The sequence below is a fragment of the Somniosus microcephalus genome, chromosome 23 (genome assembly GCF_052327205.1).
Source record: "Somniosus microcephalus isolate GS21.2 chromosome 23, FLI_Smic_1.0, whole genome shotgun sequence".
In the NCBI taxonomy this organism is placed as follows: Eukaryota; Metazoa; Chordata; class Chondrichthyes; order Squaliformes; family Somniosidae; genus Somniosus; species Somniosus microcephalus.
In genome coordinates this window covers 14,302,394-14,446,572 of record NC_141009.1, presented here as the reverse complement: position 1 = coordinate 14,446,572, position 144,179 = coordinate 14,302,394, and the positions used below count along the sequence as shown (strand labels likewise).

The 144,179-nt window shown below is 46.6% G+C and overlaps 3 protein-coding genes across 8 annotated transcripts in view; 1 reads left to right on the top strand and 2 right to left on the bottom strand.

Annotated features, from left to right (window-relative positions):
• LOC147101672 (adenylate kinase isoenzyme 1-like) overlaps window positions 1–38,119 on the bottom strand; it is a 191,884-nt gene extending 153,765 nt beyond the window's left edge. Inside the window, exons 1-4 of the mRNA XM_085965447.1 lie at window positions 38,036–38,119; window positions 37,588–37,771; window positions 15,494–15,680; window positions 8,430–8,591 (exon numbers count right to left, since the gene is read on the bottom strand). Of these exons, the coding sequence (XP_085821573.1) occupies window positions 8,430–8,591; window positions 15,494–15,680; window positions 37,588–37,771; window positions 38,036–38,073 (571 nt within the window). The 5' untranslated portion in view covers window positions 38,074–38,119. The remainder of the gene's footprint in view (window positions 1–8,429; window positions 8,592–15,493; window positions 15,681–37,587; window positions 37,772–38,035) is intronic.
• Window positions 38,120–67,974: 29,855 nt separating this feature from the next.
• On the top strand, window positions 67,975–83,488 carry LOC147101671 (uncharacterized). Of its 2 annotated transcripts, none has more exons than XM_085965446.1 (8): window positions 67,975–68,377; window positions 70,858–71,004; window positions 74,300–74,444; window positions 74,784–74,902; window positions 75,880–76,001; window positions 76,535–76,706; window positions 76,799–76,872; window positions 81,652–83,488. In XM_085965446.1, the coding sequence occupies exons 1-8, from the start codon at window positions 68,214–68,216 to the stop codon at window positions 81,924–81,926; spliced, it is 1,218 nt and encodes a 405-aa protein (XP_085821572.1). In that variant the 5' UTR covers window positions 67,975–68,213; the 3' UTR covers window positions 81,927–83,488. The 2 variants fall into 2 exon arrangements, with proteins under 2 accessions (XP_085821572.1, XP_085821571.1); XM_085965445.1 differs by having other exon boundaries at window positions 70,855–71,004.
• On the bottom strand, window positions 68,990–139,562 carry LOC147101670 (kelch-like protein 20). 5 transcript variants are annotated; one of them, XM_085965440.1, is made up of 14 exons: window positions 139,270–139,562; window positions 137,603–137,775; window positions 131,840–132,411; window positions 123,788–123,946; window positions 121,836–121,930; window positions 112,417–112,532; window positions 111,669–111,852; window positions 94,126–94,299; window positions 91,135–91,268; window positions 89,757–89,965; window positions 86,565–86,671; window positions 84,949–85,013; window positions 80,701–80,755; window positions 68,990–70,862 (listed from the first exon to the last, which is right to left on the bottom strand). In XM_085965440.1, exons 3-13 carry the CDS (start codon window positions 132,401–132,403, stop codon window positions 80,730–80,732), a joined length of 1,833 nt encoding a protein of 610 aa, XP_085821566.1. In that variant the 5' UTR covers window positions 132,404–132,411; window positions 137,603–137,775; window positions 139,270–139,562; the 3' UTR covers window positions 68,990–70,862; window positions 80,701–80,729. The 5 variants fall into 5 exon arrangements, with proteins under 5 accessions (XP_085821566.1, XP_085821569.1, XP_085821568.1 ...); XM_085965443.1 differs by having other exon boundaries at window positions 94,126–94,269; window positions 139,270–139,561; XM_085965442.1 differs by lacking the exon at window positions 80,701–80,755.
• Between the last annotated feature and the right edge of the window lie 4,617 nt (window positions 139,563–144,179).

Below are 144,179 nucleotides of genomic sequence, written 5' to 3'. Positions count from 1 at the left end.
AGGCGCCTGCTGCCCTTGGGCTTGCATCCCGCTCCCTGCAGTGTCCACACATCAAAAGCACTTCATTGGCCGTAAAGCGCTTTGGAGACGATCCTGAGGCTGTGATGGGCGCTATAGAAATGCAGGTTCTTTCTTTCACTTGTCATTCAACGCCAGCTAAAAATCAATCCTTCACTGCCTCCTTCTCCGCTGTGCCACGTCATCCCTTGGTGGCCTGTTGCAGTCGCCCCATCCTAACTCTGTGTCAGTGCGAAAGGAGGCCTCTCTCTAAACATTCACTTCTTAAATGGAGGTGGGAGGACTCCACCAAGGCTGGAGAGCAGAAGACGAGGTAAATCAGGAAGCAGTGGTTAGCTCGCATCAAGCTTGGGGTTTAAAGGCCTGTAGACTGTAAGAGGAAGGGGAGGCTGAGCTTCATTTAAATTACATTTCAATTCTTTATTTTTAAACACAAGTTGTATGTTTGGATCCACCGTGTCTCCATATCTTTCACTGCCAATCCTTCCTCCTCTCCGCTCCTGATGTACTTGACTCCTTCTACCACAAGTGGCAGTCACCCTACTTGAGCAAGGTGCTGGCCGGAGGGTGGGGGGAAGGGGTGGGGTGAAGGGGTGGGGAGAGGGGGGAAGGGGTGGGAAGAGGGGGGAAGGGGTGGGGAGAGGGGGGAAGGGGTGAGGAGAGGGGGGAAGGGGTGGGAAGAGGGGGGAAGGGGTGAGGAGAGGGGGGAAGGGGTGGGGAGAGGGGGGAAGGGGTGGGGTGGGGGGAAGGGGTGGGGAGAGGGGGGAAGGGGTGGGGGGAAGGGGTGGGGAGAGGGGGGAAGGGGTGGGGAGAGGGGTGGAGGGGTGGGGTGGGGGGAAGGGGTGGGGTGGGGGGAAGGGGTGGGGAGAGGGGGGAAGGGGTGGGGAGAGGGGGGAAGGGGTGGGGAGAGGGGTGGGGTGGGGGGAAGGGGTGGGGTGGGGGAAGGGGTGGGGAGAGGGGGGAAGGGGTGGAGGGGTGGGGTGGGGGGAAGGGGTGGGGTGGGGGGAAGGGTTGGGGAGAGGGGGGGAAGGGGTGGGGAGAGGGGGAAGGGGTGGGGAGAGGGGTGGGGTGGGGGGAAGGGGTGGGGAAGAGGGGGGAAGGGGTGGGGAGAGGGGTGGAGGGGTGGGGAGAGGGGTGGAGGGGTGGGGAGAGGGGTGGAGGGGTGGGGTGGGGGGAAGGGGTGGGGAAGAGGTGAGGTGGGGAAGGGGAGGGGAGAGGGGGAAGGGGTGGGGAGAAGGGGTGAGGGGGAAGTGGTGGGGTGGGGTGGAAGGGGTGGGGGGCGGGGGTGACTGGCACCTGTTCAACAAGGTGTCAAGTACATCAGGAGAGGAGAGGAGCAAAGATTGGCAATGAAAAATATGTGGACATGGTGGATCTGAACAAGTGGCCATTCAGTATTTGTGTACCTTGACGGCAAAGGCCCAATTTTAACCTAACCCGTCCAGCTGGAACGAGGGTTCAAGGCCTGTTTAACACCCCGCCATCAGGGGAGTGTCCAGATCGCTGCCTGTTCCCGCGTGCAGTGGGCGGGGAGTTTAGGTTAAGTTACAATCGGGGCTCAAGTGTCTCAGAAAAGGAGTTTCACCATTTCAGCAGCTGCCTGAACAATGAGCTGGAGGACTATAAAGGGCACGTCAGTATAACTGGATCTCACTAGTGATACATGACTGAATCACAGGAGTCCGCGCTCAAACACCAAACTGCTTACGTTTACTGGGGCAGAATTACACTCGGTTTTGACTGAGGCTCGGTTTTACTAAATACCACATCTGTCGCCAAGGCGATCGGGCCAGGCTCCGGTTGGCCAAGCGATGAAACCTCTCATTTGCTTAGTTCTATGTAATCACATGACCTTCCCTCGCTCTTCCTTCTACAGCCCACAGGCTTTTAGAACCCAAGCATGAGTCAGCAAACCACTCCACTCCTTCTTGATCTGTCTCGCCTCCCCCGCAACCCCCCCTCATTCTTTTCCATTGTTGCAGGTGTCTTGGACCTTGACCTTTCACCTGGACATCTCAATTAAAAAGAAATAAAATGAAGAAAGCTGCAAACCGGACAAGTGGCTATTGAATTAGCGATTCGATTATCCATCCCGGGTGAGAACTCATCAGCATAGTTACAATGGAGAGAGGCCGTTTGTTTGAGAGCCAGCCCATACAAAAGGCATCAAGGGGCATGGGGAGAGAGCGGGAATATGGTATTGAGATAGAGGATCAGCCATGATCGTGTTGAATGGCGGAGCAGGCTCGGAGAGCCGAATGGCCGACTCCTGCTCCTATTTTTCTATGTTTCATACCAGAAATGCGAAGGTATACCCATCAGGAAAGGATGAACAGGCTGGGTCTCTTCTCTTGAAAAGAGAAGGCTGAGGGGTGACCCAATGAAGGTCTTTAAAATTATGAAAAGTTTTGGAAGAGTAGACACAGAGAGAATGTTTCCACTTGTGGGGAAGAGCAAAACTAGAGGTCATCAATGCAAGATAGTCACCAAGAAATCCAATAGAGAATTCTATAGAGAAATCAAATACAGGAAACTCTTTTTTATCCGGCACCGACGGGACCGGCGTGGTGCCGGTTGATCAAAAAGTCCGGATTACAGAGAGGTATACTTACCAAGGTACGAGAGCCCCGTACATGGCCACAGGTGCAGGAGCCCCGGTTACACGGCCACAGGTGCAGGAGCCCCGGTTACACGGCCACAGGTGCAGGAACCCCGGTTGCACGGCCACAGGTGCAGGAGTCCCGGTTACACGGCCACAGATCCAGGAACCCCGGTTACACGGCCACAGGCGCAGGAACCCCGGTTACACGGCCACAAGTGCAGGAACCCCGGTTACACGGCCACAGATGCAGGAACCCCGGTTACACAGCCACAGGTGCAGGAACCCCGGTTGCACGGCCACAGGTGCAGGAGTCCCGGTTACACGGCCACAGATCCAGGAACCCCGGTTACACGGCCACAGGCGCAGGAACCCCGGTTACACGGCCACAGGTGCAGGAACCCCGGTTACACGGCCACAGGTGCAGGAACCCCGGTTACACGGCCACAGGTGCAGGAACCCCGGTTACACGGCCACAGATGCAGGAGCCCCGGTTACACGGCCACAGGTGCAGGAGCCCCGGTTACACGGCCACAGGTGCAGGAACCCCGGTTGCACGGCCACAGGTGCAGGAGCCCCGGTTACACGGCCACAGATCCAGGAACCCCAGTTACACGGCCACAGGTGCAGGAACCCCGGTTACACGGCCACTAATATATAGTAAAACTTACCTGAACCTACTCCTGAATTTTGCCGGTTAAGAGAGATTTCCGGATATTTAGGTGCCGGTTAAAAGAGAGTTTCCTGTAAGAAACTTCTTTACCCAGAGAGTGGTGAGAATGTGGAACTCGCTACCACAGGGAGTGGTTGAAGCGAATAGCAGAGATGCATTTAAGGGGAGGCTAGATAAGCATCTGAAGGAGAAGGGAACAGAGGGTTACGTTGATAGGGTACTCGGTAAAATAATGGGACTCAAGGCGGATAAATCACCTGGACCTGATGGCTTACATCCTAGGGTCTTGAGGGAAGTGGCGGTAGGGATTGTGGATGCATTGGTAATAATTTTCCAAAACTCCCTGGACTCGGCAAAGGTCCCGGCAGACTGGAAAACTGCTAATGTAACACCCTTATTTAAAAAGGGCAGTAGACAGAAGGCTGGAAACTATAGACCGGTTAGCCTAACATCTGTGGTAGGTAAAATTTTGGAGTCCATCATTAAGGAGACAGTAACAGGACATTTGGATAATCATAATTTAATAGGGCAAAGTCAGCATGGTTTTATGAAGGGGAAGTCATGTTTGACAAATTTGCTGGAGTTCTTTGAGGAAGTAACGTATAGGGTGGATAAAGGGGAACCAGTGGACGTAGTGTATTTAGACTTCCAAAAGGCATTTGACAAGGTGCCACACAAAAGATTATTGCTTAAGATAAAAAATCACGGGATTGGGGGTAATATTCTGGCATGGATAGAGGATTGGCTATCTAACAGAAGGCAGAGAGTTGGGATAAATGGTTCATTCTCAGACTGGCAATCAGTAACTAGTGGTGTTCCGCAGGGGTCAGTGCTGGGTGCCCAACTCTTTACAATCTATATTAACGATTTGGAGGAGGGGACCGAGTGTAACATATCAAAGTTTGCAGATGATACTAAGATGGGCGGGAAAGTAGTGAGTGAGGAGGACATAAAAAACCTGCAAGGGGACATCAACAGGCTAAGTAAGTGGGCAGAGATTTGGCAGATGGAATACAATACTGGAAAGTGTGAGGTTATGCACTTTGGCAGGAAAAATCGTAGAGCAAGTTATTATCTTAATGGCAAGAAACTGGAAAGTACTGAAGTACAAAGGGATCTGGGGGTCCTGGTGCACGAAACTCAAAAGGTTAGTATGCAGGTGCAGCAAGTGATTAAGAAGGCCAATGGAATGTTGGCTTTCATTGCTAGGGGGATAGAATATAAAAATAGGGAGGTATTGCTTCAGTTGTACAAGGTATTGGTGAGACCGCACCTGGAATACTGCGTACAGTTTTGGTGTCCATACTTAAGAAAGGACATACTTGCTCTCGAGTCAGTACAAAGAAGGTTCACTCGGTTAATCCCGGGGATGAGGGGATGGACATATGAGGAGAGGTTGAGTAGATTGGGACTCTACTCATTGGAGTTCAGAAGAATGAGAGGCGAACTTATTGAAACATATAAGATTGTGAAGGGGTTGGATCGGGTGGATGCGGGGAAGATGTTCCCGATGATGGGTGAAACTAGAACTAGGGGGCATAGTCTTAGAATAAGGGGCTGCTCTTTCAAAACTGAGATGAGGAGGAACTACTTCACTCAGAGGGTGGTAGGTCCATGGAATATGCTGCCCCAAAAAGCTGTAGAAGCTACATCATTACATAAATTTAAAACAGAAATAGACAGTTTCCTAGAAGTAAAGGGAATTAAGGGTTACGGGGAGCGGGCAGGAATTTGGACATGAGTCTAGGTTCGGATCGGTCATGGCCCTGTAGGTGTCTAATTCTGTTAGATTCAGGAGATGGTTCTGTGATATTGGATTGGCGGTTAGGATCAGATCAGCCATGATCTTATTGAATGGCGGAGCAGGCTCGAGGGGCCGATTGGCCTACTCCTGCTCCTATTTCTTATGTTCTTGTGTTCTTATGTTCTTATTTAGATGAGGAAAGACGGGAGGAGGCTCGAGTGCAGCATAAACGCCGGCATGGACTGGTTGGGCCGAATGGCCTGTTTCTGTGCCGTATATCATACGTAATCCGATGTACTGATGTACCAACGTGCCCACGTGCTGGGGAGCAGTCATCACCTCCTCAGTGTCAGGATTGCCCGTTGACAACAACAGCATCTTGCCTTCATATAGCGCCTTTAAGGTAGCCATCTACCGCAAGGCGCTTCACAGGAGCGTATTTGAACGGACGAGAGCGCTCTTGCTGCGGAGTGGTTTGGGCAGTCAGGCAACTTGCTGACAGAGCAGCCTAGTCACGTCGGAGAGAGGCCATTTAAAAGCTCGGCATTTGGCTGGCAATCCGCTTATTAGTCCCACCCTGCTCACATTAACCACAGCCAGGACTGAACCGTGTAATTATTGCATCTGAGCTTTGTTTACGCTGATATGAATAACCCCCTCTAATTGACTGCATTTTAATATTAATAAACAAATATCAGCTTCCTTTTCAATAAATAATTTCATGAGCACTTTATTTTAAAGGTGCATGTACTGAGACCAGTGTTGAAACACTTTTTAAGTAAAAAAAAAAGATAAACAGAGAGATTGTATCATATCTGAACTCAGATTTCATTCAAACAGCTAATGAAACCTGTGAAACGCCTTGGGGACTTTGAGTATGTTAAAGGCGCTATATAAATGCAGGTTGTTGTTGTTGTTGACCTTGGGAAAAATACGCAGCCGCAAATTCCTCTTTATACTCACCTTCTCCATCCAGAATCCTTTCTGGTGCATTCACAGTTGGCATAAGCCAACAAAGAAATGGAGGACCACCAATATCACAACCCAGAGCTTCGAACATTGCACCATCTGTCGCCCTGTCTCACTGATCAACCTTGCAACATCTCACAGGGACTTGACCCATCTGCCTTATCCTTCCACAGAAACCTACCTTTCCCTCCCTCGCAGCACCTAGCGGCCTCTTTATTGCTGCTCGCAGTGTTAGCCGGCTCCACTGGTCAGCCCGCTCGCTTTGCAGTGATCCCGCGTGTGTGTGTGTGTGTTTGGGCTTCGATCTGACCACGTGTGGCCATTTTGCTTCGCCGCGCTAAACGCGCAGCCTTCCTCTGGGCCTCGGAAGGAGGGCAGCGCAGATTCGCCAGCGTGTTGCCAGGGCTCCGAGGGTTAGATTATGAGGAGAGATTACATCAACTAGGCTTGTATTCCCTGGGATACAGAAGGTTAAGTGGTGATTTGATTGAGATTTTTAGGATTTTGAAAGGGCATTGATAGGGTAGATTAGAGAGATATCTTTTCCGCTGGTGGCGGGGGGGGGCGGGGGGAGGGGGGGGGGGTCAGTCTAGGACAAGGGGGAAATAACCTTAAAATCAGAGCCAGGCCATTCAGGAGAGAAGTTAGGAAACACTTGGTGGTGGGTCCTGCACTATGAGCTTTGACCTTTCAACTTGGTTTCTCAAAAAAAATCACCTTTTTTTCTCACAGCATGGCACCCGTGTTTAAAAAAGGTACCAAATCTCACCCAGGCAGCTCGAGGGTCTGTGTCAAATGGGTGATTCAGTCGCCCAGAATAAGATCTTAATTTCCCTACCGCCCAGGTTTTCATGAGCTGGAGGGAATTAAAATCCCCCCCCTGCTTTAAGGAACCGACCTCAGGAAAAAAAAGTAGACACGTCACCCTCAGTAAAAAGATAAAAGAAAGTCTTGCATTTCTATAGTGCTTTTCACGACCTCGGGAAATCCTAAAGTGCTTTACAGCCAACAAAGTACTTTTGGAGCGTAGTCACTGTTGTTTTTTTTTTATTCGTGCACGGGATGTGGGCGTCGCTGGCTAGGCCAGCCTTTACTGACCATCCTCAAACTGCTCTTGACTGGCTCGCTGGGCCATTTCAAAGGGCAGTCTAAGAGTCAACCACATTGCTGTGGGTCTGGAGTCACATATAGGCCGGACCGGGTAAGGACGGCAGATTTCCTTCCTTGAACGACATTAGTGAACCAGATGGGTTTTTATGACAATCCGGTACTTTCATGGTCACCATTACTGACACGGGCTTTTTATTCCAGATTTATTTAATTAACTGAATTTAAATTCCACAGCTGCCGTGGTGGGATTTGAACTCACGTCTCTGGATCATTAGTCTAGGCCTCTAAGATTACTAGTACTAGTTGTAATGTAGGAAACACAGCAGCCAATTTGCACACAACAATCTCCCAGAAACAGCAATTAAATAATGACTGGATAATCTGTTTCAGGTGTAGGGATAAATATTGGGCAGGACACTAGGGATAACTCCCCTGCTCTTTTTCAAATAGTGCCACAGGATCTTTTACACCCACCTGATAGGTTTAATGTCTCATCTGAAAGACGACACCTCGGCAGTACTCCCTCAGCACTGCATTGGAGTGTCAGCCTAGATTTTGTGATCAAGTCTCTGGAGCGGGACTTGAACCCACAACCTTCTGACTCAGAGGTGCGAGGGCTACCCACTGAGCCACGACTGATGCTATATTCAGTGAGCACGTAATATGGTGAAACAATTAACAGTACCCTGGGATATATAACCAGCACAATGTACTGGCCACACCACAGTTAGTACACCTCGAGTCTCTTCGCAAGCAAGCGGAAGCCAAGCGCAGGCAGCACAAGGAGCGCACGTCAACCCAAGCACCCCACCCACCCGCCCCTTCAACCACCGTCTGCCCCACCTGTGACAGAGCTTGTCGGTCCCGCATTGGACTCATCAGTCACCTGCGAACTCATTTTTAATGTGGAAGCAAGTTATCCTCGGTTCCGAGGGACTGCCCTAAGAAGAAGAGTGACATGAATCAGTCATTCATGAAAGAAAGACTTATGAAATAATACTGAGCGGCCTGCGGGTGGCGCTGTCCAGGGAGAATATAAATATTCGGGCATGGGCCCAGCTTGCGCAGGACATTCTTAACAGGAACTAGTGAAGGACACAACTAGACCTCCATGTTGTAAAACAGTTGATTAAAGCTTTGTTTAACGCTTAGACCAAGTGCCTAGTAGTTTTCTTACATCAAAGGGTATTGTGTTGGTCAACCTCCCAGGCAGGATAGTAGAGGCAAAAACAGTGAGGTTATTTAACATAGAATCAGATGCCATAAATAAGACAGCTAATGAACTAGAGCAACACAGAAACAAAGGCGAGACTTACCAATGACAAAAATAATGCACGGCCTTGTTTTGGTTGGGTCGAACACATCATATTCTTGAATCAGTCCAGAAGATTCCGTCATATCAGAATCACTTTCAATTGAAAACTGGGCCTGGATTGGGGGCAAGCGGTCATAGCGGCGATAAGGAGCAACTCCTGGCTCTAACAGAGGAAAACATTGATGAGTAAGGTGCAGTAAAGGTCAAAAGGTGCATCAAGTATCAAGTCTGGTTTAGTCCCATCCATTTGCCCGGGATCCTTGGTACAACTCCAGGTTGATCAGATAGAAATGATGAAGGAAGCCTGGGGCAACTCAAGCAAGTGTTTCCGTCCCCCTCCATTTCCTCCCCCAGCCCCCCTGAAGGAGCTGATTCTTGCTGCACCTATGGTCCCGTAGTCACCAGCAACCCCTCCAGTATCTCAGTCACATGAAACATCTTATTGAAACATATAAGATACTGAGGGGGCTCGACAAGGTAGATGCAGAGAGGATGTTTTCCCTTCATGGGGAAATCTAGAACTCGGGGGCACAGTTTCAGAATAAAGGGTCGCCCTTTTAGAACTGAGATGAGGAGGAATTTCTTCTCTCAGAGGGTCGTAAATCTGTGGAATTCTTTGCCCCAGAGAGCCGTGGAGGCTGGGTCATTAAATACATTTAAGGTGGAGATAGACAGATTTTTGCAAGATAAGGGAGTGAAGGGTTATGGGGAGCGGGCAGGGAAGTGGCTTTGAGCTCAAGATCAGCCATGATCTTATTGAATGGTGGAGCAGGCTCGAGGGGCCAAGTGGCCTATTCCTGCTCCTATATCTTATGTTCTTATGACTGAGCTAATCCATGTATCAGCCTAGACAGTATCACAGGCCGAAGGCTTCACAGGCCTAAAGCACTGAGGCTAACCGTAGCAACCACAACTGCTGTCCAAGATCAACTTATTCAACACAGACTTAGGATTGATCCTTGAATCAAATGAATCACAAATTCAGTTCTGGCTTGTGTAGCCGAGTATCATGTTAAAGAGTACGCCCACCCGCTGCCTGAGCACTTGGGAAAGCTCTCAATTAAAGTCCACGGTGGATCTTAATCTGCAGCACAAAGCTATTGTTCAAGGAACATTCTTTGTGGCTCAGAGGAGTGTGGCACCAAGCCATATGAACCAAGAATCACACCAGTTGAAACAAAGAGGTAATGGGAACTGAACAAGACCGGCTTGGCTCTAACCCTGGCATGGGCCTGGGTTTAATCTCTATCTCAAGCTGTAAGTTTCTGATTATTAATACAAAATGTAGGCTGTTCCGGAAAGAGCACAATATTATCAGCTGACGAACAGCAATCAGCTTGAGACAGACACTTAATTCCTCTCTGTAAACAACAGATAGGAACATGAGGGATTTAAAAGGAAGTTAATTGTTTAACTGTGAGGCGAACTCTGTCCAATACTTTTGTAATTGCCACTCTTATACAGAACAATTATCCAACGCACTGTTTGTATAAAGAGCTGAGTCATCAGCGAATGCTTAGTATCTTAAACTCCAAATCTAGGCATTTAATAGATTTTCTTTCAGTGTATTACTTCCAAAAGTTTCTAAACGGGCTAGACACCCAAAAATATAATCTGCCTCTATCCAAAAGGTGTCTAACATTACAAATATTCAACCCTGATCAGCGGCACTCACAGATGAGCTGTGTCACCTGTGGCTCAGTGTGTAGCAGCCACGCACGGGAGTCAGAATGGTTGTGAGTTCAAGTCCCACTCCAGAAACCCAATTCTAAGCTTACAGTGTAGTGCAGTGCTGAGGGAGTGCTGCATTGTTGGAGGTGCTGTCTTTCAGAAGAGACATTAAACCGAGGCCCTGTCTGCTCTCTCCAGTGGATGTAAAAGATCCCACAGCCACTATTTTGAAGAAGAGCAGGGGAATTCTCCCCGGTGTCCTGGCCAATATTTATCCCTCAATCAACATCACCAAAAAAACAGATTATCTGCTCGTTATCACATTGCTGTTTGTGGGAGCTTGCTGTGCACAAATTGGCTGCTGCGTTTCCTACATTACAACAGTGACTGCACTGCAAAAAGGTACTTCATTGGCTGTAAAGCACTTTGGGGATGTCCTGAGGTCGTGAAAGGCGCTATAGAAATGCAAGTCTTTCTTTCTTTCACAACCTGCGACCCCGTCCTCAACCAGATATCTTTTGAAAGAAGTTCGGTGATGGGATTTACCACCCTCCCTCAGCACCGCACTGAAGTGTCAGCCTGGATTATGCGCTCAAAGTCTAACGACCTCGCACCCACGAGCTTCTGACTCAGAGGAGCGGCCACCACGCCCGAGCCGAGGCTGACACTCTGGGCTCTTTGTGGTGAGGGTCATCGAGTGCCGTGGAATGGAACAATTCTTATTTTTATTTCACCCAGTCTCAGCATCGAACATTCTGAGGTCAGGTGCAGGTAAAAAAAAAGCCCTGTGGCTCCCGGAGATCGGCCATAAAAATAGAACGCTTCAGTGGTAAAACCCCAGCCATGTCGCTGCCCTGCCTTTTCCTCTTTCAGATTCCGACTGACCTGCTGTGCGTTTTCAGCACGTTGGCCCGGATTTTACAGGGGGCCTATGATGGCGTGTACGCACGGGGGACGCCGCCAAAAGCGCCCCGCAGGTTCCGGGTTTCCGTGTGGGCGAAAACCCGGAACTTGCGATCTGTCAGGTTTCTGCCTGGACAGATCGCACGAATCCGCAGAAAGTGGAATTTCGCTGGCGGAGAGTTGGGCTATTTGCCCAACTACTGCCCAGCGAGTGCCCACCAAACACTTAGGCCTTCTTTTACCAGCGTAAGGGTTTAAAGAAATGTTAAAATAACATTTTTTTAAATGATTTAAACATTCCCTTACATTTAAAATTAGTTTAAGTTATTTCTGTCCCGTTTAAATTTTATTTTTCAAAAAATTTACATTTTTATTTTAAGTGTTGAATTCAATGGTATTTTAATTAATTTTGAACCTGTGATGATTTATTTTTATTTAGGTTGTGTGAAATTGTAATTTTTTTTAGGTGATTCCTATTATGCTTATTGGGATTCCGTATGTAAATGAAATCCCCACAAGAACAATAGGAATCCCCCTTTTTCATTGGTCGGGCCGGCCGACGTGATTCCAGGGATGCTTGCGAACCGCGTACACCCCCCGGGATACGTGGGCCTTTACGCAAGCGTACGCCTGCAGGTCCAGGAGCGCAAGTGTTCGAAGGTCCGGAGGCAGCAGGTAGTTGCGGAGTTTTCTTGCGGTTCGGAGGGGTTCGCCCGCGACAAGCCTCCGACCGCAATTTCCAGGCCGTTATTGTTTTTATTTCAGGCCAGTTACAATGTGGCTTAGGTGCAGAGTAAAACTCCCTCTACACTGCCCCGAGGACATTCCTGAAGAAAACTGGCATTTCTATAGCCCTCCTCACATAAAAAGAATATCTCAATGTTTGACAAGGGGAAAGAGGTGAACACAGAAGGAAGGGGAGGAATTTGCAGGAAGGGGTGGAGTGAGGGGGGTGGCAGGGGAGAACACCATGGGAACAGCTGAAGAGGTAAATTTGTAGGAGCCCTTTGAAGGTGGAGAGAGTGATAAAGTGAGGCAGAAATTCCAATCCCTACGGATGTGTATGCGCTGTGTACTCACCCGTAGGACCAACAGAAATGCCAGTTTTAGGCATGCACTGCACATGCGCTTGAAACCGGCATTTCCGATCTGTCAAGAACGCTCTTAACAGATCCTCCGCCTGTCCGGGAGCAGGGCCTCTGCGGGTGGAGAGTTCCATTTTTTGGAGACCCTCCACCCGCAGAAAACACTTACAATTCTTGCGCCTAGTAAAAGCAGGCATAAGGCCTGCTTTACCAGACACCATGGGAACAGCTGAAGAGGTAAGTTTGTAGGAGCCCTTTGAAGGTGGGGAGTGTGACAAAGTGGCTTTTTGGAAGAGAGTTCCACAGGGCAGTGAGCTGGAAGATTAGGCCGTTTCAATTCTCAGCTATTTCTAGCTATTATCGAGAACCACTGGCCAGCTGTACCCACCTGGGGTCGGACGTCGACCACATCAAAATCCGGCAGCTCACCACTGCCAAGATTAAGCACAAAATATTACCAAAGGCACTCTGCTACTGGTCACTGATCCTGTGTTTAGATCGAAACAGACGGCATCACAGACACGGTTAAGCTCCACTTCTCCTTCCACAGCTGGCTTCCTGTTTTCCACAACCAGTCATGTTTCGCATGCAATTCATCGATGCCATGTTTGCAATTCAAGAATTAACCAGAGGAAAGCAATATCTGGGGGGAGCAACATCTGGGGATAGTAACATCTGGGGGCTTCACCAACGGCTCAGAAAGCTTTGCTTTGTGCCCCAGTTTTCTCTCCTGAAGGGGCTCCACCCTTGCTGGGCTGCTGTTCTAAAGGATGCCGGCTGTCCCCTTGTCGCCCATTCAAGTAGCAATTCTTAAAGGGCAAGTCTAAACAGGGGCGTGTCAGCGTGGGGGAGGGGGAGGGCGGGGGCATCGCAAGCAAACCAAGACCAGGCCTCGCCCAACATCTGTTAAAGTGGACTTTCCAGCTGGGGGCGGGGGGGGGGGGCGGGGGAGGGGTCACTGGATCAGGAGTTGGTGCCATGGCCGAGACCAGCTGTAGCACCCCCGCCCCCGCCCCAAATCCCACCCAGGCGGAGATCAGCTAACTCAGCAAACCTGGGACCTTCCTTGTCTGTGTGGCTCAGTCCCACCCTGGGCTCTGCTTGTACCCACTAGACCAACAAAGGAGGTTCAGGGAGTAAAGGGGAAAAATTCAGTTGTTTGCGCCTCCCGTTAGCGCCTTAAGAGGGCGCTAATGGAGCGCAAAGCAACTAGCGCCCGGGCGTGGCGATGTTTGCGCCGCTCGCTAAATTAACTAGACTTTTGCGGCGGCGCTAAGCACTACCGCCACGATCTCCTGCGCCGGCAGATCGTGACATCAGTCGAGTGCGCAACGCCCCGGTAGCGCCCCGGATCGGATATTGAGTGGCACCCCCTGCCTTACCGCCTGCTGCTAGCAACGACAGGTTGAGGGGAGCGTTCTGCTGTCAGAAAGGGACTAGGGGAGCGCTACTTAAAGGCGATCGCTTCCTGCCTTTTTTTGTTGGTGACATTTTTGCACCACGCATTCTGAGAGAGAGACTGCAGGAGAGATTCAACGCTGTGTTCAGGAGTTTTGGGCACTGAGCAGCACTTTGCAGGTTCATTTTGATTTACCCTTCCTTGCTTCGCCAGCGCTCTGAGGTAGCGCCTCGCTCCTCGGCCATTGCGCCTTAAGACAGGTGTGCAGCGCCTGATTTAGCACTCCAATCACCTCCAGGAGCGATAAAAGCCAAGTTTGCTGTCGGAGGCGATAATTAGCGCCAGGCGCTAAATTTTGCACACGGCCGATAATGGAGCCCCAAAAGGGGCGATACTGAATTTTTCCCCCTAAATGTAAATGGCGCGTTTCACAGCTGCACAGGTAAACCGGAGGGTCGGGGAGCGGGGAGGAGGAATTATGAACTAAAGAAAGAAAGAAAAAAGAGAGAACTTACATTCATATCGCACCATTTTCACGGCCTCAGGACGTCCCAAAGCGCTTTACAGCCAATGAAGCACTTTTGAAGCCTAGCCACTGGTGTAATGTTGTAACCGAAGGCCAAGGTTCCTCAGTGATAACATATTTATAATGTGACTGAGTATTTCTGTGGATTTTTATCCTACCTAATCTTGTTGGGCTTCACTCGGCTTGAGGGAGAGTTGACACTGCGCTGGCTTCTAGGGCCAAGGTGCTTGGACGCAGCTCACTAATAGACTTTTAGGAACAAACTGTGAAGCCCCTGCGTGCTTGGGCCTACGTGAAACGCCACCGGCTCTGTTTTGGTAAACTCCTTTGTGTCTTTGCAAAGAGTTTAGCGCAATGATGTAAAGCGCGTCGGTTGTGGAGTCACTTTTACGTCGTTGCCGTGGCGATGTACACAGCTCCTCTCCACTTTTCCGGACACACACTAAAAAAAAAGGTACTTGGGCAAGGACTGGCCTTTTAATCAGATCTAAATGCTTTTTAAACCCAACTGGAATTGGGCCCAGGTCTTTCATTAGCGTGCTGCCGCCGCACCCCCCCCCACCTCCTCCACACTGCAGTCAGGCCTATCAAAACAGGCTCAGCAGCATTCCATTTGTTATATTCTCTAGAGTTTAGAAGAATGAGAGATGATCTCATTGAAACATACAAAATATTTACAGAGCTTGACAGGGTAGATGCAGAGAGGCTGTTTCCCCTTGTCTGGGGTCACAGTCTCAGGATAAGGGGTCGGCCATTTAGGACTGAGATGAGGAGAAATTTCTTCACTCAGAGTGTGGTGAATCTCTGGAATTCTCTACCCCAGAGGGCTGTGGAGGCTCAGTCATCGAGTATATTCAAGACAGAGATCGATAGATTTTTGAATATTAAGGGAATCAAGGGATATGGGGATCGGGCAGGAAAGTGGAGATGAGGTAGATCAGCCATGATCTTATTGAAGGGCCGAATGGCCTAAAGAAAAAGAAAGACTTGCATTTATATAGCACCTTTCACAGACGTCCCAAAGAGCTTTACAGCCAATGTAGTACTTTTTTTTGAAGTGGAGTCACTGTTGTAATGCAGGAAACGCGGCAGCCAACCCGCGCACAGCAAGCTCCCACAAACAGCCCCGTGACAATGACCAGGTAATCTGTTTCTGGTTATGTTGATTGAGGGATACCGGGGAGAACTCCCCTGCTCTTCTTTAAAATAGTGGCCGTGGGATCTTTTACGTCCACCTGCGAGAGCAGACTGGGCCTCGGTTTAATGTCTCATCTGAAAGATGGCACTTCCGGCAGTGCAGCACTCCCTCAGCACTGTACTGGGAGTGTCAACCTAGATTTATATACCCTGGAGTGAGATTTGAACCCACAACCTTCTAATTCAGAGAGTGAGGGTGCTACCCACTGAGCTACAGCTGACACAGCCCCCTGCTCCTAGTTCTTATGTTATAACTGAAGTTTAACTTGAATTTGTTCATTCACCTGCTCGAAATATTGGCTTCTTCCCTTGCCCGCCATTGATTGGAGGTAATGGCCGACGTTCCTGGGTGATAAATGTGTCCCACTTCACTTTCTCCGGCCCTCCTAACTCTCGAACCCTCTGCAAACATCCCTCGAGGTATTCTATAGGATCCTCAGGCCGATAGTACATCAGCCCCGACAACAGGCTCTGTTGGGCAGAAAGGAAAGTTACATTTCTCACAGTCTTCAACTAAAAATGGAGATGCATTTTTCACGGCTTAGATCTCGCTCAATTTAACATCTCATCCATTTTAAATCTCTCTGCCGCTGCCTCTCCTTAGCAGCTCCACACATAGCAACGCCAAAAGACCAGAACCTCAGGGCTCCGGCAGCAAAAAGGTCACTGTTTCTAAATGTCCTTTGTAGAATAATAGAATCTTAGAGTTATACAGCACAGAAAGAGGCCCTTCGGCCCATTGTGTCCGCGCCGGCCATCAAGCCCTCTATTCTACTCTACTCTATTCTAATCCCATTTTCCAGCACTTGGTCCGTAGCCTTGTATGCTATGGCGTTTCAAGTGCTCATCTAAATGCTTCTTGAATGTTGTGAGGGTTCTTGCCTCTACCACCCTTTCAGGCAGTGAGTTCCAGATTCCAACCACCCTCTGGGTGAAAAAGTTTTTCCTCAAATCCCCTCTAAACCTCCTGCCCCTTACCTTGAAACTATGCCCCCTGGCTATTGACCCCTCTACTAAGGGGAAAAGTTCCTTTCTATCTACCCTATCTATGCCCCTCATAATTTTGTACACCCCAATCAGGTCCCCCCTCAGCCTTCTCTGCTCTAAGGAAAACAACCCCAGCCTGTCCAGTCTCTCTTCATAGCTGAAACGCTCCAGCCCAGGTAACATCCTGGTGAATCTCCTCTGCACCCTCTCCAATGCAATCACATCCTTCCTATAGTGTGGCGACCAGAACTGTACACAGTACTCCAGCTGTGGCCTAACTAGCGTTTTGTACAGCTCCATCATAACCTCCCTGCTCTTATATTCTATGCCTCGGCTAATGAAGGCAAGTATCCCATATGCCTTTCTAACCACCTCATCTACCTGTCCTGCTGCCTTCAGGGATCTATGTACATGCACACCAAGGTCCCGCTGATCCTCTGTCCTTCCTAGGGTCCTACAGCACAGAAGGAGGCCATTTGGCCCATCGTGCCTGTGCCGGCTCTTTGAAAGAGCGATCCAATTAGTCCCGCTCCCTCCTGCTCTTTCCCCACAGCCCAGCAAATGTTTCCCTTCAAGTATTTATCAAATCCCCTTTTGTAAGTTATTATTGCACCTGCTTCCACCGCCCTTTGAGGCAATGCATTCCAGATCATAATAAATCGTCGCGTAAATGTTGTTTTCTCTCATGTCGCCTCTGGTTCTTTTGCTAATTTGTGAAGGACGTCCCTTTAAGAGCTATTCAGAGCTTCCCTCCAAAGGCCAAGTTGGCAAATGTAGCTAAATGCAGAGCAGAATAGTCCAAGGTTTAATCCCCTGTCTGTGCTGAGAAAGAAAGACTTTTCTAGAGCGCCTTTCATGTCCCAAAGCACTTTTACAGCCAATGAGGTACTTTTTGAAGTGTAGTCACTGTTGTAATGTAGGGAACGCGGCAGCCAATTTCTGCACAGCAAGCTCCCACAAACAGCAATGCCATAGTGACCAGATAATCTGTTTTCTGTGATAAGAAATAGGAGCAGGAGTAGGCCATTCGGCCCCTCGAGCCTGCTCCGCCATTTAATAAGATCATGGCTGATCTGATCTTGGTCTCAACTTCACTTTCCTGCCTTTTCCCCATTACCCTCGACTCCCCTGTAGCTCAAATATCTGACTATCTCCGCCTTAAATATATTCAATGATGACTCCGCCTCCACAGCTCTCTGGGGTAGAGAATGCCAAAGATTCACGACCCTCTGAGAGAAGAAATTCCTCCTCATCTCCGATTTAAATGGGCGACCCCTTATTCTGAACTTATGCCCCCTAGTTCTAGATTCCCCCACGAGGGGAAACATCCTCCCTGCATCTACCCTGTCAAGCCCCCTCAGAATCTTATATGTTTCAATAAGATCCCCTCTCATTCTTCTAAACTCCAATGAGTATAGGCCCAACCTGCTCAACCTTTCTTCATAAGACAACCCTTTCATCCCAGGAATCAACCTCGTGAACCTTCTCTGAACTGCCTCCAAGGCAAGTATATCCCTCCTTAAATAAGGAGACCACAACTGTACGCAGTACTCCAGGTGTGGTCTCACCAACGCCCTGTACAGTTGCAGTAAGACTTCCCTACTTTTATACTCCACCCCCCTTGCAATAAGGGCCAACATTCCATTTGCCTTCCTAATTACTTGCTGTACCTGCAGGCTAACTTTTTGTGTTTCATGTACGAGGACCCCCAGATCCCTCTGTACCGCAGCATTCTGTAATCTCTCTCCATTTAAATAATATTTTGGTTTTTTATTCTTCCTACCAAAGTGGATAACCTCGCATTTCCCCACATTATACTCCATCTGCCACCTTATTGCCCACTCGCTGAACCTCTCTATATCCCTTTGCAGACTCTTTGGCCTAGAAATTCATTGACGCCACTTTTGGGGCGCTAAAGTGGGGCGTCCGCTAAAGTTTGCGGCCGCCGCCAAATCTAGGCCACTTCTCCGATATTCATTAGCTTCGCCCTACTAGTTCGGGCGAGCGCTAAAACTGCTGCTGGACGCCTCTCTTTGGGCGCTAAGCCGGAGGTGGTGATCGATAGCGCCGAGGCCGGGCGCAGCGCAGGTGCGGCCATCTCGTGACTGACAGCAGACACCCTGGCGCCGGCCAGCTCTTAAGGGGGAAGGGTCGACTGTGTCTGCTGCCACGCCCTGGATAGTGGAGCCCTCCAGCTAGGCCTGAACACTGCTGCTGAACCCAAATAGCGCCTGAAGACATGGAGAAGGCCCGTGAACGTGCGCAGCGCTTCTCAGAGCGTGATCTGAGTGTGCTGATTGCTGCTGTGGAGAAGAGGCGCCATGTTTTGTACCCGGACAATGGCAAGAAGGCAACGGTCCGCGTCTACAGGAGAGCCTGGAGGCATGTCGCCAGCAAGCTGTCAGCCAACAGCGACGTCCCCAGGAGCGGTGCCCAATGCCGCAAAAAGTTAAATGACCTCACACGCATTGTCAGGGTGAGTACCCTTTCCAATGACCTCCTCATCCTTGCATGTGCACCTCACATTATGGGCAAAGGGACCTGAAAGCTCTAATGGCCAGCCTTCATCCAGCAGCTATGGCACAGGCATGAGCATCAATTGCACATTCTGCACTGAACACACTGGCCAGGCTATTCCACCATGGGAGGCAGTGCACACCAGATCATGGCGACACACTGGCCAGGCTATTCCACCATGGGAGGCAGTGCACACCAGATCATGGCGACACACTGGCCAGGCTATTCCACCATGGGAGGCAGTGCACACCAGATCATGGCGACACACTGGCCAGGCTATTCCACCATGGGAGGCAGTGCACACAAGATCACGGCGACACACTGTACTTAGAGGCCGTCCTTTCTCTTGCAGGCCAAGCTGGCGAATAATCGCAAGAGCCGGACTGCGACCGGGGGAGGCCGACCCCATATCCAGCCACTCACCGACCTGCAACATCGCGTGGAGCGCCTCATGGGTGACCGGGTGATTGGGCCCGTTGCATGTGGAGATGCCGACCCTGTTCTGGGAAGCAATGGTAAGGACATCACCTTTTGCACCTCTCTCGTCCCACTTGCGCATCAGATCTACATCCTTTGCCACTGTCCGACCAATGCGCTGAATGCCACCACTCATGCATCCCGCACTGATGCCCTCTCCTCACTCTAAAGCTACTCTTGTGCCTTCCTGCTTTCAGATGGTCAAGAGGAGGTCCCTCAACTTGCCAGTGACAGACCCTCCGAGGAGGAGCAGGAGGAGGAGCAAGAGGAAGGCGGCCCATCAGGGGAACCCTCAGCCGCGGCCACCCAGGCCAATGTAGGGGACACGTCTTCCCTGGAGGGCAGCGTGGCGGAAGTGTCGAAGGGGAGGGGAGCTCCTGGGACCTGCGTGCTGCAGAAAGGCGGGAGGGGGGTGGAAGCTCGGCGGCCTTCTCCCCAGAGGGGTGATGCGTCGGAGGGGAGTCCAATTGCTGGGCCCAGCGGCCTCCAGCAACGCAGGAAGGGTCGGCCAGCTCGGCGGCCTTCTCCCCAGAGGGAGAGTCCGGCCTCCAGTCAGGAGATGCTCTTCGCCGAGGAGATGGAACGCCTCGAAGACTTGTCCGCGGACTCGGAGCGCCGACACACGGAGCTCATGGCGGCAGTGGCACGGTTGCCTGAGTCCATCGATTCCCTCTCTCGGAGTGTGGCCAAGTTCGGGCCCTTAGAGGCCACCAGTCGGGCGGAATACCGGGCAGATCTTTCAGCGACTGGCCAGGTGATTAGTGGTGCCGTCCAGTCACTGGCTGCTCTGCTGCGGTCAGTGAACAGGTCAACACGGGCACTCACTGCTGCCACACTCGCTGTGTCAGCCAGGCATCGCCAGGGCACCCGGCGCGCTGCAGCAGCACATCGGTCTGTCCCTCGGCAGATTGGTGCGCATGCTGCAGTGCTGGCCCGGGTGAGTGCCAGTGTCTCAGGCGACCAGCGAGCGCCTGCCATCCGCCAGCTTGCCGCCATTCCTCCAGCCACCACTGCCACTCCCCCAGTGGAGCTGCCAGGAGCTGCTGCAGCGACTGATGCTGGCCAGCCACAGCTGCAGCAATCAACAGCCGCCCGCTCGACGGCCAGACCTCGACTAGGCCGACCCCCAAGGGCATCTGCCGTCACGACATGTGCCCCTCGGGAGCCTGCCCCCAGCCTTGCAGCAGCCAATGGCCTTACTTTGAGGCGGAGCAGCAGGGCGGGCAGGGGCCACCCAAAGATGGCCAAGGCATCGCCCTAGCGGGCCAAATAGTCGAATGTGTGGCCATTTATGTTTGTTTCTTGAGGCCGAGAATTGGATGTTTGTTTTTTGAAGGCCGATGATGTGATGTTTGTTTTGGACGAAGGCCGAGAATGACGGCCATTTTAGTTGCCCTATTTTGTTAATCCTCCCCAGGTTGTGGGAGCGAGTAATGTGTTTGAGTGTTTTTTGGGGGTTTCCTCTGTTTTTGGTTTTCATGTGGGAAGGGCCCAGAGTTTGTACAATAAAGCATTTTATTTATTCACATTGTCCATGTTTGATCTTTGAAGTGTTTGTTGCCTTAACCGGCTGAGGGCTTGCGGAGCGGCTGCAATCATGTTCTATCATTGGCACAAGCCATTCCCTGACAGGGGGCTTAGAAGTGACGTTCAATAAGCCGACGACGGGCGGCCCTTGGACCTTGTGCGTCCCTCCTGGGCTGGTACTCCTCGTCCTCGTCGTCCTCATGCTCCTCCTGCTCCTCCTCCTGAGGTGGTGGTCCAACGTGAGGTGGCAGTGCCTGAGTCCTGCGGATAGCCAGGTTGTGCAGCATGCAGCAAACGATGACGAATTGGGAGACCCGATCCTGCGAATACTGGAGGGCTCCCCCGGAGCAGTCGAGACAGCGGAACCGTTGCTTGAGCACGCCGATTGTTTGTTCTATGAGGCTCCTCGTCGCTTGATGGCTCTCGTTGTATGCCTCTTCAGCAGGGGTCGTGGGCGCGCGGAGCGGGGTCATGAGCCAGGTACACAAAGGATAGCCTTTGTCCCCGATAAGCCATCCTCTTGGGGGAGGCTGTGCCTGGAACATGTCAGCCACAGTTGTCTGTCGCAGGATAAAGGCATCGTGGCTGCTGCCTGGAAAGCGGGCATTGACAGCTAGGATGCGCTGCCTGTGGTCACACACCAGCTGTACATTGAGGGAATGGTAGCCCTTCCGGTTGCGGTAATCCTCGGCATGCTCAAGAGGTGCCCGCAAAGCCACATGCGTGCAGTCAATGGCGCCCTGCACCATGGGGAAGCCCGCTATTCTTGCAAACCCCACTGCACGCTGCTGCTGCTTGTCCAGGGTCATGGGGAAGGAGATGAATTGATGTCTCCTTCTGAAAAGGGCTTCGGTCACCTGGCGGATGCAGCAATGCACGGCGAACTGGGAGATGTTAGCGATGTCCCCAGTAGCGGATTGGAAGGAGCCGGAGGCATAGAAGTTGAGAGCCACCGTCACCTTCACTGCCACCGACAGAGACGTCCTGCGCATCAGCTGTGGCTGCAAATCTCTCTGAAGCAGCCGGCAGATGTCTGTAACCACCTCCCTTCGGAATCGCAGCCTCCTAACACACATCGCGGCAGACATGGTCAGATAGGAGGTCTGCTGGCGGTATACCCTGCGTGGGTAAGGCCTCAGTTGGCGACGCCTGTTGCCCCCTCTGCGTCTAGCCAGGGCTGCCACTCTCTCACGGCGTCTGTAAGCCCTTCTGGCATAAGGCTGAAATTCAGCGTTGCCACCCAATGCAGCCCCCATTATATGCTGGCAAACACTGAGCTCTGAATGAAGGCTACGATCATTGGTAAGCTCTGGCCTGAGCCAAAAATACCTGTCCAAGTGTTGGTCCAAACCAGTAAACTCTCCTCCTTGGTCTCTGTCCAAAAAACCGTTGCACAAGAGTGAATGCTGCAAAATGGCTGGCCTTTATACTGCTGGGTAAGTGCCCTTTAATTAGCGCTCCCCCCGGCCCGGCTGGCCTGTGTACCGTTCCACTTCACAGTCGCTCGGGACGCCCGGCGCACAATGGGCCGGCGCGAGTGAAGTTCCGGTTTGGGGCGCACAAAGGGCGTTGCACTATTAAATGACATCATGATCTGCGCGCGCAGCAGGGCGCGCGCTAAGACTTTGCGCCGGCGCTAAATGTGTCCTGAAGTTGGGGAGAGGCGCAGATCGCGCTGCGCCCGGGCGATAAGCGCCTAGCGCTCGAGATCTACTCCCCCTAAGGCGCTAACGGCTGGCGCGCCCAACTGAATTTCTAGGCCTTTGTGTCCTCCTCACAACTTGCTTTCCCACCTATCTTTGTATCATCAGCAAATTTGGCTACAGTGCACTAGGTCCCTTCATCCAAATCATTAATATAGATTGTAAATAGTTGAGACCCCAGCACTGATCCCTGTGGCACCCCACTAGTTACAGTTTTCCAACCTGAAAATGATCCATTTATCCCGACTCTCTGTTAGTTAACCAATCCTCTATCCATGCTAATATATTACCCCCAACACCGTGAGCCCTTATCTTGTGCAGTAACCTTTTATGCGGCACCTTATCGAATGCCTTCTGGAAATCCAAATACACGACATCTACTGGTTCCCCTTTATCCACCCTGCTCGTTACATCCTCAAAGAACTCCAGCAAATTTGTCAAACATGATTTCCCTTTCATAAAACCATGTTGACTCTGCTTGATTGTATTATGATTTTCTAAACGTCCTGCTATTACTTCCTTAATGATGGGTTCCAGCATTTTCCCAATGACAGATGTTACGCTAACTGGTCTATAGTTTCCTGCTTTCTGTCTCCCTCCTTTCTTAAATAGGGGAGTTACATTTGCGGTTTTCCAATCTGCTGGGACCTCTCCAGAATCCAAGGAATTTTGGTGGATTACAACCAACGCATCCACTTCTTTTGTTGAGTGAGGGATAAGTGTTGACCAGGACACCGGGGTGAACTCCCCTGCTCTTCTTCAAAATAGTGCCATGGGATCTTTTACGTCCACCTGAGAGAGCAGACGGGGCCTCGGTTTAATGTCTCATCTGAAAGACGGCACCTCCGACAGTGCAGCGCTCCCTCAGCACTGGCACTGGGAGTGTCAGCCTAGATTTTTGTGCTCAGGTCTCTGGAGTGGGACTATGAATCCACAACCTTCTGACTCGGAGGCGAGGGTGCTGCCCACTGAGCCACGGCTGTTCATCTCAAGTGGAGCAGAGAAGGTCTCACTCAATATCTCGGGCTGGGGGAGTAAGGCAAATAGCCAGGATTCCAGCCAGTGATACCCTTGCTGATGTGTGAGGCAAGGGCAGGATTAGGCTCTGCAGTGACACAGTCCAGCCACACACATGAAGAATGACTACTTGGGACTTGTACTGGAGGACCATACCCTTGTACGGATCAGCACCCTTCACCAGGTGAAGGAAGTAAAGGAGAAAAAATGCGATTGGGGAAAAAGAAAATCCTCTTCCGTTCACAGCTGTGTGCTCCGGTCCAATAGTGACCTAAACCGTGTTCTAGTAATGACAGGGACCTCTTGCAGATGTACCACTGACAAGGGAAATTCAACACCACAGTGACACCAGATTGTGGTATGACCCTGATATGTGACCAAGACTTCCTGCTGACAGTTTTACCCTACATGGGTTCGTGTTGCAGAAGAGTGCTGATTAGCAAGGGTGTTAAGTGACAGCCTTCTCCATGCAGCCTGCACAATTGACAAAAAAAAACCCACGGAGTCAACTTATAGCTTCTGCAAGGATTCCAGTGTCTTGTGGGGAAGAGAATATCTACACACGTGCCTTGCTAGTACATGTTACCCCGTTTTCTCCCCATGGCGCACATCATGGGATGAGGACTACTGCTCGGGTGGAAGATAAACACTAGCATGGACTGGTTGGGCCGAATGGCCTGTGTCCATGTTTTAATTTCTATGTATTTATGGGGGGAGACCATTCACATTTCTGCTTTTGCTAACTCTTTCCACACCTGAAATATGCCAATCTTCCCAAGGGTTCAGGCTGGAGCCCAGCTCCCTGTTCTTTGCCAGTGTCTTTCTATACTTGAATATCAGAAAGGATGGCCCAGGGAACTTCCTGTGATGGTGCCCAGCCTCTGCTCAACACCACCCCTCCCACCCCATCCCTACTAGTCCTTTAGTGACACACCATGGTAGGACAGAGAAAGGATTTCTCTGTGCACAAGGTCTGGTAGAATCGTATATAAAGGATGGGTTTATGGTTTTGCTATACTTCGTACCTAGAAGAAACCTTCACCCAATGTGTGGGAAGTCACGGTTGCAGACAACAAATTTACGTGGCATTGAACACAGTGCTGTCTATGGAGCATTATTTCCATTATTTTCTATATTTCACCTTATGATTCCCAACCATAGAGCCAGTTGCAGGAGTCAGTGGCTGGAATTACATCAACTGTAATGATTTACAAAGTTTACTCATTGTCAGGTGACCACGTAGGTGTGTGTGTGTGTAGGTGTGTGTGTGTGTGTGTGTAGGGGTGTGTGTGTAGGGGTGTGTGTGTAGGGGTGTGTGTGTAGGGGTGTGTGTAGGGATGTGTGTGTAGGGGTGTGTGTAGGGATGTGTGTGTAGGGGTGTGTGTAGGGGTGTGTGTGTAGGGGTGTGTGTGTAGGGGTGTGTGTGTAGGTGTGTATGTGTAGGGGTGTGTGTGTAGGGGTGTGTGTGTAGGGGTGTGTGTGTAGGGGTGTGTGTAGGGGTGTGTGTGTAGGTGTGTGTGTGTAGGGGTGTGTGTGTAGGGGTGTGTGTGTAGGGGTGTGTGTGTAGGGATGTGTGTGTAGGGGTGTGTGTAGGGGTGTGTGTAGGGGTGTGTGTCTGTGTGTGTGTAGGGGTGTGTGTCTGTGTGTGTGTATGAGTGTGTGTCTGTTTGTAGGCGTGTGTAAATGTGTGTCTGTGTGTGTGTCTGTGTGTGTGTGTCTGTGTCTGTGTGTGTGTCTGTGTGTGTGGGGTGTGTAAATCTGATAGATTAGCTTTGATCTCCTATGGATACTCTCTATAATCTCCAGCAGTCCTGGTGATCTAAAGAGTGTAATGATATGCCAGTTTGAGTATGAGAATTGAGAGCCATCCTTTTAACGCCAGTAAGTGCTGTACCAATATTGCAGTTAGGAAACTGGTTAGATCCAAATTGAAGTCAGTCAATCGGTAAGGAGTAATTTGTAAATTGGCAGAGAGCAGTTGTATGCTGCAGAGTTGTACAGGAAGTAAATAAATCAATCAATGTTGAATTGTTAGGAATCCTCACGTAACAAAAGGAAATGCCAGCAGGGAGTAGAAGAGGGTAAGTGTCCAATCACTGGCTGTTTAATGGAGGGGGAGAGCGGAAGTGAAGATTGTATTTGTGTTTCTCCATGGGCCAGAGAAGTACCGATACCCATTGGAATTATTGGGATCAACTCAAGTTTAACAAATACACTGGGAGACCAAAATGAGAGGATGTTCGAAACCTCAAAATGACTTCATTCGAAGCAAGGTGCTAACACTTCACCATTACATGGTCAAACATTAATTATCTGCACATTTAGCCCACGTTATCTGCCCTGGATGCTAATCCTCAGTTGCATGGCAGCAAACCACATGAGCAGCCTATTGAATGGTCTGCCACATGACTCCACTCACTGCGCTGATATTTAGGTAATCCTTACAGACACCATTTTATTTCCTGCAGAGAAAAAGTTAGAAATACTGGTTGACGTGAAGCTGCGCTGAATGATTGGCCTTTCTCATTCGAATATTTCAAATCATTCTATCACGGGCCTTCACTGAACCGTGTCTGTTGAGAGAGCGACTCTTTCCTGAGGTGGCATAAAGCTGGGAAATGTTGTTAGTCAGCTGAAAACAGCTGTACAACTTACATATAAATGAGAGTCTCCCCTGGAGGGATTCTGTTTAAATCCGTACACAGAGCACCCTGTTAAAGGTGGCAGTGGTACCCACACTGGAGAGGGTTTTTTTATTGTTCCTGTTGGGTGGCAGGCCAATTTGAGAGCATCCACAGGCAGCTCTATGAGATTGGATGTCTCACTGATTTGATCCTAGTGTCAGCTGTGGCTCATGTTGGCAGCACTCTCGTCTCTGAGTCAGAAGACTGCGGGTTCATAGTCCCACTCTAGATACTTCAGTACAAAATCTAGGCTGACAATCCCAGTGCAGTGCTGAGGGAGCGCTGCACTGTCGGAGGCGGTGTCTTTCGGATGAGACGTTAAAACGCAGGCCCCGTCTGCCTCGCAGGTGGACGTAAAAGATCCCGTGGCCACTATTATGAAGAAAAGCAGGGGAATTCTCCCCGGTGTCCTGGGGCCAATATTTATTCCTCAATCAACATCACTAAAACAGATTATCTGGTCATTATCACATTGCTGTTTGTGGGAGCTTGCTGTGCACAAATTGGCTTCTGCGTTTCCCGCATTACAACAGTGACTACACTTCAAAAGTACTTCATTGGCTGTAAAGTGCTTTGAAACATCCTGAGGTCATGAAAGGTGCTATAGAAATGCCAGTCTTTCTTCCTAGTGGTGTTGGGACACAATAATACATCTTGAAATGGTGCTGTGTTGGATAGACAGTAAAATAAACAGCCAGGGTAATAATTCCTTTGAACTTGTGTGTCCAAGTGATAACTTTCCAGGTGTGGACCCTCCTGGTGGCTCAGTAGGTAAAGGCAGTCAGACTGAGTCACACAGACCAGGAGGGTGATTCCCTGTCTGAGTTGAGTCAGCTGATCCCAACTTGGGTGGCAATACGGTGCTACAATTGGGCTCAGTGGTCCTAGGTCAGGGAGGGAAATATCAGCCAGAGCCCACCACCACAACCACCCCCCACCCCCCACCACCACCAGCACCACCACTGCTTCCCCTCCAGATGGTTGTTGGTTGAGGACAGGATTGAGCTTGGCTCAAACATGGTCAAACAGCCTCTTCTTGACACCATCTGGGCTCGGTAGTCACTTGGGTGAGGTACAAAAGGGCGACTGGTGCCCCTGAGGTGTACCGGAGTTAACATCTTCCGCACAGAAAAGAAAGAAAGACTTGCATTTCCATAGCGCCTTTCACGACCACTGGACGTCTCAAAGTGCTTTACAGCCAATGAAGTACTTTTGAAGTGTAGTCACTGTTGTAATGTGGGAAACGCGGCAGCCAACTTGTGCACAGCAAGCTCCCACTAACACTTTTTTGGATTTTTTGCATTTTCTTTGCCTATTTTCCCTCCTTCTTCTACGTTCAATGTGATAATGACCAGATAAGCTGTTTTTGCGATGTTGGTTGAGGGATAAATATTGGCCAGGACACCGGGGAAAACTCCGCTGCTCTTCTTCGAAATAGTGCCCGTGGGATCTTTTACATCCACCTGAGCGAGCAGACAGGGCCTCGGTTTAACGTCTCATCTGAAAGACGGCACCTCCGACAGTGCAGCACTCCCTCAGCACTGCACTGGGAGCGTCAGCCTAGATTTTTGTGCTCAAGTCTCTGGAGTGGGGACTTGAACATAGAAGAAGGAGGGAAAAGAGGCAAAGAAAATGCAAAAAAACCAAAAACGTGTTAGTTTGAGAGAGTACTGGCAGGGAATATTATAGTTAACATTCTCAAATGATTTATTGGTTTTATCTCCCCAGCACTGACGAGTACACACCATCTGTCTGACCACTCTCCAAAAATAGGCGATTACATCCTGAAATGATTCAGTTACCATTTGTTTTCTAAGTAAGGAGTTGCAGTCTAGAGAATGACAATATCAGCAAAGGGATGATCAGGGCTTATGAAAAAATCCCTATGGAGTTGTTTTAGCAGAAAAAAGACTTGCATTTCTATAGCGCCTTTCTCGACCGCAGGACGTCCCAAAGCGCTTTACAGCCAACGAAGTACTTATTTTGAAGTGTAGTCACTGTTGTAATGTGGGAAACGCGGCAGCCAATCTGCGCACAGCAAGCTCCCACAAACAGCAATGTGATAATGACCGGATCATCTGTTTTCAGGTGTTGAGATTAGTGATTATATTTGAATGAAAAGCACAGTATTTTCGGATCCTATATTCCACTCCTCTCGAGGATGCTCTTGTTAGGGTGCAGTTGCAAAGGCAGTGGCGCTAACCACCCTCTGACAGGACACACTTCTTGGGGAGGGAGACATCACAGCCAAGCCCAATCCCGTCTTTGCCCAACATCCACACTCCGCACTTCCCACCAGGGAATGCTAGCTAGGAACCAACGGCAGCTACTCTGCGTATTTTTACATTAGTTCAGGGACACTGAAGTCAAATGCAGCAATCTCGTTACTACGGCTGAGGGGTCAGCGAACACTGAAACACTCTTTTGGACTGTACCACACCATGTTGTGAACCAACCGGCTCCGTCACCACGTGATCTTAGTACATAACAGTCCCTCGAGCCTACTCCGCCATTCAATAAGATCATGGCTGATCTTCTACCTCATCTCCACTTTCCTGCACTATCCCCATATCCCTTGATTCCCTTAATATCCAAAAATCTATCGATCTCTGTCTTGAAACGACGGAGCCTCCACAGCCCTCTGGGGTGGAGAATTCCAAAGATTCACCACCCTCTGATGAAGACATTTCTCCTCATCTCAGTTCAATGAGGAGTGTACAGGAGCAGTGCCAGGCGTACCTAAAAATGAGACCCCAACATGGGGAACCTGCAACACAGGACTATATGCATGCTAACCAATGGAAGCAGCATCCTATAGGCAGAACGAAGCGATCCCACAATCAACAGATCAGATCAAAGCTCTGTAGTCCTGCCGCATTCAGTCGTGAATGGTGGTGGACTATTAAACAACTGAGGGGAGGAGGAGGTTCCATGAACATCCCCATCCTCAATGATAGCAGAGCCCAGCATGCGAGTGCAAAAGACAAGGCTGCAGCCAGAAGGGCCAAGCGCATGATCCATCTCGGCCTCCTCCTGAGGTCCCACCATCACAGAAGCCAGTCTTCAGCCAATTCGATTCACTCCACGTGATATCAAGAAACGGCTGAGCGCACTGGATACAACAAAGGCTATCGTGCTAAAGGCTTGTGCTCCAGAACTAGCCTTACCTCTAACCAAGCTGTTCCAATACAGCTACAACATTAGCATCTACTCGACAATGTGAAAAACTGCCCAGGTATGTCCTGTCCACAAAAGACGGGAAATCCAATCCGGCTAATTACCGCCCCATCAGTCTACTCTCAATCATCAGCAAAGTGATGGAAGGTGTCGTCAACAGTGCTATCAAGCAGCACTTACTCACCAATAACCTGCTCACCGATGCTCAGTTTGGGTTCCAGCAGGACCACTTGGCTCCAGACCTCATTACAGCCTTGGGCCAAACATGGAAAAAAGCTGAATTCCAGAGGTGAGGTGAGAATGACTGCCCTTGATATCAAGGCAGCATTTGACCGAGCGTGGCATCAAGGAGCCCGAGTAAAATTGAAGTCAATGAGAATCAGGGGAAAGACTCTCCACTGGCTGGAGTCATACCTAGCACAAAGGAAGATAAGAACATAAGAAATAGCAGGAGGAGTAGGCCACTTGGCCCTTCGAGCCTGCCCCACCATTCAGTAAGATCATGGCTGATGTTGTACCTCAACTCCACTTTCCTGCACTATCCCCATATCCCTTGATTCCCTTAATATCCAAAAATCTATTGATCTCTATCTTGAATATACTCAACGACTGAGCCTCCACAACCCTCTGGGGTAGAGAATTCCAAAGATTCATCACCCTCTGAGTGAAGAAATTTCTCCTCATTTCAGTCCTAAATGGCCGACCCCTTATTCTGAGACTGTGACCCTGGTTCTAGACTCCCCAGCCAGGGAAACACCCTCCCTGCATCTACCCTGTCAAGCCCTGTAAGAATTTTGTACGTTTCAATGAGATCACCTCTCATTCTTCTAAACTCTATAGAATATAGGCCTGGCCTACTCAATCTCTCCTCATAGGACAATCCCCCCATCCCAGGAACCAGTCTGGTGAACCTTTGTTGCACTCCCTCTATGGCAAGTATATCCTTCCTTAGGTAAGGAGACCAAAACTGTACACAATACTCCAGGTGTGGTCTCACCAGGGCCCTGTATAGTACGTTTTGAAATTATTGTATAGTTTTCTTGGTAGCACTTCCAAGATCACGGTTTGTACCGTTAATCATCATTTGCTAAAACCCAACACAACTCTTCTGTGCAGTCTTTAGAATTAAAAGAATTTAAACACATGCCCATTATGTGTGGAATTGCCTGAACTACATTGCAGGTGAGAACCAGGTTAGTCAAAACACCCTACTTTTTCTTTAACAGCTGCCATGTTAATCACAATTAAAAATCAGAAAAATTTGTTTCTATTTCTGCCTTTGTCAACACTGCATAACATGCGTTAGAATCTGAGCAGCAGCAATCCGCTCTCTCAAAGTGTGAGGCCTCACACACCTGACCAGCAAATGGCTACTAACTGTGATCACTATTTCCTTTCAATAAATATGCCATTGCTCACATGAGTTCAGTGGAGTTAGCCGTGGCTCAGTGAGCAGCACTCTTGTCTCTGAGTCAGAAGGTTGTGGGTGCAGGCCCCACTCCATAAGACTTGAGCACAAAAATCTAGGCTGACACTCCAGTGCAGTGCTGAGGGAGTGCTGCACTGTCGGAGGTGCCGTCTTTCGGATGAGATGTTAAACCGAGGCCCCGTCTGCACTCTCGGCTGGATGTAAAAGATCCCACGGACACTATTTCAAAGAAGAGCAGGGGATCCCTGGCCAATATTTATCCCTCAACCAACATCACTAAAACAGATTATCTGGCCATTTACCACGTTCCTGTTTGTGGGAACTTGTTGTGCAAAAATTGGCTGCCGCGTTTCCCACATTATTATGGTGATTACTCTCAAAAAGTACTTAATTGGCTGTAAATCGCGTTGGGACACCCTGAAGTCGTGGAGGGCGATATAGAAATGACAGTCTTTCTTTCTTTTTTTGATTTCAGTTTCTATCACTCACTGATCCCTGGGCCTGTGAGCGTTACCTGTGTTTTTTATGTAGAGAATGGTCATTTTTTTAATAAAGTGTAAAGGTTTGCACATTCTCCCCGTGTCTGCGTGGGTTTCCTCCGGGTGCTCCGGTTTCCTCCCACAGTCCAAAGATGTGCAGGTTAGGTTGATTTGGCTATGATAAATTGACCTTTAGTGTTAGGGGATTAAATACATGGGTTTACAGGGATAGGGTGGGATATGTGTCGGTGCAGGCTCGATGGGCCGAAATGGCCTCTATCTGCACTGTAGATTCTGTGATCCTGTGATCCTGTGACAGTTCAAGAGGCTTTTTCAAGTGCACACTGTCTTGTGCGAGAATTATAAGGGATTACAACAGAGTCTTACAGTAAGGGTGGAGTGCAAATCATGAGAGTGTTATAAACAGAGCCACTGTGTCTCTGTGACTGAATAAATCAAATTCCATTTTTATTACAGTACGTGGGATTTTTGAAATTCTTACTTGTGTTTCGGGGAAGCACATTCCAGGATTCCATAAGTTTACAATTAGACCCATCGGTTCATAGTGACCGAGTATTACAGGATTTTCACTGGTATTTGGGGGCTCTTGGTATCTGTAATCATTACCGAGGTTAAAATGCAAGCGGTTTAACGAGAGAATGGCGGACGATTCTCCTAGTATCTTGGCAAACATTCCCCTCTCAACAATTACCACTAAAAAGAACAGATGAGCTGTTCATTCTGTTTGTGGGACCTTGCTGTGTGCAGAATGCCTGCTGCATTTATCAACATAATAAGAGCCACTGCACTCCCAAGAGTGTATGAAGAGCCTTGAGATGTTCGGAAGGGGCTACTGAAATATTTCATCCTGAATGTTTGGTCAAAGAAACAGGAAAAGTCACAGCCTGGCCCCGATTTTTAACTCCAGGGGGATTACCCGCTCAGGCCCGAGTTAAAATTACTGTCGGGTCTCAATGATGTCATCGAGCCGCAACACGCACATGTAAAGAAGGACCCTGTTGGCTCCGGGCGGGTGTCCTTGCTGCCTGCTCAGGGAGAGTCGGTTCAAATTGCAGATGTTGCGATCATGGCAGTTTTCGGACAGGTGAGAGCCAGGGTGATTTTAACCGCCCGCACACCAGGTTCCCGCTGAGCGAGTAAGGGTTAAAATCTGGCTCACTCAGTCCTGAAACGGGTTAAACAGGATTAAGTTTCACTTGAATTTCCTTCAGTGAATAGATAAGACTTCCTCGATCCTTATTAAACTGCACACCAGCAAACCAGGGAAGGAAAAATGTGGTGCATTATGATCTATGCAAACACAAACAGCTGCACGCTTGGCATGACATCAGAATGAAAATGCACAATTTAGCTATTAACCCCCAGTCTCAAAAATCTGTTGCCGATTATTACATGTTATGTTATTATTAAAACAATATCAAAATTATTTAAATGACATCATATGTGCCATATAAACATTTTTTTAATCTGTCAGCTAATCTGTTTCCTTCTCAATTTTTGTCCTTCCCCTATCACAGAATCACAGAATCCCCACAGTGCAGATAGAGGCCATTTCGGCCCATCGAGCCTGCACCGACACATATCCCACCCTATCCCCGTAACCCCACGTATTTAATCCCCTAACACTAAGGGTCAATTTATCATAGCCAAATCAACCTAACCCGGTAATGGGAGATCCCCTTGTGCGAGCTGCTGTGATGTCAACAGGCTGTCTAAGCAGCCAGTCAGAAGGCAGAATTCTCACAGACAGCGAACCAGGAAGTGAATAAGCTCTTAAAATTCTAAGGGTGAAATATTCGGTTGGTTAGCGCCTCCCGTTAGTGCCTCGCGGGGGCGGCGCTAACGGGGCGCTAGGAACTTAATGCCCGAGTGCGGCAATTTCAGCGCCGCTCGCGAAATTGACCAGTCATTTTGTTGCGGCGGCGCTAAACACTACCGCCACGATCTCCTGCGCCCGCAGATCGTGATGTCAGTCAAGCGCGCAACGCCCTGGTAGCGCCCCGGACCAGATATTGAGTCGCTCTCCCCTGCCTTTCCGCCTGCCGCAAGGAACGACAGGTAGAGGGGAACGTTTTCAAGTTGGGAAGGGGCTGGGAGAGCGCTATTTAAAGGCGGGCACTTCCTGCCTTTTCTTGTCGGACAAATTTTTGGTTTTAACGCTGTCCTAAGGAGTTTTGGTCTTCAGCACCACTTTCGAGGTTCCTAAGTGCCGAGCTCTTTCCCTGGGCCTATCCATTAATTGCTTTTGAGGTCTCTCCAGGCCGAAATTCAAGGCTGCAGTGAGCAGGGTGTGGCTGGCCAGCAAGATGGCCCCTCCCCTTTAAGAACTGGACGGCGCCAGTCTCTCTGGCTTCCATGGTAACGGACATCACCTGAGCTTCGGTAGCATTGCGAGGTAGCGCCTCGCTCCCTGACATTTGCGCCTTAAGAGAGGTGTGTAGCGCCTGATTTAGCGCTCAAATCACCTCCAGGGGCGATAGAGGCGAATTTTGCAATCGGAAGTGATAATTAGCGTCGGGCGCTAAACTTTGTGCCCAGCTGATATTAGCGCCCCCAAAATGGGCGACACCAAATTTTTCCCCCTAAGTTTTTAAAAAAGCTAGAGAGGGAAAAAAGAAAGATTGGGGCTCTCACGTGTGGAAAAGGCAAACCTGAAATAACGGTGGACAAACTTTAAAAAAAAAATGTTAAAAACATTTTTTTGAAAAGTTTCTTAAAAATTGTAATTTTTTTTTTAATGGACAAATTTCACACTGCACAAAATTAAAATTGGTTTTCCAGGCCCTTAATATTTGTTTAGTCATAATAATGCTGTCAAAACTCCAGTTACGCCGAATCCCTTTTGTGTCTAACTTTTAGTGGGGAATTTAACAGCGTAATTACAGCGGAAGAGCCGAGGATTTTGTCGGTTTCCCTGATTTGAGTGATTTCACTGATTGCCGGCTCTGTGGGATGGAGTTGGGGGAGGTGGGGGGGGGCACAGCGCAGCCTGTTGCGGAGCTGTCAGCGACTGACCACAACTGCTGCCAGTTCGCTCCGACCGCACATCCCAGGCCATTTTCTCCGCTCTCCCCTGACCCCCGGCGGCTCTTGCTGAGGTAGGACTCCGTGGGCACTCGCAGCCCTCTCCACCTGGCCTAGTTGGCTGCTCTTCATGCGTGAGCCTAGACGCTGGGTGAACTATTTCATATGATGGGGGACATCACGGCTGAGTTCGCACCTGACACGCGCGCACGCACATACCTTCCTGCAGGTGTCAATGGAGAGCAAGAATCTGGGCCACCCTCTGAGTGAAGAAATTTCTCCTCATCTCAGTCCTAAATGGCCGACCCCTTATCCTGAGACTGTGAGCCCTAGTTCTAGACTCTCCAGTCAGGGGAAACAAACTATCAACATCTACCCTGTCAAGCCCTCTAAGAATTTAATACATTTCAATTAGATCACCTCTCATTCTTCTAAACTCCAGAGAATATAGGCACATTCCACTTGTGTGTCAGCTGTGGCAGTGGGCAGCACTCTCGCCTCTGAGTCAGAAAAGTTGTGGATTCAAGTCCCATTCCAGAGACTTGAGCACAAAAATCTAGGCTGACACTCCACTGCAGTACTGAGGGAGTGCTGCACTGTCGGAGGTGCCGTCTTTAAGAGGAGATGTTAAACCGAAGCCCTGTCTGCTCTCTCAGGTGGATGTAAAAGATCCCACGGCCACTATTTCAAAGAAGAGCAGGGGGAGTTCTCCCCCGTGTCCTGGCCAATATTTATCCCTCAACCAACATCACTAAAACAGATTATTTGGTCGTTATCACATTGCTGTTTGTGGGAGCTTGCTGTGTGCAAATTGGCTGCCGTGTTTCCTACATTACAACAGTGACTACACTCCAAAATACATCATTGGCTGTAAAGTGCTTTGGGACGTCCAGTGGTCATGAAAGGCGCTATAGAAATGCAAGTCTTTCTTTAGTCTCTCCTCATAGGAGAGCCCTTTCATCCCAGGAATTAATCTAGTGAACCTTCGTTGCACCCCCTCTAAAGATAGTTTGTCATTTTGTCTGTGACTTCTATATTCGGGTGAGTAATGAAGTTTGTATGACATTCTCAAGCAGCTTCTGCTTTTGTAGCCATTGCCAGGAAACTATCATTTTTACAATCTGATCTCTAATTGCCATTCAATATTTCAGTTCATTTTAATATACAAATTACCTTTTTAAAAATGTATTAAATAAACCTGAAGGAAAATCCTCACAGATTAGGACCTGCACTTTATGACTGCCTTATAACGCACTCCCACTTTTCACATGTAGAGGTTGGCCGACATGAGCAATAACATGTATGCAAGTACAATCGGCCACATAATAATTAACGAGTTCTCCAGAGCTTCCTATTGGTCTCTCCCACCAGGGTGGAACCTCTTTTCCTGTTCTTAAGTATATTGTCACATCTCCTTGACAAAAGCGACAAGATAATGACTGCTGTGTGAATGTGGTTTTACCATTATTTGGCTACTCTAAGCTCACTCCATCCTTAAAACAGCCGCTTCCGAAATCTCCATCCCCAGTGTCACGTTAACGACAGGTTCAATTCCCAGCCACTACACAAACTCTAGTACTTTTTTTTTTAAAACACATTATTTATGATTGTTTACCGTATATAAGATAACCCACGTTCAAGATGATCCACCCAAAATTTCACCCAGAAGTCTGGAATAATATCCCTGACATTACATAAGACAAGTGCTAACACTACAAATCTGCTCATCTTCATGCTGTTTAGTGTCCAGAAATACACCACCACCTCACCCATCTTTCTCACATCAATCTGTGTATTCCTATCTACTGTTGATCCTCCAGCACTGTGAAACTTAAATGGCAGCATTCCTGACTTAAGTCTTGGCTCTCTCTCTCTCACTGCTGATTTTAAATCAGAGAATCATGGAATCGTACAGTGCAGAAGGAGGCCAGCCGGCCCATTGTGCCTGTGCCGGCTCTTTGAAAGAGCTCACAATTAGTCCCGCTCCCCCCCGCCCTTTCCCCGTAGCCCTGCAAATGTTTCCTTTTCAAGTATGGAACCAATTCTTAATGGGACTGAATCTGCTTCCACCACCCTTTCAGACAATGCATTCCAGATCATAACAACTGGCTGAGTGAGAGAATGCCACGTCACCTGGCCGGCACCAATGGCAGGGCTGTGGGGCAAGCGTATGGGTTGTGGGGCTAATTGGGGATGGCTCTTTCAAAGAGCAGGCATGGGCAGGATGGGCCGAATGGCCTCCTCCTGTGCTGTATCATTGAGATTTGTCCCAACAATGTCAACAGTGGTGCTAACTCCGCCATCTACAAAACCGCCCAAGGATCTTGCAAGATGCTTTCGAAGACTGGCCGAACATGCATAGGACAAATCCAAAACTCGAATGATTATTACGCTTATAAGAGATGCAAATTTTTGATTCTTCTGGAAAAAGGTGACAAAAAGTAGAAGGATCCATTTTGCCTTGCAGTTAAATTAGTAACTTAATTAGGAACGGTCCCAGATTTATAATGAAGGGAGGAGGCCTCTGTATAAAATATATATTTCACATCCAAATACTGTACGGGCTCCCGGTTAAGCAGCGCCTCAATTTCAAAATTCTCATCCCTGTTTTCAAATCCCTCCATGGCCTCGCCCCTCCCTATCTCTGTAATCTCCTCCAGCCCCACAACCCCCCGAGATATCTGCGCTCCTCTATTTCTGTCCTCTTGAGCATCCCTGATTAAAATTGCTCAACCATTGGTGGCCGTGCCTTCTGTTGCCTGGGCCCTAAGCTCTGGAATTCCCTCCCTAAACCTCTCTACCTCTCTTTCCTCCTTTAAGATGCTCCTTAAAACCTATCTCTTTGACCAAGCTTTTGGTCACCTGCCCTAATTTATCCTTGGTTGGTTGGGTGTCAAATTTTTTGTCTTAAAATACTCCCGTGAGGCGCCTTGGGACGTGTTACTACATTAAAGGCGCTATATAAATACAAGTTGTTGTTGTTGTGCACAGATAACCCAGTACTCTAAAGAGTTAAAAAAAAATCCACTACCCCATCACAGAGGGATCTTCCTCTCCCCCCTCGAACTGCAAATGCCAGCGAGAATCACTTGCCTAGATATACAGGTTTCACCACATTGTGCAACACAGCCCTTCCAACACCTGCTGATCCCGACAGTCAGTTTCAGGGGAGGGGGTGGGAGGGAGGTATCAAAAAAAAAGTCATGAAAAATTCTGCCTTCATTTGCAGCATTGTACAAATCAGAGCGAGATCCGCCTTGCTGAATGTGAACTAAATGAAGAATCCCCTCTTCTCTCCCCCCCCCCCCCCCCCCCCGCTCTCTGCCACGTTCTTACCTCGAACAGCCGAGGTATCTCCCTTTTTGAAAGGTAATCTTTGGCATCGCTGGAGTTCATCCCGGACCATGTAGCCAGGTGGATCAGTCCTGAAACTGACCAGCGGAACTGACCCGAGTCAGTGTTGTTGTTGTTGCTGCTGCTGCCAGTGGTGCCCGCGTCTCCGTCTTGCATCCAGCCTGCTCTACACACACACAATGCAGCATTAAAGTCTCAAGTGTTATGGACACGAAACCTTTGTATAAAATCGACTCGAACCTTTCTCTCACAATATATATATTTAAAAAACACCCGGATCAGGAAGAAACGGCTGTCAAACCAAACATCTTCGCAATCCTGATTATCTCCCGTGCTTTGAGCAGTTCCACGACTCCCCTGCAAGTTTTCTCCCCGCAGCTTACTGTATCTCTCTCCCAGCCTTGCACAACTGATAAGGCTGCTAGTTTACCTGGGTGTTTTTCTCTCTCTCTGTCCTTCCCTCTGCATCTACCACTAGGAGCTGAAGGCACGTACAGACGCCCGCATGTTGGGTTTATTATTGTCTTGATGGCCGGTGGGCTGAGTGAGTGAGACTCCTTGTGCTGTGTGTTTGTATGTGTCTCTCTCTCTATCTCTATCCAGGGTCCAAATGCACGCCTTGTTTCTGTCCAACCTGAAATCAACATTGACAGCGGCTTTCACTGGCCGGGGTGAAATTTGCAAATTTCAACGTCGTGGTTTTCTTCGATAATAAGAGGGATATTTTTGAATATGTCACTTCTCCTGTGGCTCTGTGGTTAGCACCCTCACCTCTGAGTCTAGAAGGTTGTGGGTTTCATAGTCCCACTCCAGAGACTCCAGCACAGCAATCTAGGCTGACACTCCAGTGCTGTGCAGAGGGAGTGCTGCACTGTCGGAGGTACCATAAAATCCGAGGCCCGGTCTGCTCTCTCAGGCGGATGTAAAAGATCCCAATGCCACTATTTTGAAGAAGAGCAGGGGAGTTTTCTTTGGTGTCCTGGGCCAATATTTATCCCTCAACCAACATCACAGAAACATTATCTGGTCATTATCACATTGCTGTTTGTGGGAGCTTAGATATATTTCTTAAGGCTAAAGGGATCAAAGGATATGGAGAGAAGGCAGGAACAGGGTACTGAGTTTGGATGATCAGCCATGATCTCATTGAATGGCAGAGCAGGCTCGAGGGGCCGAATGGCCATCAATGGGGCTGTGGTGGAAAGGGTGGACAGCTTTAAGTTCCTCGGAGTCCACATCACGGAAGACCTCTCCTGGTCCCTCAATACCTCCTCTCTGGTGAAGAAGGCCCAGCAGCGCCTATATTTCCTAAGGAGGCTGAAGGGATGTAACCTGTCACCCCTGATCCTCTCTAACTTTTACCGCTGCACAATAGAGAGCATCCTGACAAACTGTATCACAGTATGGTATGGCAGCTGTAGCTACTATGACCGGAAAGCCTTGCAGCGGGTAGTCAAAACTGCCCAACGCATTACCGGCACCCGGCTACCGACCATAGAGCACATATACCAGAAACGCTGTTTACGGAGGTCACGGACCATCATCAAAGACCCTACCCACCCCAGCCACAGTCTGTTCGCCCTCCTGCCATCTGGGAGACGCTACAGATGCATTCGCACCCGTACGACCAGATTTAGGAACAGCTTCTTTCCCAGGGCTGTCATCCTACTGAACTCCACAAATAAACTCTAAAGCCTGCACATCTGCCAATGCACTTTATTATGGTTATGTTTATGTTAATGTATTACAAGCCAAATGTATGTTGAATGTTTAAATGTCTTAATCTAAATGTACACTCTCGGGAGCCGCAAGCCTACATTTTGTTGGACTGCACTTGTGCACTAACAATGACAATAAAAGTTGATTTGATTTGCTCCTATCTTTTATGTTTCTATGAGCTTGCTGTGTGCAAATTGGCTGCTGCGTTCCCTACATTACAACAGTGACTATACCTTAAAAAGTACTTCATTGGTTGTAAAGTGCATTGGGACGTCCGGTGGTCGTGAAAGGTGCTATATAAATGCAAGTCTTTCTTTCCTGTACCTACAGACTCGAGTTTGTGTTTTGCTCCACAGGGACTGACCAACAAACAAGGAGCATTCCCCATGTGAGCCCAAATAATATGTGTTGGCAGGGTATTCCGGCACTAGGAGCATCACAGCCAGATCCTGCCCTCACTCAACACGTTCCAGGAGCAGTCATGAGATAGCAATCAATAGTGAAACCCTAGTCTTTTTTTCCCATTTCCTATGCTAGACAAAGAAGAAAGGACTTGCATTTATATAGCGCCTTTCATGCTCTCGGGACGTCCCAAAAGCACTTTACAGCCAATGAAGCACCTTTGAAGTGTGGTTACTGTTGTAATGTAGGAAACACGGCAGCCAAATAGCGCACAGCAAGCTCCCACAAACAGCAATGTGATAATGACCAGGTAATCTGTTTTTAGTGATGCAGATGAGGGATAAATATCGGCCAGGATATCAGGAGAGCTCCCCTGCTCTTCTTCGGAATATATTACAGATTTCCAGCATCTGCAGTATTTTGCCCTTATATAATCCAGCATATGATGACACCATTTTCATCGCCAATCACATCGCCAAGAAAAATATAACTTTCTAAAAGTATTGTGAAAAGCTAACATTGTCCCACAAGAACCATGCCTGGAAAACACTCCCACACTGCCACCTGTCCCTGGGAGGCAATATGGAGCTTTTAAGTGTCAGCTGTGGCTCAGTGGGCAGCACTCTCGCTTTCTGAGTCAGAAGGTTGTGGATTCAAAGTCCCACTCCAGAAACTTAAGTACAAAAATCTAGGCTGACACTCCAGCGCAGTACTGAGGGAGCGCTGCACTGTCAGAGATGCTGTCTTTTGGATGAGACATTAAACTGAGGCCCCGTCTGCTCTCTCAGGTGGACATAAAAGATCCCATGGCCACTATTCAGAGAAGAGCAGGGGAGTTCTCCCCGGTGTCCTGGCCAATATTTATCCCTCAATCAACATCACTAAAAACAGATGATTTAGTCACTATTCCATTGCTGTTTGTGGGAGCTTGCTGTGTGTAAATTGGCTGCCGTGTTTCCTACATTACAACAGTGACTACACTTCAAAAAAGTTCTTACTTGGCTGTAAAGTGCTTTGGGACATCTGGTGGTTTTGAAAGGCGCTATAGAAATGCAAGTCTTTCTTTTGTTTTTTTTAAAAACTGTTTTCAATAAAGGAGTTCAATGCAACACAAGCAATACAGTAACCCTGCATGATCCAAAGGTGTTTTCTGATTAAATTGATTACCAGAGTGTTGATGAACATTGGCAATCTAAGCCAATAATTTTTCATGAGTAAAATGCCACTTTAAGGAAGAACGTAAACAAAGTGTATTGTGTGGATTGGAGTTATGTTGAGGGGGATCTAAAAGCTGAGTGGATTGCCCCAGGGATCGGTGTGGAGACCCCTATTATTTCTGATTTATGTTACGCGCTAGGATTCAAACGTTCCAGTAAATAGTCCAATTTGCGAATGATACCAAACTGGGAAGGGCAGCTGAATTTGAAGAGACAGCTGGGACATGAACTAGACAAAATATGCAAGTGGATGGAACAATAGGAGGTGACATTTAATATGAAATAGTGTAAAGGGCTGAACGCAGGGAGAAAGGAACGAGTGCCGCCACATGTGCTCCGTGAATGGTGTCTAAACGGCTACCGGTGAAATCGAGAGAGATCCAGCGATTTAATAGACTCGCTGCTCAAGATGTTCAACCACTGTGGCGGCAGCAATCAACAAAGCAAATCGAGTGCTGGTCTGTACAGCCAGAACGCTGGAGCACAGGTCAGTGGGAGTCACGCTTAGACTGCACCGAGCCCTCATAAAATCACACCTTGAGCACTGTGTCTAGTCACCAATACACAAAGGAGACAGCCGAACGCTGGAGACAATGGAGTGACTTTAACCCTTTAACTCGCTCAGCAGAAACCTGGCGGGCGGGCAGTTAAAATCGCCCCGGCTCTTAACTGCCCCAAAACCGCCGTGATCGTAAGATCTGCGGTTTTAACTCGCTCTCCTGGGCGGGCAGCAAGGAAACGCTCCCGGAGCCAACAGGGTCCTTCTTTACATGTCCATGTTGCGGCCCGATGAGATCATTGTGACCCGACCGTAATTTTAACTCAGGCCTGAGTGGGGAATCCACGTGTAACAAAAAAGCCGCGAGACCGATCAGAGGACTGAGTTATGAAGAAAGGCTAGAGAAACTTGGGTTGTTCAGCCTTAAAGGGAGGTGACTGATGGTTAACTTTATAGAGGTTTATAAGATAGTTGGCGTTTTTTCTTCCCTCCCACATGGCAGCTGTCCTTCATTCTGCCAGCGCAATTCACACCTCATCTAGAGCCATCCTTTATTCCTTAACCTGTCCCATTACCACCTCCTCTCGCCTTGAATATCTCTCAATGCCTCTTTATCTCTCCTGCTTTCTATCCAATCGCTGACCTTCCCTTTTGTTCTTTCATCCCCTCCCCCATTTCCCCGCCCCTAACTTGCTTTAAAATCTATTCCTTTTCCTGCTTTTTTCCAGTTCTAACGATGGGTCTTCGACCTGAAACATTAACTCTGTTTCTCTCTCCACGGATGCTGCCCTGGCCTGCTGAGTTTTACCAGCGTTTTCTGTCGTTAATTAAGATAGCTGTTGTTGTTTTCGTATCTTCGCTCTTCCTTTGGAGAATAACGTGGAAGGATTCTCAGGCTGATTGACAGTCTACCGGGCCACGACGTAAACACACCTTCCATGGCTGTAACCATCTTTATACCAGCCAATAGGGCGGTTCGTCCTGTGTGGCAGGAGGGTTTATGGGCTCCCACGACCCACTGGACTCAAGTATTCTGATGGATGTCAACCCAGAGTTCAGAGCTCCAGTCTCCACTTGCCGGGACTGTCTGGAGTGGGGTATGAACCCTACACCTTCTAACTCAGAGGGGGCAATGCTACCACTAAGCCAAAGGCTCACTCCTATAATAAAAAGAAAGACTTGCATTTATATAGCGCCTTTCACAACAACCAGATATCCTAAAGTGCTTAATAGAGTGCTAAAAAATAGCAAAGTATTTTTTTGAAGTGTAGTCACTGTTGTAATGTAGGAAATACAGCAGCCAATTTGCACACAGCAAGCTCCCACAAGCAGCAATGTGATAATGACCAGATAACCTGTTTTCAGTGATGGATGAATATTCACCAGGATTAACTCCCCTGCTCTTCTTCAAAATCGGTTTAACGTCTGATCCGAAAGGCAGCACCTCAGCACTCGAGTATCAGCTTTGATTTTTGTGCTCGAAGTCTCTGGAGTGGGGCTTGAAACCCACAACCTTCTGATTCTCGAGGCGAGGGTGCTGCCCACTGAGCCACTGGCTAACAGTTGGACTGGTTACCAGATCACAAGACAGATACCGATGAGGAAGGCCATTTGGCCCATCACCACTCATCCATCCAGCTCCAGTCCAGCCCCCCATCCAACTGCTTCTTAAGCGATCCAGAGTTTTGCCTCCACCATTCTGCCCAGTATTCACTTCCACATGTTGATCACTCTTAGTGTAAGGGACTTCCTGATATCAGTCCTAAATTTGCCTTTGACTCCCTTCAACCTGTGTCCCCTTGTCCTACTCTCACAGTTTAATATGAAGTAGTGTTCTGAATTTACCATTTTACTATATTGTAGTAAGGTTCAATATAGGGAAGGTTCTGTTTCTGTTCTCCGTTAAGTCCACTAACCTCAGTGGCACTGCTTTTGGCCTCAGTGCCTTTTGATCTGCTGAAGAGAGCCGGCCAGCACTCCCGCTCCTCCCGGCCCCACAAAGATTCTCCCCCGCCCTCTAATTTTTTGAGCCATTTCTTGAGCGGCCACCAGCGGTCCCTTTAAGGTCCACTGGTTAGGTTGTTCGAACACCTGCTGCAAATGTGGCACAAGTTTCACCCGTTCGTATCTGAAAATTGCAAATGGGGATCCTACAGCCGGCGTAGGTCCCCTCATTTTGCATATTTGAGCTGCCTCCTGCCGGAAATAGGTGGTTGTGCTGCTCGCCCATTTCGCAGGCCTGCGTAAGAATTGCATCAGGCAGGCTTTGGGTGTCAATGGGGCGACCGGGGTCTTACCCTCCTCACCCCAATTTTCACCTGCCAGCCCGTCTTGAAGCGAGAAACAGGCTGTCGAAAATCGCCCCCCCCCCCCCCCACCCCGGCCAACACATGTCCAATCAGAAACATTGGTGGAAGCAGAAATGACAAAAAGGATATTTGAAAAGGAAAAAATATTAAAAGGGTTCAGGGAACGGGTAGGAGAATGGAACGGAGCAAATAGCTCTTTCGGAACACTGCCACAGGCAACCTGTGTTGTAAAATTCTATGGTCCTATGAATAAATCTCCCCAGCACAGTACCACAGTGAGCCAGTGCGATGAGTATTTGTGTTTGTACAAAGGATGCAATGGGCAGTAGCGTCACGTGATGTGATTTGGTCAAGCAACATACTTCAAAGTGTAACATTGTTGGAACCTTTTAGTAGATCCCAAGCTGAGCAGAAAAACAATACAGGAGCGATGGTGTGTGTGTGTGTGTGGGTGTGTGACAGGGGAAGAAAGAAAGGGAGGGAGGAAGGAAGGAAGAAAGGAATAAAGGATGAAAGGATTTGCATTTCTATAGCGCTTTCACGACCACCGGACGTCCCAAAGTGCTTTACAGCCAATGAAGTACTTTTTGAAGTGTAGTCACTGTTGTAATGTAGGAATATAGCTTCACAAAAATGGCATGGTGTCACCATTGAAAAGCATTGAATGGTGTGAAGTTGCTGTATTTGCGTGGCAGATAGGAACTAAACTCGCCACAGAAAGTTAAGTGTTGCCATTACAAGGTAAGTACCCTTTTAACGATGTGATAACTGTTAATTACTGCCAGTCAACCTCTCTGGCACTGAAAATTAACTATTACAAGTGTGGAGTCTCATTCCTTCAGGTTTTAATTGTTGTTGGAGATTTTTAAAATGTCAAATTTAAAATATTTAAACATTGTTTTTACTTTTCCTTTCGGACTCTTTTTCTTTCTCTCTTAATCCACTCTTTCTTTCCCTCCCTTTATTTCTCTTTCTGTACCTGATTTGACATTGAATTCATCTACTCTAATTTACACTCCCTGCTCAGTCCTTGCACTGTTCATTTCTCAATCCTTCAGTCTAATTGGTTATGGAGAGACCCTGTTGGTTGCCCTGTTTCCCTCGCTGCGCCATTATCAGATCGCACTTTCAGCAACTTGCCACGTAAACATTTTTAAAACCTAAATGTGCATGAGTAAGTCTAACTAACGACAGGCGGTTGTTAGATGTCCTGCTACGGCAGTAGCTGGGCCATTAATTCACTTGCAGAAGATCTGATTGGGACTTGAGGCTTTTCTAGCTCTTTCTCTAACCCCCTTCTCCCAACCCCACCCCTACCCCGCCATGGGAAAAAAAATTGTCAAATAGTTTTTCCTAAGTCATGTCTCTTTAAGAGCAATAAACTCAATGACATCATCACATCGGAGGTGAATCAATGTCTTCGAGTTCACAGGAACACAGTCACTGGTGTGGTTAACCCCAAGTCCCAGATTTACAAACAATTACCTACATTTTCCACCTTGTCACTTTTCTTTCTTTCTTTCTTTCTTTCTTTCTTTCGAAGGAGCGGTGCATCTCGGACAGCAGCTTTTGGATGTTGGCATTTAATCGCGCGTCTGCCCTTGCCTGAAGTAGTTGTACCATTTACGCTTCAATAACAGCGAGCACCATCAGCCTCAACATTATTTTGACAGCAGATTCTGGCCCAATGACTTTCAGCTCAATTGCTGTTTTTGCATCTTTTGTTCAGAAATAAAATGTTTGACAAATACATTTTCATGGAGATGGTGTCCCTTTAATTTGAATGTCTTTCAAAAAAAATCATAAGCTCCTGACAGGAGTGACTGTTAATCAGAGTGACAGTGTGCACTGATATCCTGATGGGAGTGACTGTTAATCAGAGTGACAGTGTGCACTGATATCCTGATGGGAGTGACTGTTAATCAGAGTGACAGTGTGCACTGATATCCTGACTGGAGTGACTGTTAATCAGAGTGACAGTGTGCACTGATATCCTGATGGGAGTGACTGTTAATCAGAGTGACAGTGTGCACTGATATCCTGACTGGAGTGACTGTTAATCAGAGTGACAGTGTGCACTGATATCCTGATGGGAGTGACTGTTAATCAGAGTGACAGTGTGCACTGATATCCCGACGGGAGTGACTATTAATCAGAGTGACAGCGTGCACTGATATCCTGACGGGAGTGACTGTTAATCAGAGTGACAGTGTGCACTGATATCCTGACGGGAGTGACTGTTAATCAGAGTGACAGTGTGCACTGATATCCTGATGGGAGTGACTATTAATCAGAGTGACAGCGTGCACTGATATCCTGACGGGAGTGACTGTTAATCAGAGTGACAGTGTGCACTGATATCCTGACTGGAGTGACTGTTAATCAGAGTGACAGTGTGCACTGATATCCTGATCAGAGTGACTCTTAATCAGAGTGACAGTGTGCATGGATATCCTGATGGGAGTGACTGTTAATCAGAGTGACAGTGTGCACTGATATCCTGATCAGAGTGACAGTTAATCAGAGTGACAGTGTGCACTGATATCCTGATGGTAGTGACTGTTAATCAGAGTGACAGTGCTCATTGATATCCTGATCAGAGTGACTGTTAATCAGAGTGACAGTGTGCACTGATACCCTGACGGGGGTGACTGTTAATCAGAATGACAGTGTGCACTGATATCCTTAAGGGAGTGACTGTTATTCAGAGTGACAGTGTGCACTGATATCCTGATCAGAGTGACTGTTAATCAGAGTGACAGTGTGCACTGATATCCTGATGGGAGTGACTGTTAATCAGAGTGACAGTGTGTAGAATGTTTCAACAGAATCTGATGTCAGGATAATAGAAGATTGCAACACAACATTCTCATCAGGGATTTTTGCAACTCTGACAGCCAATCACAATATTGATTTCAATCTGATACTGCTCCATATTGAGTGTGACCATGTCTATACTTCCTCATGCAGGAAATATGTCATCACGAGCTGAAGCCATGAGCGGCCCCAATTATCGGCGCAGTTAAAGCCGTGACTATCTGCCAGGTCACGAATGCCCTCTTCAAAAGGAGACATCAGTATATTTCCTTCCCCATGACCCTGGACAAGCAGCAAGAGCGTGCAATGGGATTTGCAAGAATAGCGGGCTTCCCCATGGTCCAGGGCGCCATTGTCTGCACGCATGTGGCTTTGCGGGCGCCTCCAGAGAATGCCGAGGATTACCGCAACCGGAAGGGGTACCATTCGTTGAACATGCAGTTGGTGTGTGGCCGCAGGCAGCTCACACTAGCTGTCAATGCCCGCTTTTCAGGCAGCAGCCACAACGTCTTCATCCTGCGCCAGACTTCTGTGGCAGACATTTTCGAAGCCCCGGCTCACCCAGGAGGCTGGCTTCTCGGGGACAAGGGCTATCCTTTGTGCACCTGGCTGATGACCCCGCTCCGTGCGCCCACCACCCCAGCTGAAGAGCGATACAATGACAGCCATCAAGCGACCAGGAACATCATTGAGCACACGATCGGCGTGCTAAAGCAACGGTTCCGCTGTCTGGACCATTCCGGGGGAGCCCTACAGTACTCGCCTGAGCGAGTCTCCCATTTCGTTGTAGTGTGCTGCATGCTGCACAACCTGGCTATCCTCAGGACTCAGCCACTGCCAGCAGACATTGGAGGACCACCAGAGGAGGAGGAGGAGGAGGAGAAGGAGCACCAAGACGGGAGGGAGGCACAAAGTGCAAGGGCCATCCGTCAGCGGCTTATTGCAAGTCGGTTCTTGGCCCCCTCTCAGGGAATGGCTTGTGCCATTGAAAGAACATGAATGGAGCCGCTCCACAAACCCTGAGCCGGTCAAGGCAACAAAAATAGTTCAAAGTGCAAACATGCACAATCTGAATAAAGAGAAGTATTTATTTAACAAACTCTGTGCCCTTCCCGCATGACAAACAAATACAGAGAAACCCCCAAAAAAACAGTCAGACACATAACTGGCTCTCACAACCTGGAGACAATGAACAAAAGAGTTAAACAAAAATGACCATGATCCTCGGCCTTCACAAAAAAAGCACAACATTTAGCCACACCTCCTACTTTTTGGCCTGCGAGGGTGATATGCCTCGCTTGCGAGATTGGCCCCTTCCCGCCCTGCAGCTCCTCCGCAATGGGACCCCAGTGGCTGCAGCAAGGCTGGGGGAAGGCTGCTGAGGGTCAGATAGTGAGTCAGCAGATGCCCTTGGGGGATGGCCTGGACCAGCTCTGGGCCTGGAGGGCCCGGCTGCTGACTGCTCCAACTCTGCTTGGGCGGCAGCAGTCCTACGGTTGGTGGCAGCTGCAGTGGAGGAGTGACAGTGTTGGCAGCAGGAATGCTGCCAACCTGACAGAGCACAGGCACTCCCTGGTCGGCCGACACACTGGCACTCGCACGGGCCAGCACTGAAGCATGCGCAGCAATCTGCTGAAGCACAGACTGCTGGCCTGCTGCGGCGCGGCGAGGGCCCCGGCGAATCCTGGCCGATCCAGTGAGGGTGGCAGCAGTTAGTGCTCATGTGGCTCTGATCTGTGTCTGCATCAGACCAGCCAGTGACAGCATGGCACGACTAAGCACTTGGCTGGAAGCCGCCTGTGCTGCACCGAAGTCCCGCAGACTACTTGCCTGTGCTGCCCCGAAGTCCTGCAGACTACTTGCCTGTGCTGCCCCGAATTCCTGTACACTCCTTGCCAGTGACTCTATGGAGTCAGGCATCCTTGCCACTGCAGCCATGAGCTCAGTGTGCCTGCGCTCCGCCTGGGCGCCCATTTCACCAAGGAGCCGCACCTCCTCTGCGCTCACTGTAGCAGGACTGGAGGCCACACTCACCCTCTGGGGAGAAGGCCGCCGAGGTTCCCTACCACCCCCCCCGGCGTTGCTGCAGCCCGCTGGGCCCCGGAGCTTCACCCTCCTCAGACCCTTCCCCCCTGCTCCCCTCCAGGGAAGACGTGTCCCCATCATGGCCATGGGCTGCCTTGGCTGAGGGTGGCACTGATGTTCCGGCTTCCTCTTCCTCCTCCTCGCCTTCCGATTCACTCACAGTGGCAGCTTGAGGGCCCGCCTCCTCACCTGGCGAATCAGCATCTGAAAGCAGGCAGGTACAAGAGTTGCTTTAGTGTGAGGACAGGGCGGCAGCGAGGGAGGCATGAGTGCTGCAATGCACTGCATTGGTTCGAGAGTGGCAAAGGATGCTGGTGTGAGGCACAAGTGGAAAGAGAGAGGTCAAAAAGGTGATGACCTTACCATTGCTGTCCAGAACGGGGTCGGCATCTCCAGTGGTGACAGGGCCAATCAGCCGGCCTGCCATAATGCGCTCCATTCGCTGCTCCAGATCGCTGAGGTCTTTAAGTTCAGGACGGCCTCCCCCGGTCCATTGTTGCTGCCTCCTATTGTGGGCCAGCTTGCCCTGCAAGAGAAAGGACAGGCTCTGAGTACAGTGTCAAGCCCTGATCTTGCCTGCACTGCCTCCCATGGTCGAATGGCCCTGACAGTGTCAAGCCCTGATCTTGCCTGCACTGCCTCCCATGGTCGAATGGCCCTGACAGTGTCAAGCCCTGATCTTGCCTGCACTGCCTCCCATGGTCGAATAGCCCTGACAGTGTCAAGCCCTGATCTTGCCTGCACTGCCTCCCATGGTGGAATAGCCCTGACAGTGTCAAGCCCTGATCTTGCCTGCACTGCCTCCCATGGTCGAATAGCCCTGACAGTGTCAAGCCCTGATCTTGCCTGCACTGCCTCCCATGGTCGAATGGCCCTGACAGTGTCAAGCCCTGATCTTGCCTGCACTGCCTCCCATGGTCGAATAGCCCTGACAGTGTCAAGCCCTGATCTTGCCTGCACCGCCTCCCATGGTCCAATAGCCCTGACAGTGTGTAAAGTGGTGAATGTGCATGTGATTTTCATGAGAGTCCCATAGGTGTTGGATGAGGGCTGGGCATTGGGACTTTCAGGACCCTTTGGCCATAAAGTGAGGTGCACATGCAGGGATGAAGAGGATACTGAAAAGGGCACTCACCCTGACAACCCGAGTGAGGTCGTTGAACTTCTTCCTGCATTGCATTGGTGTCCTAGGGACCATGCTGCTGGAGGTCACTCTGTGTGCCACCTCCCTCCAAGCTTTTCTATATTCGCTGGGCAGCGGTCTCCTGCCACTGTTAGGAAAGAGGATAGGTCGCCGGCGCTTCACTGCACCAACCAGAACCTTCAGGACCCCCTCACTGAAGCACTGCGCTCGCTCCCTGGCCTTCTCCATGGTCGTGGGCGTAACGATGTTGCAGCAGGTCTGTCCAGGCCTAGAATCAGGGCTCCAATGTGCAGGGCGTGGCTGCAAGCCAAATCGACCCTCCCCCTTTAAGAGGTGACTGGCGCCAGCGTGTCTGCCTGCAATCGCTAACTCGCCACACCTGTGCTGCGCCTGCCCTTGGTGGTAGCGCCTCGGCTCGCCGGCTTAGCGCCTTAGGATGGTCGTGCACCGCCTGCTTTAGCGCAGCAGCAACCTCTTGGGGCGATGCAACTCAATTTCGGTGAAGGTGGCGCTAAGTTGCGCCGGGCGCTAAATTTAGCGCACACTCGACTGTAGCGCCCCAAACGTGGCAATACTGAATTTCTAGGCCTTCCTGTCTAGGGGACGGGACCTCTTTGGGTCCTGGGGATCTTTAATCTCTGCCTGAGAGGAGAGACGGGGGCCTCGGTTTACCATCTCATCTGAAAGATGGCCCCTCCGACAGTGCGGCACTCCCTCAGTACCGCCCTTGGAGTGTCAGCCTGCACTTTGAGTCTCTGGAGTGGGATCTTCTGACTCAGAGGCGAGAGCGCTGCCCACTGAGCCACAGCTGACACTTTGCATCAAGGCGCATTTGTAATAGAGATTGTCAAGTTGGTCTGAAGAAAAAATTGATGGCCCAAGTTACTGTTGGGTGTGTGCCACAATATCTGGAGAAAATAAGAGGGTGGGAGAGGTCGGAAGGGAGCCACTTTGCCCTGGCTGTCGGAAGGTTAACACGCAGAGAGATGCTGGTTAGATTCTCCATAAGACAGGTTCACTCCTTTGTGTGAGTCACCAAGGAACTGCGAAGGTCCCCCCAGTGTCTCAGTGAGCTCCCCCAGTGAGTAGCTCGGCCATAGGACCAAGTACAACCCCTGGTCTGTGCTGAATGCGCTGATCTCAACGAGCAGTTCAGAGACGATTCACTAGATTAATTCCAGAGATGAGGGGGTTGACTTATGAGGAAAGGTTGAGCAGGCTGGGCCTATACTCATTGGAATTTAGAAGAATGAGAGGGGATCTTATTGAAACATCTAAGATACTGAAGGGGGCTCGACAAGGTAGATGCAGAGAGGATGTTTCCCCTCGTGGGGGAATCTAGAACTAGGGGGCATAGTTTCATAGAAACATCGAAACATAGAAGATAGGAGCAGGAGTAGGCCATTCGGCCCCTCGAGCCCGCTCCGCCATTTAATGAGATCATGGCTGATCATCCAAACTCAGTACCCTGTCCCTGCCTTCTCCCCATACCCCTTGATCCCTTTAGCCTTAAGAAATATATCTAACTCCTTCTTGAATATATTTAATGAATTGGCCTCAACTGTCTTCTGTGGTAGAGAATTCCACAGGTTCACCACTCTCTGGGTGAAGAAATTCCTCCTCATCTCTGTCCTTCAGAATAAAGGGTCGCCCTTTTAGAACTCAGATGAGGAGGAATTTCTTCTCTCTGAGGGTTGTAAATCTGTGGAATTCTCTGCCACAGAGAGCTGTGGAGGCTGGGTCATTAAATACATTTAAGGTGGAGATAGACAGATTTTTGCAAGACAAGGGAGTGAGGGGTTATGGGGAGCGGGCGGGGAAGTGGCTTTGAGCCCAAGATCAGCCATGATCTTATTGAATGGTGGAGCAGACTCGAGGGGCCAAGTGGCCTGTTCCTGCTCCTATTTCTTATCTTCTTATAGAATGGCCCTCAACTGCCCTCAGCACCTCAGCACCTTAGATTAGGAAGTGGAAAATCAGCCAGACTTTACACAGCCGCTGTCCCGTGACCTCTGCTGGAAATACGCTCATATGGACTGCTGGGAGGGCTGGCAGGGTTGCCTCGATGATACCCCCGTCTCCCAACCCCCCTCCTGTGGCCAAATAGGCTGCTGGCACCACCCCCCCTCCCCCCTCCCCCAACCCCCCCACTGGCCTGGTTTACAAATGAAGAGTAAGCATCTGGGTGAGGCAATGGAGGGCACCCAGTGTCCCTGGAACCGAGGAGTCAACGCCGTTGAGAGGTCAGGGAACTCATGAGAAGAGAAACGCAAAGGCTGACTTTGGCTTTGAAAGTTCAGGGTCAAGAATGTATTGTTTGCAAGTCGTAAGCTGAATGTAAACAGATCAAACTGATAGTGCGGGACAGCAAGCCAACATTACGATGCGATTGCACCAGTTGGTGAGTTAGAGGAGCTTTACAACAACAACAACAACTTTGTAGTAAAATGTCCCAAGATGCTTCACAAGAGCGGTTATCAAACAAAATTTGACTCCGAGCCACTTAAGGAGATATTATAGACAAATGACCAAAAGCTTGGTCAAAGAGATAGGTTTTAAGGAGCGTCTTAAAGGAGGAGAGAGAGGCGGAGAGGCGGAGAGGTTTAGGGAGGGAATTCCAGACAGCTGAAGGTCCGGCCACCAAGGTTGCAATGATTAAAATCGGGGATGCGCAAGAGGCCAGTTTGGAGGAGTGCAGAGATCTCGAAAGGTTGCAGGGCTGGAGGTGGTTACAGGGATGGGGGGCGGTGGGGGTGGGGGGGCGGGTGGCGGTGGGGGGATTTAGGCAATGGAAGGATTTTAAAACAAGGTTGACAATTTTAAAATTGAGGCGTTGCCGGGCTGGGAGTCAATGTAGGTCAGCGAACACAGGGGTGAACAGGACTTGGTGCAAGTTTTTTAAAAATTTGTTTATGGGATGTGGGCGTCGCTGGCAAGGCCAGCATTTATTGCCCATCCCTAATTGCCCTCGAGAAGGTGGTGGTGAGCCGCCTTCTTGAACCGCTGTAGTCCGTGTGGTGAAGGTGCTCCCACAGTGCTGTTAGGGAGGGAGTTCCAGGATTTTGACCCAGCGACGATAAAGGATCGGCGATATATTTCCAAGTCAGGATGGTGTGTGACTTGGAGGGGAACTTGGAGGTGGTGGTGTTCCCATGCGCCTGCTGCCCTTGTCCTTCTAGGTGGAAGAGGTCACGGGTTTAGGAGGTGCTGCCGAAGGAGCCTTGGCGAGTTGCTGCAGTGTATCCTGTAGATGGTACACACTGCAGCCACGGTGCGCCGGTGGTGGAGGGAGTGAATGTTTAAGATGGTGGATGGGGTGCCAATCAAGCTCGTTGCTTTGTCCTGGATGGTGTCGAGCTTCTTGAGTGTTGTTGGAGCTGCACTCATCCAGGCAAGTGGAGAGTATTCCATCACACTCCTTACTTGTGCCTTGTAGATGGGGGAAAGGCTTTGGGGTGTCAGGAGGTGAGACACTCGCCGCAGAATACCTAGCCTCTGACCTGCTCTTGTTGCCACAGTATTTATGTGGCTGGTCCAGTTCAGTTTCTGGTCAATGGTGACCCCTCCCAGGATGTTAATGATGGGGGATTCGGCGATGGTAATGCCATTGAATGTCAAGGGGAGGTGGTTAGACTCTCGCTTGTTGGAGATAGTCATTGCCTGGCACTTGTGTGACATGAATGTTACCTGTCACTTTCCAGCCCAAGCTTGAATGGCGTCCAGGTCTTGTTACATGCGGGCATGGCCTGCTTCATTATCTGAGGAGTTGTGAATGGCGTTGAACACTGTGCAGTCATCAGCGAATATCCCCATTTCTGACCTTATGTTGGAGGGAAGGTCATTGATGAAGCAGCTGAAGATGGTTGGGCCTAGGACACTGCCCTGAGGAACTCCTGCAGCGATGTCCTGGGGCTGTGATGATTGACCTTCAACCAGTGAGGATACGGGCAGAGAGTTTTGGATGAACCCAAGTTTATGGAGGGTGGAAGATGGGAGGCCAGCCAGGAGAGCGTTGGAATAGTCGAGTCTAGCGGTAACAAAGGCCTGGAATTGCTGGAAATGCTCAGCAAGTCAGGCAGCATCTGTGAAGAGAGAAGCAGAATTAACGTTTCAGATCGATGACCTTTTTCTCTGACGAGATTTCTATTGTCTTTTTTACCTTTGTTCACTTTCATTACTTTCTGCGTTTGGATAGCTCAGCGACCTGAAACGTTAACTCGATTTCTCTCTCCACAGATGCTGCCTGACCTGCTGAACGTTTTCTATTTTTATTTCAGATTTCCAGTATCCGCAGTACTTTGCTTGCCCTTTAGAAGCTGCAGGCCATGGGGTGTGTCGTGGGCCGTCTTTTGAGAATAGGGCCAGCTGGGGACAAGCTGCCTCTCTCAGTTCTTGGTTAACTTCGCGACTGCTAGCTAACAGTATGTATAAAAGTCGCTCAGTCTGGTGACCTCCAGCATGGGGGAGCCGGAGGAGGGAATCGAGACACGAGAGATGCAAAACAAAGCACCAGGGAGCTGGCAGTGCCACACTAGTGATCCTGAGCCACACTTCCATTTGTTTGGCTGCACCAGGTTCCTGCCAGCATGTCTCCTGGAATGAGGGAGGGCAGAACTGGTCAGGAGACATTAAGGAGCTGTATTATCGGGATGAATGTAGTGATGTACACAGCATTCAGGAAACAGGGTGCAGCAACACTGAACACCACAGATCCATATGTGGTAGCCTGGCTTCAGGGACAGCAAGGGACAGTTAACTCATAGGAACATAGGAACAGGAGGAGGCCATTTAGTCCCTCGAGCCTGTTCTGCCATTCAATGAGATCATGGCTGATCTGTGACCTAACTCCACACACCCGCCTTTGGCCCATGTCCCTTATTACATTTGGTTAACAAAAATCTATCCCTCTCAGATTCAAAATGAACAATTCATCAACGGCAGTTTGCGGAAGAGAGTTACAAACTTCTACCACCCTTTGTGTGTAGAAGTGTTTCCTGAAAGGTCTGGCTCTAATTTTTAGACTATGCCCCCCTAGTCCTAGAATCCCCAACCAGCGGAAATAGTTTCTCTCTATCTACCCTATCTGTTCCACTTAATATCCTGAAAACTTCGATCAAATCACCCCCTAGCCTTCTAAATTCCAAGGAATACAACCCGAGTATATTCTTCAAAAGGGGGACATCCAGCATTGCTCGTCCGAGTGAAGGCAGCTTTATTCCTTAAAGAGGCACTGTCATTATTGAAAACACATTTTTTTTTGTTTTCATTTGGGAAAGGCTGCAACATGACACGATTCACATTGGAGCGTCTTGAAAATATTATTACTGTACTGTGAAACCTCAGCAACTTTTCCATCTGTTGTCTCTCTCTCTGTGTCATCACTCCTGCTCATGTTGTTCTGTTTTTATTTATGATCCTACATCCTGCCAGAGGCGCAAAAGGCCACATGGCCTCCTCTGGTGCCGAGATCTCGAGCAGACTCTGCTCTTTCTTTCCCACCTCTGCCCTCGCCTTCCCTTTTATTCCTTTAACCCGCCTCTCCCGGAGACTGTCACATCGCACTGGCTACGGCTCAGTCGGTGGCAGAAGAGCCTCTGCTGCTTTGCCCTTGTGGCAATTGCTCGTGCCAGCTTGGACAGTGAGCCTCGGCAGGCTACTCCAGCCTGGAGGCATCATAGGCAAGACCAATCCCGTCCTCCACTGGCACCCACATGTGTACACCAGCAGCACACTATGGCTGGTTCACTCATCGACAATGGAGGATTATTCCCCCCTCCCCCTGCTTTCTGTCTCCGCTGGTGCATTTCGCTGCGATAAGTCAGCTCAGCACAGACAAGGAACCGAACCCTGGACCATCCTGGTCAGTGCGTGGCTGCGTGGCTCAGTGCCACCTCACGCCGTGCATTTGACCCATTGAACCATCACAGCGGAGGTAAGAAGGATTCTCCTGGTTCTGCGCCCGGGGTGTGGGGGGGGGGCACTGGGCCACCTATCCACAGCGGGCACCAGAAAACTGGGCGTGTCGGAGCACGTGCCCGTAAAGGAACCCGCTCAGCTTCTTTTTCCCGTTTAAGTTCATGGAATAAAAATCAGGTGGGTTCCTTCCAAGGGGTGCTCCCCAACCTGCCAATTTTCCAATGTTTGCTGCATTCCCGACAATCCGGTGCACCCGGACACAAGAAAATCTCCCCTGAGGTCTTCCCACAAGATTCAATCGAGGACGTCAGACGGTCCAAACCACAATAACTTTAACGTAGAAAAACGTCGCAAGGAAGTGTAATCAGACAATGACAATGACAATCCACGCCCAGCCGAAGAAGGAGACCTAAGGAGGGGGGGCTAAACGCTCGGTCAAAGAGGTGGGATTTAAGGAGTGTCCTAAAGGAGGAGGGAGGGAATTCCTGAGGTTAGAGTCTAGACGGCTGAAGGCACGGCCGCCAGTGGAGGAGCAAAGGAAATGGAGGATGCAAAAGAAAGAAGGAAGACTTGCATTTCTATAGCGCCTTTCATGACCACTGGAGTCCCAAAGTGCTTTACAGCCAATGAAGTACTTTTAGGGAAATAGAAAGTGATGCTTGTGAAAAGAAAGCAAGATTTGCATTTATATTGCACATTTCACAATGTCTCAAAGCCCTCTACAGCCAATGAAGTACTTTTTTTGAAGTGTAGCCCCTGTTGTAATGTAGGAAACGCGGCAGCCAATTTGCGCACAGCAAGCTCCCACAAACAGCAATGTGATAATGACCAGATAATCTGTTTTTGTTATGTTGGTTGAGGGATAAATATTGACCCAGGGGTCCTGAGGTTCCAGGTCCCGAACTTCATTTTAAAGGGTGGAAGATGCCCGTGCGTGAATTCTTTTAACGTGGGGTGGTCGTTACACACCAGTTACCACACGGGCTTGACAGAGCAAGGCCCTGGTCCAATGGCAAGGGGATCCAAGATGATTGGAGACCAGGCTCTGCTACAACGGCCTAGCACACACACACACACATACTGCTACTGCCCTCCTCCCTCCTTCCCACAGGTCCTCTCTGCCTGGGTTTCGTAGGATGCATTGTGGTCCTCCCGACCTCGCTGTTTGCCCGTGCTGCACCTTCCCTGGGCCCCGAACCCGCTGCTGGTCCACGCTGCGCCACTCCTGGGCCTTGACCTTGCTGCTGGGCTTGTCCTCGCTCTTGGGTCCCGGCCTCGGACATGAATGATGTTGTCTCTCACAGGATCAAATTAGCACTGATACTCTCGCGATCCCTGGCCCCGAACTCCACTCGCGATCCACTAGTCACTAGATCACTAGTCTAGTGGAGCCAGGACACCGGGGATAACTCCCCTGCTCTTCTTCGAAATAGTGGCCATGGGATCTTTTACATTATTTTATTTGGCCTTCCTTATGTATAGAGAAAAATTGGGGCTTTTTACAGATCGCTACATCATGAGGGATCCTGCGTCCTTTACAAGACATGGGAGAGTTGAGATCATGAGAAACTATGCAACTGCTTCCAATCCTTTTATGGGATTCATGTCAAATGAAAACAGCAGTTTGTTTACTTGTTCCAGCTTGCCCGTGAATCAACTTTGTAATCAATTCCAAGTCTCTGTTATTTCATATATACACTAGCCAAACCTTTGGAATAACATTTTAGCCTGTAACTCACTCCTGTGTATCAGTTATTCTACATATATAAACCGTCCAAACTCTTCAATTAGATTTGAGCCTGTAACTTACTCCTAGGTATTGGTTACTCAATGTCATCCTCACCCTTTGATTAGACTGCTATAACTGGCAAGGCGGGCCAGAGAGCCCACTGCTGACTGGAAGGCAGTCTGAGGGACACGCCTAACAGGGTTTCTTTTCCCTGTCAAGACAGCTTCCAAGAGTCGGACTGACATTTCTCTCCACAGCACAGCTTCGTTTCATAGGCTCGCTCTGGCACTTAGCCTAAATGGCCACGTCTCAGGTCTGAGTCCAGGTATTAGGTTGTTGGACACAAGTGGCAAACTGCTTCTTCAAAGGTTACACACGCACACATACTCGCACGCACGCAACACACACTCACACGCAGCTCACACACATACACACACGCGCATGCACACACACACGCACAAGCACACGCGCACACACATGCATGCACACACACGCGCACACTCACACACATGCATGCACACACACACGCACGCACAAGCACACGCGCACATACACACATGTACGCACATACACACTCATGTACGCACACTCACGTGCACATATACTCACGTGTACGCACACTCACGCACATGCACACTCACTCACATGCGCACACACACACATGCGCGCATACTCACACACACGCACGCACACACACACTCACATGCACACACGCACGCACACTCACACACATGCACACACGCGCGCACACTCACACACATGCACACACACATGCGCACACTCACACGCACACGCGCACACTCACATACACGCGCACACTCACACTCACACACACGCGCACACACACACACACACATGCACACTCACACACATGTGCACACACACGCGCGCGCTCACACACAGTTGAGGTGGACCAGGTTTGGATTGATGATGCAGTAGAAAATCCCATATCCAACCCCTGGAGCCCTTGATACATGTGGCCGTGAGAGGGCCTCTAACAAGGAGGGGTACCCCACGTGAAGGTTGGCATAAGAGTTCCAATTGTAATATTCCAGCTGTAAGGAGCCTGACAAAAGGTCATCGAGCTGAAACGTTAACTCTGTTTCTCTCTCCACAGATGCTGCCTGACCTGCTGGGTATTTCCAGCATTTCCTGTTCTTAGTTTAGATTTCCAACATCCGCAGTATTTTGCTTTAGTCCAATTGTAATAATCTGGCAGTAAAACATTCCCTTTTTGATTCATCATTAGGACCCTAAATGCCAACCTACCTTTCTCTTTCAGACGCGGACTGCACTTTCTGTCCCTCGCTCACGTTTCCAGCATTCGCAGCTTCTGTTTTATCCAAATCCCTGGACCGTGCAGTGTTGGCATCACTGTAATGATGAATAAGTAAACCCGTACTGGGGGGTGATTTTGTGGTTCAAACATGTGGTTTTATGAGTCTCATGAAAAAGAGAAGGTCGAGAGGTGACATGACGGCTGTTTTTAGGATTGTAAAGGGACTAGATAATGTAGACCATGATGAGCTGTTTCACCTTGTCTGGAGCAGCAGAACCAGAGGACACGGCCTGCACTTGTTAGGGGGGTTAAATTCAAGCTAATCTGCAGAAACAGTATTTCAGTGAATGAATGGTCCATCTATGGAACAGACTCCCGAGGGAGATGGCGGAAGCAGTTGGTGTTGATTCGGTCAAATGCAAATTAGACAGATTTCCTTCAGAAAATAATTTTTTGGGATGCACTATATGAGTAATTTGAGACATGACATGTGGTGCATGTTAAGTGCCTTGGGACTCTCTGCTCTGATAAAGACGCTATATAAATGCAAGTTATTGTTGTTGTAGCGAGCTCGGGAGGGAACAGGTGACTTTGGACCTGTGCTTCCCAAAGCTTTCCAACACTTCGGGGGGGTTTCCTCATATTATGTCTGGGTCTGTTGTAGACTAATTGATAGCGATCGATTGCCGTGATTAGTCGACAACTCCATTGTCGACTACCAGGATGGTAGAAGGCGAACTAGGGTCTTTTTTCAGCTAGCAATTCCTATGTTTCCTGTGAGTCCAGGGCTGATGATTGAGAATGGATGGTACGTGGCTGTCTGGTACACAGGGTTCCACAGCGCTCGATATAAATCATCATCAGGAAACAAAGCAACTTTCAGTTTCTGCCCCGCAAATACAACTCAGAATGGAGCAGGCCTAAAACAAAGAGAGCGTTTTAGGGAAATAGAAAGTGATGCTTGTGAAAAGAAAGAAAGATTTGCATTTATATAGCGCCTTTCACGACGTCTCAAAGCCCGCTACAGCCAATGAAGTACTTTTTTTGAAGTGTAGTCACTGTTGTAATGTAGGAAACGTGGCAGCCAATTTGCACACAGCAAGCTCCCACAAACAGCAATGTGATAATGACCAGATCATCTGATTTTTGTTGTGTTGGTTGAGGGATAAATATTGGCCAGGACACCGGGGATAACTCCCCTGCTCGTCTTCAAAATAGTGCCCGTGGGATCTTTTACGTCCACCTGTGAGAGCAGACGGGACCTCGGTTTAACATCTCATCCGAAAGACGGCACCTCCGACAGTACTGCACTCCCTCAGCACTGCACTGGAGTGGGAGTGTCAGCCTGGATTTTTGTGCTCAAGTCTCTGGAGTGGGGACTATGAATCCACAGCGGGAGTGCTGCCCACTGAGCCACTGGCTGACACATAAAGTAAAGAAAAGCAACGTTCATAGAAATCAGAGCTCCAAGGTGACAGCTTGTAACTGATGAGAGCTGACCAGAGGAAAGGGTAATGACCACCCATGAGATTTCTGCCTGTGAATTCACAGCACAAACAAGCAGATGGCCAACATCCGGTGCGTGGCCAAAGCCATCGAGTTGCTGAAAGCGGCACTGGGCCCCGACTCCACTAGGTGCATCGAGGAGGCTGAAGCACGTGGGGCGATCCCGTCCGAACTGACCCCCGTTCGGACGGAATTCCTCATCGGCGCACGGCCCCGAAACCCCTCTCGGGAACCGGCGCCTCACAACTTGAGCCGTCTCGGGGAAATGCCCTCCGTGCCCTTTAGCTCTGCGCGGAGGGGTTCCTGCACACTCTCCACTTTGTCATCTTCGCCTGCCGACCGGACACGTCATCTTGCCGTCCGGCGGAGGCGGAGGTCCCCAATGGAGGGCTCTCTACGCAGGAGTCCTCCCCTTTTCTATTGGGGACTTGGCCTGGAGGGTGTTGCACGGAGCAGTCCCATGCAATAAAATGTTAAGTAGGTTCATGGACTCCCAGGCCGCCTGCCTTTTTTGCGGCCTGGAGGAGTCCGTGTTCCATGTTTATATAGAGTGTGAGAGGTTGCAGCCCCTGTTCCATTATTTGAAGGGGCTGCTCCTCGATTTTTGGCTGCACTTCAGTCCCATGCTCCTGATCTTTGGTCACCCGGTGCGCAGGGGAGCGGGCGGGTCGGAGGACCTCCTCGTAGGACTGCTCCTGTGCCTGGCCAAAGTGGCCATTAACAGGTCCAGGCAGCGGGTGGTCTAGGGGGGTCGTCCGGCCCGATTGCCTGCCTCTCTTCCGCGGCTGTGTTCGCACCCGGGTGGCCCTGGAGATGGAGCACGTGGTGTCCGCCGGCACGCTGGAGGCCTTTCAAGACTGGTGGGCGCCGTGGGGACTGGAGTGCATCATCACCCCGGGTAATAATTTGATAAGTTTTATTTAAAGTTCTGTTAATTTACAGTTAATTTACAGGTAATTTGTTTCAATAAAAAGAGGATATACAAGCAGATGAAATTCTGCTGCAGTGGTCAGTTGCCACCTAGTGGATTTGTGTAGAAATTACATCCATTGTCTGTGCATCGTGGCACAGACTACCTGAGAAAGACTTGCATCGTCATTGCACCTTATTATGCCTCTCAGAAATGTTTCAAAGCATTTCACATGCCAGTGTCATATATCTATCTATATATATATATATAAAATATAAAATGGATCTGTCTGTCTGTGTGGATGTCCGCGCTTAACTCAAAAGTTATAGAACGTACCTACACATATGTTATATCAAAAGAAAGCTTATGATTAGGGGAGTGTCATAGGCATATATACTTTTTGGTCAGACAAAAAGTGCTCGGACAGTATACAAAAAACGTTCAATAAACGGACAAAATCCGCTCATTAGCGTTGAGTGACGTGATGGTTGACCAATCCTACGGGGGAAGCGCGGTGCATCACAGGGGGGCGTTTCATGGCATGTGTGGGCGGGGCCTAATCCTGCCGCCTGCCGTGAGTGCGGGAACGGGAAAACAGATACACAGACATCGACAGAGACAACCACGCAGCCCGAGAGCCCAAGAGACAGCGAGCATATACACACAGAAACACATACACCCGCGCGTCCCCCCCTCTCTCTCCTTCCCCCTCTCCCTCTCTCTCTCTCTCTCCTATTTATCTGCACAGAGAGAACCATGCGGCCCGAGAGACAGCGAGCGGGCGAGCGGCGGCAGCGGGCCATAGCATCAGCTGAGCTGGGGTGACTCGGGCCGGGCCTGAGGCGCTGCGCCGCGCACGGGGGCTCCGGGTCACCAAGGCTGGGCTCTGAGTCCAGCCCCTTCCCCGGGGTGTCTTCCTCTCTTCTCTATCTCCTTCCCTCTCTCTCTCCTTCCCCCTCTCTCTCTCCTTCCCCCTCTCTCTCTTGCCGTGAGTGTGGGACCGGGAAAACAGATACACTGAGCGGGAGCTCAGCTGAGGTGAGTCAGGCCGGGCCTGAAGCGCTAGGCCGCGCACGGGGGCTCCGGGTCACCGCGGCCGGGCTCTGAGTCCAGCCCCTTCCCCGGGGTGTCTTCCTCTCTTCTCTATCTCCTTCCCTAACTCTCTCCTTCCCTCTCTCTCTCTCCTTCCCTCTCTCTCTCTCTCTCCTTCCCCCCCTCTCTCTCTCTCCTTCCCCCTCTCTCTCTCTCTCCTTCCCCCCTCTCTCTCCTTCCCCTCTCTCTCTCCTTCCCCCTCTCTCTCTCTCCTTCCCCCCTCTCTATCTCTCCTTCCCCCTCTCTCTCTCTCCTTCCCCCTCTCTCTCTCTCTCTCCTTCCCCCTCTCTCTCTCTCCTTCCCCCTCTCTCTCTCTCTCTCTCCTTCCCCCCCTCTCTATCTCTCCTTCCCCCTCTCTCTCTCTCTCCTTCCCCCTCTCTCTCTCTCCTTCCCCCCCTCTCTCTCTCTCCTTCCCCCCCTCTCTCTCTCTCTCCTTCCCCCTCTCTCTCTCTCTCTCCTTCCCCCCCTCTCTCTCTCTCCTTCCCCCCCTCTCTCTCTCTCTCCTTCCCCCCCTCTCTCTCTCTCCTTCCCCCTCTCTCTCTCTCTCCTTCCCCCCCTCTCTCTCTCTCTCCTTCCCCCCCTCTCTCTCTCTCTCCTTCCCCCCCTCTCTCTCTCTCCTTCCCCCCCTCTCTCTCTCTCTCCTTCCCCCCCTCTCTCTCTCTCCTTCCCCCTCTCTCTCTCTCCTTCCCCCCTCTCTCTCCTTCCCCCCTCTCTCTCCTTCCCCCGCTCTCTCTCTCCTTCCCCCTCTCTCTCCTTCCCTCTCTCTCTCTCCTTCCCTCTCTCTCTCTCTCCTTCCCTCTCTCTCTCTCCTTCCCCCTCTCTCTCCCTCTCCTTCCCCCTTTCTCTCTCTCTCCTTCCCCCTCTCTCTCCTTACCCCTCTCTCTCTCTCCTTCCCCCTCTCTCTCACTCTCTTTTTCTCTCTCTCTCTCCCTCCCCCTCTCTCTCTCTCCTTCCCCCTCTCTCTCTCTCCTTCCCCCCCTCTCTCTCTCTACTTCCCCTTCTCTCTCCTTCCCCCTCTCTCTTTCTCTCCTTCCCCCTCTCTCTCTCTCTCCTTCCCCCTCTCTCTCCTTCCCCCTCTCTCTCTCCTTCCCCCCCTCTCTCTCTCTCCTTCCCCCTCTCTCTCCTTCCCTCTCTCTCTCTCTCTCTCCTTCCCTCTCTCTCTCTCTCCTTCCCTCTCTCTCTCCTTCCCCCTCTCCCTCTCCTTCCCCCTCTCCTTCCCCCTTTCTCTCTCTCTCCTTCCCCCTCTCTCTCCTTACCCCTCTCTCTCTCTCCTTCCCCCTCTCTCTCACTCTCTTTTTCTCTCTCTCTCTCCTTCCCCCATCTCTCTCTCCTTCCCCCTCTCTCTCTCCTTCCCCCTCTCTCTCTCCTTCCCCTCTCTCTCTCTCCTTCCCCCCTCTCTCTCTCCTTCCCCCTCTCTCTCCTTCCCCCTCTCTCTCTCTCTCCTTCCCCCTCTCTCTCTCTCTCCTTCCCCTCTCTCCTTCCCCCTTTCTCTCTCCTTCCCCCTCTCTCTTTCCCTCTCTCTCTCTTCCCCCCTCTCTCTCTCCTTCCCCCCTCTCTCTCTCCTTCCCCCTCTCTCTCTCCTTCCCCCTCTCTCTCTCCTTCACCCCTCTCTCTCTCCTTCCCCCCTCTCTCTCTCCTTCCCCCCTCTCTCTCTCTCCTTCCCCCTCTCTCTCTCTCTCCTTCCCCCTCTCTCTCCTTCCCCCTTTCTCTCTCTTTCCCTCTCTCTCTCTTTCCCTCTCTCTCTCTCCTTCCCACACAGACAGACAAACTCATTTATATATATAAAAATTATTTGTTCTCCATTAACAAAAAACGAAGTTAAAGAACCACCTCCTGGGTGCTTAGGAAGAGCTCTTCAATCCCAACAGTTTCATAAACAGTTTTACAAACGTGGCAGAGGTTTCTTCATTTCCCTCGGCAACGCCGGGTACTCCAGCTAGTAAGTAAATGTGGCGGCCAGTTGTTGTAGAAGAAGATCTTATGAGTAGCACTCAGTTGATTGAGCAGTCAATCTGTCCCTAGTGGTGTTGATTGAGGTAAGACTACGGTCCAGCGCATTAGCAGAACAACTTGGTACAGGATCACTAATCTCCATCTGAACCACAGGAACAGTCAGACAAGGCTTCAGTTTGAAGTCTCATCCTGAAATATGACACCTTGGACAATGCCACACTCCTTCAGTATTGCACTGGAGTGCCAGCCTAGTCCATGTCTTCAAGTCCTGGAATAGAAAGTACAAGAGTAAGGAAGTCTTACTACAACAGGAAATGCTGGAAAAACTCAGCAGGCCAGGCAGCATCCGTGGAGAGAGAAACAGAGTCAATGTTTCAGGTCGAAACCCTTCGTCAGGAAGTCTTACTACAGTTGTACAGGGCTTTGGTGAGGCCACCCCTGGAGTACTGTGCACAGTTTTGGTCTCCTTATCTGAGAAAGGATATACTTACCATAGAGATGGTGCAACAAAGGTTCACTAGATTGATTTCTGGGATGAGATTAGGCCTATACTCTCTGGAGTTTAGAAGAATGAGAGGTGATCTCATTGAAACCTATAAGATTCTGAGGGGGATTGACAGGGTCGATGCTGAGAGGTTGTTTCCCCTGGCTGGCGAGTCTAGAACTCGGGGGCATAGTCTCAGGATAAGGGGTCGGCCATTTAAGATGGAGATGATGAGGAATTTCTTCACTCAGAGGGTGGTGAATCTTTGGAATTCTCTTCCCCAGAGGGCTGTGGAGGCTCAGTCATTGAGTATATTCAAGGCTGAGATCGATAGATTTTTGGACTCTAGGGGAATCAGGTGATATGGGGATCGGGCGGGAAAGTGGAGTTGAGGTTGAAGATCAGCCATAATCTTATTGAATGGCGGAGCAGGCTCGAGGGACCGAATGGCCGACTCCTGCTCCTAATTCTTATGTTCTTATGACTTACACTCACAACCAGTCGACTCAGAGGTGGAAGGGCTGCCAACTGAGCCAAACCGACCTGGCTATTGGGAAGACATTGCTTCAACGTTGCTTTCAACAGCAGTCGGAGTTCTACAGTGGGCAGCGGCATCTCTGGGCCGTGGAATGAAAACCTGCCAGGGTTTCCTGATCACAACAAATAGGAACAAAGGAACAGGAGGAGGCCATTCAGCCCCTCGAGCCCGTTCTGCCATTCAGTTAGATCATGGCTGATCTGTACCTCAACTCCATTGACCCGCCTTTTCTCCATAATCCCTTCAGACCCATACCTAACCAAAATCTTTCACTCTCAGTCATTACATTTTCAATTGACCCCCAGCATGCACAGCGTTTTGGGGGCGCGAGCTCCAGGTTTCCGCCGCTCTTTGCATGAAAAAACACTTCTTGATTTCATTCCTAACTGGCCCAGTTCTAATTTTAAGATTATGCGCCCTCGTTCTTGAATCCCCCACAAGAGGAAACAGCCTCTCTGTGTCAACCCTATCGAATCCCTTAATAATTTCAAATACCTCGATTAGATCAGGTTAGCTGAGCTAGAAGTGACTGTGTTCAGTTGCATCAGTTGAGGACAGGACTGCACTTGTCTTGTCCTTCAACACCGACAACAACTTGCATTTATATAGCGCCATTAACATAGTAAAACGTCCCAAGGCGCTTCACAGGCGCGATTATCAAACAAAATTTGACACCGAGCCACATAAGGAGATTAGGACAGGTGAAGAAGTAGAGTCACAGAGTTATACAGCACAGAAAGAGGCCCTTCGGCCCATCATGTCCACACCGGCCATCAAGCCCTGTCTATTCTAATCCCATTTTCCAGCACTTGGTCCGTAGCCTTGTATGCTATGGCGTTTCAAGTGCTCATCTAAATGCTTCTTGAATGTTGTGAGGGTTCCTGCCTCTACCACCCTTTCAGGCAGTGAGTTCCAGATTCCAACCACCCTCTGGGTGAAAAAGTTTTTCCTCAAATCCCCTCTAAACCTCCCGCCCCTTACCTTGAAACTATGCCCCCTGGTTATTGACCCCTCTACTAAAGGGGAAAAGTTCCTTTCTATCTACCCTATCTATGCCCCTCATAATTTTGTACACCTCAATCAGGTCCCCCGTCAGCCTTCTCTACTCTAAGGAAAATAACCCCAACCTGTCCAGTCTCTCTGCATAGCTGAAGCGCTCCAGCCCAGGTAACATCCTGGTAAATCTCCTCTGCACCCTCTCCAAGGCAATCACATCCTTCCTGTAGTGTGGCGACCAGAACTGCACACAGTATTCCAGCTGTGGCCTAACTAGTGTTTTGTACAGCTCCATCATAACCTCCCTGCTCTTATATTCTATGCCTCGGCTAATGAAGGCAAGTATCCCATATGCCTTTTTAACCACCTTATCTACCTGTCCTGCTGCCTTCAGGGATCTATGTACATGCACACCAAGGTCCCTCTGATCCTCTGTCCTTCCTAGGGTTCTACCATTGGGTCCTACCATTTAGTAGGTTTTAAGCAGCGTCTTAAAGGAGGAGACAGGGGTAGAGAAGCAGAGAGGTTTAGGATGGGGATTCCAGAACTCAGGGCCTCAGCAGCCGAAGGCACGGCTGCCAGTTTCCTCATAACTAAAGCCCCTTTGGGATCAGACGTTAAACCGAGGCCCCGTCTGCTCTCAGGTGGATGTAAAAGATCCCACGGCACTATTTCAAAGAAGAGCAGGGGAGTTCTCCCCGGTGTCCTGACCAATATTTATCCCTTAATCAACATCACTAAAAAACATTCTCTGGTCACTATCACATTGCTGTTTTTGGAAGCTTGCTGTGCGCAAATTGGCTGCCGTGTTTCCCTACATTTAATCAGTGACTCCACTTCAAAAAGTGCTTCATTGGCTGTAAAGCGCTTAGGGACGTCCTGAGGCCATGAAGGCTGCTATATAAAGGCAAGCCTTTTTTTCTTTTTCTCATCCCCGAGATCATCACTTGCATTTTTTACACACAAGTCACAGGAAACTCTGCTCGGAGGGTAGTTTTATTTTCTCCCGCACATTACCACACCATAAAATGAGCTGAATCTGGATCTCTCCCGATCTGTTTGGTTCAGTTCCACACCAGGCAATTCTTTGACCAACTAAGACTCCCAGAATCCTCAGCTTCAGAAATTTCCAAACGATTATGATTTTCAAAACTGTGACAAACATCAACAGTTCTGCAAGGGCACACTGAGTGAAGAAATTCCACCGCAAGGCTGAGATGAGGAGCAATTTCCTCACTTTGGAAGCTTTGGAATTCTCGACCCTAAAGGGCTGTGGATGCTGTGTCGTTGAGTATATTCAAGGCTGAGATCAATATATTTTTGGACTCAAGGGACATGGGGATCGGGCGGGAAAGCGGAGTTGAGGTCGAAGATCGGCCATGATCTTATTGAATGGCGGAGCAGGCTCGAGGAGCTGTATGGCCGACTCCTACTCCTAATTCTTATGAATATTCCTGATCTATATTGTGCCTGGGTCTAGGTTTGAACCACAGGGGTCTCAAAACCAGCATTTCTAACTGCTGGTCTCAATGGCTTCAGGCTTGTGTAAGCATATAAAATAGCAAAGGCTCCAGATAAAACACAATTTGATTTTCACACTCTATATATTTTCATCATCTGAAGTCAGGTCAAATAAAAGGGGATTGTTTGCAGGTGGGTTCATTCTTTGTCTGTAATGATCAATTTGCAAAGTCGATTGGAACTGATGAGGGTGATTAAAAAGGACATTGCTTCATTTAAGGGATGGCCGGATACTATAATGGGGAGCTGACTGGGTTAACATTGTGAGACCGAATGGGCTACCTCATCTGAATTTCTTTTGAGCAATCACTTGAAACTGATGAGGGGACTCTCAAATCCCTCCAGGTGGAGAGAATCAGAGATTGTTGATGACATTGCTGAAGGTTCAGAGTGCTTGTATTTTTCCTGTGTTCATAAAACCCAAAGGACTGGCCGATGGACGCTGTTTTTAAACAAAGAGAATTATTGATGTGATCGGATGATGCTGAGGTCATGGTGCGTCCAAGGATGAGTGGTCGGAGAGGCCCTTCTAACTATGCTGTGTGTGAAACCATCACCCCCAGGACTACCAAGGGCGTCTTCTCGTCATATGCTTTGGGTGTAGAGGATTCTGAGGAGGTCACTACAGACAATGCTGAAGATTCTGTGTATAGCTGGTGTGTGATGCGTACAAATCAAGCTGTTCCCCTAGTTTGTTGGGTTTCAATCTGTTTAAATTGTAATGTTATAATGTTTTTTTTAAGGGACGGGGTTTATAGTTTCAATATTCTGGAAATTCTATAAACCTATAGCTGTTGCTACTCCATGCTCTGAAATAAATGTTAATGGCTTTTTATTTCTCTTGCTCTTTTCTTTCCCCCCACCCCCCCCCCCCCCCCCATCGAAACAATTTATGGGGATACACTAAGCACAAGATGGTTGAGAACTGGAAACCTTTTCCCTCTCTCCCTCACCCCCAACCCTACCTTTCTTCCTCTCCTGTATGTCTGTGAGCTGCTGGCTGTAAGTTGCACAGTAGCGATGTAAAGGATAGTGAATGTCACTCTCATTGTGTGTGGTAAGAACCAATGTAAAGAGTCTCAAGGGTCGGTGTATGAGTTGGGATAGTGTGCCTTGTGTTTAAGGGCGTGCCTGTACTGTCTAATATCTAAGCATGCGATGATCTAACTTTGGGTGTAATCATAGGCCCCCTCTTGTGATCTGAACAGGATACTTGTGTCTTTCTGCATATGCCTCATGGAGAAAACATTTAAGACAAGACCAGATAGAACTAGCAAAGCTTTTTTATTTCAATCCGCACAGCTTGTAATAATGAACACACCACAAGTCCCTGTATCAGTAAGTCATTTGCTTGACTTAAACAAAGTAACTTCTAACTACTGTCCTGCATCCTAAGCTTCTGATGAAAACTTGCCGGCTTTCTGTTTTGGGAAAGCCTGACTGTTTTTTGTTTTGTTCCTATTTTATCTCCCTGCCTTCCTAACTGGAGAGGAGGGCCTGTTCCAGAAAACCTCTTGAGAATCTGGGATCAAAGGCTTCCTGATTTTTTTTTTTATAATGGATACGAAGTGTCTATTAACTATGGAGACTGGCTGATTGAATTGGTTATTGTTTTGGGGTACAGTAACTTCAATGCCCAACTCACTAATATTTCGATCACCTTGGTGTGATTTTTTTTTTTTTAACGTGGGTGAACATGTGCTGTTTTAACACAACTTTAAACATTACTCCTTTTCCAAAATCTTTCAGCCGGTTGAATTAAAAACTGAAACGTGACACTTGCATGCAGATGTTTTTTTCCGTGATGGCGCCAGTCTAACCGTGCCAAAATACAGATGTCCGCAGATTTGTGTTGCATGTTCAGTATTCCAGTGTGTTCCTTTTCTCTGCTGTCATTTTTAGTGCAAGATGTGAACTTTGTGCTTTCTCCCTGGTGGGGGAAGAGTAATGTGTAAGAACACCTGTACCAACAGGACCTGATGGACTGTCTACACAAGGGGGTAAAAGATTGAACATTCACTTGTTTGGAACCTCATTGTGAATATTGTTTTCTCTCTTCCTCTGTCGCTGAACTCTGGTGCTTTCAAACCCTCCATCCGAACATTTAGGGTATTATTCTTCCAGTGATCAATCTAATGGAATGGAGGCTATTGGTTGAAGACTGTAATCTGATCATTGTGGGGTGGGATTTACATGATTCAAATTCATTTTTATTGAGTCAAAGCTATTTATTTAAATATGGTAGTACTTGTTACAACTCCTAAATTACATAATAAATCCATTACATTCATTGGCCGCAATAAAACAAAGTCTTGAACAGCTTTAGGATTAACAGTATAAATGCAGTGGTAAATTTTACAGATAAATCAATAATATTAACAGTACAGGTACCCTTAGTGAAAAACAATTTTACGCCAGTCCTATTATGATTCAAATTCTTGTGGTTTGCAAAGTGGGGAAATTCCTCTCTCTGGGAGCCCCCTCTTCCCGTCCCCCAGGTAATCTAAACTAGTCCAGGAGACCACATAGACCATGTATGTGCCACTTTGTAAGATGTGATCTTCCCGATCAGGGACTGGTCCAGCGCTCTCTAAGGCTCACAGGGTTTGCGCTCATCACGTGAGCTGCTAACTTGTTCCATGGGTCTACTATCCTCTGGGACATGAACCACTCTTAACATTTAATCCTACCCTTGTGTAGCTTGCATGCATGACCTGTGGTCTTGTTCTCCCGTTCTCTCTTCCACCACCCGCCCCCCCATTACACCACCCCCCCCCCCCCAATTCCACTCAGGCTTCCTAACATGTAATAATGGCATTGGTTTGGAAGGGGCACAACATTGGTACCAGGTCAATGCTAATATTTAAACTGGTTACTCTACTTATATGGAATTATTGAGCAAGTGACAGTGATTACACTTTCTCTGCTTTTAGAAGTAGAAGATCTATTCATCCTGTCTTGTGCCTGCCATCTCCAGAACTATTCTGAAGCTATGTCTGCTTTTAGTGGTTAAAAATTTCCAATAATTGCTTAGTTGCTCATGATCCAGATTGAGCTGCCTGGAGTCCTGCGCTGCCTTAATGCTGCTGTGTTTTCCAAGGCTGCTCACCTTCTCCATTCACTCTTGGTCCAGCAGTGATTCTGAGGAGGAGAAAGAGGAAAGGCTGAGCGAGGAGAAACTTGATGACTTCCAGAAGCAGATGTTAAGAGAACATAAAGAAGCCATGGCCAAAGCTGAAGCCCAGGTTGACAAGCTAAATGTGATCAAAGAGCGCAACAGGAGGTAAAAATCTAATATATTTAATGTTTTTTTTAACATCAGGCCACATTTCCTGTCCACTTTTTTCCTTTAATAATTCTTGTGTCCACATTTTATAATTGAAACCGTTTATGTAAACATCAGTGTAATTGTAACTCTGGCCAATGGGGTACTGCAGGACCACTACTGGACCAAGGCTGTAATGATGGTGACCAGTTTGTATTGGCAGTTTCTGTTCTAAATGTGGACATTAGAATTTTATAATGGAAATATAAAGATAACAAAAGGTGATTGAATTGTCCAATTGCCCTCTGCCCTCTAACCCCAATTCACCTCGAGACTACACTTGGTCTCCCTGTGTGCAATACCATGGGAGATTAACTAGCAATATTTAAATTTGCTATGTAGGTTCTACCCTCCTCCTTGTGTGGGCATCACCATTCTGTCATGCCTCTACATGGTGTTTTGCTGGGATTTTCCAATTCTAAAGCTACCTGTAGCTGCACACATGTCTCCCGCTAGATGGGCCTCCAGAAGCTGCGGCATCACGGAGGGGAAATTTGCTGTGTCCTGACTTTCTACGGACAACACCACGGGAGAACTCCTTTTCTAAATAAGGGATCCTTCTTGGGCAGTCCCTCGGAGCCGAGGATGACTTTCTTCCACATTAAAAATGAGTTTGCAGGTGACTGAGTCCAATGCGGGACCTACAGTCTCTGTTACAGGTGGGGCAGACGGTGGTTGAAGGGGTGGGTGCGGTGCTTGGGTTGACGTGCGCTGCCTGCGCTTGGCTTCCGCTTGCTCCCGGCGAAGAGACTCGGTGTTCGGTGCCTTCCCGGATGCTTCTCCTCCACTTTGTGCGGTCTTGGGCCCAGGGATTCCCAGGTGTTGGTGGGGATGTTGCACTTTTTCAAGGAGGCTTTGAAAGTGTCCTTGAAGCGTTTCCTCTGCCCACCTGGGGCGCTCTTGCCATGTCAGACCTCCGAGTAGAGCGCTTGTTTTGGGAGTCTCGTATCGGGCATGCAGACAATGTGACTCGTCCATCGGAGCTGATTGAGTGTAGTCAAAGCTTTGATGTTGGCCTGAGCGAGAACACTGATGTTGGTGCGCCGATCCTGCCAATGGATTTGCGGGATAAGGGATCATGTTAGCTATGGTCAGGTCAGCCTGAGGGGGAGAGGTCGCCTCACTGACTCTGCATTTTGTGCACGAGACCCGACCCGACCCCTTTGACAGCTGCTGAACTCTTCAGTGTTGCTTTTATACAGAATCAGAGGTTTACGGCACGGAAGGGGGCCATTCAGCCCATCGTGTCTGTGCCAGCCCCCAAAAAAGCTATCCAGCCTAATCCCACTTTCCAGCTCTTGGTCCGTAGCCCTGTAGGTTACAGCACTTCAAGAGCATATCCAAGTACTTTTTAAAAAAAAATAAAAAATAAATAAATAAATAAATAAAACAACCTGAGGGTCTCTGCCTCTACCACCCTTTCAGGCAGTGAGTTCCAGACTCCCAGCACCCTCGATGAAAAACATTTCTCCTCAACTCTCCTCTAATCCTCCTACCAATTACTTTAAATCTATGCCCCCTGGTTCTTTTCCTCTCTGCTAAGGGAAATCGGTCCTTCCTATCCACTCTATCTGGGCCCCTCATAATTTTATACACCTCAATTAAATCTCCCCTCAGTTGCATCTGTTCCAAAGAAAACAAACCCAGCCTCTCCAATCTTTCCTCATAGAACAAAAGAGTAAGTCAGAACCTTTCAAGTTTTTAGCTGTCTTTTTATTCCCATGTTTGGTTAAACTTCATTCACTGTTTTATAAGTACAAAGTATACCTTTACATCAGCAGAAACCAGCACCGAGGTCAATGGGAGTATTTCCTTTTTGTAAATGCAAAGCTTTAATTTATATAAAAAGAAACCGGATAGCTAAAATAAAAACAAATCATTTTGCAGGGCTATGGGGAAAGAGCAGGGGGAGTGGGATTAAGTGGTTAGCTCGACCAGAAGAGCCGGCAGAATGGACCAAACGGCCGTCTCCTGTGCCGTGTCATTCCGATTCTAACCTGAAAGTGTCGACGTGTGAAACATAGAAACGTAGAAGATAGGAGCAGGAGTAGGCCATTCGGCCCCTCGAGCCTGCTCCACCATTCAATGAGATCATGGCTGATCATCCAAACTCAGTACCCTGTCCCTGCCTTCTCCCCATATCCCTTTAGCCTTAAATATATCTAACTCCTTCTTGAATATATTTAATGAATTGGCCTCAACTGCCTTGTGTGGTAGAGAATTCCACAGGTTCACCACTGAGTGAAGAAATTCCTCCTCATCTCAGTCCTAAATGGCTTACCCCTTATCCTTAGACTGTGACCCTTGGTTCTGGACTCCCCTGCCATCGGGAACATCCTTCCTGCATCTAGTCCTGTTAGAATTTTATAAGTTTCAATGAGATCCCCTCTCATTCTTCTAAACTCCAGCAAGTATAAGCCCAATCGGCCCAATCTCTCCTAATATTTCATTCCTGTCATCCCAGGTATCAGCCTGGTGAATCTTTGCTGCACTCCCTCCATGGCAAGAACATCCTGCCTCAGATAAGGCGACCAAAACTGCGCACACTACTCCAAGGTGTGGTCTCACCAAGGCCCTGTACAACTGCAGCAAGACATCCTTGTTCCTGTACTCAAACCCTCTCGCTATGAAGGCCAACATACCATTTGCCTTCTTACCCGCCTGCTGCACCTGCATGCTTGCCTTCAGCGACTGGTGCACAAGGACACCCAGGTCTCGTTGCACTTCCCCTTCTCCCAATCTATTGCCGTTCAGATAATCTGCCTTCCTGTTTATGCCACCAAAGTGGAAACATCAGCCAATTTCTTCTCTCTCTGCTGTCTACTTCCAGAACGACTGCTTGGGTTTTTTAAATAAAATTTTGGATTTTAGTTAAGTATGGAAAGTGGATCTCTCCAAGCCCAAATGTAAAGAGCTTTTTTTGAGGATGTAATGTTCTCTTTACACCTTTTTTTTTGCTGGAGATACTCCACCGGTGCCTAGGTAGGTGAGCAAGAACTCCTGCCAAGACCTGACCCAATCCCACCCCAGCTCTGTCGTCCCACAGATGCATGACAAAGTTAGGGGTGGGGGAAAGAGATTGTTTAAATCTATTAATGGGATGGATGTTGTGTGTGTCAAGCGTCGTGACCTTTTAAACTCTAATGGATGCTTGGGGGAAAAAAGCTAAATACAGTTGCCCACTATGAAGCCTGTCTGTCCTGAGTTCATGGCTTTTGTGAAAGCAGTCACTCGTTTCCTTTTAATCTGCCAGGAAACGGATTAAAATCAGCTGTGATCAGCTTCGGGATCTGCTGCCTAAATTTGAAGGACGAAGGAATGATATGGCATCAGTCCTGGAGATGACTGTGAAATACCTGGAGCTTGTCCAAGCACTTATCCCACCACAGGAACCCAGAGTGAGTCGACGACCCAAGATTTTTCTCCTGTGTGTATGTGATCCTTTTCCCTCCACACTGTCTACAATCATCTATTTTCCCCATTCCCCGTCAAGCTCCCCAAAAGTGAAGATTGGTTAACTCAGCACAGACTGGGATAGAACCTGGGAGCTTCCTGATTTGTGTGGCTCAGTGAGCAGAGATTTTCAAGCAAATCCACTTCTTTGAACTTAATAGAAATTGAGATTTGTCTACTCTTAACTAACCTATAATAACGAGTCTCCAATCTTGTGTCTTATGTAAAATACAAAGCTTAAAAAAGGAGCTGTCTTTCACGGGCTGAAACTGCATTTTGTTCAGACTTTATCGGTACCCGAGGGACTATATGAAAAATGGCAGAAACCCACCACAAAGACAGAACCAGCAAAACCATGTTCTGTACAAGATGAGAGGACAAGGGGGAGACGAGAAATGTACAGGTAAGAGTTTGTATAATTGTTAAATAGCACTGGTGTTCAGTTTCCACTGTTTTTATTGGGATGTCCTTGGCCACGGTTTATCCTGCCCCCAGGAACCTGGGATGGTCTCGGTTGGGGATATAACTCGTGTGTGTTCCTCTTGGGGCAGGAGGTGCTGTAAATTGTTACTTATATAAAATACACTGGGTAACCAGTCATCTCAATCCTGAGTGACTGGGCTGTGGGAAGCTGAGAGTTGCAGATCCCCCTCCCTCAAGGGGGATGTTGGTATACAAGATGAAGTGCTGCTGTTGACTTAGTGTTTAGTTATTGTTGGATGTACCCTAGTTTAACACGAAACTTCCAAACAGTTAAGGAGTTGGAATCCCCCCCCCCCCCCCCCACCGTTATCCAGTGCTTGTACGGGTCTTCATGCAGTGTATGGAAAAACTCAACAAATTGTGCTGATCAGCCCATATGCTTCTCTTTAAGTAGGACAAATGATGCATCATTCAGATCTGCTCAGGAACCAGCATTTTCAAATTTTTTTCTATTTTGTGAAATTGCAGCACTCTGACATGAATCACATTCTAACATGTAGAAATTTGTTAGATCTCACATGCCTTCTGCCATTTGGTCTACACACGTCACTGCGCTGATGTGGAATCATCGCTTTGTATTGCAACTCCAAGGGCTACGTGTTGTCAATTTCTCCTCTGATGCCATTCATTTTTGGCATCCCTAGAAGATGTGCAGTACCAATATTGGAAGGAACCATGTGACTATTCATCCCTAGCCAGTTGAGGGAGCAGAAGGGAGGAAAAGCCAAACAACCCGGCACTCCAGTCTGAGAAACCAGAGTGAATATTGGTGGATAAAGATCTGAATCCTGGTCTCTTGTCAGTCCATCACCCTAGTTAATCATTTCCAGAGTCTTCTCTTGATGTGCTATAGGAACAATGTTTTCATACTTAAAATATCATATTCCTTTTCAACAGGAAAAAGGAACCAGTGAAAACGTACTACACAAGACAAAGTGCAAAGAACAAAAAGCAAGCCTTGGCTGAGAGTGTGGGCATCTCCCAACACTTGCCACGAGTGAGCATCCCTTTCATCTCAGGTTAGCTCTGTTAATAAAAGTTGATTCAACTAGTCCAACTCTTTTAAAGGGGGTGGGAAACTACCATCACACTCTTCTAGCACTAAACCAAACTGAGCCTAGTGCAAGACCAGAAATGAACTCCTGTTCTTTTGAAACAAGAACTGGCTGCTGGAGGTTGTGGGCAGATCTGTATTCAAGTTAGGAAGTATATCTCTCCAATAAATGGTGTAGGCATGAAAGACCAACACTTGGATAGTGAGTAAAGGATCCTGTTTCTCACCTATAACATTCAGGATTCTGTTATCCTGACAATGGAGTAAGAGGATTAAGCATCTGATTTAATCTCTGGAAATTACATTGATGTGAAATGTTTGGAAACTGACTCTGTATTGGCTTAATTTTTAACTGCTATGTACTAGTGACCTCTGGCAGTGTGTTGCTCAGGTGAACTGTTCTTGTATAGAATAGTAATGAACACACGCTTGTATTTTTGTGTCTCTCTCTTTTTATATTGGTGCGGTAAAAGTAAGCTCGAGAAATTTCTGTTGTAGGGAAGCCTACAATATTGCCCGTCACTGGCTCTTCTGAACAACATGTGGCATCTCCAGCCAGTCATCTACCGGCCAAGTGGTTTGCAACTCTCACCAATGGATGGCAAGATTCACAGCTACAAAATCTTCTGACCACAAGTCCTAAAACTCTTGCTCCAGTTCAACAAAATGGGTTTGTGTCTCCACCTCAACTTTTGGGGGGGGGGGGGGGGAGAAAGTTTGAAGTATTGTATTTTCAGGGTTTAATTCCTGTTATAACCTCAGCTCTCCAGGGAGAAGTGCAACTCAACCAGATAATCTGTCCTTCAACATCCAAGACCAATGGAATACTGTGCAAGGTAAGGTTGTATGATGCTGTAAAATTCAGCTAGCCAATCTCACTCAGTTTTAATTGGCAACTTTATCTCTATTGAAGTAAATATTTTTATTTAACCACTTTTATAGGGAGGTATATGCCTTCTGCCTCTCTAGGGCAGTGTGACTTTTTTCATATTGGTTCATGGGATGTGGGCGTCACTGGCAAGGCCAGCATTTATTGCCCATCCCTAATTGCCCTTGAGAAGGTGGTGAGCCGCCGCCGCCTTGAACTGCTGCAGTCTGTATAGTGAAGCTGCTCCCGCAGTGCTGTTAGGGAGTTCCAGGATTTTGTCCCAGCGACGATGAAGGAATGGCCCGATATACGTCCAAGTCAGGATGGTGTGTAATTTGGAGGGGGTGGTGTTCCCATGCGCCTGCTGCCCTCGTCCTTCTAGGTGGAAGAGGTCGTGGGTTGGGGAGGAGCTGAGATTAACTTGATTGTACCTGTGTCCCACTGCTCTTTGCACATGTGCTGCCCTGTGAATAAAACATTTTCTTTCCGCTGCTTGTACCTCCAGTTAGTTCAGTGAGTAGCTCCGCCGTATCAGCCAGAAACCCCCCAGGTTGAAATCCCTAGTCTCGGTTGAGTTAGCTGCTCTCGGCCAGGGTGGCAGTAAGGACACTGCAATTGGCTTCTGTCCTTCATTTGGGAGGACGACGTCCATCAGGATTCCCACACCAGATTGTTGACCAACAGCCACTGGACTTGGACATGTGGTTGTCCGGCGAGTACGGGATTGGGCTCAGTGTTGATGCGCACTCTTACAGTAGGGGTTGGCTGTCACTGAACTGTTAGGGTTCATGTAAAAAGAATGTGCCACTTAAGCAAGGCACTACAAGGGTATGTGTGGCATTATACCCCAGCGAGGAGTTTGACCCTTTTTCTTAAGTGGTGGAAGGGGCGAGAGAACTAATTGTAGCAGTGAATTTTGTCATGTGTATACCTACTGCTCCATCCTGTAACTTAAGAGAAATGAAGGGGGATAACTCCAAATAATTATCAACTACATTATCAAACTAAGGATGAAGCACCCAACAAATCATTTCTCCCCCCACTTTGACCTGTGACAGGTGGCACTAAGTTGTGTGTTGATACTGGAGTGGTGGGTACAAGTCTGAATTCTGCTCTGTTTACTTGCACTCTGACGAAACGTGGGTGCTGAGCAGCGGTTATTTCTGGCGGGGAGCTGCCTGGTTACAGGGCACACTGGTATTCTGCAAACAGCCTATGTTCCTCACCTGGTGACTGCTTGGCTAAATAGTGCCAATCTTGCAGGGGATGGGGAGGGGCAAGTGTTCAAAACTATCTGCATAAAGTATTGACAAAGGGTCCCTGACTCAACGTTGACTCTCTCTCTCTCTCTCTCCCCCAGCATTTTCTTTCTCTCACAGCATTTTCTGTTTTAGATTTCCAGCATCTGCAGTATTTTGCTATTGTATCTGCATAGTGTTGGCAAACTAAAATATTTCCCTTTTTTATGTTTACATTTTTTCTTGTAATAACCAGTTGCCATATTCACAGCCATGTACTACACATGCTAGATAATAATAATCATTCATGTAATGAATCAAATGTATTGGCATTTATCTTAGCATGCAGAGAAGTGGGTAAGTTAAACTACATTTATTGAACAAAGTGTACATATATAAAGGCTTGCTATAGAACAAATCACTTTTTTAAAACGCTGGATACTGGTCATTCACTAAATAGGAACTGACTGATACTCTACAGTTGAGACCTATTGGCATGGTGTAAACCAAATGTCTCCTGTTGGGGGAGGGTTGGAAAGCTTGCATCTTTGTTTCTCATAACGTATTGATCAGAATTTGCAGCATAGAGGGAAGCCATTTGGCCCAATGCACCTGTGCACAGTTGTCCCATTGCCCTGCTGCACCCTCCCCACCCCACCCATTTTAATCCACTTTTTCCTTTTAAAGTGATGGGCTCAGCTTCCATCATTGTTTCTGCTAGGACATTCCTTGTTAAAAGATGAACATGGATGTGAAAGGTCATCTGACCCATCTTTCATCTGTCAAGAGGTTACCATGTCTTGCTCTTGCAATTTAGGTTGATGTACTTTTCTAATTTACCTTTTCCATGCTGTAAACATGATCTTGTGTGCCTAGTTACGACCACTTCCTAGCTGCTTCCTTTTGAGGCTGAATAATCCAAGTTTCTCCTGACTTTCCTTGTAACTCTTCTCAAAGGTGGAGGAGTGACCTAATTGAGATCTTTAAAATTATGAAAGGTTTGGATACAGAGAATGTTTCCACTTGTGGGGAAGAGCATAACTAGAGGCCATCAATATAAGATCATCAAGCAATTCAATAGGGAATTCAGAAGAAACATCTTTACCCAGTGGTGAGAATGTGGAACTCTTCACCACAGGGAGTGGTTGAAGCAAATAGTATAGATGCACTTAAGGGGAGAAGGGAATAGAGGGTTATGCTGATGGATTTAGATGAGGAGGTGGCTTGAGTGGAGCATAAATGCCAGCATGGCCTATTTCTGTGCTGTACATTCTATGTAACCCTGACCTCTAACACCAGTGATCAGCCCTGTGGCTCTTTGTATTGCATCCAGCACTACAACCTTTCCTGTGTCCCAAGTTTGCTGACAATACAAAGTAAGGTGGTTAAAGTAAGCTGTGAGGAGGATGCATGGAGGCTGCAAAGGGATTAGAGTACAAAAGTAAAGAAGTCTCACTACAATTGTATAGGGCCTTGGTGAGACCACATCTCAAGTACTGTGTACAGTTTTGGTCTCCTTGCTTTAGAGGGAATGCAACATAGGTTTACTGGACTGATTCCTGGGATGAAGGGATCATCTTATGAGGAGACTGAGTAGACCAGGCCTATATTCGAGTTTAGAAGAATGAGGTGATACATATAAAATTCTTAAGGGTCGATGCTGGGAGGATGTTTCCCCCTGGCTGGAGAGTCTAGAACTAAAGGGTCACAGTCTCAGGATAAGGGGTCAGCCATTTAGGACTGATGAGGAGAAATTTCTTCAAAGCACTATGAAGCTTTGGAATTCTCTACCCCACAGGGTTGTGGATGTTCACTTGAGTATATATTCAATAGATTTTTGGATATGAAGGAATCAAGGGATTTGGGGATAGTGCAGGAAGGTGGAGTTGAGGTAGATGATCAGCCATGATCTTGAATGGCAGAGCAGGCTCGACGAGCCAAATGACCTACTCCTGTTCCTAGTTCTTATGTCCTAGAAAACTGGACACCATACTCCAGATGTGGTCTGACTGAAGCATTGCAGATTAAGCACAACTTCCTCTCTTGAATTCTACTGCTTTGACTAGAGTTCAACATTCTATTGGCTTTGTGAACATCTTGAGTGTTGTATCTAAGGCTTGTGGGTCTTGAGTTCTTCCTTTGCTATTCAACACAATTTGTGGATTATGGGTGCTTCCTATGTGCAGTACTTCACGTGTTCATTTTAAATTTAATCTGTCATTGTCCTATCCACTTGCATATTTGAGTAACCTATTTTCTAATTTCTGAGCTGCCTCAAAGTTCACCCAAGTATAAATGCAAGTTGTTGCCATTGTGTCTCCATTTGGTATTGTCTGGAAAAATGACCAATTTGCATCAAATTTCTCAATCCAATTCACTAAATTAGAAACCCTAAAGTTTTGTAACAATCTAGTTTCTACTCTTTAGCTAATTTCTTATCCATTCCGAAGACTTGACTGAGTTCCCCACAGCTTTGAGCTTCACTTAACGTGGAACTTTGTCACAATTCCTTTTTGAAGTCTAGGGACATTACATGGGGCTTTCCATCATCCACTTACGATGTCCCTTCCTCAAAGCCAGAAGTTGGTCAGGTAGGATCTTGCTGTTCTGAACCTATAGTGACAAATTTTGCTAGTTATACAGATAACCTTGTGCATTTTATTTTTTAGAAAAACCAAGCAAATTTCACTCTTTACTGTATCAAAATACCTCAATCAGATCTCTTCTAGTGAAGAGCCCCAGTTCTTCTAGTCTCTCCTCATAACTGAAGTCCCTCATTCATAGTATCTTAGTAAATCTCTCTCCTCCATGGCCTTGACATCCTTTGCTGTCCAAAACTGACCATATTTTAAATGCCCAACAAATGTGTAGGTTTAGCATTATCTATGCCCCTAGTTCTAAAACCCTAGAATACAATTTTTTCTAACATGGGCTATCACTTGTACTTTGGCTTTGTATCTGACTGCCTATTGCCACACTTCTCTGCATTAAATTTCATCCAAATTCAACGTGTTGTTTGTCCTCCTGAATTTGACTTGTTGCTGACTTTAGTTCCCTATTTTTGTCTGCACTTTTTATGTTGTGCCCCCTATACTTGAGTCCAGATTTCTCTAGGTTGAGGCTCCCAACACCACTGTGACATGCATCTAGTCCATTAACCACTACTTTCAGTCCCAGTTGCCACATTCCCTTTTTAATATTGCTATTGATCATGAACAATTAATGGTGCAGTTGTTGCCAATATGAGCTGCTGATATCAAGTTGCATAACTCTTAATAAATACATGGGTGTTTCTTGTTTATCCACCCCCACCCAGCTCATTGTTTAAAAAAAAATCTCTCCAGTAATACTACTTTGGTAAATTGCTGACTTGGAACATGGCTTCTGACTAAATAAGGATTGGGTATTCCTCATGTATGCCCCCTCCCACCATCAGTAGAATGGTCTTTGAATTTGGGTTGTTAGATAGCAATTGTGCTCCAAACATCAACTGTATTGTACCATTACAGACTCTGACAATTCCACCACCCAAGCTGCCAAAAGCTTGGAGATTTCTGCATCAACTATGGATTCGGATACTTCAATGAACAAAAGTCCGACTTCAGCTTCAGAAGTGAAACCAGAATTGGAAAAATCATCATTCCAAGTACTGGATTTAGATACACTAATGACAGCCGAGAACTCGCTGGGAAACTGGCCAGAAGTGGAGTCGCCAGGGATAACAGATGATCTGTGTGCTGAGGAAGAAATGGCTATGGTAGACTTAATCTTTTTAAGTTTATAACAAATTTAAACCCTGATCATTTTCAGTGGCCTACTTGTGATTTGGGGGGCAAGTGCAGTATTGCTGCTGACCAGCATTTTCACTGCCAGTTGGACAAGTAGTGCCAGGGAATTCTCCCAGTGACCTAGCCAACATTTAACTACCACTAAAAACTTATCTAATTGTTTGTGGGACACTACATGTTGGCTGTATTTGCTTACCACAGTGGCTACTTCAAAAGTACTTCATTGGTTTGGTGTTTAAAAAAAAAAAATCCCAAGGTTGTCCTTTTTTCTTCATGCAAAATTGAAGTGTGTATGAATTTGTTGAGGGCTGTTGTGCTGCACCAAATTACTAGCCTTAATTATAATTTAATTGTTAATGAAAGACAAACTGTTAATCTACAATTTGATTGCAACAGCTAGTGTGGGAATGAGAACAGAAACAATGCAGTAACTGGTACCCTTCGAGAGTTGCACCTGGCTGTGCTGTGGCAGGCCCAACAACCTTTGCCTCAAGGGAGGGGGATATTTTCCTGAATCTTTTCAATGATGTGTGCAGGTGTTTAACCATTTAGCCAGAGGTGCTCAATTTAATTTCCAGCACCTGCAATATTTTGCTTTTATTTTTGAACAGAAAATGGAGTTGTTCCAAGTCTGGCTGCAGCTTGAGAGTTCAGTTAACATGTTTTCTTGATATGCTAATCATTAGAGGGTATCATACAGCCACACATTAAAACTCAATTAAACTTTGCTTAATTTGTTTGAGGGGGGTGCAAGTTATCCCTTGAGGTCCAATCAGAGTTCAGCTGTTATTTGTTTGAAGATTTATATTAAATGGCCCTTGTGATTGTGTAAACCTTTTTGCTATGGACTTGCTATTAAGGTATTGGTAATGCACTGTAAATCAGATTTCTACCACTTTACTATTTTAAAAATACAAGTTTATTCCTTCCACCCCCACACCCACTTTGAAAGGGTATTGGAGTGATTTACTTGTCCGTACTATTACTCTAGGGATCACACCACGACTATATTGTAGCTCAGTCAGTGCTCGAAGGAAAGCAATACAGGAAACTTTTTTTTATCCGGGACCGACGTGGTGCTGGTTCATCAAAAATTCCAGATAACCGAACACTAGTAAAAGATACGGAGCTGAGAGCTCCATATCAAGCAACAGCTTCAGAACAATGGGCACGTGTATCTGTAGTTTAGCAACAGTTGCAGCCACACCCTTGCACAGCAACAAATGGAGTAAAAAAAAAAAAAAAGTAATAAGCTACCTGAACCTACTGAATTTTGCCAGTTAACTGTCATTTCTGGTTATTTAGGTGCTGGTTAATTGAAAGTTTCCTGTACTTCAGTGTATTCACTCCTGTCCCAATAGTTAAATATACAAAGCTATAAATGACATGGGCTAGGGGAAAGAAAATGATTAAACTTAAAGGCAGTATCTTCAGAAATAATGAAGCATTTTTGAACTGAACTTTATTTAAATACTGTACAAGTTGAACATTTGTTGTAAATAAAATACAATATCACCTTTAAACAGCAAGAACACATTAAATAAATGTCTTTTTTTTTACAATTGGGCAATTGAAGGTCAGTATCCAAATATCTACTAGATCCCATCTAATGTATTTGCATTAAGTGAACTTGATGTAGGATCTTTCTTGGAAGAGGAAGAACCAAGATTTTATACCTACTAATGGGTTTCTAGCTAACATACATGGCAGTGGGAAGATGCAAAGTAGAATTGATACTTTTGTCTTTACTGGAAGTACACATCAACGCAGGGGCTGCTGCCTATTAGAGGGATAATTCCCATATAAGATGACCCTTTATTACAACACTACTTGTCCACTTCACCCACCCCACCTTAGTTGGTGCAGTCAGGTTGCTGAGTGAAAGCAGCAATCCATATTGTTTTGAATCACTTCAATTATGGCTTGGGAATGTGTAGCTGTTAATTTGGCTTCAGGTAACCTGCTCTACAGTTATTAAAAAGCATGTTGATTGCATCTAGTAGGTTTTATATTTTATTTCTGTAGTGGAACTAGACTAAAAATGCACCCTAAGCTTGTATGTTCTCTGGCTCACATCTTGCAGTGTGATGGAGGCTAAACTTTACTGAAACATGTACAGTACATATCTATGCTCAATTACAGGGTTTGTGTATACTGTAGAAGACCTAATAGTTTTGCTCAAAGTTAATTTTAAAATACAATCCCTATGTAAAGCAAGGATATAATTGAAAGCACTCATGTAATTCATGAAACAAGTTTTGGTCAACCTTGTAGAAAGAAAATGGAACAATTGACCTGGTCTTTAACTTTCTTTCTCTCTTTCCCCCCATTGCCTTCCTCATCTGATGCAGGAACCACACTTTTATATAAAAACAATATTCAAGCTGGCTCTAGCTTTCCTTCTTTTCACTTAATTTGAAGTTTGACTAAAAGCCATAGCAGGAATGAGAGCTTGTGTGGTTTTAGTCAAAGGCCTATACTTTACCCCATTACATTTAGGAGGGGGAGGGTGGTATGATCCATCAAGTTAAACTGCAATCTGAGACAAGGCAGTAAACCGATCATTTAACCTGACTCCACCAATGTGGAAAGTAATTTCTTAGTGCTTCATATAAGTGGAATTTTCTTCACTTCAAGTTGCATAAATAGTGTGCTGGCACAAAAAGATGTAACCTAGATGTGCCAGAATAAATTGGAACCATTTTAAAAAACTCACCCAGATCTGGAGTAGCTAGCTGGGCAATTTATAAGGCAGCAGGTTTTATTTCAATAATAGATTCAAAGGATATCTCCAATGACGCAAGAAATGCAACTGCTAAATAGAAAGTTTTTGCAGCTTAGTGCATAAAGATTGCTAGATATAATGCACTTATTCTAGGTGCTCTTCTGCACTCTTTGCTTCATATGCTATTTGGTATGGTTACACAAAAGGTGACAATTCAGTGCTGTTATAAATGGGTAAAATGTGCAGGGCAACCCTCTTCCCAAGTCGAAGAATTCACCAAATGTGTGACTCACATTGCGTCATCTTCACCACGCCGACCCCACCCCCGAGGCGTCTGTAATTCATGCTTCCAAAGAGCCTGACAGGGAATAAATAAATAATCTGTATTCAATCCATTAGGCAATGAAATGCAAACATATCTAGTGTTGAGGCTGTGCTCCTGATCAATAAAACACTCCTGTTCATTTTGTGCAATACTTTGCAAGTTCAATGTAATCAATAAACCCACTGCCAATTTGGTTTCTTTGATTTTCTATTACCCTTATCTTTTTTCCCCTCAAAGCATATTTTTGATTAAGCAACACAATTGAAGATTATATAACTTGTATGAAAGATGGAGGTTGGTAATGGTTTTATGGCTGTTTAATTCAGTAAGCATGTAAATGTGAATGCTGGATTTCTTTAGTTTATAAAGCCCAAAGGATATAGGTTGTTTAATACTTCCTTGTAATGCAATTGAAAGGTTCAGGTAATGTAACAGCAGGAGTCTGTTTTAACAAACCTGATGCAATGTTTGGTTTAAAAATTTTTTTTAAACTATGCAAGCAGATGCCCTCTCTAAGTGTTTTTTTCACTTGTCAGTTACCAAGATTTTCTTTCCAGTGTATCAGATTGTTACCTCTGATGTGTGGTTCTATTACTGTACATTTGATCATTACTGATCAAGAATGATGGGTTAGAGTATGGGACAATAATAAGTACCTTTCCTGATTGGGCTGTACACCTATATACAATGACAAGACTGCTGTGATGAATAATTGCAAATTTCTATAAAGTCCTTCAACATCACATGCACAAATATGTAGGAATGTCACCAACATTGCCTAAAGTCACCCTTTTACAAATGATTAATAAAAATGTAGTGGAGTAATTTAAGACACTGGTCTATTCTCTGGAGTCAGGTGTCTTGTATAAACTGCACAATCATCACTGGGTGGGGGTAAATAGCATTGAAGTCCCTCAAGTTAGATTACTGCACCATAAGACAGTTTATGGTAGTGCATCAGCATCCACTTACCACACCAGCCTTTTGTTTGGTTTGACTTTTGAAACTCCAGGATAAAGTAATTTACTGTGGTTAAAATGAATGCATCAGTCTGAAACATTAATATATACCCTTACAGTGCATGGACTGATTGGGGCATTTTATTTCAAAAATATGCTGACCTCTCTACCAGAATGCTTGTCTGAAAAAACTAGAATATTTGTCCAAGGAAAGAGGGAGAAAAAGATGGCGTACAGCTTAGCTCACTTGTTGGTGTATTTAACTCGGTCAGAAAACTAGAAGTTCAAGTCCAACTCCAGCTAAAGGACATGATCATATAATCTAGATTGACAACCCACCACACTACTGAAGGAGAATGCAGTGCTGGAAGTGCCAACCTTTGGAGGGGATACTCTACCCGGTTCCATTCTACAATTATTGATTTCATGCATGGGTCTTGCCCAAATATGGCATAGGTTTCAAAAGTCAAATCAAAAAACCCCTCAATTTTGCATCTCATGAAATTCCAACTATTTTGGTTATCACAGCGACTGTTGCACACTGGATGGACTCAGTCACTTTGTTAACTTAAGCAGATCAAATAAGTTGAACTTGAGCTGGAAGCAGTTTGAAACATGTTTGTACCTCCATGTATTTGCGTCAGGATCAAACACCTCAACTGTTTTTAAGTAGGTTGTACCATCAAAACCGCCAACTGCCATCAGAAGTCCATTTACAACAGCTAGACCAACCTGGGTGGTGGTGGAAGAGAGACACAAAATTAAGTACATTTTTAATTACTTGTTAGGAACAGTGTTTACATATAGGTTAAAGAGGAAATGTTAATACAAGTAACCTGCTAGCACCACATGTTGATGTATCGTATGCTGTGCTACAGAGAGGACACCGGTTTGTCCCCTCAGTGCAGGTGCCAGCGAGTGGAGTCTAGTACTTCCCCAAAGAGAACAAAATGCAAACACATTTAAAAAGCGCTATTCCATCCCACTTGTGTCTCCCATCTGCAGGGCACCAATCTACCAGCTGCAAAATAGTATATATTGCAGGGAGAAACATGCAGTATGAAGTAATGTCAGTGGTCACTATATGAACAAATGGGAGGCTCTAATGGATTAGCAATGCTGTAATCCTTAATGTCAGATTATTTACTGTAGTTGCATGGGGAGGGGAAGAAGCCCTTATGTAAACTGCTTATCAAATTATTTGCTGAAGTAGATACACCAGACAAAATGTATTATTCAGCCAGATATAGTACATGCATATTCTACTATATGATATTCATCATAGCCAACAAATCTTCCCTGTCCCATCTCTGCTGATTGTGTTAGAATGGCAAGAAAGAGCATCGATTTTCTACAGATGATCGAAATCTTAACTTTGGTGCCAAGAAGCGGCAAAGCATCAGGAATCCAAACAATGCAGGCTTCTTAAACCCACAGTGATAAAGATAAATCACAATATGCTACAAATCTGAAAAATTACTAGACAGGCACAGGTCAATCAGCATCTGGAAGAGAAAAGGTCAGTTATAACCCTGATCAAAACTGGCAGTTCTGATGGAGTTATATCCAAAACGTGCATCTTTCTCTTGTTAGCATTTTCATATTGTATCTATCTATATTATATACTAGCTGGAGTGCCCGGTGGTGCCGAGGCTTTTTCAAGGGCATGTTGTTGTTGGGGGAGAGAGCGACGTGGGGGGGGGGGGGGGGGGGGGGGGAGAAAGAGAGAGAGAGGGCGCGCGACCGGGGGGGGGGGGGGGGGGGGGGGGGGGGGGAAAAAGAGAGAGAGAGGGCACGCGACGGGGGGGGGGGGGGGGAAGGTGGCCCGATGGACCCCTGCAAAGGAAGGAAGGTGGTAAGCTCCCCCCCCCCCCCACCCTCTCTCTCTCTCTCTCTACTCTTTTCTTTCCTCCCCCCCCCCCCCCCCCCCCCCGGCCCTCTCCCCTGCCCGAGCCCTCATCCCCCGCTCCAATCCCTCTTTCCGCCCCGGGGCCCGGGCCTCGGCACCTGGATGAACACGTTCCCTCGGCTGATGCCGTTGGCCGAGGCGAACACCCGCAAAGACATGGCCCAGCCGAGTCCAGCGCCCCGGTCAGCTCGAGGTCCGCAGCCGCTGTTCGGCCGCAGGCCACAAAGCACCCGAGCCCAGCGATGGCTCCACGGAGCTCCGTGCCCCCCCACGCACTGACATGGCCCCGCCCTCCCGAGCTGGCTTGAAGAGCGCCGATTGCGGCTGAGAGACGGCCGGCAGGCCCGGTTGCCGGGGTAACCCTGCCCGCTCTCCAAGCCCCACCCGAGATCAGCACTCCCGAGAGCCGAGCCCCGCCCGAGCCGAGCGGGGAACAGAGACACGCCGTGTCTCAGCTGCTCCTGCTGCGCGCGCACCCTTTACTAAGGTAGCGGCGCTCGGCTGAGGCCCGCCCCTCCAGCCTTCACAAAGATGACTGGGGCCGGGAGGTGCCTAGCTCGGGCGTGGGTGCGGAGGAGAGGCCGAGGCTTCGAGGCCTACCTGGAAAAACGGGGAAAGGTAGGAAAATTAATGAGATTAGATAAAAGATTTAGAAAGTAATTAACTTTTTTAAAAAACAATGTTTTAAAAGCAACGTTTTTTTGACAGACGCAGAAAGCGGGAAAAAGGAAAAGTTTGGAATCAAGATGGCGGCGACTCACCTCTTAAGAACGACAAGGCCCGCCCACACACGCACCGATTGGTCGACCGTCAGGTGACCGAAGCGTAGGATTGGTCAATCGTCCCGTCGCTCGACCGTAGGAGGGCCCGGTCGCACGCGCCAGCAACCCGGCGTACGATTGGTCGACCTCGAGGTCACTCCATCGCTAATGAGCGGATGAGATGCTAATGAGCGGAATTTTGAAAGTTTTTCGGATACCGTGGGCGCGATTTTTGTCCGGCCGAAACGTAAATACACTTACCACCGTTTCGGAAAGGTAAGCTTTCTTTCGACGTAACGCACGCGTAGGTACGCTCTAACTTTCGAGCGCATAGCCGGACAGACGCACACGTGAGGACAGACAGACAGAAGTATCCGTTTATATATTTTAATTTTATTATATATATAAAACGGTATGTCTGTCTGTCTGGCTATACAATCAAAGGTTATAGAGCGTACCTATACATATGTTATAGCAAAAGGAAGCTCATCATTAGGGGACTCTTGTAGGCGTATTTACTTTTTGGTCGGACAAAAATTGTTCGCACATTATACAAAAAACCTTCAAAATTCCACTCATTAGCATTGACTGACGTCAAGGTCGACCAATCCTGTGCCGTGATGATTGACCAATCGGTGTGTATGTGGGCGGGACTAATCGTTTTCATCTCAGGGATCTGTCAGCCATTATACAGCAGCCAGGGCAGCTCAAAACTTTGCTAATCCAGGTCAGTTTCTTTAAAAAAAAAGTACCAAAAATGTTTTATAAGTACTTTAACTTTCATCTTTGAAGGTATTAAAAGCTAGAAATGTTTAGGTTAAAAAACAGTGCAAAACAGGCCTAGGCTTCTCCAACTGCCCACAGCCCAAATCCAGTCCCAGGCTTCCAGCCCACACATCCACCAGGCCCAAAAAAGCTCTGGAAACTGCTGACAACCCAAATCCAGTCCCAGGCTCCCGGCCCACACATCGACCAGCCCCAAAAAAGCCCTCGCAACACGGGGCTCCCCTGCTAGTTAGATTATATTTTGTTCAGATTAAAGCTGCAGTCCAGGGATGGAACTTGCTCGAGTCTGTAATATATGGTGTGCTGCTAACTACATCAAAAACATGCACACACAACACAGTGGACTTTGGAACATACTTACTCCACTCCGTCTGGAAGTCATAGCGACCACTGGAGACCACTGATTGGTTCTAAGGTTGTATCGCTCAGCACTGCTGAGCTCAGTTGTGTCATCGCGGCCTCCGACTGCGTAGATCATGTCCTGGAACACAGCACAGCCAAGGTGCTTCCGCCTTGTTCCCATTGGCGGGCAGGGAGACCAGCGATTCTCCTGAGGAATGAAGCGTTCAACTGAAAAGTACAAAATCACTTCATGAACCCAACCAGCAAAGTCTTACTGCAGTATTAGAGCAAAGCAGGCTATGTGCATATTTTAATCTTGATTTCTTTTATAGGTGAGCAATTGAGAAAATGAAAAGTAAGGTTCTCCCCAGGTATAAATGCCAGGCTTTTACTGGGGACAATTTTCTATGTAGCAGTATCTGGCGTGCTCGCAAGATCATACAATCAATACAGAAGAGGAAAGCTATTCCACCCATATTAGTTCCTCCATCCAGCATAACCTTACAGCTCCTCCAAATCGAGCATGTATTTTTTTTTTTTTTTAAATGATTGCAGGGTTTTCACTCTACTACCTGACCTAGAAATCCATCTTAAGTATTGATCACTGAGGAACAACTTCCTGAGAAGAGTCCTTCATTAGCCTTTTACTAGTTTGAATGTCTCCTTCTTGTATTTTTGCAATTTAGTAATTTAGTTTGAAGCAATAGTCCAGATTTACCTTTTCAATTTCATTTACAAATTTAAATACCTCTAGTTATATCCCTTCTGCCCTCAAGTAGATGTAAAAGATCTCATGGCATTATTTGAAGGAGAGCAGAGGAGGAGGTCTCCAGATGTCCTGGCCAACATTTATATGGATATTGAACTGGGGAGGAAAAGAGTCAGTTTTTTGGAGTGTTGGATTCGACTTAATGTAATGTACTGTACATCCAAAAAAAAGAAAATTTCTGGGAGGCTCACTATCAATTCATCTCCAGGACTGGGGTTCCAAACTAGCCCAATCTCCTCCACCGAGAGGAGAACCCTACATAACATGAATTTGGACAACTAGAACCCAATTATTGATGGGTCCAAAACCATAGCACAAAACTGCCTATAATTTAACATTAATTACTATTAAATTGGCACTGTCACGTTAAGGATGGGTGGTGTGGGAGATGAAAAAGCCACACCAGAAGCAGCTGGTGATGGCCTACGGTTATAAACACAATGGGATAGTATACAGGGAGATTTACATTGTATTCAGTATTTCCAGATTGGACGCAAACAACCCATATTAAAAGAGAAAATGTTAATTCTCTACCACATACCATCCCTCATATTAATGATTAAAAGATTGAAGTTAGGACCAGTCTGAAGTACACCTATTGTAACTAATCTGTTTCCACATAGATTACCTGTATTCAGTGGAGATGTTCCATCAGAGCCCCCGATTGCATAGAGATGTCCACCGAGGACTGCCACAGCTACCCCCAGGCGCCGAGTGCTCATTGGGGCTACTCTCATCCATTTATTTTCCTTAGGATCAAACCTGGCAAAATAATAAACGTGCTACAAATCGGATTCTCTCTAATCCTATAAACTTATCTCCTATCAACCCTTTAAACAGCAAGTGCCACAATAAGTACCTTACTCTCCTCCTCCCTCCCTTGCCAATTCTCTCCCCTGCTAAGGGATTTCTTTCTCAAGTTGCCCATGGCCTTCTGGTACCTTGGGCAGGTGCTCAATTTTCACATACAAGCCTAGACAGCAAGCGTTGGCAAGTTTGTCGATGCAAGGAGCATCACAGCCAAGTCTGATCCGGTCCTCACCCAACAGTCACACATGGGTCACTGGATTAACAACAGGAAACGCTGGAAAAACTCAGCAGGCCAGGCAGCATCGGTGGAGCGAGAAACAGAGTCAACGTTTCAGGTCGAAGACCTTTCGTCAGAACTGGGAAAAAAAAAGCAGGGAATGGAAAGCAAGTTTGGGGGCTGGGAAAAGGGGGAGGGGATGGAAAAGGGGGAGGGGATGAAAGAACAAAAGGGAAGGTCAGTGATAGGATAGAAAGCAGGAGAGATTAAGAGATATTCAAGGCAAGGGGAGGTGGAAATGGGGCAGGTTAAGGAATAAAGGATGGCTCTAGATGGGGTGTGAATTGCGCTGGCAGAATTAAGGGAGGGAAGAAAAAACAAAGTGTGATTTAAAAAAAAGAAAATATATATATATGTGATAGGGGCCAAGATTATGATCTGAAATTGTTGAACTCTGTGTTGAGTCCAGAGGACTGTAGAGTGCCTAATCGAAAGATGAGGTGCTGTTCCTCGAGCTTACGCTGAGCTTCCGTGGAACAACGCAAGAGGCCGAGGACGGAGAGGTCTGAGTGGGAGTGGGGCAGTGAATTAGGCCTCCGGGAGCTCGCGGTCCCCCTTACGGACTGAATGGAGGTGTTCTGCAAAGCAGTCACCCAATCTGCATTTGGTCTCCCCGATGTAGAGGAGACCACATCGTGAGCAGCGAATACAGTGTACTAGATTGCAAGAAGTACAAGGGTCACTGGATAGTGATCAGGAGTGGGATCCCAGCAGATTTCCTCCTTCCCAACAATAATGCCACCCCGCTGAGATAAGCTAACTGAATACAGACCAATGATCGAAGCTGGGACCTTCCTGCTTTGTATAGCTCAGCTATTGACGAGACAGACTTGGGAGGAACTTCCAGTACCCAGTTTAAAAAAAAACATTTAAAATATGTTCATTAAACTCATGTTTATTTGGTACAATTCACAATAGCGACGTGTTTTGGTTTTGGTGGAGTTACGCTGCATTCTTCATTTTCATCACAGACTGGTGTCTGGCACACCGAGAAACCCATTGCTCTGCCGGAGTGTCTCCAAACCCAGCTACTGAGAAAGCCACGTAGGTTTCAGTTCGCCCTGTAACTAGTGCACACTTTGTCTCCTTATTACCCAAGTCCAGAGAGCTTAGACGCAGACAGACCAGCAAGAGTCCAGAGGGCTGTAGAGTGCCTAATCGAAAGATGAGGTGCTGTTCCTCGAGCTTACGCTGAGCTTCCGTGGAACAATGCAAGAGGCCGAGGATCCCCTAGTTAGGTGTAGGGGATACTGGTGGAAATTAACTGGATAAAACCTATGTAGCCATTCAGCAAACAGCACTGATAAATTTCCCACTGCTTGTCCAGCTAGGATCACTGGATTGCAGAATTCTCTCAAGTCCAGTGGGAAGAATCCCAACCCCTACTAACAGATTTATCTCCCCAGGAGCTATTAATGAAACAGGCTGCTGTTCTGTAGTATTGTGGACCTAGGTAGCTCAGGTATTGGATTACCAAATCTGCCGAAGGTTGACTCGTCGCCAATCGTCCATCACCAGTGTGTCACTTTGGACCAAAGAAACCCCAAAAAGACCCCACCTTCTCTTTTCCATCCCCACCCCACCCGGAGAATAGACTGATGGCCAACTACTGACAAAAGGACAAGTGCCGGTTTCAACCCTTACAAGGTGAACTCACGTACCAGGAAGCTAGCAAAATACTGCGGATGTTGGAAATCCGAAATAACAACAGAAAATGCTGGAAAAACTCAGCAGGTCAGGCAACATCCGTGGACAGAAATTTGAGTTGACGTTTCGGGTCAAACCCTTCTTCAAAAGTTTTGAAGAAGGGTTCGACCCGAAACATCAACTCAAATTTCTGTCCACGGATGTTGCCGGACCTGCTGAGTTTTTCCAGCATTTTCTGTTGTTATTTCACGTACCAGGAAGCTGTGGTGAGCAGCACAACTCCCCAAGTGCATAGCCGCAAGCTTTCCAATAAACCATTAAATGGTGGCTCAAACATTTGGAGATGCAGAGATTCAGCAGCCTCTTTGCAACTCAATCATGGTAGGTACCAAACCTTGGATAATGGAGGTGATCTCATACCCAGCCTTCAGGCAACACTTTCTAGCAACTGTCTTATCAAGACAATGTTCTCATCAACTGCCTTCAGCATGTTGAAAGGACCAGTGCAGGACAGTTTGAAATGTCAGCTATCTTGATGTTTTATACATCAGTGTCCAATGCTGCATACCAGGATGACTCTCACCAATTACTTAATGGAGACCCTCTCATGAAAGGCTTTGGCAGATGCAGCTCTCTCCTTGAAGCCAAAGCCCTGCCTGTAATTATTTCCCTCAGTTTGTTCCCTCACCTTTTACATGGAACACAGGATACCCTTCCACTGCATGCTTAGAAATGTGAAGCTAGGAAAGAGAATTGAATGGGCATATATCTTATGTGCCTTAAGCTCAACCTGCACTAGGACTTTACAGTCATTGAAGATACAGACTAAAGCACCCTTCATCACTTATTACTTGAATAAAAATTAAAAGAAAATTAAAATGTTACCTTTCCACAATGTTAAGGCAGGACACTCCATCCTGTCCTCCAACAGCATACAGGTACCCTCCCAGCACTGCTACCCCCACACTGGTTCTGCATGTGCTGGTTGGAGCTACGTCACTACTCCATTGGTTTGTCTTGGGGTCATACCTCAGCAATAGAACACAAATAATTGATGAGCTAAAAGACACAGGCACGCAAGAGAGACAGAAAATTCTAACACTCGTCATTGTTCTGAAAGCATTTTGTAACCATGACAACAAAAGACCGGTTTCTCCCACTTCCCTAGGTTACACTAAAGTAGTTTCTGTCATGTACATCTGAAGATGAATAAAAATACAATGTGTCAGATAATTTTTTGCTCACTTATCACAATTAATCAAACATTCAGATATAATGAACGAGAGGTGGGCAACAAAGAATTGGCAAGTCAAACAGAGACAAGGTTCTAGCTTTGCTCTCAAAGCCAAAACTCATGTTAAACCCATCAGAATAAAGCAAGAAAGTTTAAATCCAGCTCCAGCACGGATACAAGCAGGAACACTTTCTTTTAATTTTAAGAAAGGAATGAAGAGAGGTAGATTTGCTGCAAATTAAGATGAATTAGCATCTACTGTACATCCCACAAGTTTCTTCAATAGAGTCATAGAGTTATACAGCACGGATAGAGGCCCTTCGGCCCATCGTGTCCGCGCCGGCCATCAAGCCCTGTCTGATCTAATCCCATATTCCAGCATTTGGTCCGTAGCCTTGTATGCTATGGCATTTCAAGTGCTCATCCAAATGCTTCTTAAATGTTGTGAGGGTTCCTGCCTCCACAACCCTTTCAGGCAGTGAGTTCCAGACTCCAACCACCCTCTGGGTGAAAAAGTTCTCTCTCAAATCCCCTCTAAACCTCCCGCCCTTTACCTTGAATCTATGCCCCCTAGTTATTGACCCTTCTACTAAGGGAAAAAGCTCCTCAGCATCCATCCTATCTATGCCCCTCATAATTTTGTACACCTCAATCATGTCCCCCCTCAGCCTCCTCTGCTCCAAGGAAAACAAACCCAATCTGCCCAGTCTCTCTTCATAGCTGAAGCGCTCCAGCCCTGGTAACATCCTGGTGAACCTCCTCTGCACCCTCTCCAACGCGATCACATCCTTCCTGTAGTGTGGCGACCAGAACTGCACACAGTATTCCAGCTGTGGCCTAACCAGTGTTTTATACAGTTCCATCATAACCTCCTTGCTCTTATATTCAATGCCTCGGCTAATGAAGGCAAGTATCCCATATGCCTTTTTTACCACCTTATCCACCTGTTCCGCCGCCTTCAGGGATCGGTGTACTTGCACACCCAGATCCCTCTGACCCTCCGTCTTGCCTAGGGTCTTACCATTCATTGTGTATTCCCTTGCCTTGTTAGTCCCCCCAAAGTGCATCACCTCGCACTTTTCCGGGTTAAATTCCATTTGCCACTGTTCTGCCCATCTGACCAACCCATCTATATCGTCCTGCAGACTGAGGCTACCCTCCTCGCTATTTACCACCCTACCAATTTTTGTATCATCCGCGAACTTACTGATCATACCTTTTACATTCATATCCAAGTCATTAATGTAGACCACAAACAGCAAGGGACCCAGCACCGATCCCTGTGGTACCCCACTGGCCACAGGCTTCCAGTCACAAAAACAACCTTCGACCATCACCCTCTGCCTTCTGTCACTAAGCTAGTTTTGTATCCAATGTGCCAAGGCACCCTGGATTCCATGGGCTCTTACCTTCTTGACCAGTCTCCTGTGCGGGACTTTATCGAAGGCCTTACTGAAATCCATATATACCACATCCACTGCGTTACCCTCATCCACACACCTAGTCACCCCCTCAAAAAATTCAATCAAATTAGTCAGACATGATCTTCCCTTGACAAAGCCATGTTGACTATCCCTGATTAATCCTTGCCTCTCCAAGTGGAGACAAATTTTGTCCCTCAGAATTTTTTCCAATAATTTTCCTACCACTGATGTTAGGCTCACTGGCCTGTAGTTCCCCGGTTTTTCCCTACTTCCCTTCTTGAATAATGGTACTACATTAGCGGTTCTCCAGTCCTCTGGCACATCCCCTGTGGCCAGAGAGGTCCTGAATATATGTGTTAGAGCCCCCGCAATCTCTTCCTTTGCCTCACACAGCAGCCTGGGATACATTTCATCCGGGCCTGGGGATTTATCCATTTTTAGGCCAGCTAAAACCGCCAATACCTCCTCCCTCTCGATGTGAATATGTTCGAGCATATCACAGTCCCCCCGCCCTATTTCTATGTCTACATCGTCCTTCTCCATAGTGAAAACAGATGCAATTCATTTAGAACCCCTCCTACATCTTCCGGCTCCACACACAGATTGCCACTTTTGTCCCTAATGGGCCCTATTTTTTCCCTAGTTATCCTCTTACCCTTAATATACTTATAAAACATCTTAGGATTTTCCTTTATTTTGCTCGCCAGTGTTATTTCATGGCCCCTCCTTGATCTCCTAATTTCTTTAAGTATCCCCCTGCACTTTTTGTACTCCTCTAGGGCTTCCTCCGTCTTTAGCCTTTTGTATCTGCCAAAAGCTCTCCTTTTTTTCCTAATCCATTCTCGTATATCCCCTGACATCCAAGGTTCCCTGTGGTTTTTGGAACCACCCTTGACCTTTACGGGAACATGTTGCCATTGTATGATCTCAATCTCCCTTCTGAAAGCCTCCCATTGCTCTGATGCGGATTTTCCTACAAGTAGCTGATCCTAGTCCATTTTGGCCAGATCCTGCCTTATCCTATTAAAATCGGCCTTCCCCCAATTTAGAACCTTTATTTCCGGCCCATCCCTGTCCTTTTCCATGACCACCTTAAATCTTACCATATTATGGTCACCGTCACCAAAGTGCTCACCTACTAGCACTTTTTCCACTTGGCCGGCCACATTCCCTAGAATTAGGTCCAGTACCGCCCCCTCTCTTGTAGGACTTTCTACATGCTGGCTCAAAAAGCTCTCCTGGATGCACTTTAAGAATTCTACACCCTCTGAGCCTTTCACACTCTGACTATCCCAGTTAATATTGGGGAAGTTGAAATCCCCCATTATTATTACCCTATTATTTGCACATTTCTCTGAGATTTGCCTACATATCTGTTCCTCTATCTCCCCCTGACTGTTTGGAGGCCTATAGTACACTCCCAGCAAAGTGCTTGCCCCCCTTTTTGTTTTTAAGCTCTGTAAAGTCTGTGGGTTGTGCAGTTAATTACGACACAGACTTCAGGAGTAACATACAACAGGACCTTACTATTCGAAGGTCAGGGCGAATCTGCCCAATAAGTCATGCCACAGCACTTATATACCGGTGTGGTCACCGTCGGTATTACCGTATACAGAAGCCAAACAAGTAGTGCCACACCTAAAATAGTTCTCTTAAAGGTGAACGGTTACATACATAGTCTCTTAAAGGTAGACGGTTACATACACTACAATCCTCCCTTTTTAGCTTACAACATACGTATTTCCCATTAAACATACAGTATAACATATATACAACTTTATGCAAGACAGTTCACAGATTCAGTCTCTCTGGAGGTTTCCGGACTCTGTCCGGATAACGCCTCAGCGGTGTCGTCATTCCTGGCGGGGTAGTAGGTGCTTCTGACAAAGTCGATTCGGCTTGAAAGACAGTGTCAGGTTCCTCTGATTCCAGTATTACCAGATCGGAGGTAGGTGTTCTGGGTATCTCGGTTTCAACAGTAACCGGGTAAGGTGGTGAAGTAGGTTGGCCAGTTGTGGCTGACCCTATGATCTGGTCAACATGGCGCCTTATTATACTGTTCCCAAGATCCACCGTATACATCAACGGCCCTAGCCTTTTTCCAATAGTTCCAGGCTGCCATTTCTCGGTACGGTAGTCCCGGGCCAAAACTTGTTGACCTATCTGAAAAGATCTAGTGGCCCTTTCATTCATGCCCTGGAATTGCCGGTTCTCTACGTCCCTTCTGAGGTTTGGCTTGAGCAAATCCAGCCGGCATCTTAGTCGTCTATTAAAAAACATCATGGCGGGAGTTTGATTTGTGACCGCATGTGTTGCATTCCTGTACGCCAACAAGAAGCTATCCACCTTATGTTGTAAATTAATGTCTTCATTACCCATGGCCTTGATGGCCTTCTTGAAGGTCTGGACAAACCTTTCAGCCAATCCATTGGAGGCGGGATGGTATGGGGCTGACGTGTAGTGCTTAACCCCATTGCTCTTTAAGAATTTCTTGAATTCTTCGGACACAAATTGCAGTCCATTATCAGAACAGATCTGTTCCGGCAGGCCATTCCTAGCAAACATAGTCCTTAACACTGTGATGGTTTTTTCCGTGGTGGTGGTCATCTTTATTACCTCCGGCCACTTGGAGTGTGCATCCACCGCTATTAGGAACATTGAGTCCATAAATGGACCAGCAAAGTCGATGTGTACCCTTTGCCAAGATGAGGGCCACTCCCATGGATGCAGCGGAGCCTGTGGTGGCGCGTTCTGAACCTTCTGACATCCTAGGCAGTTCTTAGTGATTTCTTCGATGTCTACATCGATGCCTGGCCACCATACAAACGCTCTTGCTAGGTTCTTCATCTTCACTCCACCCAGATGTCCCTCGTGCAACTCCTTTAACACCTTCTTTTGAAGTTTGGGTGGAATCACCACTCTAGATCCACACATCAGGGTTCCTCTACACACTGACAGCTGTTCTTTCCTCTGTGAAAATGCTTGCAGTGTTGGTTCGCCCTGTGCTGGCCATCCCTCCACCGTTAAATCATAGACTCGTGAAAGAGTCGGGTCATTTCTTGTTTCGTTTTCGATCATCGAATTTGTTATTGGTAGACACTCCACTATGGATGAGTGGAACATCTCTACCGGGTCCAATGTAGTCGCTTCTTCTACTATCAGCAATGGCAAGCGCGATAACCCATCAGCATTTCCATGCTGTTTGGACCTTTTGTATTCGATGTCATATTGGTGTGCCCCAAGTAACACGGACCACCTTTGTAACCTTTGCGCTGTCATGGTGGAAACGGCCTTGTTTGGGTTGAATATGGACACCAACGGCTGGTGGTCTGTCAGTAATGTGAACTTCTTACCTTGCAGGTAATGATTGAATTTCTTCACGCCCCACACAAGGCTGAGGGCCTCCCCATCTATTTGAGCATAATTTCGCTCCGCGGAGGTCAATGATCGGGACGCGAATGCCACTGGCCTTTCCGAGCCATTTGGTAACTTGTGTGAAAGTACTGCTCCAATTCCATAAGGGGAAGCATCACAAGCTAGACGAAGGGGTAACGTTGGGTTGAAATGAGCCAACACTTCTTCAGAGGTAATCAACTCCTTGCTTCTGCGAAAAGCCTTTTTACATTCCTCACTCCACTTCCATGGTATTTCTTTCCGCAACAGAGCATTCAGCGGATGCAGCACCGTGGATAGATTTGGCAGAAACTTGTGATAATAATTAATCAACCCCAAGAATGATCTTAACTGTGATACGTTTTCTGGAGCGGGGGCCTTCACGACAGCTTCTATCTTGTCAGGTGACTTGTGCAGCCCCTCTCGGTCAATGACATGACCGCAGTACGAGATCCGTTTTTGGAAAAACTCACACTTCTTGCGATTAACTCGAAGGCCATATTCCTTCAACCTGGTGAGCACCAGTTTCAAATTTGTGAGGTGTTCTTCCTCGTCTTCTCCCGTAATTAGGATATCGTCTAAGTAGCACTGCGTGCTTGGAATTCCTTGTAATACCTGCTCCATGGCCCTCTGCCAAATTGCTGGAGCCGAAGCTACCCCAAAAACCAGTCTATTATAATGATACAATCCTCTGTGTGTGTTGATGGTGAGGTACTGGCGTGACTCTTCCTCGACTTCCATTTGTAAGTATGCCTGAGCCAGGTCTATCTTGGTGAAGTGTTTCCCTCCAGCCAACGAAGCAAAGATATCTTCAATCCGCGGAAGCGGGTATTGTACCGTGTGAAGCACCGGATTCACTGTGATCTTGAAGTCTCCGCAGATGCGGACCTTCCCCGGTCCCCCTGGCTTATTACTTGGTGAAGACTTCATGACGGGAACAATGGGCGTGGCCCACTCACTCCAGTCCACTTTTGACAGTACCCCTGATCGTTCAAGTTCTTCCAGTTCTGCCTCCACAGCTGGTCGTATCGCATAAGGTACCGATCTGGCTTTGAAAAATTTTGGGCTTGCATGTTCTGCAATCTTAACCTTTGCTTTAATTCCTCGCAGTGTTCCCAGTCCTTGCTGGAATACCTCTTTAGCTTCGTCCAATATTCTGGACAACCGTTCAGGTTTGACATCTTCCTTTCCGGAATCCACCGTCATGGTGTTTAGTGAATGCCAGTCTATCTTTATTTTCCGGATCCACTCCCGTCCCAGAAGTGGTGGACCTCCCTTGGGCAGCACATACAGGTCCATCCTTTGGTAATCTTTATCCTTGTATCTCACCTTGACTTCTATCTTTCCGATGGGGAATACTTTGTGCCCAGTGTACGTCTGTAGTACTAGTTCCGTATCCCGTAGTGGAATATGCTTGAATAACTTTTTATAGTCATGCTTATTCATGACCGTCAGCGCCGATCCGGTGTCCACTTCCATTTTCACTTGGACTTTTGCAATCTGTAGTGTGATCCAGATAGTTTGTCGGTCAGTTTCATTATTCACATTGTGAATTCTCAAACTATCCAGTCCTTTGCAGTTGGAGTGTGAGTCCGACTTCTGTTCCTCCGGACTCTTCCTAGTCACCTCATGTACCTTTCTGTACCACTTTTGTGGTGACTCATTATTGTTGGTCTTCTTTCCTGACCGGCATACCTTAGCTATGTGACCAAGCTCGCCACATTTCCTACATTCTTGGTTTTTAAACCAGCATTGGTTCTGGTCGTGTGTTGTCTTTCCACAACGATAGCATTTCGTTGTACCCGAAGTAATTTGTTGTACCAAGTGCCGCTGCCTTTAGCTGCATTTCCTTTCACTGCGGCTTCGCTTGATGCTGCGATAAGGACAGCCTTATCAAGTGGAAGATCGTTCTCTTCAAGCAGTCGTTTTTGTGTTTCTTCCTTCAACATTCCGCACACGAATTTGTCTCTCAGTGCCTCTTCCAGGTTGTCCCTAAACTGACAGTCTTTCGCTAGCCTCCGCAGTTCAACCAAGTATTCCGCGTTGCTTTCGTCTTTCCGTTGCGTTCTCGCATAGAATTTGAATCGTTCAGCCAACATCAATGGTGTAGGGTTCAAGTGGTCCTTCAGGACAGCCACAATATCATCGAAAGTCTGATCCGCTGGTTTAGCTGGTGCTAGTAGATGCTTCAAGAGCCCGTATGTCTTTGCGCCCATCGAGTTCAGCAAGGTTATAGCTTTGTCATCTTCTTCTATTTTATTGGCCTCACAATAGATCTCAATGCGTTCCACGTACGTGGCCCAGTCTTCTACCTCGGAATTAAAATCGTTGATGTTACCACGCTTAGGCATCTTCCTCTCTTTGGGAACAACACAAGTATTTCTTTAAATTATTATTTCTTTTTTTTTCCTCTAAGATGGCGGTTTTCCCGCGAAAATGGCGGTTTCCCGCTCTTATCTTCTCTCCCCGCCCACTTCAATGGCGGTTTCCCGCTTCTGTCTTCTTCCCTGCCTAATGGCGGCTTCCCGCGTTTCTTCCCTGACGGGAGGGGTACACTTTCCCCACGGGCGACGGCCGCTGGCTTTCAGGTTCACAGCCTGCGCGTCGGCTTCAAGGCTTTCCCCTTTTTAAAAAAAAAATTTATGGCAGGGCGACCGGCTCTGGGTACCCCGTTGACGGCGAACAGGTTCAGCCGCTGGGCTGGCTCTCGCACAGTTCCCCTTGCTCAGCTCTGTCTCTCTCCCGCTCGCTCGGCTCTACCGGCGCTGGGTACACCCCGTTGACGGAGGACAGTTCAGCCGCTGGACTGGCTCTCGCGCAGTCTCTCTTGGTCGGCTCTGCCTCTCCCGCTCGCTCGGACCCCAATCGCGCCTCCCAGCCCTCTCGCAGTCCGGTGCTTCTCTCCTCGGCTGCGGCTGAGTTTCTCTCTTCCCGCGCCTACGCTCCCGGTCGCAGCGCTTCGTGGCTTCGGTCACCGCCCGGCTTTTCCCGCCGGTCGCGGTCTCTCACGACGCCGTTGGACCCGACTTTTTGTCCGGCTCCTTTTCCCCCTCGACCGTGGTTGAGTGCCCAGCCCTTATCCTCCGGCTATTCTTTTCACTTTCCCTTACTCACAGTCACCGTGGCAGAAGGGACAGTCAGTGCCTGTTGCTGATGGAAGTTTTTGTCGCTAAAGTCTTCCTCCTTTCTATTGCTGCAGCCTTGAGTTTTCTCCCAGCCGAATGACGAGGGCGGTTGCCTCTTTTCGACGCTCTTTCGTTGCTTTGAAATTATTGTTGCCGCAGGGTACGATCGGACTCGTCGCCACTGTAAAGTCTGTGGGTTGTGCAGTTAATTACGACACAGACTTCAGGAGTAACATACAACAGGACTTTACTATTCGAAGGTCAGGGCGAATCTGCCCAATAAGTCATGCCACAGCACTTATATACCGGTGTGGTCACCGTCGGTATTACCGTATACAGAAGCCAAACAAGTAGTGCCACACCTAAAATAGTTCTCTTAAAGGTGAACGGTTACATACATAGTCTCTTAAAGGTAGACGGTTACATACACTACAAGCTCCACCCATATGGCCTCATTAGAGGAACCTGCTAATATATCATCCCTCCTTACTGCAGTAATTGACTCCTTAATTAATATTGCGACACCCCCTCCTCTTATAACTCCCCCTCTGTCTCGCCTGAAGATTCTGTACCCCGGAATATTGAGCTGCCAATCCTGACCCTCCCTCAACCATGTCTCCGTGATAGCAACAATATCATACTCCCATGTGTTTATCAACACCTTCAGTTCATCCACCTTATTTGCAAGATTCCTTGCATTAAAATAGATGCCATCCAGCCTTGCCCTTATATATTTGCCCTGTCTACCAAGCTGACTTGTTTTTTTCTCTATAATTGGCAGCACATCACCCCCTATTTCAGCTCCCCTCTGTATCCCATCCCCCTGCCAAGTTAGTTTAAACCCCCCCCAACAGTGCTAGCAAACCTCCCCGCAAGGATATTTGTCCCGCTCTGGTTCAGGTGCAACCCGTCCGACTTGTACAAGTCCCACCTTTCCCAGAAGCAGGCCCAGTGATCCAGGAAAGTAAAACCCTCCCCCCTACACCAACTCTTTAGCCACGCATTCATCTGCTCTATCCTCCCATTCCTATACTCACTAGCACGTGGCACTGGGAGTAATCCAGAGATTACAACCTTTGAGGTCCTGCTCTTTAATCTGTTACCTAGCTCCCTAAATTCTTGATGCAGGACCTCATCCCCCTTCCTACCTATGTCGTTGGTCCCAATGTGGACCACGACCTCTGCCTGCTCACCCTCCCCCTTAAGAATGCCCTGTAGCCGCTCAGTGACATCCCTGACCCTGGCCCCAGGGAGGCAACAAACCATCCTGGAGTCACGTTTGCGGCCACAGAAACGCCTTATCTGTTCCCCTTACAATAGAATCCCCTACCACTATTGCTCTCCCACTCTTTTTCCTCCCTTCCTGAGCAGCAGAAGCGTCCCTGGTGCCAGGAAGCTGGCTGCTGCTGCCTTCCCCTGGTGAGTCATCCCCCTCAACAGTATCCAACTTGGTATACCTGTTTGAAAGGGGGATGTCCGCAGGGGTTCCCTGCACTACCTGCCTGCCTTTGTTGCTCCGCCTGATGGTCACCCCCTGTGCTGCCCTACCCTGAGGCGTGAACAACTCGCTAAACGTGCTATCCACGACCCTCTCAGCATCGCGCATGCTCCAAAATTCATCCACCCGCAGCTCGAGCGCCGCAATGCGGTCTACAAGTAGCTGCAGCTGGATGCATTTCCCGCACACATGGTCGTCAGGGACACTGGCAGCGTCCCTGACTTCCCACATGGAGCAAGAGGAGCAGAACACGGGTCTGAACTCTCCTGCCATGACTTACTCCTTTAATTAATTAAAAAATTTATTCAATACCCCAGTTACAGGTATACTCTAGGGCGCTTTATTTACCAACTGTCCCCACTACACCACAGAAATTTAACACCACAGAATTCAAGCTTGTATTGAAAAGAGAGAAATACTCACCAACCAATCACTTACCTGCTCCCTGGTGACGTCACACTTGGATTACTTTTTACCTCTCTCCTGGAACCTGGATTGGTATGCCTCTGACTGCTCCTTAAGTACCTCTCCCGCCTCGGGCTGCTCCCGCGCAGGTCCGCTGCTTCTCCGGTCTCGGGGCTCCCTGATCTTTCCGGGAGAACCCCTGATCATCTGTGCTGCCTCCAGACTCAGTGCTAGAGGCAGACCTTCAAACAGCACTGCTCCATATGCCCTGTCTGCACCAATGTAGACCAGGGGTTTGTCAGCAACATCATGGGTTGGAAGCCAGGAGCTAGCAACCAGGACATCTGGGATCCTTTTGGACTCGCAAAGGTGCACTGATGTTATAGAGGATGTGGTGTCCTCAAAGTAGCATTCCCTTTCCCACCTCCCAAAAAAGGTTCCTTTGCTATGGCTGTGGGGCTATTTTATATTTGCTTGCTCATTAGTAGCAATGTAGTTTCTAAGGAAACGCTTCAAGGACACCCTCAAAGCCTCCTTGAAAAAGTGTAACATCCCCACCGACACCTGGGAATCCCTGGCCCAAGACCGCACAAAGTGGAGAAGCATCTGGGAAGGCGCCGAACACCTCCAGTCTCTTTGCCAGGAGCAAGCAGAAGCCAAGCGCAAGCAGAAGCCAAGCGCAAGGAGCGCACGTCAACCCAAGCACCCCACCTGCCCGCCCCTTCAACCACCGTCTGCCCCACCTGTGACAGAGACTGTAGGTCCCACATTGGACTCATCAGTCACCTGAGAACTCATTTTTAATGTGGAAGCAAGTCATCCTGTTCCGAGGGACTGCCTTAAGAAGAAGAGTTTCTAAGGAAATACAGCATGTACAGGCAAGAAAAGTAAGCACACTTATGCCCATATATGGAGCTAAAAAGGGTTGTGGAAAAACCCTTTTCTCACGATCGTCATTTCATGCCTGAACAATACAGCCCAGGAGATGCACAAAGCCCAATGCAGCTTCCCATTTAATCAATGAGGGACATGTTTGTTGAAGAATCAGTCGTCATCGTCCCCACCCCCGGTTGAGAAATCCTTCCACTGCAGGTACCTGATTTTCTGCAGTGCTGCTCGGAGTCAGTTACAAAAGGTTATATTTTTACTTTAGCTACAGATCAGAGAACAGTGACGAAGTTACAAGTTACAAACAGGCAATACCAAGTTCATACTGGATCCATTTTTAATTCTCCCAGCCAAGCACATAGTCCTGTTAATGCCTACATGCCGTTAAGTTTGAAAAGTATGGAGCTCCTGATCACTTTTTAAAACCCAGTGTGACACCGCATTGTAGTTACACTCAATGAAGTGTTAATTCCAAATGATGTAAAATTACCTGTTCTAGGATGTCTTGCACCCCGCTCTTCCACAGAAAGGTCAACTCTGTAGTTAAATGATTACTTATCATTGCAGAAAAGTGCAAGCCACCTTGCAGCAACACTGATTTCAATAGAAATGCACCCCAAGAAGGGCATAAGAATGGTCTGGGAGTGGCTCCTTATTCTGCTTGTGAGGATGCATCAACAAGAACAACTTGCATTTATATAGCGCCTTTAACATAGTAAAACATCCCAAGGCACTTTACAGGAGCGTTATCGAACAAAATTTGACACCGAGCCTCACAAGATGATATTACGACAGATGACCAAAGAGGTAGGTTTTAAGGAGCGTTTTAAAGGAAGACAGAGAGGTAACAAGGTTTAGGGAGGGAATTCCAGAGCTTAGGGCCTAGGCAGCTGAAGGCACGTCCACCAATGGTGGAGCAATTAAAATCGGGGATGCTCAAGAGGTCAGAGTTGGAGGAGTGCAGATCTCGGAGGGTTGGAGGGCTGGAGGAGGTTACAGAGACAGGGACGGGCGAGGTCATGGAGGGCCTTGAAAACAAAAATGAGAATTTTAAAATGGAGGCGGTGCTGGATCGGGAGCACTGGGGTGATGGGTGAATGGGACTTGATGAGGGTTAGGATACAGGCAGCAGAGTTTTGGATGAGCTCAAGTTTATGGAGGGTAGAAGATGGGAGGCCGGCCAGGCGAGCATTGGAATAGTCAAGTCTAGAAGTAACAAAGGCCTGGATGAGGGTTTCAGCAGATGAACTAAAGCAGGGGCGGAGTCGGGCGATGTTCTTGAGATGGAAGTAGGTGATCCTGGTAATGGAGTGAATACGTAGTTGGAAGCTCATCTCGGGGTCAAATATGACACCAAGGTTGCGAACGGTCCAGTTCAGTCTCAGACAGTTGCCAGGAAGAGGGATGGAGTCGGTGCCTAGGGAACGCAGTTTGTGGCCGGGACCGAAGACAATGGCTTCAGTCTTCGCAATATTTAGTTGGAGGAAATTTCTGCTCATCCAGTATTGGATGTCAGACAAAGCAGAGAGACAAATCAGTCAGTGGAGGGTCGAGAGAGGTGGTGGTGAGATAGAGCTGAGTGTCTTAAGGCTAAAGGGATCAAGGGATATGGGGAGAAGGCAGGGACAGGGTACTGAGTTTGGATGATCAGCCATGATCTCATTGAATGGCGGAGCAGGCTCGAGGGGCCGAATGGCCTACTCCTGCTCCTATCTTCTATGTTTCTATGTCAGCCTACACTTCACAATGTAGGCAAGATCAGAAATTCAGCAAAAAGGGAGGGGAAGAAAAAAAATAAGTCGGTAGAGCATAAAACAAAACAATGTTCAGTTTTCTCTATTTGCGGTGAGATAACAACCACTGCATTGACAACAACAACCTCCAAGGCTTTGCAACACTTAGTCAAAACAACCCAGGAGACTACGAGACGGATTTAGAACTGGTCAAGTCATGGTGCAGTAAGGATACACACGTTGGGGCTGAAACTTAATACCAGCTGAGCTACAATTCTAGGAGGTTGGTCAGCTTTGATAGCATTCCAGCCAGTGTTACAGTTCTCTCAGTGGGTTAATAACTGGATCTTGGAGGCATCTCAGTAATAAGTCTTTCAATTTTCACATTTGCTATTCTAATCACCAATCCTGATTGCATTTTGAATAGAATTAGTGTGGAAAGAATAGTTGCTATAATAGGGTGACCATATTTTCTAAACCGAATCCGGGGACACACAGGGTAGGCGCACAGCAAAGTAGCCAGGACGCCTTTCAAGAAAACCAGCATGATGATTTTGTTGCTTCTGCTAGTGGAATAAGCGTAGAGACAACGGCATTTTCACTTTACATTGAATCTCGCATGTGTTCTAGCAATAGTGCTGTACCATTTATACTTGTCCAGAATATCCTAATTTTTAATTTCTCAATGTTAAATCTGTTCCAATCAGACTGAGGTTTTCCACATAAGGTGTGAAACACACCGTCTCAGTAGGTTTCAGAAACCTCTTCCCGGTGGGAGAATTTAGAGCTTGCCTTATTCAGTAAAAAATAAAACGATGCACCTTACTAATCTGAGGTAAAGTAAATCCACTCACCCCCCAGCTCACTGCACCCTCGGCTTCTCGCGCACATTTTAAAAGTTCCACCCTCCGGCCAGTCACTATTGGCCGAAACACGGGGTCAGGTGACTAAACCCCCCCCCCCCACCCAACGCAGTGCGGCCTGAGCTATCGATAGGGCCTTTTCTCCACCACACTGCATTGTGGGAAGGCAGGGGCGCCATCGTCACCTCCGTTCAACCGGCTCCTGGAATCCATTCCCGAGCTCAAACCGGGCGGGAACGACCGAGAATCTCTCCCCAGGGTTTCTGTACATTCGCGTTTACAAAACAAAGACTCTCTATGGGGATAAGTTTACTGAACCGGGGACATTGTTTGTCCGGGGACACAGCACCTAATAATGTTGTCAAGTAGGTGACAACAGGGACATATGGTCAGCCTACTGTAAAAGAACTGCTGCTCACGGGAAGAAAATAAATCTCAGCCAGTATATGCAAGCAAGATTTGTTAGTTGATGACGGGGAGGCCATTTTTTTCTCCAAGCGTTATGAATCCTTACATTTCCATTCCTGGTTACATGAAAACATGCTCGAACACACACAATTATACATAATGGGCCATAATTTGCGACCCTTACGGGTGCGTACGCGCCCGTAAGGGCCGCGCAAGTTCCGGGTTTAGGCATGCGAAGCGCATGCGCGAAAACCTGGAACTTGCGGTCTGTCAGGAACAGATTATCCGCATCCCCGGGAGAAGGGCCTCCGTGGGCGGAGAGTCACACTATTTGCCCAAATTCTGCCCAGCGAATTCCCTTGAAATTCTTACACCCGGTAAAAGGCGCAAGGCCTGCTTTTACCAGCTTAAGAGTTTTAAAAAATAGAAATATAAAATTCTCATTCATTTATACATTAAAAACCCTGTCCAATAAGGTAAGTTTATTTTTAGCCACATTAAAACATAATTTTTACAAAAAATAAAATTGTTTAAAATATTTAATTAAATGGCATTTTAATTCATTTTAAATACGTAATTTAAAAAAAAATACACGAACATGAATTTAAGAGATCCCCATTCATACTTATGGGAGCTCCGTACATACAGAATCCCCATAAATATGAATGGGAATGCTCCTTCTTTCATTGGTTGGGCCGGCCCACGTGATCCCAGGGGCGCTTGTGAGCTGCATTTGCCACTGGGATACGTGGGCCTCTACCCGTGGGTACCCAGAGAGGCCAGGAGCGCGAATCTACGAACCTGAACCACCAGGTAAATTTTTTTGCAGGTCAGAGGCATCCGGCCGCAAATTTTGGGCCAATGATTATTTAGACCAGAAATAAGTTCCTGGACTGACAAATTTTGGAAGACCATCCTTTTTTAAATACAAGTTATCACAAAGTGAAATAAAGGGGAAGGAAAGTCTGGGGACATGGAGGCACTTGGTGTTTTCACTCTTCCTGAAAAACCATACGGCAGCATGTATATTTGTTACCCGTCGGAAAACATTACCTTTGCAGTAAATTCAAAAAAAGTACACCAATCTGGTTCCACATTACAGGAGCAAACATTACATGCCCTGTAGGCTCTATTTAGATAAATGGGAATTCGCACTTTAGACTAGCTAGGGAGCCAATCTAGAGTGACCCGTTCAGAAAATGCTCTACTGCCCCAGTACTCTGCAGCAGTACTAAGCAGGTAGTATTTACTATATCCATAGAAACACACCTTATATATTTATACAGGTCCACAATCCCTTATCCGCAATTCCGAAATTCAAAAAGCTCTGAAAACCGAAAGTTTTTTCGTGGAGCGTCTCTCGTGTGCACGACATGACCCGAGTGGCGCCAAACATGACCCGACGCGGCCGATGCTTGACCCACGCAGGTGTGAGGCGTCAGTTGTGTCTCAGCGCTGCTACCAGTCACACGTGCGTCTGCTGCTCTCTGATATTTTTTGTTATTGTGATTTTGAGTTTAATTTCACTGTGTGAAAATGTCAAAAATAGCTGCAGATACCCCTACCGTTCTGAAATCCGAAAAAAATCCAAATTCCGAAACACATCTGGCCCCAAGGGTTTCAGATAAGGGATTAATAACCTATACTTCAATTTTCCTTTTTTTTTTTAAAAAAGGCATCGGAAACTAAAGCCAACACTGAAATGCAGTGGTTTACTTCTAAATTGACAAATTAAGTGCGTCTGTCAAGTAGCTGAAGAGCTGTACATATCCTGTCACATATTTCAAACTGACTCGTTTTATGAATAAATGTAATCCACAGCCCATCTGGCAACTGATTCCAGCATAAGTTACATTTGTCTCAATCTACTGTTGACAGTATGTTTGTAATGTGTACACAATAGGTGTAACGTTAGTCCAGTTGAGGCACTGTGCTTTATTGAATCGAGAGTTGATGGGGTGAAACCAGAGATAAATTGTGGCAACACTACTTTTTACAATGCCAGCAGTTCAAGAGCACAAAACTGCACAGCTTGAAGCAGTTTCTGTTTCGCAGTGACACAAGACTCACAGGATAACTGCAACTAAATCATTGTCACTGGCATTTGATGCAAGACTATTTCTCACCCTGCTTCAGCCTTGTGCTATTTGCAGTATAACTACAACAATTGCAAAGTCAATTTTTTGCGAGACACCCTTTTTAAGTTTCAAAAATTTAGGAACAGCAGGCCATTCAGCCCCTCAAGCCTGTTCCACTATTCAATTAGATTATGGCTGATCTGCAGAGTTAAAATAAATACATTGATGTCCCATCAGTTCTTTTTCAACATCAGATATTTCACCAGTCATTGATACTCAGGTGAGCAGAGGTCTACACATTCACACAGCTGTGCTTTCCCCAAAGCAGAGAGAGTGGGGCAGCAATAAGCACAGCTGTACGTGTGGTTCTATCATTTTAACACTTCGATAAGTTGATCTCAAATAACCAATGAACTCCAAATGGGTTTCAGTTTTATATACACATGATCTAATACAGGAAACTTTTTTTTAATCCGGCATGGACGGGACCGACGTGGTGCCAGTTCATCAAAAATTCCGGATAACCGAAAGCTATAGTAAAAGATACGGAGCCGAGGGCTCCGTATAAAGCAACAAACCCTGTTGCTTCAGGCTCAGAACAATGGCCACAAGTTGCAAGCGTCTCTGTAGCTTAGCAACAGCTGCAGCCACACCCTTGCACAGCAACAGATGGAGGAAGGCAAGTAATAAAAGTTACCTGAACCTACTCCTGAATTTTGCCGGTTAACCGAGATTTCCGTTTATTTAGGTGCCGGTAAATCGAAAGTTTCCTGTACTTTACTTTAATCGGCTCAGATACTGGTACAGAGGAAGAAACCCCTTCCCAGTTCAGAAGTATTTGGTGGACTGAATCTTAGCTGACTCGAGGACAGGACTGGAGTCAATGCAATGGTGAAAAGATTAATAAGAGGGCATCATCTGCTCTCTACCCAAAACATCCCAACTATTTTGGTCTCGTAATGTGTCAGCCTTGGCTCAGTGGTCACAAAAGATTGAATTCTCACTCCCCTCTCCCCCAAAATGTATGGCAGTTGCTGGAGTGTAGTTCCATGAGTACTGGCTTCCATTGTGTTAAATTTGTGAGCCTAGACAGCAAGTGTCTGCAGGCTATTCAACTAAACTTTCCATAGATAGTGATCAGAAGCAGGAACCCTAGTTGCTATTTCCCCTCCCTAGCCTAGGCTACAGTGGCCAACTGGCATCCCTACTGTTGCCAGACTGAAGTCAGCTAACTAATCGTACCAGAGCCCTGGCCTATAGGGCTCAGTCACAAGACTCTATTGCACTGGTACATTGTTGAAACTCAAGAGACAATTAGCAGTCTTTTGTTTCTTCAGTAAACAAAAATATGTCATTTAGCAAATACATTTTGAATGTACCTTTCAACACTGTTCAGGTAGGAAGACCCATCATGACCTCCAACTGCATACAAAAGATCATCAAGCACTGCTACGCCAACACCACACCTTCGTTTGGACATTGATGCCATCATCCGCCATTCATGTGCCTGAGGGTCATAGCGTTCCACGCTAGAGATTGCATCGCCACTGCACCAACCACCAACTATAAAAAGGGACAAAAATAAGAGTTAACAGGTACGATTAAAAAAAAACCCTACAATTCAACAAGGTCTTGATCAGCCATGATCTCACTGAATGGCGGAACAGGCTCGAGGGGCTGAATGGCCTCCTCCTGTTCCGATATCTCTGTCCATACTAAACCATGCTGTTTATACTTCATTGACCTTGTTACTTCGAAATGCACAAGAGAGACCCAAGCTGTTATGTGAACTATGCAGTTTTATGCAGCTCAATAAAAGGGTTAAAATCACAATTGTTAATAAACTGATCAGATACCCCAGCACAGGAAACTGTTGCGCTCAGTAACAACTACTAAATAAAATGATTTTTAGTACTAAGTTGCCATTTTAATTCTCTCCAGTATGTTATTTGTAGTGCATACACATTTATATGCCTTGTGACAACACTGCTACAGAGCTACAACATCGAAGACAGCAGTGATATGAAGTCAGGATCATAATTCACAGAAAGATACTTTACATTGACAGTAATGTTAAATCTTTAGCAATAGGTTAGGGATTAAGAAGAAATCACTGCACTTACTTACCAGCAAAAAGCACCTCCCCACATCGGATGGGTTTGCGAGGTCGTGTTCGGGGACCCTGCATTAGAGGTCTCTCCTGTGGCAGAAGGAGATAATTTTTTGCCTCATCCAAGAGATCTCTGAAGAACATGGGGGAGAAAAAAAATCACGTGAAACAATTCAGTCAAGTGAAAACACTGATCCGAGATTAGCGACTTTAGTGTAGGACAGCCAAGAAAATGTTCTGACGATAGGTCATCAACCCGACACGTTAACTCGGTTTCTCTCTCCACAGGCACTGCCTGATCTGCTGAGTGTTTCCAGCATATTCTGTTTTTATTTAAGAAAATGTGCTGTGCTGGGTGTAACTTCCAACAGGAATGCAGTCACTAAACTATATTGTTAAAGGAAATTTGGTGAAGTAGAGTGAAGTTTCATAGTTATGTGCAAAATACACCTGAATTTTCAACCATTTTTAGAAGTGAAGTAGAAACTGGCTACTGCCAACGAATCATCGGTTTGACACAGAACAATGCTGAGCAGTCCTGTAGAGTTGGGAAGGACCTGGCAGAATTGTTATGCGTTGGAGACCCCCTGCAGTACTACCTCCAATCCAACATTCCTTCAGATCAGAAAGTTAGAGTTTATGGAGTTAACAAATGACAATTAGAATACCGATGTATCTAGTATATGGGTGGATTGGAAGGATCCATTTTAATGTACTCAGACTGAAGTATTTCCCAGCAAACAGCTTGATAAAGGAGCAGCAAAACCGGAACTGGACCATTTTTCAAAGATATTGATTATGACATTGTTGCATTTATATAGAGAACCTTTGGCACTGAACTGGTTCAGAAATAAATAAGAACATAAGAAATAGGAGCAGAAGTAGGCCATATGGCCCCTTGAGCCTGTTCCGCCATTCAATAAGATGATGGCTGATCTTCTACCTCAACTCCACTTTCCCGCCCGATCCTCATATCCGTTAGGGTCCAAAAATCTATCGATCTCGGTCTTAAATATACTCAACGACTGAGCCTCCACAGCCCTCTGGGGCAGAAAATTCCAACGATTCACCACCCTCTGAGTGTCGAAATTCTTCAACTCAGTCTTAAATGGCTGATCCTTATCCTGAGACTATGCCCCCTAGTTCTAGACTCTCCAGCCAGGGGAAACAACCTCTCAGCATCTACCCTGTCAAACCCCCTCAGAATCGTGTATGTTTCAATGAGATCACCTCTCATTCTTCTAAACTCCAGAGAGTATCGGCCCAATCTACTCAATTCCCTCCCCCTTAGATAAGGAGACCAAAATGGTGCACAGTACTCCAGGTGGGGTCTCACCAAAGCCCTGTACAACTGTAGCAAGAATATGTACCTGAAGAAGTCATTATTGTATCACTGAGCACCAATAATACGTGGAGAAAAAAGGGAAATTGCACCTTCATATCAAGGGCAGTACAACTCTTGGCTTAAATAACTAAAAAGGCAACTGTGGGGAAATTGTTTAGGATACGAGCTAAATTTACTAATGGAATTTCGTACAACTACATCAAAATAGACAGGTTTACATTTCTTTAAGGAAGACTTATACTCCCCCAATGGAGCATTACAACCAAATGACGGCCCTTTAAAAAAAAAATTGAGCAGGGTCAGGATTAAATTAAGAAAATTCAGTGACAGAAGTCAATTCACAATATACACACATACTACTGCTGAAATACTCTCTTACGGCTTATTCAAGAAGTAAAATGTACATTTTACAGATGCTTGCCAATACTTGCTCCAAGCAAACTTTTTTTTAAATTTGCTGCAGTAATTAAACACTTTGAACATTTAGTAGCGCTGGGGAAAAGCATTTTTCACCCATTTCACAACACCAGGATTGCAAACAATTTAAAAACAAACTTTCCACAAAGCAACTGACTATCCAAAATTACAGAAGTGTGCGCTTCACAATTTGCATGCACAAACGTTTTGTTCTTTAGCCACCATTCAGTGATGTCTGTGTTCACCTGCCTGTCCAGTGCTGAGGAGTATGTCTGGGCAGTCAGACAGCTAGATCAGCTCATTCAAAACAATATATTAAACCTCCAGTGTCTGTTACTATTAAACAGAATTCATAAGAATAATCAAAACATTTTTACACAATAGCATTCAGTTACATATATCTAGAGTAAACAATACTTTCTCGAAGAAATCTTTAGCTTAGAAGCAATTCTTTGAGTTTTATAATACTCACGTCTCAGACTTGTATAATTAGTTTTGCCAGTCAAAGTCATATCTACCTATTTTCATCATAACGACCCATTGACTTTTGTGCGTTTTAATATTTTATTTAATTAAAACTGGGCAGAGTACTTTCTCTCTAATTTAGCAGTTTGTCAATGATGCAATGCTGGTGCTGGTGTTACACTCACCCTGCTTATATAGCTGACTTGACTTGACCGAATGGAATATTTTTTATGCCTTGCCTGTAAAAACTTACGACGTGGATAGAGTGACCATGAAAACTGCACCAAAGGTCATATGCCTAAAAAAAAGCTCTAAGCCAATTAATACCACATTGTTTTGAAACTATATTTAAAGCCTACAAGAAAAATCAGTTACAAATAAGTTAAGGTTTAGAAAATACAGCAATATAAATAATAGTGGTTACATCTCCTCTCCCAAAAATGTCAAACCGTTGAGCTCAGATATGATCTCAATTTGAAAGATGACTTCACAACTTTACAAATGCATGATTGCCCTCCAGCAATCAAAAAAAATGATTGGGGATGTCCCACAGCACAGTTTGTGTTTGAAGTCGCAAGGTCGCTCAACCAGTAGCAAGGAGAACAGCACTTCAACGCGGAAACTAGCACTACTGCTCATGCTCTCAATAGCAAGGGTGTAGGAGCAGGAGGTGGAGGAGAGTTATCTTAAATTGATGAGTCTCTGCTCCAGTTCCCATGGGGGAAAATACCAGATTTTAAAAAGTGTTTCTTTTAAAAAAGGTACAGTAATCATATAAAAGTTGGGGTTCCTCTTTTCTATGGCCTAAACCAGAGTGGCGGGTAGGAGAGGAGTCGAGAGAAAAAACACACAGGAGGAAAAGAGAGATGATATTATTATGCAAATGTTTGTTGTTTACTGTATCAACTCTTATTTCTTAAAAAGCAGAGAGTTCCAAATGTACTTTCGTCAGAACTGGAACGTTAACTCCGTTTCTCTCTCCACAGGTGCTGCCAGACCGGCTGAGTATTTCCAGCATTTTCTGCTTTTATTTCTTATTTCCGATTTCCAGCATCCGCAGTGGTTGTTTTTGTATCAGCGTCCCAAATGTACATTTTTTTTAAATTAACTATTGCATGGATTAAAATCAATGTACATTGGGAAATGCCGCAGTAGATACACTACCTCCTTATGAAAGCTTTACCTCGAAAGGGACTGTCCATTTAAAGAGAACTGTCTAGCTACATGCAACAAAATTAAAACGAAAATAAAAAAGGGGAAGGTAGCAGGTTGCATCTGCAAGTGCAAGATCTTAATTCTAAGGAGCTGGAATAATGAACCTCTTGCACTTGCAGGCAGATATAGCTAGATATTGCTATTAATGACTATTGCAGATATACAATGTGTGTGCATGAAGCAGAGGTGATGACAATGACAATTGGCATGGTTAAAATAAGGCTTAAAAAAGTGTGCAGAAACCAAAATGACCTCAAAGCTTCCTTGGGAGGCAGCAGCAAAAAAAAAAAAAAAGAATTTTGACCCTAGTTTTTGTTTTCAGGATAAACTCTACATCTGTTTTGCCTTGGAGCACTGAGTCACTGGCAAACATGAATAAAAGAAATACGGAATGACAGATTTGGAACATCAGGCTGCACTTTGAGCCTATACGTTGGTATTTACAATCTAAATTCTAGCTCTGACCACAGGCTTCTAGCAATCAGTGGAGGACTGCAAGGATCAAGTATCTCAAACCGTTTTACAGAAAGCATCAAGTAGCAACCAATGTCATAACAGAGTCATAAAAATTTGGAAACTGTAGTAGCAAATAGATTTTCCATACATGAATATAATTAGACTGCACCCATCATCGTGCATTTATGAATTTTTTACAAATTTATTGTACAAAACATGCAGTGCTGACAGTGATTCCAAATTAGATACCGCATTTGACTAAAAGTCACTGCAATTCAAAAGTAATGCATTGTCTTAAATGTTTTGAGTGCGCTAGGGTGCTATTTAAATGCAGGTATTTCCTTCTTCTGGATAGAGGGGGAGGAGAATGGAGATGTTTACATTGGTAAGTTACTTCCCTCTTCTAAAAAGCTTACGTTGGGACATTTAAAACCTCCTGGCAAGAGGAAAGTGTTATTAAATGCATTGCTATTGAGAACTGATGTTTCATGAAGGGAAAATGTTGGACCGTCAGTTAGCTGACACCATTTAAAATATTATAGTCAACAACTCCACTTATTTAATGCAGAAAACCAATATCCTTTTAAATCCTTGATGTGGAACCATCCTGCCCCTTGGCGACTGCACTTGGTGCACAGTACAGAATGTTCAGTGAAACATCAGTCTTTAATGACAAACACCAAACACATTGCTGGACTACACAACATCCAAGGTCGTATTTCAGCTGAGCACTCGTTTTTCTAACACAAATACCGTGTTGAGCGCAGGTATGGCAGTTTGTGCTGGAGCTGATGACAGTCCCATTATAAATGGCGTCTGGAAGCTATTAACTTTGCTTTGGCAACATTAGCATTTTGCCGTTAGTATTCTGTCCAAATTAGAAATGTAAAAAAGAAAAAAAAAAATTACATTTTTATTCAAGGTTAGTGAACATCTTTAAATATTGAATACTCCGTTAGCAGTTTTCAAATTCCCAGCACATATTCTGGGATGGCAGGAATGACGTATGAAGAGAGATTGGGTCGATTGGGCTTATATTCGCTAGAGTTTAGAAGAATGAGAGGGGATCTCATTGAAACTTATAAAATTCTAACAGGACTAGACAGACTAGATGCAGGAAGGATGTTCCCGATGGCTGGGGAGTCCAGAACCAGGGGTCACAGTCTAAGGATAAGGGGTAAGCCATTTAGGACAGAGATGAGGAGGAATTTCTTCACCCAGAGAGTGGTGAACCTGTGGAATTCTCTACCACAGAAGGCAGTTGAGGCCAATTCATTAAATATATTCAAGAAAGAGTTAGATATATTTCTTAAGGCTAAAGGGGGATCAAGGGATATGGGGAGAAAGCAGGGACAGGGTACTGAATTTGGATGATCAGCCATGATCTCATTAAATGGCGGAACAGGCTGGAGGGGCCGAATGGCCTACTCCTGCTCCTATCTTCTATGTTTCTATTCTGTAAATTGCTTCTGAACTTTTTTTTTTTTAAAGTGAGAAAAAGCACCAAGTACCTGAAAGCTTTATAACCCCATAAATCAGTTCAGGAACACTCTACAAGTCTCAAGAATTTTGGTGGTGATTACTGCATGTGCGAGACACCAGAACAGGCTATACAATATCTGCTACAGAACTATTTGAAAAGAGGTAACAAAATTATGTTAAAGTCAAGATAGAAAAAGAACTTTAAAAAAGTTGAAACTCAGCAGTCACTCTCTTGCAGCATTGTCTTTAGAAGTGCTAAAAATATTACTGAGCCAAGCTAATAAACAGCAACAAAAGCAGGACCACTAAAAAGCAACAGTTGTATCAGAGTGCATATTAACAAAACCCTTAAACCACTGCCGAAGTAAAGCCAATTATGGGCAGTTAAAATCAAGTCAAGGTGAATCTTTAAATTGTTACCGAGATAGCTCCAGTTATAGGCAGCTGGAGGTCATTGATTAGTTCATCTTTGGAATTATAGAACTAGGAGTTGCTGTAAACTGGGTTTCCACAGCTTTGTCAGTCTCTGCTATAATTCATATTTTGAGAAGCCAAATACTGTCGATTGCTCCTGCTCGAGAGGAGTGATCATATTTCAACAACTTATCAAATCAGTGTGTCAGGACTATCCTTTTGTTTTCTTACCATGTCAGCTGTGGCTCAGTTGGTAGCACCCTCGCCTCGGAGTCAGAAGGTTGTGGGTTCAAGTCCCACTACAGAGATTTGAGCACAAACATCTAGGCTGACACTCCAGCGCAGTGCTGAGGGAGTGCTGCACTGTCTGAGGTGCCGTCTTTTGGACGAGACATTAAACTGAGGCCCCGTCTTCTTTCTCAGGTAAAAGGACGTAAAAGATCCCATGGCCACTATTCGAAGAGCAGCAGGGGCCAATATTTATCCCTCAATCAACATCACAAAAAACAGATGATCTGGTCATTATCACATTGCTGTTTGTGGGAGCTTGCGGTGCGCAAATTGGCTGTCCTGTTTCCTACATTAGAACAGTGACTACACATCAAAAGTACTTCATTGGCTGTAAAATGCTTTGGGACATCCTGAGGTCGTGAAAGGCACTATATAAATGCACGTTTTTGGTTTTTTTTTTACAACTGACTGGAGGGCAAGAATTTATTTGCTGATAATTTATAAATTGATTACTGTATAATTGAAATGTCACAGCTGTATATTTGATCACACTAAGTTACTCACTGTAGATTCTTTCCCTTTAAGATCTCTTAGATTCAATAATTAAACTCCCCCTATTACACCATAAACCTTCACTAAAGCTATCAATATCACCAGAAGATTGCAGTCACTAAAATGCCAGTGCAGTTGGTGCCAGCCAAAAGAAGCCAAGGGTTTATTTGGCCAAGCCACACCATAGACTGAAACCAAAATAAGTGTTGAAAGATCATTGTAATTGATAGAGTTCCAAAAGTTCTGGGAGTTATTTCACAGTATTGAAATGCACCATCAACATTGTACAATATACTAAAAGGGCACAAAAATCCCATTATCATGTCAGCAACTGCAGTGCTGTTTTGTAAACATTCTATATTCGTACTAAAAACGCCACAGCATATTTTAGTAATTTCAGGAAGAACAGCAGCAGATTTACTGGCTTATGCAATGAAGGAACAAGTGCTTGGCAGAGAAATGTCACAGTATTTGCAACCAAACTGCAGTTTACTTTAAAAAGCACTGAACAGTATAGTACATAGTTCCTCAGTAATCGAAGGCCAACATTTTGTGTGCCACTGTTTACAGCTTTCAAAGTAGACACATCTTTATTGGTGTACAATATCTGCAGAAGTACTTTGGTAAAGTTGGTACCACCACTGCAAACTCTCCATGCCGCACACCATTTACAAACTAACAATAAGCAGGCAGCATGCTTTGGGGCCTCTGCTGTCCTTGAGGGAGCTGCTACAATGTGCTTCAACTTTACCATGATTGTGGAAGGGGGAGGGACTAAATCAGCGAGGTGCCTGGTCTCTGCTTTGCACCTTCTCCCAGTCAACAGGGTAGAGATGAGAAACTTGCTGCATGGGGAGACAACTGCAGGCACAAATCAAGCCCTATTGCTCTGTAGAACTGCACAGTATGCTGGAGCACCAACACAATACACTGCCCTGTTTTGACAAAATTGAAAGTTCTGGTTACTCCAAAAAAGAATATTAGAGGCGAAGACTGTGCTTGTGTATATAAACATGCACTATGCAACACAATGAATCATAGAAATTTACAGCACAGGAGTCCATTCAGCCCATCGTGTCTGTGCCAGCAGAAAAAGAGCTATTCAGCCTAATCCCACTTTCCAGCTCTTGGTCCGGAGCCCTGTAGGTTACGGCACTTCAAGTGCATATCCAAGTACTTTTAAAATGTGATGAGGGTTTCTGCCTCTACCACCCTTTCAGGCAGCGAGTTCCAGACCCCACCACCCTCTAAATTTAAATCAACGGAAGAAATTAATGTCTTTAAATGTTCATATTTAATAAAGCACAAGTTTTATTGAAAGGTCATGTCAAGAGTCGAGTTGCTGAGCCACACAGATCAGGAAGATCCCACGTTCGATCCTCAGTCTATTTGGAGTTAGTTGAAATTATTGTTTATGACAGCAAGTGTACTCATTCGCTCCAGTTCCCCAGGTGAAATGAAGAGGAGGCAGTCAGTCAGTCAAGGGCAGGATCAGCTTGGCTGTGATGCTTCATGTGGTCAAATAGCCATCCGAAACACACTCAACTGGCACGTGGCATATTTGGGCAAAGTTTTATGGGGATCTACAACTTCTGGAGCTTATGAACCTCCATCTAGTGGTAGAAGTGTGCAGCTGCAGGCATGGATGTGTGCTGGCTTTAGAATGGGAAAATCTTACTGAGACACCATGAGATGCATGACAGAATGGTGATGCCCAAATAAGGTATGTGAAATACATTGTAAATTTATTCCAGATTTCATCTTCTATTGCTGAGAGAGCAGAAATAGCACAACTAGATAAGCTTCAAATAAACACATCTTCCCACATACAAATCCATCCCCTGCTTTCTTAGAACAGATCCCCATGACACACACTCTCTGAACATAACATTCCAGCTGTGTGGAAGTTAACCCCGAATGGTTTGTCTCTGCCAACGTTCCCTTCCCCCCAAATATTGCTAAATTTCATTGACAGAATATCAAGACTTCATTCACAGAATATCAAGACTGTTTTAAAAATGAAAAGGGAACAAAAATATAGCTAAATGTTATTTTGATCCATTTAAAAAATCTAAACATAGATTTGTGCTGGTGAAAAGGTCAAGGCAATAATCTTGTCACTTGGCCCTATTTAAACATCAGAGTGAGGACTAAATGGTTATCACTACATATATTTATGTTAAGACAAATTTGTTTATAGACCCGGCTTCAGCTATGTTTCAATCCACTGTGCCTACCCAAGATTGATCCATCAAGATTTTCCAGTGCAGTATAAATGGCAAGTTCTAACCAGCAAGATAGAGAACTGCTTTACCAACTCCATGTTCTACCCTCCACAAAAATACAAAAGCAGGAGGTAGGAACTGAAACAGAAAAGTATTTTATTTTACATTAAATCAGAATGCATAATGTGCAAATCATCAAAGCCAAAGCCAGAACAATATTAAGATCAGGGCTTGCACAAGGTCCTAGGTTTGATCCCCGGTCTGTGCAGAGTCAGCAGTTCTCAATCGGTTTTAGTATCTGGGTTTAGGGCGGGGGGGGGAAGGTATGGGATGGGGTAGAGAGAATAATTGGCTGGGATTCCTATTCTGATCGCTAACCAGTTGCTCTTGCTGCAAGTGCATGCGGACATCAGATGAGGACAGGATCGACCTGTGGTCTAGAGCCTACTGATATTAACTCCGCAGGATTCCTCAGGACTGTACCTCAGAAAACAAACCGCCAACCCTTCAGGAGAGAAGGGAAGGGAAAGGAGAAAACTTTGTAAAATAAAAACCCACAAGGCTTTTAGATCCTCTTGCGTACAGCACCCTCCCCCAGCCCAGTTCACCATGGACATATACACACACACATTACCTGCACATTTCATCACTTTTGATCAAAGAGTCAGTTCCAACTGTGCCAACCAGGAATTTAGGGCTCAACAATGGCAATCGAACATGTTGCAAGACCTGGGAAAAAATAATCAAAAGTACACATGCAAATGAGAAAAAAAAAAACAAGGAAACATAAATGCACTGTATGTTAGTCAGAAGTATAGTCTAGAAGCCCGAAGGCTGCAAAATGCAGCTTTGAAGCTTCTACTCTTAGCACAGATTTTTTTCTATATTCAAATCGAAAGACTGTCAGTGTTGGGGAATGGAAAATGTGCCCAAAGCAATGTTCCCTCTTTTTTTTTGGTGCACGGTCCCATTAACTGGCTGCACAGCCCACTCAAATTTTCATGCATGTGCGGTTTCTCCCATATAAAAGCCAGTGAGCGGCCTGCGTGGGGCCTCCAGACCGCCGCGCAGCTTAGCAGGAACATTGGCCCCTCAAGAACATCCCCAACCTCAAACCGGCATCACTGCTGCATCGACACAGCCCTTCCATTTCCCACATCAGTCTCATTTTGATAACCTCACTCAAGAATACAGTTACTGTAGTTCCACTATGCGGAACTGTGAAAAGCCGTGTGGTGTGGACTTTGCCCCATCAAACACTTGATTTCAATACTTCAGGCAGGTGGATGACTGCAAATATCCATCAAAAAATGTCTTGGATTATAGGTCATAAACAATACTACAGTGGAAACTGCTACGGTCACTTACTGACCTGTACTCACTCATTGCAGATTGAGAATCTGAACTGTCAGCAGAGAATTGAACTGGTGCAGTTTTGCCAATTTCTTGAAAAATGACATGTTCCTTTATGGGACAATGTATAAACTTTCTGGAATCAACTGAGCTTGCAATCTCCTGCATTCAGTACTCATTTTTGCCAACTCAGATAATTATTCCTCCTAACCTTGCAGTCTACCAGGCACTTCTGACACAACCTTCTCTTTCTTCCTTTATCGTTACCAAATCCTTTAAATATTTTTAACAATCATTCAACAGAAAATCAACCATCTCCAACCAGATCCTAAATCTTAACTGCTCTGAACAAGTGCAACTAAGCGACCACAATGCAGAGGACTCGGACAACCACTCTGTACAGGAGTATTCCCAATCACTTGTATTATCGGTTAACCTTGACCCCAAAACATGGCCACTTTATGAAAGGTGACCATAAACATAGCTTGAACTGTGGTGACTATCAATTTAAACGTGACTATATTAAACCAGTATTTATCAGTGTTCTCGACTGCCAGCTGCAATTCTCAATATTAGTCAATTAGTACAGGCCAGTAGGTGACTAGAACAGTTTCCATTGTAGGATTGTTTATGATCTATAACCAAAGACATTTTTGGTGGATATTTGCAACTATCTGCCTGAAGAATTTATCTAGTTAGACACTTCACAACTCTTTTACACAACTCTTTTACTGATATGCCCAAATTCCAGACGCTAACTGCACCCAACCCCTTTAAAACCCGTGAAGATATTGTCAAATTAGAGGATGCTGTTCAGTTCTAAACAATTTCCCCCCCCCCCCCTCGCAATTTTTTGGTATATTTTTGTGCTCACAGAGGTGAGGGACATTAGGCTAAAGGAACAGAACATATTCCCATGTTGGGCACCCAGTATCAATGGCACACAATTCCAGGTCAAGTACAGCACAGTTAGGTGCAGAACAAGTGTGACATCTGCTTCCCACACTATCTATATTGTGGTCTGAGTGAGATCATCATTTTGTAATTTGGACACATGGTAATTAAGAATCAGACTGAAACTGTTCAAACACATTTCAAACAGGCCCCTTACAGAAAACAAAGACATTCACCCCATCAATCGGACCTCGATTCAAACCCAGGTATCCGAGGTGAAAGGACAGCACGCTAATCCACTTTCCCATCCAGTCCCTGGCTTTCACCATTCTCTGTTACCTGAGCAAGTTGTCCTCTCCTCTCCTGAATGTTGTATTTGACCCACGACACAACAGCACTATACACCTGCTCCTCACTTCGCACATTCAACTCATCGCTGGAAATTATGTCAATCATCTGGTTCGCTGGCAGCAGCATGAACTCCTCACTCTCCATTACCTGGACAGAAGGGTTGAGAAACCAAACATTATTTGGAATATCATACAGGGAACTCTTAACCGGCACCTAAATAACCAGAAATCTCTTAACCGGCAAAATTCAGGAGTAGGTTCAGGTAAGTTTTACTTCATATTAGTGGCAGTTCCTGGATCTGTGGTTGTGTAACTGGGGTTCATGCACTTGTTGCTAAGCAACAGGGGCGCTTGGTCTGTGGCCGGAGTTCCGGCACATGTTGCTAAGCAACAGGGAAGCCTGGATTTGTTGCTGTGTACGGAGCTCTCGTACCTTTTAAACTATACCTCTCTGTAATCCGGACTTTTTGATAAACCGGCACCACGCCGGTGCCGGATAATAAAGAGTTTCCTGTACTAGAGCTGAACAGTCAAAGACAGCGGCTTTCAAAGCAGTCAAACCTGAACAAAAATATATCAATTTATGCCAGTACAAAAGGATGTCCTCGGTGAGCCGAGGATCACCACACATATTTATCAACAGTGAGAAGGTAAGGATGCATAAAGTCATTAAGTGGGCTTCGAAGAGAATTTTCTGATTTGTTAGACTGGAATCCACATGGGCGGGGAGGGGGGTGGTGGCGTAAGCAAGAAAGAATGAGGAATAATAATTACTGTGGATCGAACAAACAAAACCACATGATGAAATCCTTTCAGCCATATGAAGAACAGTAATGATTTCTAGTCCAATGTCTTTGAAGTATATACAATCAGCTGACCACACGCCAGAGTAGAGCAAACTTTGGAGTTAGTAGCTCTCTACACACTACAGTACTATGCCTGTACTCCTCTTGGCCACGATACCCAACTAACCATATTAAAAAGTTGCTATGCTCTGACTATAGCCAAGTGCCTCTAAATTTTGTATGCTTCATAAGACTGGAAGTATGATTATGGGGGCCTAATGAAGCTGGAGTTGAGACATTCCATCAATACCACATTACAATCCTCCAAGCAATCAATTTAGTCCATTAATACCTTGTTAAAAATGTATGAAGCAATAAAACAATATTTCTATTATAGTCATTTAAAAGCAAATCAGATACATCAACACCGAGCCTACAATTTATTGAAGGACTAACTGATCTCCCATGGAATTGTTCATCGTAAGTCAAGGATGCGTTGCTTTGTAATAACAGAAGCATTACAGCATGTAAATGCATAATGTATATGACAGAGGGGACTGTTCACGTTTTGAAAGCCCTTTCCTAATAGGCAAAAAGGGGCGGCCTTCAAGAAAGCGGTCTGCCGCAAAGGGAGAGCTGCATTTCACTGGGGCCACAAAGTGTACTGCCTGTGGGAAAGTGCTCTAAATAGGCACACCCGGAAATCAATTACAGGCTAATTGCTGTTGTTGAAAGTAGTTTCCATGCAGTTTGTAAATCCTTAGCTCCTTTCTTTGGCGAGATGCAGGTTAGCAATGAAACATCTATAAATTACTCCCCCCCCACCCCCATGTTCAGTTGTGATTTGTTGGTGTTTTTACAATGACGCAGTCTCTGCACTTTCAAGCTCGACACTTCAAAGCATGATGGACGCACTTCATGTAAAACAATGGCAATGCTCACAGAAGTCAGAGGGCTCAAGGACAGGAGCATTATACTGTGCAATAGACAATATATTACTCTGCTACTAAAGGGATAGTTAGGCGTAACCTGGCACAACCCTTTAAGGCTACAAGGTCTAATTGCTGCAACTTCCTGAAGTCAATTACAGGCTAAATGCCTGTTTCGGACCAGAGGTCAATGAGAAGGGATTTCCTTTTGCTGGTGAAGTTTTTTTCCCCCCCAAAAAAATACACTTAAAAAAAATTGTACAAGATTTGCATGTTAACAACTGAAGGTAACAGAAATTTACAGACAGTGAGACATCTGAAGTGTGATGAACATGAATTACACACATGTAAAGTTGTTATATTATAATCACAGATGCTCTTAACATGTATAAAACTCTTGCTGTATTTGACCAGATGCAGTTAACACACTGTCCAATATTTCAATTAAAAATTGAATTTCAAAACTGTATAAATACACCACACACTGTAGCACGAGCTGCAGAGAGTAAGGAGGTACCAGGTTCATTTCCTGGTTTGTGTTAAATTGGTTGATTTCAGGTCGGACAGCACTACAACTGGCGTCAATGCTTCCACGATAGGAAGGCACAGTGCCTATTATTCCTAATCGCTGGATAAATGAGTGCTCTCAAGCTGCCGCTAATTGGCAGTTTATAAAAAAAGTGTTTTAAAAGGCTTTTAAATATCTGGAGTTTTTAAAAATTGAAAGGCCCATCAGTGGCAGAAAAGAACTAGCAGTAAGAAACCATTAGAAAAAAAATTCTGTATCAGCCCTCTGCATTCTCAGGACCATGCACGAGTGTTCTGAAGGTGCAGGGAATTGGAGGAGAAATAAGCAATGTTTTAAAAATTGTACAAGAAGAATTGATGGGCAACTCTAAAATGATAGAGACGTGGCTTTGCTGCGGGACCTGGTTTACCCTCTGGACTCATTTCGAAAGTGTAAACTACAGTGACAAAAAAGAAAAGGCAGCAAACCTGGTCGGGAACAGAGGAGGGATGGATAGAAGGAGCGGCGGAGAGAAGCCCCAGACACGCAGAGCAGTGAACCTGGTCGGGAACAGAGAGGAGAGAGAAAAAGAAAAAATCCAGGATAGCTGGTAACTGATTGGTTGGTAAAGGTCCCATCATTTTTTTGCTCTTCAAGTTAGGGGCCGGGGTTAAATAGCTGGCTAGGAATTTAGCAGAAACTTGGAGATTAGTAACAATTAATACTGTATTAAATTAGTAACTGTTATAAGGGCCCAGAAATTCGGGTCGGGGGCTTCCCGCGGGTGCAAGCCCCCGACCTGCACTTACCTTGTGCGCCAGCCGTTGAGCTGTGGGCCCACGTGGAATTCCGATCCTGGGCCTCCTCCAACTGCTGGCGCGCAGTGCTTGCGTATCCCAGGGGCGCAGTTAGTTCAAAGCGTCCCCTGGGATCACATGGGCCATGGAGAGCCAATGGTAGCAGGGAATGCTTCATTCATAAGTTTGACAGGAAGGGCTGTCAAACCTATAAATACTATAAGCCCCAAAACATCACTAAAACCTCAAATAAATTTTAAAACATCACATTTTTAAAATAACTATAAATTACATGAAATAACTTCTAAACAATAATTTAAAATTTTGAAAAAATTAATTACATTTTCTAACTGGTCTTGCGCCTGCTTTTTAAAAAGTGTAACTGCTGGAGACTTAACCTCCCAGAGAAAGCTGCAAAAAAAACATAAGTTCGATGCGCACGCGCTGCCTCTCCAGCGCACGCATTCCACCCGTCAACCCCTTCTTTCAGGGAACGGAAGTTCCGGTTTCCCGCGCATGCGCAGTGCATGCACGAAACCGGCACTTTCGTTGGGCCTACAGGTGAGTACCCAGTGCGTACTCACGCGTGGGGATCCAAATTTCTGGGCCATTACATTAATAACTTGAACCAGATACATCTTAGTCTTAAGTTTCTGTAAGTTAGTTGATAGTCTATTAAATAGAGACATGGTAGGGCAGCTCAGTCCCACGGAATGCACATCCTGTGCCATGTGGGAAATTCAGGACGCTTCCCGTGTCCTGGATAACCACCTGTGCAAGAAGTGTCATTAGCTGGAGGAGCTTGAGCTCCGGGTTTCGGAGCTTGAGCAGCAGCTGGCGTCACTGCGGTGAGAGGCCGAGAGCTTCGTGAATAGCACGTTTCAGAAGCTGGTCAATCCGCAGCTAAGGAGTGCACAGGCAGAGAGGGAATGGGTGCCTACCAGACAGAAGAGGACGACCAGGCAGGTAGTGCAGGAGTCCCCGGAGTGCATCTCGCTCTCCAACCAGTATTCGGTTCAGAGTACTGGTGAGGGCGATGGTTCCTCTGGGGAGTACTGCCAGAGCCAAGTCCACGGCACCACAGGTGTCTCAGCTGCGGGGTGAGGGAGGAAGAGAGCAATAGTGATGGGGATTCGATAGTTAGGGGAGCAGACAGGCATTTCTGCAGCTGCAGATGTGACTCCAGGGTGGTATGTTGCCTCCCTGGTGCCAGAGTCAAGGATGTAACTGAGCAGCTGCAGAACATTCTGAGGGGGGAGGGTGAACAGCCAGAGGTCATGGCCTGTATTGGTACCAACGACATAGGTAGAAAGAGGGATGAGGTCCAGCAGGCAGACTTTTAGGGAGGTAGGAAAGTGATTAAAAAGCAGGACCTCAAAAGGTAGCAATCTCTGGATTACTCCCGGCGCCCCGCGCAAGTGAATATAGAAATAGGGGGATAGAGCAGCTGAATGTGTGGCTGGAGAGATGGTGCAGGAGGGAGGGCTTCAGATTCCTGGGGCATTGGGGCCGGTTCTGGGGGAGGTGGGACCTGTACAGGCCGGATGGGTTGCACCTCAACAGGGCCGGAACTAATATCCTCGCGGGGAGGTTTGCTAGTGCTGTTGGGGAGGGTTTAAACTAATTTGGCAGGGGGAGGGCACCAGGATGTAACATTAGAAAGGGGAAATAAAGTGCTAAAAAGATTGGGAGAAGCAGAGAGCACTAAAATAAGAAATAGCAAGGTATTATGTGGGGTCAAACTAAGAGAATACAAGATGGTCTAAGATGGGTTTACAGTGTATGTATGTGAATGCACGAAGCGTAGTAAACTAGGTAAGTGAGCTGCAGGCGCAAATAACCACATGGGAATATGATGTTGTGGCAATAACTGAGGCCTGGCTCAAAAAAGGGCAGGATTGGGTATTATGTATTCCTGGTTATAAGGTGTTCAGGAAAGGTGGGAGGTGGTGTGACAGTATTGGTTAAGGAGAATGTTAGTGCTGGAGAGGGAGAATATCCTGGAGGGGTCAAGGACAGAATCTATATGGCTAGAGTTAAAAAATAATAAAGGTGCCATTACACTACTGGGTGTATTCCACAGACCACCAAATAGTGGGAAAGATCTGGAGGAGCAAATTTACAGAGAAATTACAGAGAGGTGCAAGAACTATAGAGTGATAATGGGGGACTTCAACTATCCTAATATAGACTGGGATTGTAATAGTGTAAAGGGCAGAGAAGGGGAAGAATTTCTGAAGTGTGTTCAGGAGAACTTTCTTGATCAGTATGTTTCCGGCCCGACAAGGGAAGAGGCATTGCTGGATCTGGTTCTGGGGAATGAGGTAGGTCAAGTAGGTGAACATTTAGGGAACAGTGATCATAGTATCATAAGGTTTAGATTAGCTATGGAAAAGGACAGGGAGCAATCTAGAGTAAGAATGTTTAACTGAGGGAAGAGAACGGATCTGGTCCGGGTAAACTGGAATCAAAGATTGGCAGGCAAAACTGTAATGGAACAATGGGCTGCCTTTAAAGAGGAAATAGTTCAGGTACATTCCCACTAGGGGGAAAGGCAGGGCAACTAAAGTCAGGGCTCCCTGGATGACGAAACAGATAGCCAATATGATGAAGCAGAAAAAGAGCATGTATGACAGATGTCAGGTTGCAAATACATCTGAGAATCAGGCTCTATATAGAAAGGTCAGAGGAGAAGTGAAAAAGAAAAGGGGCAAAGAGAGGGTATGAGAATAGAATGGCAGCCAATATAAAATGGTAATCCAAAAGTCTTCTATAGGCATATAAATATTAAACTGGTAGTAAGAAGAGGGGTGGGGCCAATTAGGGACCAAAAAGGAGACCTACGCATGGAGGCAGAGGGTATGGCTGAGGTACTAAATGAGTACTTTGCATCTGTCTTCACCAAGGAAGAGGATGCTGCCATAGACATAGTGAAGGAGGAGGTAGTGGAGATACTTGATAGTATAAAAAATGATGATGAAGAGCTATTAGAAAGGCTGGCTGTACTTAAAAGTAGATAAATCATCAGGAGCATCCTAGGATGCTGAGGGAATTGAGGGCGGAAATTGCGGAGGTATTGGCCATAATATTCCAATCCTCCATAGATACGGGGGTGGTGCCAGAGGACTAGAGAATTGCAAATGTTACACCATTGTTCAAAAAAGGGTGTAAAGATAAACCCAGCAACTACAGGCCAGTCAGTTTAACCTCGGTAGTGGGGAAGCTTTTAGAAATTGTAAATCAGGGACAAAATTAACAGTCAGTCACTTAGATAGGTTTGGATTAATTAAGGAAAGCCAGCCGAATTTGTTAAAGACAAATCGTGTTTAACCAACTTGATCGAGTTTTTTGGATGAGGTAACAGAGAGGGTTGATAAGGGCAATGCGGTTGACGTAGTGTACATGGATTTCCAAAAGGCGTTCGACAAAGTGCCACATAATAGGTTTGCCAGCAAAGTTGAAGCCCATGGAATAAAAAGGGACAGTGGCAGCATGGATACGGAATTGGCTCAGTGACAGGAAACAGAGAGTAGTGGTGAACGGTTGTTTTTCGGACTGGAGGAAGGTGTACAGTGGTGTTCCCCAGGGGTCGGTTCTAGGACCACTGCTTTTCTTGATATATATTAATGACTTGGACGTGGGTGTACAGGGCACAATTTAAATTTTGCAGATGACACAAAACTTGGAAGTATAGTGAACAGTGAGGAGGAGAGTGCTAGACTTCAGGAAGACAGACAGGCTGGTGAAATGGGCGGACACGTGGCAGATGAAATTTAATGCAGAAAAGTGTGAAGTGATACATTTTGGTAGAATGAGGAGAGGACATATAAACTAAATGGTAAATTCTAAAGGGAGTGCACAAACAGAGAGACCTATGGGTATGCGTGCACAAATCGTTGAAGGTGGCAGGGCAGGTTGGGAAAGCAATTAAAAAGGCTTACAGGATCCTGGGCTTCAGAAATAGAGGTATAGAGTACAAAAGTGTGGAAATTATGATGAACCTGTATAAAACACTGGTTCAGCCCCTACTGGAATAGTGTGTCCAATTCTGGGCACCACACTTTAGGAAGGATGTGAAGGCCTTGGAGAAGGTGCAGAAAAGATTTACGAGAATGATTCCAGGAATGAGAGACTTCAGTTACGTTGATAGACTGGAGAAGCTGGGGTTGTTCTCCTTGGAGCAGAGAAGAATTAGAGGAGATTTGATCGAGGTGTTCAAAATCATGAGGGGTCTGGACAGAGTAGATAGAGAGAAACTGTTCCCATTGGCGGAAGGGTCGAGAACCAGAGGACACAGATTTAAGGTGACTGGCAAAAGAACCAAAGGCGACATGAGGAAAAAACTTTTTAATACAGCGAGTGGTTAAGATCTGAAATGTGCACTGCCTGAAAGGGTGGAGGAGGCAGGCTCAATCTTATCTTTCAAAAAGGGAGTTGGATAAGTATCTGAAGGGAAAAAAATTTGCAGGGCTACGGGGAAAGGGCGGGGGAGTGGGATTAACTGAGTGTCGGCACGGGCTCAATTGGCCTTCTTCCGTGCTGTAACCATTCTATGATTCTACATTTTTGTAACCTTTAGAACTAGATCAGTTCAGTAATACAGCTGGTCTCTTAAGGAAGCAAGAATAACACTGCAATTTCAAATTTAAGCAAAAATGATGACATTAACTCTTAAATTAGACTGCATTCATTTCGTGAATGTACATGAGATGACTCGACTACCATATTTATATTTCCAAATTTTACACAAGATTCCTTGTTCTGATGAGTAATAAAAAAGGGTATAGAACAAGGACAGGGTAGATTCATAGTACTGCCGTCAAGCGCTTTTGTCACGCACAAGCCTCAGAAGAACGGAAGGGATGGGGTACTGGTCACAAGTGTCCCCAGTCCAAATCCCACTAATACTGTAGCTTAGCCATTGAAGTTTTAAAATCGCAGTTTTGGGTTTTCAAAAAAAAACCTGCTTGCAAAAAAAATGAAGGTGACCCCGAGTCACAGCAGAGAAGCAGAATTCCTCACCTCTTGAAAGTTGTGCTGTGTAAACTTATCTGCCACCCGCAGCAATTCCCGACAAGCATGAGTGTCAGCGAATGCCCGAATTCCCAAACAATTGGACGGATCAAGCTGTCGCTTTAAAAATTCACAGCAGGTCTCCTGGATCTCAGTCAGCTGTAATAAGCAAGCAGCTGGCAGCAGAGTCTGGACATTGTTCTCCTCCACAATAATCTGCGACGTGTATGCAAATTCAATGAGTAATTCCATGGCATGTTCATCGATGTCCCGAATCAGAACTTCCGTCTGCCTGCTTTCCGCAAGTTCACTGGTGAACATTGCATGGAAGTATGGGCTGCAGGCCGCAAGCACCACCCGATGGGCGTAGATTTTCTTCAGCCCAACGACAAGCACGACGTCGCACAGGCCCTGGTTTCTCCTCAGTTGGTTGATGGCGTCCAGAGTGAGTCGGGGGTGTTTCTCAGAGACATAATGCATGCGCGCAGGTTGAGGCAGGCCTTCGGGAAGCCGGTTTGGATCGCCAGTGGTACATCGGCTGGTCACATCCATTCCCGTTACCACTGGAGACATGAAAAGATCTGGGGGTGGGGGGGGGGGGGGGGAAAGAAATCAAAATTAGCATTGTGCTATACAGGAAACTTTCTGGTATCCGGCACTGACGGGACCGAGCTGGTGCCGTACCATCAAAACTGCCATAAAAACCAGCGCTAATGTTAAAACATACGGAGCTTTTGAGCTCCGTGTGAATCAACAAACCCTGTTGCTTAGCAACAGCTTCAAAACAGTCCGCCGCAGCTTAAAAGCGTCTCTGTAGCTAAGCAACAGCTTCAGCTGGACCTTGCAGAGCATGACTGGAAAAAAAAAAGCAACGAGAAGTAAAAAAACTTATAGGAAACGGCTCCTGAATTTTGCCGGTAGATAAAGCTTTCCGGACATTTAACCTCTGGTTAAACGAAAGTTTCCTGTACTATGCTCATTAACTTTCATCCATTGCCAACTTTGATGATGCCTCAGCTAGACCCTCTCTGTTAACACACATGGCTCTGGTAATCTGGCCTTGATTAGAAGGCACACAACACCAGGTTATAGTCCAACAGCTTTATTTGAGATCACAAGCTTTTGGAGTGCTGCTCCTTCGTCAGGTCACCTGACGAAGGAGCAGCGCTCCGAAAGCTTGTGATCTCAAATAAAGCTGTTGGACTATAACCTGGTGTTGTGTGCCTTCTCACATTTGTCCACCCCAGTCCAACACCGGCATCTCCACATCTTGATTAGAAGGGCAAGTGTTTAGCCTGAAGACCTGTCCAAAGACAATGGTAACTCGAGTGACAAGAAGGATGATCATTCACCAGTCTTCTCAGGACAGTTCCAATCCCTCTTAACCAGACAACTAAAATTACAGTAGTTCAACTTGCTTTCAAGACAAAATGTGAAAGCCAGATAGGCTTTGAGCACTGATCACAGAAGCCGGTTGAACCATTTTATTCATTCAAACTTTAAAAAGCTTTATTAAACTATAGTTTCTGCAGCAAGCCATATGCTCATGACGTAGAATGTCCAGAAGGTCATTCAACCCAACTGGTCTATGCCGGTGTTTATGCTCCATATGAGCCTCCGCCCACTCCTCTACATCTAACCCTATCAGCGTATCCCTCTATTCCTTTCTCCTTCATGTGCTTATCTAGCTTCCCCTTAAATGTATCTGTGCTATTCGCCTCGATGACTCCTTGAGGTAGTGAGTTCCACATTCTTACCACTCTCTGGGTAAAGAAGTTTCTCCCGATTCCCTATTGGATTTATTAGTGACTATCTTATATTTATGGCCCCTAGTTTTGGTCTTCCCCACGAGTGGCAACATCTTCTCTACGTCTACCTTATCAAACCCTTCCATAATCATAAAGACCTGGATCTGGTCATCTCTCAGCCTTCTATTATCTAGAGAAAAAGAGCTCTAGCCTATTCTGAAATATATCCTCTCAGTTTGTATATCATCCTTGAGAATCTTTTGTGCACCTTCTCCAATGTCTTTATATCCTATTTATAATATGGGGACCAGAACTGTGTACAGTACTCCAAGTGTGGTCTAACCAAGGTTTGATACAAGCTTAACATCACTTCTCTGCTTTTCAATCCTATCCCTCTAGAAATGAGCCCAGTGCTTGGTTTGCTTATTTTTTTTAAATGGCCTTATTATTCTGGCACGGACTCGATGGGCCGAATGGCCTCCTTCTGTGCCACTGACTCTAGGACTCTATTAACCTGCTACTTTTAATGTTTTGTGTATCTGTACCTCTTGATCCCTTTGCTCCTCTACCCCAGTTAGACTCATTATCCAAGCATTATCCTATTCTTCCTCCTAAAATGTAACACCTCATGCTTGTCTATATTGAAATTAATTTGCCAATTACCCTCCCATTTTGCAAGTTTATTAATGTCTTCTTGTACTTTGTCGCAGTCTTCCACAGTATTAACTATCTCCCCCAATTTGGTGTCGTCTGCAAATTTTGAAATTGTACTTGATTCCCAAGTCCAAATCGTTTATGTAAATTGTGAACAACAGTGATCACAGTAGCGATCCTTGTGAAACACCACTTCCCACCTTTTGCCAGTCTGTCTGAGTAGCTACTCTCAACTCCTACAGTTTTCTGTTTGGATAGCAAGCTGGCTCTCCATTCTGCTACTAGTCCCCTGACTCCACATGCTCTGACCATTTCAGCTGAAAGCAACATCAGTCTATCATCATACTTCAGATTGTGATGTTATGCACCTAAATAAAATGTTTACTCTGCATGAACAGAAGTTACGTAACTCAAAAGTACATTATTGGTACCATCAGGGAGAATTTTTGTGCTCAAGTTGCTAAACACAAAATTTCACCAAATTAAAAGGGCTAATTACATCAAATGCTACTGAAAGTCCAGATTTAGATCCAAACCCACTACTTCAGCCCTTATGCAACAGATGAACTTTGGAAAAAATGGACTCTAAACTCTCTTCAAAGCTACAAGCAGGCAGTTTTAAGGATCAAAGACAAACAGATGTGTGGTTAAAGTGCTTAAGTGGTGCAGAGTACACAGACTTATCAAAATGTTTTGCAATATCTGACCTCCAATGATTATTAACCGAGGCCTACAAACCTCCAGCTTGGAGTCTAGTTGCAATCCAGATAGCATGGACAACTTGCCTTCCTAAAAAGGACAAAATGCCTTTCAAAGATGAAAAGAGTAATGTTTCTCTTGCCCTGAAGGTGTTGACATTCACTTGCTAGGGTACGGTTCCATGGGTGCTGGCCACCCTCCGTGGCTGTTCTTTATATGCGAGTCCAGGTAGCCAATCAGCTGCACGCACAATTCCCCGCAATAGTCACTGAACAGCAGAGCCCCGGTAGATATTTATTCAACTTTTCACCTCCACACTTAAAATCCATTATTTCCATTCATTTTGATTCCACTCTCTTGCTACATACCTTTTTCCCCTCCGAGGGAGGCTGGTAACCAACCTGTTCAGTCCTGATTATCTGGCCAAGATAAGGACAACTGCAGGCTGCTTAGTTACCAGGGCACAGAAGCATGTCCCCAGCAGCTTTTAATGTTATTGAAAATTTGGCATTTTATGTAACAGAAAACAGAATATTATGTGCCAGCTGTGGCTCAGTGGGCAGCACTCTCGCCTGAGTCAGAAGGTCGTGGGTTCAAGTTCCGCTCCAGAGACTTGAGCACAAATTCTAGGCTGACACTCCCAGTGCAGTACTGAGGGAGTGCTGCACTGTCGGAGGTGCCGTCTTTCAGATGAGACGTTAAACAGAGGCCCTGTCTGCTCTCTCAGGTGGACGTAAGAGATCCCATGGCACTATTTTAAAGAAGAGCAGGGGAGTTCTCCCCGGTGTCCTGGCCAATATTTATCCCTCAATCAACATCACTAAAAAACAGATTATCTGCTCATTATCACACTGCTGTTTGTGGGAGCTTGCTGTGCACAAATTGGCTGCCGCGTTTCCTACATTACAACAGTGACTCCACTTCACAAAGTACTTCATTCGCTGTAAAGTGCCTTGGGTCGTCCAGTGGTCGTGAAAGGCGCTATATAAATGCAAGTCTTTTTTTTATTTGTAACTTGCACAAGCACAAAAGTAAAGATGTATTGAAACAGTGACAGAACAGCCTCACACCTGCTGCTTGCACTGTAAATAATACTGTTGAGAAAGTGGTAAAGGAATGCTGGAAAGAAACAGCTGGTCAGCGGGTGTGGATTTGTGCAGTTATCTACAGAGGAGATCACAGAAATATTTTGAAGAGCTGAAATACCTTACTCTTCTAATGGGTCAGCTGGTTAAGGCAGCAAGTTAAGCTACGCAAACAGACCACAAAAGGTAGCAGGCTCGATGCCCCAGTGTGTGTTGGGTTAGTTGATCTCTGCCAAGGCTGTAGTAGCAAAGCCTCAATTTTAAAATTTGCATCCTTGTTTTCAAATCCTTCCATGGCCTCACCCCCTCCCCATCTCTGTAACTCCCTCCAGCCCTACAACCTTCCGAGATCTCGGCGCTACTCCAATTCTTGCCTCTTGCACTTCTCCCGATTTTCTTCGCTCCACCATTGGTGGCCGTGTCTTCAGCTGCCTGGGCTCGAAGCTCTGGAATTCCGTCCCCAAGCCTCTCTGCCCAACACTCCTCCTTTAAGACCCTCCTTAAAACCTACCAGTTTGACCAAGGTTTTGGTCACCTATCCTCCTATCTCCTTACATGGTTTGGTGCCAAATTTTGTTTGATAACGCTCCTGTGAAGCGCCTTGGGACGTTAAAAGCACTATATAAACGCAAGTTGTTGTTGTTGCTACAATTGACCTCAGCACCCTGGGGCTAAGGAGGGGAAAATCACCCACAGGTCCACCATCTGGTGACCTCTGCTTGAAGTTCTGTATGTACACGTGCTTATATGAGGCAAGGACAGTGTTGTAATTGCTGTGATATACTCCCTTGGTTAATTTGCCTTGTTTACACATGAATGATGGTCATTTGGGCAAGGTAGAAAGCAACACCTTCAGAAGAGGTGGGTTGGCAGCAAAAATAATTCACTGAAATGGAGGTGTATAAAATTATGAGGGGCCTAGATAGAGTGGCTAGGAAGGACCTATTTCCCGTAGCAGAGGGGTCGATAACCAGGGGGGCAGAGATTTAAAGTAATTGGTCAGAGGTTGAGAGGGGAGTGGAGGAGAAATGTTTTCACCGAGGCGGTGGTGGGGGTCTGGAACTCACTGCCTGAAAGGGTGGTAGAGGCAGAAACCCTCATCGCATTTAAAAAGTACTTGGATATGCACTTGAAGTGCCGTAACCCACAGGGCTACGGACCAAGAGCTGGAAAGTGGGATTAGGCTGGATCGCTCTTTGTCGACCGGCACGGACCAAGATGGGCCGAATGGCCTCCTTCTGTGCTGAAAATTTCTATGAAATCCTGGTTTATACTTAAAATCTGGACCATAACACCTTTAAAAAAAAAAGTCAATGTTCATGCTCTCAAAAATGACCTTTACCATAATCCAGATTAAATGTCCTGGACTGAACAGCAAAACTATCAGGAAACAAAGTTTCAGAAAGGATATGAAGAGTTTTTTTTAAAAGCACTGTGAAAAGGATTGTTAGTTTTGGGTAAAAGGCACTGTAAGAGTTACACGGCACATTTCTGTTCATCACATGAAGGCAACGCAAGGTTAGGACATAACCTAAATTATACCATTGCTTTCCAAGGGCATACACTTTCTGTAGCCATACACCTACCCAAGTGTGGCTGGCAGTACAAGGACAGTACGTATTAGAGCAGTGACTCTCAGTCCCACGGAGCCGGTTTTCAGGAGAGTTCCCTATCTGAGCTATGCCAAGCAAAGAATGCAACGTGGAGACGGCAATATGGGATGAGAAAATGCTGGAAACACTCAGCAGTCAGGCAGCACCTGCGGAGTGAGAGAGAGGGTTAACGTTTCAGGCCGATGACCTTATGGCAATGTGGGGATGGGAAGAAATGGCAATGTGGGGATGGGAAGAAAAGATTACAATCAAAAGAAAGTTATGATTTGACAACCCATGAAGCATAAAATCCAGACAGACTTGAAGGTTTCTCCTGGCTGAGAAATCTAGAACACGGGGTCACAGTCACAGAATAAGGGGTCGGCCATTTAGGACTGAGATGAGGAGGAATTTCTTCAGGCTCGAAGGGCCAAATGGCCTACTCCAGCTCCTATTTCTTATGCTCTTATGTTAAGGTGAATGGCATACAAAGAAAAAAAAAACTTGCATTTATATAGCACCTTTCACAGCCTCAGGACATCACAAAGCACTTTACAGCCAACAAAGTACTTTTTGAAGTGTAGTCACTGTTGTAATGTAGAAAACACAGCAGCCAATTTGCAAACAGCAAGCTCCCTTAAACAGCAATGTGACAATGACTAGATAAACTGTATTAGTGATGTTGATTGAGGGATAAATATTGTCCAGGACACCGGGGAGAACTCCCCTGCTCTTCTTCGAAATAGTGGCTGTGGGATCTTTTAAGTCCACCCGAGAGAGCAGATGGGGCCTCGGTTTACATAGAAACATAGAAGATAGGAGCAGGAGTAGGCCATTTGGCCCCTCGAGCCTGCTCCGCCATTCAATGAGATCATGGCTGATCATCCAAATTCAGTACCCTGTCCCTGCCTTCTCCCCATATCCCTTGATCCCTTTAGCCTTAAGAAATATATTCAACTCCTTCTTGAATATATTTAATGAATTGGCCTCCACTGCCTTCTGTGGTAGAGAATTCCACAGGTTCACCACTTTCTGGGTGAAGAAATTCCTCATCTCAGTCCTAAATGGCTGACCCCTTATCCTTAGACTGTGACCCCTGGTTCTGGACCCCCCAGCCATCGGGAACATCCTTCCTGCATCCAGTCTGTCCAGTCCTGTTAGAATTTTATAAGTTTCAATGAGATCCCCCCTCATTCTTCTAAAAGGTTTAATGCCTCATCCGAAAGATGGCACCTGTGCAACAGTGCGGCGCTCCCTCAGCACCGCCCTGCACTGGGAGCGTCAGCCAGATTTTTTGTGTACTCAAATCTCTGGAGTGGGACTTTGAACCCACAACCTTCTGACTCCAAGTCAAGGGCGCTGCCCACTGAGCCGAGTCAAAATATGTTCCAAATTATTTATCAGAAGGCACCATCTCCAATCTGTCTCATCACAGAGTGAGGCAGCACAGCAGGAGGCCATTCAGCCCATCGTGCCTGTGCTAGCTCTCTGGTGGAGTTCTCTCCCAACTGGTCCCACAGCCCTGCTAAAAACAAATTCCTTATAAGTATTTATCCAATTCTCTTTTTTTTTTGGCAGGTCAAGCACTGTGGCGGGTGCCAACTCAGTCCAACTCCAACTCCGCCGCTAAACCCTCCATTTTGGAAAACAATGCAACTTACCAGGAGGCGGCCTGAGGCCGGACACAAGCGAGGACTCGAGCCTCGAGCCCCGAACCCCTTCACTGGGGCAGCGGCCCGGGGGCAGCGGCACCCCCACCCGCCATCACCTCCACACAAATATATTCACAACTTTAAAACAAAAAACCCATACAAACTCTTCATCTGGAAGTTGCACGTCACTCGTTGGACTATTTCTTCACTATAAACCAAACACATCCCAACCCATCGCGGACACTCGCTCCCACAGGGACAAGGACCAAACGCTGAAGGACTGACGCGCCCCCAGCCCAGCCCAACCCCCTCCCTCCGCCTCCGCTCATAGGCTTCAATCATTCCCCCTGTCGGCCCATTCCGCATTCTGATACGGCGCTCACACTGCCAATCATTCTAAACAGGTCCCGCCCCCTCCATATCCCGCCTTCAGCCCCTGCTCATCGGCTCCAATCACCCTGACAGATCATTCCACGTTTTGATACGATGCATGAACTGCCAATCATTCTTAACTGGCCCCGCCCCCCACCTGTGCTCATAGGCTCTAATCAATCACCTTGACGGACCATACCGCGCTTTGATAGGATGCTTCGACTGCCAATCATTCTAACAAGCCCCACTCCCGTCCCGGATTGGAGTTTAAAAATGCCATATATTTTGCCTATTTCACGCTTAGAAAATGTCTCCAATCAGTCTCAATCTTTTACTCCCTATCCCTGTCAACTGTTGGCTCAGTGCGTAGCACACTTGCCTCCGAGTTAGAAAGTCAAGTCTCACTCTATAGACTTGAGCACAAAATCTAGGCTGACACTCCAGTGCAGTGCTTTTTTTTAAATTTGAACATTTTATTTACAGCTAATGACATTTACAGAGCTCAAGTCTCGGCTCTTTGTGCAAAGTCACAAGCCATCATTGCCTACAAGGCAGGGGTCCCAGTCTCTTCAAGTTGATGATGTGATCTCCAAGCTTCTTGATCATCTTCACTTGTTCAAACAGATAGTGGGTCTCCAGGAATTCACACAAATGAGGGTCGGCGCTCCCAGTGGAGAGTTTGTGCAGATCCAGCAGACTCTGGTTGACATTCTTCTCCATCTGCAGGGCTCTCTGCATCGCTGAGCGGAGCCTCCTGCTCTCCCGGCCAAACAAATGAACTGTATCCAGTGCAGTGCTGAGGGAGTCTTCTTCTTCTTAGGCAGTTCCTCGGAACCGAGGATGACTTGCTTCCACATTAAAAATGAATTGGCAGGTAACTGATGAGTCCAATGCGGGACCTACAGTCTCTGTCACAGGTGGGGCAGACGGTGGTTGAAGGGGCGGGTGGGTGGGGTGCTTGGGTTGACGTGCGCTCCTTGCGCTGCCTGCGCTTGGCTTCCGCTTGCTCCTGGCGAAGAGACTCGAGGTGTTCGGCGCTTTCCTGGATGCTTCTCCTCTTCTTTGTGTGGCCTTGGGCCAGGGATTCCCAGGTGTTGATGGGGCTGTTACACTTTTTCAAGGAGGCTTTGAGGGTGTCCATGAAGCATTTCCTCTGCCCACCTGGGGCTCTCTTGCCGTGCCGGAGCTCCAAGTAGAGCGCTTGTTTTGGGAGTCTCGTATCGGGCAGTGCTGAGGGAGTGCTGCACTGTTGGAGGTGCTGTCTTTCAGATGAGACATTAAACTCTCTCAGGTGGACGTAAAAGATCCCATGGCCACTATTTCGAAGAAGAGCAGGGGAGTTATCTCCGGTGTCCTGGCCAATATTTATCCCTCAATCAACATAACAAAAACAGATTATCTGGTCATTATCACATTGCTGTTTGTGGGAGCTTGCTGTGTGCAAATTGGCTGCCGCGTTTCCCACATTACAACAGTGACTGCACTCCAAAAAAGTACTTGATTGGCTGTAAAGTGCTTTGAGCTTTTCTGCTGGTCGTGCTATATAAATGCAAGTCTTTCTTTTTTTAAACCTGGCTACTAACATTATCCCAATGTTAACAGCTTTGGGATTAACTCAACAACTGCTTATATTTATATAGAACCTTTAAAATAAAAACACACCCCACAATGCTTCATATAGGGACATAGAAATCACTAGAAGAAATAAAATAGAATCATAGAATGGAGCACAGAAGGAGGCCATTCGGCCCGTCGAGCCCTCGCCAGCTCTCTGCAAGAGCACTTCAGCTAGTCCCACTCCCCTGCCCTTTCCCCTTAGCCCTGCCATTTTTTTCCATCAGGTACTTATCCAACTCCCTTTTGAATCTGTCTCCACCACCCTTTCAGGCAGTGCATTCCAGATCATAACCACTCGCTGCGTAAATTTTTTTTTCCTCATGTCGCCTTCGGTTCTTTTGCCAATCACCAAGGTCCATCTAATTCACCGTCTACCATCCTGGTAGTTGCATTATGCAGTGATAGTGCAGTTGTTAAATAATCATAGAAATTAATCTCTAACTATTAGGCTACAACAGACCCAGGCATGGCTATGGAAAATCACCAGTGATGCTGAGGTTTTGGAACCATAATTCCAAACTCACCTGTTCCACCTAAGCAAGCTACACTTACAAATGTCATCTCAAATTATTCATATACTATATCCCAAAATACTATATTCACAGATAACTAACAAAGGGGCAGGAAGAAAGCGAGTAGGAGTGTAGATTCAAGAGATGAGTTTTGAAGAGTTTTGGAAAGGTGGTGCAAATACAGAGAGGCCCGGGGAGGAAGTCTAAACTGTAGGACCGAGGCAGCTGAAATCTCTGCCACTAATAATGGGCAAAAAAAAGGTTGAGGGATGCACAGAAAGCTAAAGCCAGAAGAATAGAGTATTCACTTGAAGGTGAGGAGTCACGCAGTGCAGAGGTTGAGAGAAGAGAGGACATTACGATAAATAAATCAACGTGGGACATTGGGGGCAATAAATGATGAGGATTGTAAAAAAGAGATGTGAGGGATGGGAAATGGTGAAGTGCTCAAAGGAGGAGAAAGTGTCAGAGGAGCCAGGGCAATTTGGGCAAGGCAGCTGGTGAAATATGTAGCCAGGCAAGGAGGCATTTTTGTAAGGAGGAAGGACCTGACACCTGAGAGCCATGTTTCTCTCTGTAACAGGGTGTCAATGGCATCATCCTCAATAACTTTTGCCAAATCCAAAACTGGGCAAAGGATGTGCAGTGGGTCAAGGATGACAATTTATTGGAAACCTTGATCACTAATGGCTCTGTATGGTAAGGTGGAGATAAATGGGCAAAATGGATTCTTTGTTAAAAATTGCATTTTGGTGCTGAGTTTACAGTTTACGGTTGATCCTGATTGCTCAAAGTTGTTGTTTTGCCTGTAAAAGTTTATTTACCCAATAATTAAGAATTAATCAATGTAAATAACACAATGCAAATAACACATAACTTTAGTGCTGAAAATGAATGATCAAATCACTTAAATTAAGAGAAGTAGGCTGCAAAATGTTGTCAGCAACATGGTCAAAAACCAGACATTACAGCACAGCCTTCCCAAAGCTTATAATTCACTCACAAACTCTTAAGATTTGCAGAGGTATTCTTCACGCTCACGATTCATGCAAGATATTTAAACATTTAGAAAGGGCTATTTAAAATTGCAAATTGCAGGACTTATTATTTTTAGCACAACAGTGCCACATACAAGTGATACAGTGATACACATTCATGGGATTTACTGCTTCTCTCTCCAATATGCTTGCAAGTGGACAAGAAAAGGTTTTGCAAAAACGTTCCCCATAAAGACAGCTCTGCTACAATGTTTCTCCTTCTCTTCAATTAGTTGTGAAAGAAGTTTCAAAGACTTTTCTTTGCTATTTATCTCTCTCTCTCTCTTTCCCACCTCTCCCTCCATCCCACGGAGTTCCCTCCTGTACCTTGTCCAAATGACTATTCTTCATGTACGACCTCCGGCAGCAATTGTCAGCAGGCTAAGCTATCTGTTCGTATTTATTTACTAACGAGTAGTATACAGAAGAAAAAAAGACATAGTAAGATACTGAATGTACAATACATTAAAAAAAATCCAATTTAAATTCAACAGATATTTTGTCAGAAAGACAACATTATAACTTATTTGGGATAACAAAGAGCTTTTGGTGTGAGTGAAGCTTAAGTAGTTTAATTCCACTTGATATCCAATTGCTGTAGAACAAACTCCGTTCCCAATATATAGAAACATTTGAATTTCTTAATTGTTTTCATGTACTACTTTGTGGCATTCATGGGCAGCAATGGATAGCAGGCCTGTCACAGTAGGGACTTTTTTCCCAACACTTTTCTTCTCATTCATGGCTAGATGACAGTTTCCACAGGCAGACTGAGTCTTCTGTGAACTGAAACCTGTATCTTTGTTCTCTGTCATGAATGAGTAATCAAAACAACAACAACTTGTATTTATATAGCACCTTTAACATAGTAAAACGTCCCAAGGCACTGCACAGGAGTATTTTAAGACAAAAAAATTTGAAACCAATCCACATAAGGATAAATTAGGGCAGGTGACCAAAAACTTGGTCAAAGAGGTAGGTTTTAAGGAGAGTCTTAAAGGAGGAAAGAGAGGTAGAGGCGGACAGGTTTAGGCAGGGAATTCCAGAGCTTAGGGCCCAGGCAACAGAAGGCACGGCCACCAAAGGTTGAGCGGTTATAATCAGGGATGCTCAAGAGGGCAGAATTAGAGGAGTGCAGATATCTCGGGGGGTTGTTTAACAATTAATCCTTTAGTCACAATGAATCACTTACTGGAGAATACATGAGATGCCTACAACATTCTCCCATGGACTCAGAAGGCAGCAAATGAAGTGCCATCAAATCAATCCATACAGGCTAAGCTATCTGTTCATATTTATTTACTAATGAATAGTATACAGAAGAAAAAAAGACATAGTAAGATACTGAATGTATAATACTTAAAAAACAATACAATTTAAA

Bases quoted from the DNA above. Each gene is read 5' to 3' on its own strand.
- LOC147101671 (XM_085965445.1), top strand. From the start codon at position 68,214: ATGGTGCGTCCAAGGATGAGTGGTCGGAGAGGCCCTTCTAACTATGCT. The intron at 68,378-70,854 runs GTGTGTGATGCG...CTCTTGGTCCAG, and splicing joins GAAGATTCTGTGTATAGCTG to CAGTGATTCTGAGGAGGAGA. The intron at 76,707-76,798 runs GTTTGTGTCTCC...TTATAACCTCAG, and splicing joins GCTCCAGTTCAACAAAATGG to CTCTCCAGGGAGAAGTGCAA.
- LOC147101670 (XM_085965440.1), bottom strand. From the start codon at position 132,403: ATGTCTCCAGTGGTAACGGGAATGGATGTGACCAGCCGATGTACCACT. The intron at 123,947-131,839 runs GTGAGGAATTCT...CCTTCTGTCCAG, and splicing joins CACAGCACAACTTTCAAGAG to GTAATGGAGAGTGAGGAGTT. The intron at 80,756-84,948 runs GTGAGTCACACA...TTGTCACTATAG, and splicing joins CGTGGTGAAGATGACGCAAT to GTTCAGAACAGCAAGATCCT.